Genomic DNA, 144,179 nt, shown 5'->3' with positions numbered 1-144,179 from the left:
CAGTTTCTTCAGTGTATTAGTTGAGAAAGCCTTTTTCTTGTCATGTCTTTCTCACCTATGATGAGATTTTTCTTTGGAAAAAGAACCAGCCTTAACCCAGAAACTGTAGTTTTTCAGATCCTATTAGAAAACACCACATTCTGCTTGTCCCTTTTATCTTGCTGTATTGAGGAGACAAGTAATGCTGCCACACTCCTCTGGAACCTAAATGCTGAGGGCTAACAGACTCAGCAAACTTGGAAGGAGTAGCTTTAGAGAAAACAGAACAAGGATACTGTTCTTATTAAAGAAAACCCCAACCAAACCCTTTCAACATAGAACTTAATAATGAGGGCTATCTTTTAAAGTGTCGTCCTCTGGTAGAGACAGCAGCAGATAAATAGGGCGACTTCTGCAGCTGCAGAGCCTGGTTGCAGTCAGGAGAGATCCCAAGTGATCCAGGTATGTAGCTAGAACATATTTTGCTAGCATGGCTGGAAGTCTGAGCAGATCATTGTTTTTGTAAGGTATGTCACAATTCCCAATTCCCGCTTTTCAAAGCCCATACCCACCTATATCTACAAGTGCTCACATAAACCCAGTCCTTCTTAGAATTCGTGCTCCTTTAATACACATATAGGCAAAATCCTTCTCTTAATTTGTCTTGGAGCTAATATGATACATCTGATCCAGGAGTTACTGAAGTGATATATTCGATGTTGTTCTGAAAATCAGATTATCAGAGAATGCCTCCTTGGCTTTCTATATGCAAAGTATAGCATCTTGCAATGGGGCAATAAAAAAATTGAGGAAATGAGACATAGCACTTTGTTACTAGAATCTTTTAGAAGATTTAAAGTTCAGTTTGGATAATGTATTGCCTCTTAGAATTTTTATTGCAGGTCCTGCGCTTTTTTCACCCATGTTATAATACAGCTTTCTGTGGTGAAAGTCATCTAACATAGCGCTTAATAAAGTTGCACAGCAAGTAATCCTATCCTTTGGTGGAGAAAGGTAATATCCTGGAATGTTTGTGGATATTATCTGTATCTCTATCCGTATCTCTGTCTGTCTATCTATCTATAGTAATTTACCAAGAAAGATTGCAGAAGCAAGGGTTATTATCATGCTCAGGAAAGAAATAGCTACATTTCTATTAGGAAAGAGAGAAGTATAGGAAGAATGAACAATCTTACAAAACCAGTTTTCCTGTTATCAGCTCAGGAAAGGAGGAGAGAGGCTGTTTTTCTGCCTTCCTCATTGTAGGATCTCTGTGGATAACTGAGAGCAAGCTGAGGCTGTAAAGAGCCTCCAGTCCTCTCTGGGACAGTAGCAGGACTGGGCTGCATGGACCGCAGCCCTTACACCTATATGATCTGACCGAGGAAGAGGTAGTAAATGCTTGCTGCTACAGCCAGGGACACCATCCACACCAGAGTATCTTCAGGGGGTTCGTTTACACACTGCTACATCTCCTTTGCCACCACAGATTAGACCATTTTATTTAATGCCAGAAAACCACACAAACCCTTTGCTCAAATTTATTGTGGGTTAAACCCTCATGGGATCTCACCAAGGCAAAATGACTTTTGAAGAACATACATGTAAAAATCAGAGCATTACTCTGAGATACTGTCATTGCATGTTTGTGTTTGCAGTGCTATAAACTTGTGCCATCACTTTCATTACAGACCCCAATTCTCAGTGATGCATGTCTTGTCAGAAAAAATTATTTTAAAGCTAAGATTTAGCAGTGCAGTCCTCATCCTATGAGCCTTATAAAGAAAAAAAAATCCCAAACCATACTTTAAAATAAAAATATTGATTTTAGCTCATTCATGACTCAGTGGATAAATATAAGCTTTTATCCTGCTTTGGGAACCCTGGGAATACATGGCTTGGATGTCCCTGCTGCTAAGGGAGATGGGCTGCCTCTAGAATTACACTTTCAGTTTATTAGACTAAGCAAGCTGTTTGTTGGTAAGGCCCCCGAGTTTGCTTCAACATTGCTTTATCATCTCCTCCAGTTACAATAGCCCATCAAGTCTTTTTAAGGCAGTTTTTAAGGCAGTTTTTAAGGCAGTTTTTACTTGCCCCTAAGATGGGCAAATTCTTACGAGATTTCCTTCTGGAAATCATGCCAGAGACCACACGGAATTCATGAGCAGACATTTTCCAGCCTTTTGGGATCAAACATTCAGATTTTCTGCCTTTTCAATCACCATGCCATCTCTGAATAATGCATAGGGAATAATTCACGCAGATGTGAATAGAGATTGGTACCGTACTCTCCAACTGATTTATATTAGATGCAACTAAGGAGGCAGGCTGAGTGCCTGTAACGTGCCAGCGGACTGCAAGCTGTGACATCTAGGATGGCTTCAGGCACGTTCTTTGCCCTTGGACTGCCCCACCGTGACAGTGTGGGCATGGGAGTTGCACCCAGAGCATTGACAAGGTGTCCTTAGCCATGGCAAGACCTCCCCAGGCCAAAGGCAACTCTTCGGCTGGTATCTGGAGTCCCTCCTGCCTGGTGTTGAGCGAAGCTCTCAGAAAGGAGAGGGTGTTTATAAAATATATCCAATATTATGAACAACCCAGGGATGGAGGGTGGAGAAAAATCATCTGAAATATCACCCTCACAAGACAGACATGCATGAGAAGGCTACCCTGCAGCTTTTTCTGTAAGTATCTGTAGGCAAAGAGAAGTAATATCATTCTTTGTACATATTCCCATACAGCGGCTTGCATACATGAGACACACACAAACACGCTCACTTTTCCTCTCATAGTTCTTAAATTATTAAATAGAATTTACACCAGTAGCTTAATTCTCTATCTGCTAAGAAGACAGGTATTACTGAACATGATCTTCTGGCCTGACATGTGGATTAAGAGAACTAAAAAGCATGTTGTATATAAGAAACAGGCCTTGCCGCAGTGCACGCTGTATCCTGCTCCCAGGACTGGTCCTCTTCTCTTTTGGCAGCCCAAAAGTCTGCTTTGGCAGGCAGCTGTTGACCTCCACTGAGCAAGGAGGACACATTAGGGTCATGAACAGAAGAAAAGGGCACGGCTGGAACAATAATATTTCAGGGATTTTTGAGTGTTATAATGGTCTCCTTGAAACCATAAATGAGGCCTTTAGCCGGTCTTGATAGTAGGTCCTTCAGTGCCAGGAGCCAGAGGACAGGCTTACTCATACATCCTAAAGCACACTTTCATCTTTCACCTCTTTGGGCATCCGTTCTGCTTCTGGCCAAAGCTGCCTCAAAATCCAGACAGCATCTGTCCACATGTGCCTCTTTTATGGAGCACTTGAGCTCACTTGACTGACTCCTTTCGAGGTGTTTCCAAACATCACTGTGCATCAATCATCGCTGCCAAGTTCCTCCAGAGCACGAGCACAGCCAGCAAGGTGGCTCTTACTCCAGGCCTTTCAGACAAAATACCTTGCTGAGAAAGTGCAGGCAAGACTCAGTGCAAGCCTCCTCTTGTCTAAGAGACTTAGCATGCCGTTTGGTAGCTAGATCTGAAATGCTATTTTGAAAGGTCTTTTATCTGAAAGCGGTCACTGACACTTGAATCTCTGCCCTGCCAATGTATGTTAGAGGTTTTCCTGAGGAGCAGACATGCAGTTTATACTAATTGGATTGAATTTTTTATTCTCTGTGTGTGCTCTCCAATATAACTCATTGTAATGCTCTTTCCTTCCCTTAAGATAACACTGAAGAGAAGACAGACTGTCCGATGTTAAAAAGGTCTACTGAGAAAAAAATAAGGAAAGCATCAGAGTTTCAAGTTTTGGTTGCTTCCCTCCACTAACTTGCAAGAAAGGTTAGAAGAAAACAAATTCAAAATCCACTGTGACCTTACGTAGCTGGTATCAAAAAGGGGGAGAAGCCTATGTACAGAGGGGAGAAATTATGATAGCTGGAAATCCAAAATGGCAACACTGCTTGCAAACGAGGAAATATTACAGAGGATATGTATTAAGACAACCTCAATTTTGCTGCATTTAGAGCCGTTTTTGAAGACATTGTTTCAGTTTAAAGAAAATGTACTGAGAAGAGAAAAAAAGCTTCAGGATCGTCTAGCTGTAGGGCTGCAGGGACACTGCCTGTGTCTCCAGGCATGGAGATACTCCTCCTGGCTGCAGTGCTTCCTCACCTCCCGGGGTCTGGAGGTAGAGGATGAACAACTCCTTGAAGCCAATTGAATTATACTGATTTAAAATGAAAAGAGAATAAACCTTTTGTTAGCAATAATTAGATTTTTTTTCTTTTACGTAAGAGAAAACATCAGCATTTTGTCAGGAAAGTAAAAACACATTTGGAGCTTTCTGTCCAAATCCTTAGGGGGTTCAGCTTTCCCACAAATTACGAAAGTGGGGACTTTCTGCGATAATGCAATCCATCTAAAACTTGTGACGAAGAGTGGAAGATCTTCAACACTGTGAAAAGAAATCAGTCAGCAACTCCTTTAATTTTTCTTTCTTTGTAGCTACCAGATCAATGAGATACTCATGAATGCAGAGGAAATTCTTACATGAATACTGCTAAAGCATTATCATTTCCAGAGCTTGCCAAGAAAACACAGGTGTTCCTCGAGCCCCGAGTAATAACAACCCAGGGCTCCCGGGTCTGGATGACAGGTATTCATGACAAAAGGAAGTAATCTTTCTGCGTGGGAGATAATTGAGGTGATGTTTATTATGCCTAGGATTGATAAAAATCAAATAACGATTAAGGTCATAGACAAAATGTCATCACTTTCTTCTTTTCTGCCTTATAATTAGATTTTGTAGCTAGACTCTCAACTATCAGGTGAAATTTAATATAAGAAAAGTCAAAGATGTTCTAGAATATTATGATATAAAGGATATAACAGATCACTTCAGGGTCTCTGTCCTCACTTGCTCCTTCCACAAATCTTAAATCTTCTTGTGTGGTTGCTTTTTTCCTTTCTCATGGTTGCTCTGAACCTTTATCAGAAGAGTGTTTTAAAAAGACAAATGGATTAGCTAATAGACATGGAAATAATCTATATGAATGTGGATTAAATTCCCTTTTTCCATTGTAGGAAGGAACTCACTTGAGACTGGTCATGAGAAGTCCTTGGTAAAAATAAACTGAAGCTGTCCCTGTTCGTTTACAGCTAACAATTGCACAGTACTACTGTGAACTGGGTAGTTTTCCAAATTGTTCCATCAGGAGCTTGCTGATCTTGGACGCTAATTTGGCTCTGTCTCTCTGTATGAGTTTTACATAAGTCTTCTTTCATTATCAGTAACGCACATGGAGTACACTGACTGATAAGAACACAGGCGAAAGCAGCCAATACTTGCTATTTCATTGTTTGGGCTTATTTTAAACATTTACTGTATTGAAAAAACATTAAAGGAGATGACAAAGCAGAGTTATAGTTGACTGAAAGGCTATGACTTTTTTAGAGGAGTTTTATCCACATGCTCTATGCTAGCGGAGAGATGAGGGATGTTGTTAACCTATTGAACACAGGCTGCGGTGGCAGCTAAGTATCTTGGAAAAATATGAAAACTCTGCATCAAAAATAGACCTCAGTACTCTTGGTTGAGCTACTTAATGAAAGGAAGACTAATCCTGGTGGGTTTTTCCCATGTTCATAGGAGAAGAGTGGCAGTATTGTGTTTTGGCTGTGCATACTCTGTTACAGAACTGATTCTTTTTTAATGATGTGAGACTTACGCTAGTAAAAGGTCCAAGTAGGTGGGTATGATGCCCTGTGTTTTGGTGGGACCTTTCAAAATGGTTGCTGTTTTGAAATCAGTCACTCACCGAGCTCTCCTGGAAATTTAACTCCTGTTTCATCTTGTCTGGTAATGTTAACCTAAAGAAAAGTTAATCAGTTTTTGTATTTGTCTTGTTGCTTTGCTCTCATTCCTCCCTTCTGTAAGCCTACTTCACTTCAAGACTAGCAGGAAAACAAGATCTTAGTAATATATGAATGCTTTGCCGCTGATATCACCAAGAGAGGATTCAGACTATCTTTCATTTTCGTGGCTGAGACCTAACCTACAAAGGCAGTGTAGATGGCTCAGTCCTCTGTCTTTGGGTCATGATGAGAACTGAATCAAAAGAAAAAAGGGTTTAAATCTCTTCATCAAGTGATTCATTTTTTCCTGAGGAACAGAGTAGCCCTTCCAAAAAACGCTAGTACATTAAAAGTTTCCTTCATCATTAGGCAATTCTGAAGAGGTCTTTTAAACTCTAGGCTATTATTAATCAATCAATAATAGTATCTTTTATTGACTATGCACATAAATGATATCTAAGCTAAATGAAATTAAGCAAGATGAAATCAAAGAAATCAGTCTGATACAGTTACGCTATTTCTTAGTAGACCCTAATCTCCAGGCAATTTAAACTAATGCTTGATCCATAGCTTTCTGATCCATGCATCCACACGCATTGCAGTGTGTGTTTGCCCAACAGAAATGCAAAAGGGTTTTGCTTAATTCTTCAGTGACATTCCTGTCCAACTTGGTATGCTATCAACATGTTTATTGCCTTGCATTTTCATTTTGCTTAAATTCATTTACAGTCCTGCAGAGCGTTCTGACTTCTTGACTCCGGTGCCTCTGTGAGCTCTTGTAGGTCAGATACATCTTCTGCTGCTCCAGGCAGGCTGCAGCACCTGCATGTATCAGCTACAGCAACACACTCACTCACCAATTAGTTTTGCACTTGCATTTTTTCTGGAACATGCTCTGCTCTAGCCCCAAGGACAGCCATCGCACATGATTTGCGATAAAATGAATGTCGTGTTTGCTCCCAGCTGTAAAAAGCAACCGGTGGAACTACAAACAGGATATCTCAGAGATAAAGTCCTGTTCGGTGTCAATAAAGGATCGCAGAATCAGTTCTTCCAGTTTATTGTGATCTTAAAAATTTGATACAAGAAGGCAAGAATTTTTTCAAACAGAGGCCAGTGCTCCATCTTTCTTGATTACAAAGAAAATGCCAGTACAGCTACACTTAGATAGTTTCACATGACCATCTGTCTAAGAACCTGCTGGTTATGGTTGACGGTCAAATGATTATTTTGAACTAACACAGAAACCAAGTATGGTCAGTGTTCACCTCCTTTTCACCCTCCATTTTGCCTGTAAAATGTTGACTTAGGTTTACAGGTTCTAACTAAGAACCTTTACGCTAATAACTTTTTAAAACAAAAAGGCTGAACTGATAGCAAGGTCATGCCATACCTCATTAATAGTGCTTACCAAACTATGGGCCTGGAAATAACATATTTATTTTAAAAAGGCTGCCTGGGCTTATTGAAGGGATCACATAATTCCTTCATTACCATGCCAAGCCAGTTAAAGCAATAATTAAAATTAGAATTTTAAAGTCCTTAAAGTTGGTGGACCTGTAAAAAAGCTTCCAGCAAAAAGAAGCCTTATAAAACCTTATCAATATATCACAAATCCAAAGGAATCACAAACCCAGAAGAGCTGTTACAGGGAAATAACTTAAGCCTTTAATAGTCTGCTTTGCAATGAGTCTTTTAGTCTTTTAAAGACCTATGAATTGAATGTTACCTTCCCTGGGCTGGAATGGCATTAATAAGCTTTCCAGTATATTTAAAATAGATAAGGTGGAGAATTTGCAGCTGATACACAATTAGTTGAGTTCTGAAGTCCACAATTCCAGCACAGTAAAGGGGGCAGGGCAAAAGCAAGCTGTGTAAAAAATACATATGATCATGTAAATTAAAAATATTTTTGAACTCAAACTCTTCTGCCCAGCCTAAGGCAAAAATCCAAATATCCTTCATTAATAAAGCAGATGCATTTGCTTAGATCATCCCCATACGCATAATAACCTCCTCCCCTGCAGAACTTATTAGAAAGAGCAGAAACAGTACTCTGCTCAATAGAAAAACAAAATGCAAAAATAATTTATTTCAATCACAAGATAACAATTTTAATAATGGACTTTTCATGCAAAGAAGTGAATAGATATGAATATCCATGTAAAATTGCTATACTAGAAGCAATTATAAAAAATAAAATACCTAGCTAATTGCTAAATGGCAATTTATAAGAGTGCGTGCTCATGTATGACTTTTTGTATAGTAACAGGCACTGACATCTATGTATTGTTTTAAAAGCCTTCTGTTGCAAGCCTCTATTTTTGTCTTTGCTGAGTGAGAAGGAGTCAGCCCAGTTTAAAACAACAGGAAAATGAAATTCTGAACATCTAAAAAGAGCAAGTGTGACAAAAGTGATTTCTGCTCTGACATTTTGAAGAACTACAGGGTAAAGAGAACCAATTCTGTCTAGAAGAGTGTAGATGTGATAGGTATCACTTGGTTGTCAGAACATGGGACCAATATAAAATGTAGTATCTGGCAAATTCAGTCCTGCCTTTCCTCCACAAAAATTGGGAATGAATTTGTTTTACCTGTCTTCAGACACCCAAGAATATTTTGGGTCTTTTAATTAGTGACTGTCTTTCTTCCTCCTCTAAAATATATTCCCTGCATTTCAAATATCCAGTGCTTTTCTCATGACAGTTTAAATCCCAGAGTGACTGTCACATCTTAGGTGGTGTTATAAGCAGTGCGCTGGAGGTCGCTCCTAAGCTTAATTACTTTCCCTGAATGAATACCCTTCCAGTTGCATTGCCTTCTCATTTGGCCATGGGTCTCTCCATCTTTTCAGGCACTTTTGAAGTCAGCTGCACAAGCACAACATTCTCAGGGCAAAGCTTTCCTCCCACATATATGTAGATATAGCTAAGACAAAGTGCCTTTGGATTTGTCGGAGACCTCTAGCACTCCTACTGCAAATTAACCACACAGTAAGATGAACGTGACTCTCTAAAATTAATGAACAAAGACAAAGAAAGGCACGGCTTGTGCCTTAAACAGTCATGAAGACAAAGCCATCGCCGTTAGACGTAAACCTGTGCTGGACCTCTGCCAGCGATGCGTCCGAAACGCAGCCCTACCTGAGCTCAGGTTGCTACATGAATTCACAAGGCAGCTCCGCTTTTCTAAGGGACCGCGCCACATCCTTATGGCAAGCCTGGAAAAGGAAAGGACGTCGCCATCAGTTGTGAGAGCTGAGTTCTTGTCAAGACAGTCTCAATATTTGATAGAGTCCTCGTTACGTCTCCTCACGGGAGAAGCACTCATGGGTACTCACGGAGCCCCTTATACACACGCGTCGGTTTGCTCTCATCCTTATGACAACATTGACAGGAAAACATAAGAGTAACTCAGAGCAATAATAACAGTTTTTTAAATTCAGGTGATATTTGATTGACATGTTTTCATGCGAATAACATCAGAATAGCTATGCAGCTTGCAAATAATGATGGCATCATCTAAGTAGACTTTCAAATGCGTGAATTCCTTTTTCCCAATTTTCCAAAGGCAATTCTTATTCAGCTGGTGCAAGTAGCATACTAGATAATATTTCAACGGTTCCTGGAGGCTGGAAATCAGCCTTTCTAGAGATACCTTTCAGGGTTTGCGTCAGAAAGTGTGTTGAGGTGTGTTGAATAATTCTAATCTTTGCAGATGTGTATGCAAGATGAATGGTGAAAGAGCTGATAGAAAAATTGACTTCCCCTCTTTGAAAGTACTGATATTATTCTAAAGGCTGCAATACTAAGGATATAATCATTTAATTCTAATTTAAATGGGGGGTGTGTGTTTGATTTGAGTTTTTCAACATCTCTTGAAGAAAACTATGTTAATTTTCAGATTAGTTATTCTTTTATTCATTTGCATGTAAGAAAGAGGCGAGGAGTAAAAACAGATTGAGAATGAAAAAAATCAGAAAACAAAACTAAAAGTCTCTTACATCCTTTAAAAAATTAAAATAAAACTAATGGTTCTTTGCTAATAAATCTTTTTTATGAGAAATGGTCGTGCACTTAAAATCTATCGACTAAGCTTTTCTTTGAGTCCTCCTTGTTGTCTTTATAGGTACACCAAATAAAGCAAGTACATCCATCCACTCTCTCCTTTAAATGACTACTATGCTAATATAGCTCAATATGAAGACGAAGTGTGACTCAATATCTGCATCATTGATGATACTGATATAGAGTGATTCCAAATTATAAATTGTGAACCAAACCCCATGCTGGAATATGTCATTTGACATCTTGCATTTGCAGGAATAACACAGAGAGACTAAGTTACTCTCCTACTCGCACCAAGTGACTGAGCTTGCTCATCCACTAATTGGTCCCCAGGAAGAAAGTTCTCACCTGGTTCAGAAGCAGCCCAGGGAAAGGGAGAGCTGTGCCTTCCACCTACACACACATCCACCCACAGAAGTCCCTGACTCAAGGTTCACATGGCTCGATGCTGCTGCTGGCTTGATTTGATTTCCTTAGCTGCCCTAAGAGCCCTTAAAAATCCATCCAGCAGGCAGAAGTGCCAGAAGCATCAGCCACGTGCCTCAGGACCTGATGTTTCTTTAATTCCATGAAGCAAACTAACAGTGACAACCTGAGCATGAATAATTCACCAGGAGGGCTCTGGTGAGCGGCGTTGCTGTAGCTGTCGTGGTACTTGCAGCATTAAGGGCTGCATGGCGAGGCAGCGGAGGGGTTCTCTCCCCAGTTCCACAAAGCGGTGGCCCATGAGAAACCATCTGGCTGGCCAGTAACCCCCAGTTAGTCCCAGTGTATCATGCAGCATTCTCTGTGTGCAACACACGGCACCAGCTGGAGAGCAAGGAACCAGGCAAGAGCCACTGCGTGATGCTAGTTATTAGGGGCTAGGAAGAGCGGAGGATGAAGTAAAATACATTTTGGACTCTGAAGGTGACAGAGAAGGTGTAGCAGCTACCTCTGCACCGTGCCACCCTGCCAGCCAGGGCCCGAGGGGGACAGAGCTGCAGCTTCTCTCTCCACCAAGCAATCTTCCAAGGTTTTGCATGGTATTGGGCTGAAGACAGACCAGAGTCAACTCACACGAGTGCTTAAAGAGCTTCCTTGTGCCTTCTCTTCTTGAGCCTGTGTCCTAGCACGGCGACCAAAGGCTTGGATCACTTGCCACGCAGTGAATCAAAAGTTATGATTTTGCAGACACAGAGGAGAAAGTGTTCTCTGCTGCTTCTGACATTGTTAATGGAACAATGAACTACCAGGGCCAGCTGCCCCGTTAAGTCTGTCTACCATCCTGACAAAGCGTGTAGACATTACACAAGTCATTACTCACGTTATCTGTACTATACATACATGGTGAAATTCTGACGGCAGGAGTCAGTGAGACTTTACCATTGATCCAGCAGAATGATGATTTCATGAGCCATTATCTTACTCGCATAAAAGAGGATAACACTTTGTTTTTTCCAATGTGACACTTGACCTTCAAATAATCAGACTAAAGATACTGCTGTTACTAAAATTTAGTTTAATTGACAATAAAGTGCAACGACCCGGTTCTACAGTTTATGAATGTATTACAAACTCTCCAAACAGCCGTGAAGCAAAAAGCAAAAGCTGATGGAGGCAAGAGGAAATACCCATGGGCTGTCTGCAGGAACACTGGCTTCCCGGGGGAAACTGGTTGTCTTTGAACTGCCTAAGATACAGATAAAGGAGAAACAATCTCTTCCATGTGTCAATATTCCTGTTATTAAAGTCCTGTAAAGTTTGTACACTGCTGATCAAAGGAGGAAGGTGAGACAACAGGAGAAGGAAAGTGCAGTGAAAGCACGAAACTGAAATTCCCCAATTTTGACAGAGAAAAATTGGAGAGCTACAAACTTCAGTACAAAGGAAATGCATCAGATCTCAAATGCATTTTCAGGTTAGATTTTCAAGTAGTTTTCTCAGTGGTGTAAAGCCTTAAACATTAGTTTCCTATGAAATGAGTGTCTTAGATGTTTTAGTTAGGTCATCAGAATAGCCTCCTATCTAGGATATTTAGGACATACCTTTGAAAATTCCATTTATCCCAAGTAGCTATTTCATCATCTCAGTGCGAAAACATGTCGAGAAAGTTTTTTGTTTCATGAACACCCCAGCAAAGACAAATCTTCCATCCACGTGTTGTAGACTTTTTGAAATTGAAAGGTCAACTCAAAATATTGAAGATTTAATTATCTTCATGCCTTTGTCCATTGCCAAATATAGACAAAAATGTAATAAAAATTACTGCATGGAGAGTAATAAATTAATCTCTTATCTGCAGGAGTTTCATACTGTTGCAATATCCCTCCTGTTTGGTACAATACTAGTACAAATCGTATCTCCATCAGGGTAAACTGGTATGTATGTGGTATGTAGGCCACAAATCCATTAGCTATAGGTCGTTGTAAAAGAATGGTAAGAGATTGTGTGACAAACTAGTCATTTGTTGATAAAATTCATCATTTGATTAAGATAAGGCCTTTAGGCTCAGGATCAGGGCCTCATTGTGTACAAATACCTTGCCCTTGTCCCCATGAGTTTGTGGGACAAAGCAAAGATGGGAGAAGTTTGGTGAACCGATCTCCCCATGGTCACATAGGACTCAGGTCTCTTGGTTACCAGCCCGTTGCTCTATCTGCTTGGCCATGCTGCTTCACAGAGTCACCTCTGCATTTAACGTATGTAAAGTACAATAGATGTTCTGTGATTTTGTGTGCTTGACAGTGGAGCAAATGCCAAAGGACTACCGATCTTCCAAACCCAGACCTACTACTGTCGGAGTTCACTGGTGAGAATTGATATTTATTAGTAGTGCTTACCGCTAATTCATAATGTAATCTGTCATTGAAATATTACAAACCAAACCTGCAGTCCCTGCCATTAGGGACTCACAGGCAACACATTCATTTCCTCTACAGTGATAAAACATGCACAGCATATTCTTTCCTCCTGATTTGTATAAAATGAGGCTATTTGATGGGTCCATCATGCTCTCTTAGGTATGCATGATAAATAAATTCAGAACCATTCAGTAAATATCCTCAGCTGCAGGGTATACCGACAGGGGAATCAATTATGTAAATTACTTGGGCCTTTAGAGTTAGACATACATACCAAGACTCAAATCAGTCATCAAGAGAAAACCTCAGCTTTCTCCTGAAATCTAGAAAGCTTTTTCACTTGATTGTAGATTTAAGCCCTTTTTAGCTGCTACATTTTTCCTGTAAACACTGGGCGTTCAGCTTTACTGATAACAATGTTTTCTTTACCCAAGAAACTTGTACAACACAGAATAGCTTGATAGGAGAATACAATGGAACAGAATACAAAAGAAAAGAAAAAGGCAAAGCAATCAGTAAGCTGTGAAGCATAGGACTAGCAATGCTTCATTCATTTAGGCCAACAATTACTGAAGTACATACCAAACTTGCTGCTTTAATTTAGCTTTCCCACACCAATATGAACGGTAGTAGCACCCTACCACACTCTGGGGGAAGAAGGGCTGGGTGGAGGGAGGGGAGATTTCAGGTCTTGGAAGAAGGAGCTCAGACACCACGCAGAGACGACAGTAGGTCTCCTCTTGACTGTCCTGCAGCTATCCACTCCTGTATGCTTCTCCACCCCCCAGTAAAGAGATCCAGTAGAGCCAGTCCATAATCCTGTTGGCCTCTCCTGCCCTTCAAGATATTTCCACCATTACCCTTTGTCCTCTGTTTCCTCCACAACATCAGCTCCACATTGGCCCCCTCATGACAGGTCCACTGCAGTGTCTATCCCATGCCACCCCCAAATCTGACCTTTCATATTCCATCACTGCTTCACTGAACCATCTCCTTCTGCCTCCCATTATCTCACATTGATCCATCACTTTGGGAGAATCCTCCTTTCCTGACTGTAATCCCTAATCCTTTATCTCCAGACGTAAATTTCCTCCTTCCCTGTCCACCCAGGCTTGACACTGATGCCAGACCCCCTGTCACACCAGGGAATTATGAGCAGAGCTTTTGAATCCAGGAGGCACCACAGCTCACTAAAAGGAAAACAGCACACTGCTTCAGGAAACTGTCCTGATAAACCCATAGCCTCATGTGTTGCAAGGCAAGAAAAATGACTAAATTGCCCAGTGCCTGTGCTGCTGGGCCTTGAATGATTTGTGCAGGATTGATTTGAGCCAAGGAGGAGGCTGAGCATGGGAAGGAGGAGTCAGGTATCACCTTGACACCAAGTGGGCATGAGATTCCCACCTACCACTGTCACAGAGTACCTGCCTCCCGTATGTCACCACGTTTTCCCCTCCTTTTTCCTTGTCCTTCCTAGTCTCCCACCAAGTCTTGCCACGTTTTTCTTCTCAGTGCCTCCCAACTCATATGGCTTCTTCCTGGGGGCCTGCAGCCGTCTTCGCTTGCTGAGCTTTTAGCTGGCGTCACGCTAGGTACCGTAACATGGACACCCTGCTCAGGCCGTTGATGCTAGGACACCTTTCTCAGCCAGGGCTATTGCTTCCTACCCAAGAAGGAAACTTGCTGAGGTTTTGGTGCCACGCAGCAGCAGCAGCAAGATCTGCATCTTCTCCCTCATCTCCTTAGCCTACCTCTCCTAAGAGGGTAAAGACCCCTCTTATTTAAAGAAGGGATCACCTTGAGGCTTTTCTCCTGTGGCTTTGGATCACTGCCTCAGGAAAAGACCAGACACTGAAGTCCTGCTCCTCATCAACCCAGCACGAGGACATGTACTTGTGTTCTGGAGACAGGGAGCTCGCAGGGCTCACGGACAGACCTGGACTCTGCACCCTGAGCCGCTCCTCCCCTGCTGAGCGCGCGCGTGGAGGACCTGCGTACCCAGCTAAAGTGTCCTGGAGAATCCCAGCTGTCTTTGATGGCAGCGTTCCGTCTCTATTAGCCCTTTAAAGCCTGGTTTAAGAAAACAAAACTAAACAAAAGTGGAAGAGAAGGGGCCTTCCTACAACATGCAAAGCTCGGACACCGTGCAGGGTGACAGCTCTGCTACTGAGAGGATGAGCCCGAGTGTCTGCAATGAATAGCTGCTGTAAATCGAGCATGCACGGCTCTGGGAAGGGCTGCGAGCATGGAGGAAAAATCCACCTAAGCATCTAGCTCTCACACGCGTGCAGAGGCACTTACTAAGCCACAATAACTGTGCTGCAGGGTATCTTTTGCCTTCTTATTGTGCAGGGATTAAGGCTTGGCTGCCTTGATGAGAAAACCGTCCTGATTGCTCGCAAACTCTCAGCATTCCCTGTTAAAACTGTTTTAAAGAGACAGGAAAGGCAATCGGAAAACAGTTCCCACTCTGTCCTTTAAAAGAAACTTAATTTTAACACCTAATTATTTGCCATACAGACTCATTCCTATTTCCTTTGCCAAGCTGCTTCTTGGTTTTGATCTCACAGAGTGCTCACCCTCACAGGGAGGGAGGCTTTGATTAGGAAGAAAAAAAGGCTATTGAAGGGGAGAAAGCCTGACTGAATAGCGAGACTGGCAGCACGCTGCTGGCTCTGCCGCTCACCTGCTCTATGACCTTGGGCATGTGACAGTGGCATTTGGGGCTTTGGTTTCCCTGCTTTTAAAAGAGGAGGGGAGGCAATCATTTTCCTCCTACGCATCGTGCTTGGAGACACAGGACTGCAAAGTGCTAAACTAGAGCAGTAAAACCATTCCGGTAGCCTAATGACAGCTCCAGAGAAGTAGCAGAATACATCCATTTTTCCCCATCTTTTTGAGCACAGCTAATGAAGAGAAAAGAAAGCCTCTGCCCTGGCTAAGAGCAAGCAGCAACTGTGAAAGCGATGCACCGAAATGTAGGAAACACACTGGAGTGCAGGAATTCAGTTACATGGCTGTTTGCAAATTAATGGCTAAATCAATTAAATGAAAGCATGGGATTTCTCTTGAGGAAAGTCTAGTCACAATCGCAAGGAGAAGGGGAGGGGTTGTGGAGTGGGGATGACATAATCACGTTTGCGAATCACCAGCAGTGTGCATGCTTTAATCCATTAATGGGGGTTTTATCTGTGATCATAAAAAGCAGGTTACATTCAGCCTGGAAGGGAGTGAGGGTTGGAGGAGAGGGGAGGGGAGAGAAAGAGCAAGAGAGAGAGAGACAGACAGAAAGCAAGAGAGAAAGAGAGCACAATTCACTCAGTGAATTGCTTGCAGGCTTGGGGCTGATAATTAGGGATCTCAGGAGAGCAGTTTCTCAGAATAACCTGCTCTCCTTCGAATGGACCGAATGGAGACAGTGGTTCAGTCCTGCTGATATTTTTTAAGCCCTCCTCGCAGTTTGATGGGCATTCCCAGTGCTTTTGTGCACGTCTCGGAAAGCGTTGACGTGGAAAGGAGCAGCGAGGAGGGGGAGGTTGGAGAAAAAAACTGCCGCTCTTCTAAAAATACGGAGGGCATGCAAGAGTGCGAGCAGGCTGGGGAGGAGGGCGAGGTGAGCGCGCCTCGCACCATGTTCCCCGGGTGCTGGCGCGGCGCAGTTTCGGAGATGTCCCTCCTGTGACTGGACGCACCATGAGCATCTGGGAGGTGATCCTGGCTTTTGTGGTGGTGGTGCTGATGCTCGTGGCCCTGCTGGCCAATGTGCTGGTGCTGATGTGCTTCCTGTACAGCGCTGACATCCGCAAGCAGGTCCCGGGATTGTTCATCCTCAACCTCACCTTCTGCAACCTGTTGATGACTGTTTCGAACATGCCCCTGACCTTGGCTGGGATCATTTACAAGAGTCAACCAGGAGGAGATCAGATCTGCCACATTGTGGGCTTCCTGGAGACTTTTCTCACCACGAACTCCATGTTGAGCATGGCAGCTTTGAGCATTGACAGGTGGATTGCTGTGGTCTTCCCTCTAAGTTATCACTCCAAAATGAGGTACAGAGATGCTGCTCTCATACTGAGCTACACGTGGTTACACTCGGTGTCGTTCCCGATAGTGGCAGCTTCTCTCTCCTGGGTGGGTTTCCATCACCTCTATGCCTCCTGCACCCTGTACAACAAGAGACCAGAGGACAGGACACAGTTTGTGATTTTCACTGGGGTCTTTCACGCCCTCAGCTTCCTCCTTTCCCTTATAGTCCTGTGTTTCACGTATCTAAAAGTGCTGAAGGTGGCACGGTTTCACTGTAAGCGGATTGACGTGATCACTATGCAGACCCTGGTACTGCTTGTGGACATCCATCCCAGGTAAGGTGCCTGTGTGTTCAGCAAGTGCAGAGGAAGCGAGGACGGGGTTCAGTGTTATGTTAAATACAGTCTGATCTGCATCACAGCAGGGGATGGGGAGGGGGAGAAAACAAGCATCCTTCTTGCCAGTTTCTATTCTGCATGTTTCTTTTTACTTATGTTTATTTTTCCGGTTGCAGAAGCAACTCTTTTTTTGTTATGCTTAAGGACTTGTTTTGGGAGGGAGAGCAAAGAAACAGGCAGTTTTGGCTGAGCATGCACTTCCCTTTGAGACAGTGATCAGATCACTGCTCTTTGTCTCCCAAGGTGGATTTAGTGGCCGATAGATTTGCATTTTTTGGCATTGTCAGCCCAAAATGTTGCTGGATCCCTGAGAGGGAGCAGGCTGAGGCTGCACATGTCCCTTCAGTCGGAGTTCAGAAGGGAAGCTGGGCGCTGCGTGCCGCTCCTTCGCCCAGCAGTTTCCCTATCGCCGTGCTCTCTGTAACTTTATCTTTCCTGAAGGCAGAATTGTGAGGGAATAACATCTGCAAAATGCATACGCTTGAGTGCCTATACTTAAATCCAAGTGAGAGAGACTTCAGTAGCCATGTTAATATGACAAGCAAGGGATGTATGAAGTTCATTTCAAATGACAGTCTTTAAGCAAGCCCCTTGTGCCTAGACCCAGGAAGAGAAAGGTTTCGGGGGCTGGGAGGATAAAGGGCTTGAAGGCAAGCATCAAATGGGTATGAATGTGTGCTGGGATGCTGTGCAAAAGAGTCACGTCAGGGATTATGCACAAACTATAAATCTTGCTTGAATAAATGTCTGGATCTGGAAGGGATGCCGATTTGACTGGAGGAGGGAGGGTGGGAGAGACTGCTTTCCCTGGGTCAGTGGTAAAGCTGAAGGAGAGAAAGCCTTGCTGGATGGAAGCCCAAGGGTGGTGCTGGGCAGGCAGCGGTCCTGGCGAGGAGCTGGGGAAGGTGCCCAGTGCATGGGGGAGGAGGAAGTCAGTGTGTGCTGTGAGTATGCGACGGCTCTGCCCAGGAGAAGCTGAGAGGAGGAAAGGGAGAGGACCAAAACAGGCACAGCTGGAAAGACATGGGACCGGGCTGGTGAGAAGGGAGCAGCAGGACAAGCCAGAGCGATCTACCCGGCAAATGGGGATTTGAGAAATGAACCTGCACAGCTGAGGCAGGACGGAGTGGGACAGGGTGGCTGGTGGATCAGCATGTCCTGGCTGAGGGCTGAGAGGCTCTGATGAGCTGGGGCGGATGGGGCTAAGACCCAGCTATGACTGGGACGGGGTGGCAGAGTCAACGAGTAAGCTCTGCAAAGGGGAAACCAGGGGCACTGGTCGCAGTGTGGAAAGAAATCAGCCTGGTTTGCTCAGAGGAACTAGTTTGACCTCGGGCTTAGTGTGGCTGGAGCAGATGATTGGAGAGGGAAGGGTCTGATGTATTTGCCTGGAAAAAAGGGAGAAAATGGTTTGGCTAGGTAGGGTGACAGAGGAGCTGTGAGGGATGCGTGTGCTGCTTGGGAGACAGTCAGAGACGGGATTTTAAGGTTCAGACTGTCAGAGACTGAAGGGAAGGGAAATGTCTTTCAGAAAAATGCTGGCAGCTGGCAGTGCAGGGAGGTGTCTGATATGGGGGAAGCAGTCTGCCTGGAAGAGAGGAAAGCCGAGAGCAGTCGAAGAGGGCAGTCCCATGCCAGACATCCCACTTGACCCCCCCTTGCTGTCCTTTGCTCTGCAAGCTGGAGGGGAACACCAGCTCTCTTCATCTGCAGCCAGCCAGGAGCAGAGCTGCAGGACTGAAAGCACATGTGGCTGTCCTCAAAAAAAGGTCATATTTTGGGGATTCCTAAGCCTAAGGCAAATAAGTCTGAAAGGATCAGGGCTGGACAGCACACTGTTAGAGGAACAGAAACATTTGCTCAAAATCCTCCAGTTAAGCTGTTTGATCTGTCTCTTGACCAAGAATGCAGAGCAGAACTTCGGGCAAGTCCTCTTACTGTTCTTGAGAAACACATGTATAAATCTTCCCTTATTCACCAAGTCACACAGAGGAAAAAACGCCCTTCTGCCCTACGTGCTGTCTGGTTGCTAAACTGTGCCTTGACCGGTCTTAGTTCCTGCACGCGCTATGAGATGTGGTGGTTACTCCCAGGACAGTGCCGTAAACCCACTGCGGCTATTTGAAATAGCAATCATTATGCCTAATGCTTAAAGTATGCCTGGACTGCAGAGCAAAGTTTAGAAAAAGGGCAAAAATCTCAATGGTATTTCTCCTCCTCTGCATTTTTCCTGGTTTAGGTTAGTTTGAGGGTGTTCGTGCATTTTGTAATCATGTCACTGAGGGGTAGATTCCATGGGGCTGTGGGAATGATACCTCCTTTCTTCAGAGGAGACAGAGTTGTACAGGTACTTTGCTGCAAGTAACCTGTATTACTAACTCTTATTTATCTCTCGCATCAGGTTATTCTAATGCCTCTCTCTAAGAAAGGAGAGTTTTAGCTTCTTTTCTAGACTACGGAGATGGTGGCTGATTTGACCTACGGTGGTGCTGCTTAACTGGTGACAGCTACCGCTGCTGAAAGGGTGAGACCTCGGATTGCCTTCCCTACTGTGAGAGCTACACAAAGGCAGCAGGTCTCCTGGAGCAGTCAGCGACGTTCATAAAGCTCTGACATAACACAGGCATCATTTGAATTATATAAGTGGTATATATACAGGCAATTTCAGTGTTTACCGTAGTACCTAACAGCATAGACATGGACGCTGGGAGAATGCACATGAGAGAACAAAGCCTGTAATCCCACCTTAGACTACCCTGACTTCTCTGGCTCTTCGCATGGTCTAGTTTCAATGCTGAGAAATGTGTACAGACAAATTTCTGCTTCCTGTGACTCAGAATCCACCCGCAAGGGGGTTCTCGCATCAGGCATTATGACAGATGGCTTTATTACCTGTGACTTGGAAAGACACGAGTGATCTTCTGAAGATCATTCAAGACGAGTACAAAGGAAACCTCTAAATACCACACAAATTTGTGTGAATGTTTAGGGCACATGTCCTTTCAAGTTAGCTTAGGCATTTTTACTGGATATTGCTTTTTATTGACTTTGTTCTTAAGACCAAGATATCTTAGGTATTGTGAGAGGTTTGGGCAAGACTTTACTTAAGTGCTTAACCCATGTATCTCTTCACTCAAATTATCTATACTATCTTTTTGGTGTATCCAGCTCTACACATCTTAAGGTCCAGTATCTCATAAACTTTGTTTAAAATATCGAACCTTCAAAGGGATATATCTCAGATTTTCCAGGATATTAAAATCTTTAAATGAAAGCTTAGTCAATAATCCAGTTCTATTACTAGTGTCACTACTGGAACTTGCATATACGTTCTTATCTTAGTGCATGAAAGTGTGTGCAAAAGCAAAATAGTCATCTGCGTACATTGTCTATATGAAGGAGTGAGATAAAATACCTTCCTCTGTGATGTGGTATTTATGAGCTACATCTGGAAAGGCTGAACAAAAGAAATTGGTTGAAGTCCATCAGGACTTCCCAAGTCATGTGTGAGCTCGAGGAGTCAGACAGCTTTTTCTGTGCCAGTAAGGAAAAGACGTAACTGAGGAAACTGTTAGAGACAAAAAATACACCACCCTCTACACCCTAACAACACCCTAATTGAACCTACTTTGCAGATTTCTTTTCCTATATCACCGTGTGCCTGGGATTCTATGAATTTAATAACACAGGTCTTAAGCGAAGCTGTCGAACCTCTAAGATCATCTGTCTGCACCTAAAAATACTCCAAGTTCTCCAGCTCTTGCAGAACTGAAAGCACATAGGTTCCCTTGAAAAGGTGGATATTTTTTTCCTTCCCGGCTGTCATTTCTAGCTGCAAATAACTCAGACATAGAACGTGTAACACTTCTAGATGTGTTTTTATTCTACTTAGGCATACTCTTTAAGAGTAAGATGATTTGTTATTTCAAGGAGAACAAACTTTTCCTCCAGTATTATTTATTTCATTTTGCACATCATGATAGCTGCTCTGGGGACTGGCAATGTAAGACCATATGTAAAACGAGTCAAAGGAAACACATTTTCTTTAACACAACCAAAAGGTAACATAAGAACTCACTGCCACAGAGATCACCGAAGCACACTGAGATCCTCAGGACATACCGTGTGTTTAGATGTTGATCAAACATTTGCAGGTACAGCAAATAACATAAGGATATGGCCATAAACCTCGCAGCTATTAACATATGTGAGTGTGGAACCTGACAGTGAGTCATCAATTACAAATTTACAATAAAAACGGAGAGACCAATGCCAAGCAGTTACGAAATACAGCACATGGGTCAGACCATTTAGTTTTCCCGAGATGCGATTGCGTTACCACGAGACCTGTGCAATGAGTCAACACATAGCATAGCAGCGCTGCTACGTGCGTAGAGGGGTTTCAGGACTGCAGTCTGGCTTTGGTTTTGCCCTTTCCCAAAGGGATTTGTTCAGGTACAGATGGCCATGGTGCTCTGGGAGATACAACCAGTGCTGCCCATCCAACCTACCCGCCTGGAGAAGACAGTAACTCATCCACTTCCCTCAAAATGCATAGCTGGCACAGGAGTTACACAAGCAGGTAGCAGAGGAGGATGGGCTTTCATGTTAGCACTCTTTTGGCAAGCAAATGTGCTGATTTCAAAGGAGATTTCCTGCAGTGGAACCGTGGTCTCAGCCCTGTGCTGCCATCACCTTGCTGGACCACCAAGGGTCTTAGCAGCTCTCTGGTGACCTGGTGAGACCACCACCGGGAAACTCAAAGAAGAAGCTCTTGTTCTAAAATGCCACAGGTAGGAAAAAACCCAGGGCGTGACTAATTTGTATCTGTTTAGTCGGGAACAAGGCTGGTTTGAGGTGAGGAGTCAGAATATCACAGTGCTGTGGATTTATTATACAATTCCCGGCTTTGCAGCCGTGCAGAGCTACACAGGCTGCCGAAAGATTTATGGCCACACAATTCACAGCTATGGGATGTAGTGATTGCTCCAACATTGGGTTGAATGTTCAGAGCATGTTTTTTCCTGTTATGATTTTATTGTGTTTTATTGCTTATCTTGCTGGGAAATTTCTCCTATCTAAGGTAGCGGTGTTGGAATTGCTGTTTCTAGGGAAGTAGCATGCTGCCTACCCCACTCTGGATATTTTCCAAATCTCTGAATATCATGAGGCAAACTCTGGCCTGCAAATACAGCTTACAGTAATTCAAAAAGGAGCTGCAACTGAATTCAAGGCTGAATTCCACCAATTTGACTATATATAAATCGATATAATGGGGACGCGTGCATATAAATACATAATCGTCTATTTCTCAGTAATTGTTTTTGGAGGGTAAGATGATCATACAATGCATTAATACTTAGTATTGTCCCGTATAAATGCAGTGCACCTGGTATTGGCTTATGCGAATACAACACTTACTGGAAAGATTGATTTCCATCATTCCGTAAGTAAAGCCATTAAAATCTGCTACCTGATATTATGATTCACATTCTTGTTTGTGTTGAATGTCATACAGCGTAAGAGAGCGTTGTCTAGAAGAACAAAAGAGACGGAGGCAGCGAGCAACAAAGAAAATAAGTACCTTTATTGGTACTTTTATACTTTGTTTTGCACCTTATGTAATTACAAGGTAAGTGTGAACCTACATACTGGAAAAGACTACTGAGATGCACTCTTAACTCAGAGAAGTAGGGCACTCTGAACCAGGAAATCATTCAAGTCTCCTGCGAAAATTTTGTGCAACGTTTCCACTCCTATGACAGAGATTGCATTTACTGAGCAAACAAAACTATGTAAAATGTCACAGCACATCTCCGATGATACAATCTTGATGCAGTCTGTGGGCCAGACTCTGTTCAGTCAGCCCAGTTGAGATGTTGGTCACATGGGAGTGATTTAGGAAGTCAGTTCACAGGATTTTGCAAACTTTTTTCAGGTCAAGTAGTCACGTACTCCTCAGATTACCTCCCCTGTTCAGGGGATGATCTGCAAGGGAAGACACTTGTCTGAATAGGTCAGCCTGTAAAAATCTGGTCAACAAGATCCAACTGAGGTGAGAACATGGTCCACAGACTTAAACAATAGTTTTGTCTGACTGGATAGAGTTTATTAGTCATAAACATCAAACATCAAAGCTGTTCTGGCTCATAGCTAAAAAAAATTGGTGTCATTTATGATCGGATGTCTATCTATCTACTAGCTTATCTTTGGAAATGGCTCCTGTGGGAAACATAAAATTACTCCTATGAAACAAAAAGTATTAAAAAGTGATCATATCCAGAAAAGTGTTATCTAGTTGTTGAAGGAAATTTACAATTTGCATTCCTTATTAAAAGTCTCTGGAAAAACTGAAATGCTGCTATGCAGAACAGAGAAAGAAAAAAAAAAATTAAAGTATCTCCTATTCCGATACTATGAAAGAGAAACTATTGGGGCTGACTTCAGTCAAAACTCAGATCCATCATAAAAAAATCTTTGAAAAAGCTGATTTAAGGCTCAGTATGGGCATGTAGCCAACCCCAAGTTTTTCCAATTCAGTATAATATCCTGAATTGCTGTTTCTAACAAAACAATTCAGAAGGTCTTGTAGTCTCTTAATAGAAATGGAAACCTGCATGTCACATTGATTTTATGTTCATGATAATAATAGCTAATTGAGTCATGCTGTTTATTTGTAACAATGTTGCAAATATATTTGTAACAGTGTTACTATATTTCCCTTCACTTTCACTTAGTAGTCACAAGAAGACACTGCACGCCACACACTCTAAAAGGGTATGAAAGGATTTATAATTATGGACATCTAGACTTAGTTCTCAGGCTGTAAGATATTAGAGCATTTGTCTCATTACAAATGGTTAAATTTCATTTTATGTTGGGTCTCTGAACTTAATGAGAATCGTCGCAGTCACAGAATAGCTTGCGGCTCCGTCCTGAGTGATGCCGAGTGCTCTAACCAGGACTGTCAGAAGTATTTTTGTGCTTCTCCACAGGCATCTCAGCCCAGCGTTCAGGCACCACCTCCCCACCTCCTCTTAACTCTGTGGTGTCCTAGTTTGTGTCCCAGTAGCCCTAAGATACAGAAGAGGGGTTAGAAAAATCCTGACCCTCCTCCCTTTAGTCCGTACAAGGATCACTTAAATGTTCCCCTGAGTCTTCAGCCTGTTGAGGACTAATAGCTTTGCCACAGAGAGCGACTCTGAGAAGAGTCAAGACGTAGGGTCTTGAATGCATGAAGAATGCTTGAAGGGTTGGGCGCTGGCCAGGCGTGCCAGGGGGGGTAAAGGCTGTCACTTCCCTGGCCTTTTCAGTTCTGACACGGCTAGGGGAATCGCTGTACAACAGGCTGCAGGGAATTCCCTCTTCAGCTACTTGAATTCCCCTCGAGGTCTTGCTGGGCACTGCGCCGCATGGACGGATATTTGAGGACATGCATTACTGTGCTTCCCTATACCTCAAACATACGGCTGAGGGTGTTGAAGTCAAGGGGATTAGGAAGCTTTTGAGCTTAATTATGTAAGCAAGTATTATTTTCTGGACTATGTCCAGCGCTTTGCATTCACAAGACAGAGGCAATCAATCAGAGTTCAAGGCAGTGAACAGAAAATAGCCGATGAAGTGTATTGCTCAGCCTCTCATTTGGATAGCCAGCCTTAATCAGCAATATGCTCAAATTAAACGTGCTTTTAAGTACTTCATGAATTGAGGCCTGAAAGCAGCAAATCGCAAGGCTTTACTATAACAACATCTTTCTGTTGCCACACTAAAACCAAATAGTTGTCTCTAGCAATTCCATGAACCAGGGAAGGAGTTGTGCTTATAACCCCAGCCAGATATATTCTTCTCTGGGTAAACAAGAGTTTTTCAGATTACATTAAGGTACAAACCAGATTAGGCACCTCTTTTATCAAGAAAACACCTTTTTAATTAGTTCAGTGGCTCACCTTAAGTAGTATATCAGTAGAATCTGATTCTTCTTGATTCATTTCCACTGTACCAGTATGACAGATGTATTACCCTGTATTATTTATTTCTAGGCATAGCTTGTTTGTTGGTTTGTAAAAATTCTATTAGTACACATCTCTTCTTTTGCTGTATTTGTCATTATGCGATTAAATAGCATTGTTCAAAACCTATTTTCTCCAAGGAGCTTTTTCAGAAGAAAAATTAAAATAAGTCATACCAATTTCTAGTATTAATTTCCAACTCCAGGCATTTCATACCGAAATACAGAACTTTGATCATGTAAGTTAATAAGTGCTGTCAATGTTTGAGGAAATTGACTTTAAATTAAAAATCCTGAAGTAATATCAGAAAGACGTTCATAGCCCCAAGCCCTCAGGTTACAGAGGAGGATGGTGGAAGAGGCAGAAGAAGATTAATATTCTCTTGTATCATCTCTGGGGGACAAGGGGTAAACAAACTGTGTTTTTAAAGTGGTTGCCTGCCCTTTGCATGCAGATCCTGCTCGGGTAGACAAGCAAGTTCAGAATTCCTCTGCAAGTTATGTTCTTACCTATCTGTGCATATAAACGCGTGATTTTCCAATGCAATCTTAGGTTGACATATTGAAAGAAAGTGGCCTAGTCTTTGTCAAAAGCTTCAGCTGATGTGAGGTAGAGTTGTTTTCCTCCTGGACAGAAAAACCTTTTGGTACAAGCTGGACAGTGCTGCTTGCTGTCCGCATACCTCTGTGATGCCTTGCTATCCTCGTATCTCTGGGCTGGCAGGTGGTTGCTGCAGCTCTGGGGAACAGCAACGCCTAAAAGCAATGGTTTACAAGATTTGCTACAAGAGATTTGCAAGATTAGCTACAAGAGTCCAAAAGTCTGCTTCCTTACAGAAGCTGGCCAGTTGTAGTATATGCACCACTTAAGAGGCAAAACTGGCTAAGGGTAAATCAGCCAACAATCACTCTGATGTCATTTTTGTATCAAGAAGCAATCATTAAAACAGGGCTTTTTCACTAGCAAGACAGCATACAGAAGATTCAGTCTACCAAGCAATAAAGTGAAAATAAAGTAAAATCAATGTCAAGATAAAACTCAGGGTCAGTTTATTCATACCATTAACAGAAAAGAAACAACTAAGATCTAATTCTGATACTATGGGACCTGTGTGGGTGAAAAAAAAAATCAGAATTAGACACAAACAGAAATGTTAGGAATGCAAGCTTAAAAGGCTGATCCAAATTCTTGGGGAAAGGACTGAATTTCTTCTTGTGAGAACTTCGTCTTCTACCAGCTCTGAAATGCAGCGCCAGCTTTCTTTCGCTCCTGAACAACAAGATGTTTCAGCTTGTTTGAGACTCTGGTCTATTCCAATTTTTCTCCATAACTCAGTTAAGTTCTCAGGTTTAAGCAATGCACAACAGATATGTTGCCATTGTAGTAGCCTCCAGCTGGATGTATACATGTTCAGTAAAATATTTTACTAAAGTGATAAACTGCACATGTATATAAAGGGTTTTCAGTGTGTATTATCTGCATAAAAGATTAAGGTCTTAATCTTCAACATAGCATTCTCATTTGTTTACTGAAAGTGAAATAAATTAATTGGATAGCCATTTGAAATGACACATGCTAGAGAATTATAAGTTTCTAAAATATTAGCAAAATGTCACAGCAGAACAGCTTATAGCTTTGAAATAAAAACGTATTGAAAACCAGACAGTAGAAGAGGGGCTTATGAAAGCAAGACAGGGAATTATGTAGTTGATACTGTAGAATTTAATTTACAGGTAGCACTGAAATATTAATGCTCCTTCACTGAAAATGTCGCCTTTTTGGCTGAAACTTTTCATGAAAATTGAAGCTATGCATAAAATTTCCCTCATAAATGAGAAACAAAACCCTCTTTGAAAGGCAATAAAGTATGTGATATGCCTTGAAAGACTGACATTTAATTGTTTGTACATGAAATGGAATTGCATAACTTAGGGTTTGTCTGCATTTCTGTGCTTGCTGCTTGATATCTGCAAAGGTAACTTACTATAAAAAATAATACACAAGAATTGCAAAATGTGTAAATATCAAGGACACTTAGGGAACATAATTAAAGAAAATATTTAAAATTCTGTCAATAAAAGTGTAGGCTTTTCAGATGATCAGTCAGTGAAGGTAAAATTAGCAAGTCTAGGCTTGCAACCCTGAAGTGTCTATTTGATATGTTTTAAATGGAGATTGTTAAGATCTCGTAGAACTGATTGACAGAGACTCAGACACAAATTTGTCATATTTTGGTCATTCAAGGCATCCACTGAATTTAATTAAACTTAATCAAATTCACATCTGTACAGCATTTAGTAAAAGTAAATCAACCGGATGAAATTCAACATGATCAAATTCAAAATGCAAAGAAGGCATCAGATACGCGAACTGGAGAATAACAAGAAGAAGGATGGCTCATGGTAGATTACAAAGTAAATATGACTCAGTAGATGATTAATTTCCAAACAGTCAATTCTCATTTTAGAGCATATTAACGTGGGTGTCATAAGCTACATTTTATTACACAAGAAAGAATACACCAGATGAGACCCCCTGGCAGCTTGAGTAGATGATAATTATGTCTGAGTTTGGATCCTACTTTGTAAGAAAGATATCAACCATAAGTTACAAGGAGAGGTTGAAAGAACAGCGTTTGTTCAGTTGAGATGAGAGAGAAATGGGACAGACGGCGGTTCTTTGGTATCTCAAAGTTGCTTACAGTGATCAGCTGAGCCAAGTGGCATCAGTGGAGGGGCAAGAGCAATTCCCAAGTATTTTCATGTAACATAGCCTGGTCACCTCAAATGTCTCACACGTCTGTGAGCCCAAAGAGTATTTTGGCTAATGCCACCACCCCTAAAAACATCATTGTACAGGTGCGCCTCGCTTCCGATGGAAGTGATACCCAAAGTGATCAAATTGCTAGCACAAAGCACACAAAACTATTCTCAGTATTAGAATTACCAACACCGTGACAGTGGCTAAAGCCCCAGCGCTGGCTGCAGACCCATGGTGCTAAGCCCAGCACACATATCCAGGAAGAAACAGTGCTTTGCCATGGAGTTTGCAGTCCAGGCAAACCAGAACGGAGAGAGAAGACAGAGGCTCGTAGTCAGTGCTGTAACAAATTAAGGCTCCTCAGTCCCACTTCTGTGCTCAAATGACTGGACCATGCCATCTGCCAGCGCTATTTTAAACACCACGATGTAGTGAAAGTTTATGGAATGAGAATAAAATGACTGAGGAAAAAAAATCCTCATCTCTAAACTGCTTGAAGGACCAACACTATTGTCATTGATGCTGCAGGAACCACACTTCAGAATGCTCCTTGGAAATGGTGCTTTGTCTGAAGAAACATCCGCAACTGAGTTATTTTCCAGGCAGGTTTAAGAGCACCTGCTGCTGAAGATAGTTTCAGCAAAGATCTTGCTTGCCATTGCATAGTGGTGCTCTGTAGGCAGCACATGCCGCTCTTTGTCCTCCAGAAAAATCAATAGTTTCTCAACAGCTGTAGAGACGTATTGAACAGAACTGCCCTTCAGTGTCACTCAAAGACATAGGGAAAGAAAACCTTGTGGAGTTATCAATATTTGACTGTCAAAAACACTCTGTCTCAGTACAAAGTGAACTATCTGTGCTAGTGTACGTATGAGGAGTATATAAATCTCTTCCCTCTCTCCCTCCCTCCCCTAATGAGTTAAAAATTTTGCCTTGCTAAATTTGTTGCAAACGTATATGTTTGGCCTTTAAACTGACCAGTTTTTAAATTCAAGATATGTTATGCCATCTCTCAATGATGAATTTTCCTTCCTTGTGTGCTTCGCCTACGACCCAGACAAACTGTTTAAAAGCATCGAACTCTCTCTAGGAGCTGGACTGGCTAAGAAAGCTAGATAGCACTGGTGAGGTGGTTTCTCAGATACTCTAGAGGGGACCTAGAACCATGAATTCAGACTAGATGCTGGATTTTTAGATAGCTAATGGTAGGGGGATATGAGCCCCATGAGACCAAGCAATGGCACTTTGTGTCCCGATCTCAAACTTCAGTGCTCAAAGTATGGTTTTGCATCAATATTTAGAAAATTATGTTAGACTATACAGAAATCATTTTTACAATACTTGTGGTTAAATTTGTTGTGCATGATGGATTCAGTGGTGACAATAAGTATGAAAGTCATCAGGAAACACACCTGGGGAGAGTATACTCCTTTCATTCCCTTTAGAGCTATATTAAATCTGTGATGAACTTCAGCTGCCAGAAACATGATCTTATGACACACACTACTAGAAAAATGCACAAAAAACCCCACTAAATGAAGAAAGAAAAAAAAGAAGTGAAATGTTACTGTCTAACAAGAGATCTTATTAGGACTGAAAATCCTAGAGTCATCAGAGAAAGTAACACACACTGTCCGTATGGATAAGTTTTGGTACAGAGACTAAAAATGTAATGGTTGAGGATATGTTATATAGGAAATGATTTTATGAGTAGATGCTGCATGATGTTTTTCATCAGCAGCAAACTTTCCGTGAAGTGTTGACCTGCCTACCACAGAGTATTTATGATCCCAAACATGGTGTTCACTAGACAGGAAAAATAGGGCTAGGGTACAGTACTTTAGAGAGAGGGGTGCCCCTTCATAAAGTGTCTTGATGGTCTGAGTGAGCCAGGTGAGTTGAAAACCCAGCTCTACATCAGAGATTTGGACTCAATTTTTAGTCTCCAAAAGGTATATTCCAATAACAAATATATAGGCTCTTTTAAAGACTGCCTCATATCCCGATGGAATTGTTCCATTTTGCACTAAATTCTTCAACATTTATTGAGGCAAATGATCAAGACAGTCTTTTAGGAGGCAACACATCCAAGGTCCACTTCCAGCCTCAGTAAATGTACAGCTAAATGTACAGTGTCAAAGATACCTTGAAGTCTGGAGGTCAAGACACTCTGACAGGAGCTGTGTAGTCCCATCCTTGGGAAACAGACCTCAAGTTTATGTTTGCAGTCTTAGAAATGTATAAGGTGAGGACTACATTCACATTTTCATGAGTATGGCTCTCTTATCTTTTGTTTTCTTGCAATTGTCCAGGAATAAATTGCGGTTTTGGGGGGGTCATTGGCTTACAGTTGTGCTGTTGCTCCATGTTTTTAATATGAATATTCACTCTTTCAACCTTCCTCTTTCCACAGACTTGTTGAATTATCCTCTGTGGTCCACATCAGTTCCCACTGGGGGATCATTTCCAAGTGCTTAGCTTACAGCAAAGTTGTTTCAGACCCTTTTGTGTACTCTTTGCTACGGCATCAGTACAAGAAGACATGGAAAGACATCATAAACAAGATCCTCAAAAGAAGCTCCATCAATTCCTCTGCCCTCACAAGCGAATTGCACAATCAGAATATATTGCAGCTGAACGAATGAGGAGCCTGGTATGGGACCTACAAGACACATAAAACGATATAGAGGAAACAAAAGTAACTGGCCTATCCCTAGTAGCTATCCTCAGCTGTCAAGGTTTTGGGAGGCAATCATGGACAGGTTGAAGCCCAGCCCGTGTCCCTCCAGTAGCCCGTGTAACACCTAAGGGAGCCAGGCGGCTTTGTACCTCCTGCCTCCCACTGAAAGAGTGCTATTGGTCTGTGGTCCTGCAGGCTTCGCAAATACAAATCTCCCATTGATTTCCATCAGCAGTAACACACACATGTAGGGTAAAAAGCTAGTCCTCAGCAGAAGGACACATGAAAGTAATGGGAGCAAACCGGTGCCATCATAAGATTACTCTAAAAAGCTGCACAGGGATATTTGTGCTGTATTTTTCGCCGGCTGCAGGTAACGCTTCCTCTGATAGAGCTGCCAACCTGGCTTTACAAAAACCATCCCAACCTAGTTGCTTGAGTAGGTCCCATATAGAAAAACTCTTAATAGGAAAAATTTAATAGAAAAATCTTTACCTAGATACTCATACAGTGCCCAACATAGCTTTCAACCTCTTCAGATACATATTTTTTGAACAATCCTGTAGAATTGAAGGAAGAGAACAATCACCTTTGAAGTACACTACAGGCTGGATTCAGCCATGTCTTCTCTAAGTTTTTTAAGTAACTTCCACAAAATCCCATTAGTTTTCTCCCCATTAAATTTCAGAAAAATAAAAATGGTAGACAGGATGGAAAGGTCAGGATGCCTCCTGTCTACCTTCCAGTATATCGGAGCTCTAAAGAGATGGATTTTGCCCAAAGCTGCAGAATTGGGCCCTTTGCCCAGGGCGGAAAAAAATAATCTCTTTTTCTGAGGTGTTACTAATCATGTTTTTTTCCTACAGATAAGTTCCTTAAAGGAAAGATGAGCCTGAAGCTGAGTTTAAAACTATAATTTCTAAAGCAAGTGGAGCAAAAATAATAGACCCCCTCCCCACCGTGAAAGTGCAGTCAATAATCTGAATCCACTTCTGAACATGTAAATCTCTGGAGGTTTCAGTATAGATCTTTATAGCTCTACATTTCAGCTATGCATAGTAACGTTATTAACATTTACCATGCATTCAGTTCAGCCTGCAGCTAACATAGGCCTAAATACCAGTAAAATTTTCAAAACCAGGACAACCCTGCATGTCACGCTTCCTCAGACACTGCCCAGTATCTTAATTTTTGTAAACATTATTTAGTTCATTGTAAGTGCAACTACAGCTGGTAGAAGGCTTCACAACTGTCATGTAGACATGTGATGCTGAAGCCATCCTCCAGTCACTCATGAAGAATTACTTTCCTGGGTAATTTTCAGTGACTTCTCTCTCAATTCAGTAAAAACATTATGAAAAGAGACAGTTTTTCAAGTGTTTTCTTATTAATTAAGCTGTAGAATATCAAGAGCAATAATTAATCAGTTGTCATTTCTGCTGCTATGATTTTTAGGAATAATCAATTTCTAAACCAACTTGCATCAACAAAGTGTGTCATCCTTATAATCTCTTAAAATTATTTTCAGGTAAAGAACCATTGGTTTCAAATGTTTCACATTTATACTTTGACTGGCAAAAGACTTACTAGCTATTCTGACCTTAATTCTGCGCACATTTTTCTCCAGAAAGTGACTTAAAGTCCATAAGACAACAGCAAGTTAATGTTAGAAATTAAATTAATTTTTGCTACGTAGGTCAAGAAACCTTCTGTCCGGTGGCCATACACAGTTTCTTTTGTGAAGGTAAATGGCAAATACATGTCCAGATTTTGAATAGTCTTGGTTAATTAGGCTTCATGCATGCAATGGCAGCTTAAATAACAGCTGACGTAGCTGGCTATATTACCACCTACCCTTGCTCATATTCTGACAGTCAATACCATATTGAGAAAATATGGTCAGGACCATATTGAGAAAATAAGGCCCTGAGTACTAAAAATGTGGGATTACTTTTTAGTTACCACCTCCTGTGTCCCCCAGGCAAAGGCCACCGTTTGGTGCCTATAGCTCTGCAGAATCCCTGACAGCAAAGGTTAATGAGCTAAATTAGTATATTCCCTGTCACTTGTGTTAAATGATCAATATCAGTCATTTTGCAAACACTAGCACGCTCCATTTTGCAAGCTCTACCATGAATATAAGTCTTTGATAGAACAGACATTATGGCAACTACATTTTCCTTCATACCTTGCAAAAAGGGTCCAGTGCTGAAGTTTCTGACCAGTGATTCAAAGCCCAGACAGGTAACTCAGTGCGGGGCTTCACCCCCAAGTCAGCGAACGTGGGGTAACACCTCGGTTGTGGGTCTGGAGAGCCTTGCCTTAGCCCGCGCTCTGGCATGGTACTACAGCTGCAAGGAACCATGTTAATCTATAAACTTACATTGTCACCTGCTTTATAAATGGAAGAATTAAAGTAAAGAAGATCATCAACTACCATGTAAATAAAAATTTTCAGCTTAGCTATTAATTTTAGTTATAAAAAAATAATTACAATAAAATATACATACAAATATAGTCACAGAATTTAAGTAAGTTTTTACAACATTGCATCCAAAATTAGCCCTTAGCCAGATTAAATAGTCTACCTCATCTTAATCATTTTACTTTTAGGCTTAACATAATTTTCTCAGGTGCAATAGATAAAAACACCCAGTTCAATACTTGTTTCTTAAGAAATTAAAGTTATTTTGATGACTTGATTGTATCAGAATACAGGATATTAGAAAGATGATTATTAGTGAGTTTAAAAAGATAAAAAGCTCTATATTAGATTGTTATATGTTTTACTAAGACCACTTTTACTTAAGTAAATTGAAACAGGATGATTGTTAAGGTCCACAGCTGTTATCAACTTATATGTGGGGCTGCTGCCAAAGTCAATGGGAGGTTTGTATGTCGATAAATCTAGCCCCAGAAGGATTTCAAATCTGAAATCAATTATTCAAATAGAGTAAGATAATTTCCCAGAAAAGAAACACTGTACGTTTAGGATGGCTAGTAAAAGATGTAGAAGAATACAGCATTGGACTTGTCTCATTATGCTTGTGTATCCCAGTCAGTCACTGGCTGATTTACGTGTCACCATGAGCAATAAATCTCTCCCCTTGTACACGTTTAAAAATTCGTCTTTCTTTCATGGTGCCTTTCTTCTAGAATTAATCTTATAACCGAGAATAAATATAATTTCCCTTTACTCACATAGCTCTCTGACACATTGTCATATTTCTACCATCTGAAGCAAGCGAGAGTTGTAAATGCTGATGCTTGACAAACTGACTCAGTATACAAAATAAAAGTAATACCCTAACATTTCCTGGTGACATTTTATAAGATACTAGAAATATGATACTGTGGCTCTTTAAGTGCTAGTTATTCAGCTGAATTCTTATAGGTAACTGGCAAAATTTTCTAAAATGTGTGTCTGAGTGATGAATGTAGATATGAGTAACTATCTGTCTGCTGAGTATTATATGTTCTATACAACACTTTGACGCGAGTGAGTTAGAACAATGCTGGTCAATGTAATGCACAATACTTTATTATGTCTGATCATGAAGCGGAACTGTTCTCTTGTCTAACACAAATGCGCGTGTGTGCGTTGGGGGGATTTTCCATTTGTTATTTAAATATTTTTGAAAAAGTTTGTAAAGTATGGCTACAATGTGTGCCCAAAATATGGAACTGCATGTGCAAAACTTGTGCAGCTGCTTAGGCAATATGCAGTTTTCTGTTTGTTGGTATTTGCGATCCATATGCAATATCTGTTTCTCACATGCGTGTTCAATTAACATTTTCTTCGTATCTTGTAAATTTGGCAGGCAGAACATTGGCAGATGATTAAGAGAATTTAGTCCACTATGTCATTTAGTGGATTCTGAGCTTTTTCCTGCATTCATTTTACAGTTATTCATATAATCCCAGAGCCCTAACTGTGAACTAGGATCCTGTTTTATGTTATGGTTTTGAACCACTTTTAATGTGAAGATCTGGGTAATTGCAATTGGCAAAAACTATGAGAGACTGATAAGAGTTTATTGAATAATTAATAAGTACCAGGTCCTCTCCTGACATAAATCAACATAATACTTAGTTGTTTCACCTGAGAATGGGGTCCCATTAGATAACTATATCCAGGTTTTATAGATCTGTCTTCTAAATGTGTAGGGCCCAGTTTTCATGGTATTTACAAATGGAAAGATGTAAACTGGATTTAGTGAGTTCCTCATGTGTGTACGTGCCCACTTGCAATGTCAGGCAAACACGTGACTCTTCTCTTAATAAGTTCTATCCCTGTTTTTACTCTTTGAGTAAAAGACCCCAACAACCTCTTTTCAGTGGCCCTTAATCAGACTTTTTATAACCTCTCTCATTTCTGAAAAAATTAAATCTAGATATTAAAAATGTTCCAGGCAAATCCTTATGAAACCTGACGACTGCTGCAGCAGTAGCCACGCATATCAGAGCATCACAGACCAGCTGAGGTTGGAAGGGACCTCTGGAGGTCATCTTGTCCAGCCCCTAAGAGGCACGTCCCTGACTCTTGCTGTAGTTTACCGTCTCAATTTTGCCAATGCATCAGTTTGCTCTGCAATAGTGCTAGGAAATGATCTCAGTCTGCTTCAGGTCAACAATAAAGTCTTCCTGGAAAGAATTTTAAAAAAAAAAATAGTTTTGGGAAGACATCTTAGACTTAACTTCAAAAACAGCTGCATCAGAACAACTGTAGAGGTTACAAAACTGGGGTAGAAATAGATGTGAATGGGAGGCTGAGAGTCAGGAAGGTTGGGAATGGCTTTGCTGCTGTTGAAACGGTATGTGTTACCGTGGCTGCAGCGGGCTTTTCCACTGACCTATTTTCACACCGAGAGCTCTACAGGTCTCTCAGCCATCCACTCACCCCAAGGAGAAAGGCAAAATTTCTGTCAAAGCCCAGTAGCTGCCATAGAGTGGGCTGAGGCTACAAGAGCAGCACAGCCTCCATAGAAGGATCCTTGTTGCATTGGGAAGACTCTAATGGTTTTCGGATGGGCTATAAGGAAACTACTCACACTGTTTGAATGACCAGAAATCACCCACACCTGGATGAGCCTTACCTTAGGAGTCAGTCTAATTCTTAAAGCCCAGGAGGTTTAGGTAGCTTGCAGAACATAATTGTTTTCTGGACCTACATGCCTAAGGTTTCACAGTTCCCTTACCTCTCTTAATCCTAAATGAAGAAGGCTCTGAGGGCTCTAAATATCTTGTCCTATAAATTTTTACATGTGCAGTGAATACCTTTGAAACAGCCCTTTGGAAATTGCTTGTTTTTCACTACTGTTAAAGCTGTCTTCATTAAGTGTTCTTGTGATTAAACGAAGGCTAAAAGCAAAGCCAGAGACTTCACACCTATGTCAGCTCATTGTTACTTGACCCTAAAAATCACTAAATATTTCAGCACATCCCATTCAGCACAGAAAGCTCAGTTAGTTAGATCCTGATCCTATGGTCACTATGTGTTTGCTTCAGCGGGTAGCCCTGGATAGTTAGGGCTAAGCACAGGCTTATGTGTTTGCAGAATCAGGGATTATATCTTTGTAACCTAACCAAGCCTGAATAAGTGAGAACAATAACATTTTAGCCTTAAATCTAATTTTTTTTTTTTTAATTTGCTTCTTATGCTTTCAGCATTCAGTATATCAAAAATCTTTGACGGGTGAAGTTTCTTTATGAAAACCATCCTGCTCAAAAAGGCAGCTGTCCCTGTTGCGGGGTATAAAAGTTTACATGGAGAAAAGAGCTGCTGCAGTCTTTGTAAAATGTCTACTTCTTACCTGTAGTCCTGGTGTGTGTCATGTAAATATGTATTTAGGATTGTTGGTTTTTAAGCAAATAATGCTGATCTAATGAACTAGAGAGGTTGCTATAGTTTATCATATATATCTATATTTATAAGAAAGATGGTTAGCCCTGTAGACTGTAAGTGCACTTCAGAAATGTGTGTATTGAGAAGCAAATGCATCAGGTGTATGACAGCATGCATGTGCGGTAATTGTGTAGTAAAATATGACTTTTTTGTTGAAGAAAAACTATTGCACATGGTTTCAATGTACCCAAAAGACGAGTCCACGTCATTGATTAATAATCTATAAAAATATATTAGGAAAAGGATCTCCATTTGGAGTTATTACTGAATACTAGGAAACTGTTTTCTAGTCACTGTAGTTATACAATCAGAGCTTTAAAGCAAACCTTTTTTAAAAATCATACGAATAGCAAAAAATTGAAAGCCTCCATCCTCCTGGGATTTGGATCCAGCAAGAGTTCCTAAGGAAAAAGAAAAGCAGTGCTTTTGAATGAGATGCCGGTGCATCCTAGTGAGATATTAGTGGGAATGCAATATGGCCCAGGGTGCAAAGTTGGCTATAGCCTTCCTCTTGCTGACCATCACAGGTAGTCCTGTTTAGTCATATTGCACCTACGCTACCTTGAGTTCTTGAACAAAAATTTTAAAAAGCCCTGTTGGACATCAAAGTGGTTTACATCTTTACCTCCTGACCATGAAATCCTTATGTAAAAACAGGTAATTTCTACTCATCCCACTTTGCCAGTGTGATCAATAAGCTACAGAGAAAAAGAAAAGAAAGAAATCTCATGAGTTGAATGACTTTTGTTAGGAAAAAAATGTCAGCAAAATAGTCGGTGCCCTTAGGGTCACACAGCAAACATGTGACAAGGCTGGGGACAAGTTGTCCATGCTCAGCCTCATTCAAGTAAAACAAAGCTACCTGCATCAGCCAGAGTACAGAATGGGTCTTTTTATAACAGAAACCATACAGCTTCCCAGATAAGACATTTGAAAAAATGATTATCACAGATTGCCTTGGAAAATAGAAATAGATAACTAAAAGGTGCCTTGATTTACCTTTATTTATACACAGGGCATTTTTCTAAACCTTAGATTTTTTTTTACAGTGTTTTTATTTTCTTAAGATCATTTTAGGATAAAAGATCCCATATATTTGGCAATCACTGATCATTCCCTTATGAATTCTTGCAGGAATGTAATGTATTACCAGTCTTTTCAGATACAGTTAGATATAAACATTTCCCCCTACATTAGATTATTAGATGATTATTTGCTTTAAAAGAAAATGTTAGGGGCTGGTTTTACAAATCCTTGCTGTAAGGACAGTGGGGTTGCTTGGATGAGTGAGGACCATTCATATAACGAGAGGTATAAAAGGTCCAGCCTGTGTATTTAAACTTTTTTGTTTTGTTTTGCAAATAATGAAAATAAATAGTTTCCTATTTCTAAAAGCGCCTAGCCAGTCTGAAGAAAGATAGTTCTGAAATAACATTAAAAATAGCTGCTGTAGATAGGGCATGTTTTGATTACGTTATTATAAATATACCATTATAATTTATTGCATTTTACTTTTTTGTATAACAATGGGATGTAATTGCAGGGGCTATTTATTTAGGAAAAAAGGACAATATAAATAAAACCTTTCTAAATTGCATGGATAGAGAGATGCACAGACCAGTTTGTAATGGCAACATGCTCAAGAGTGCCATGGGTTAATATGGACTTTAGGGTCCCAGGTAAGCTAAACTGCGATAGTCTCCCAATAGATATTTCAGAGATACAGATTCATTAATGTAAAGGCAGACACATAAAATTCTGCTATATTAATACCTACAGTTTAAGGGAATACAATAAAATAAATTTTAATCCTGACTTCAGTTTTTTGAATAATGGGGCCTGTGCTGTCTATTCTGTTTACAATGGCTTGTGCTTTGTGAATACATATCAAATGTTGTAATATATTTTTATTACATAGAGTTAATGGTTAATACAAAGTGACATATATAAATACATACTATATATGTATATTGTGATTTTGTTAAATTTACTGTTAATGAAATGTGATTACGATAAATGACTTGGTGTGAGCTATTTTTTCATATAAAAGTTAACGTTTTAAAAAGTTTGTTTCAATTCATTGTTGCAAAAGTCAAGCCTGTAATGTCATTGCAATGATGTGCCCTGATCAGTCCTGCTCATTTTTGGAAAACAACTGCAAAGTCAATTGCAATGGAATATTACTTCACTGCAATATGAGCAACACAAGTGAAATAATTGGAGAACCTTAATACGTAATGCATATGTCTAGTCTTAACGCATATGTCTAGACTTAATACACATGGTCCTATTTAAATGTAGTTGTTCCTTGACATCTTGAGCAGGTTTCACGGTTGGTGTGAAACCAAGGTTGGGGGGGATCTGGTAGCGTGGGGCTCCCTCTTCCCGCTCCCTGAGGATCCTTGCCCACCCGGAGCTCCCACAGAAAGGTCTCTGGAGGTTTCAGACTCATCCTGAGCACCACCCAAGAGGCATACCCTGCAGAGGGAACAGCTGGTAGTCCTCACAGAGCAGAAGTCTTTTATTGTCTAAGTCCAAACTCTTGGTCCCCAAATGTGTTCTTGTGCTGACTCGCAGGGTTTAATCATTAACTGTGCATTATAAAAACATCATCACTTCAATACTCACAACAATATCTCCAGTCTTCTCCCTGTGATCTCTACAAAGAGATTTGAGTTGAAGATTAAATTCCACTCTGGTGCACAGATTAAGCCTCTTAAGAGCTCTTTTGCTTCCCTTACAGGTGTTAAATCTCCACTGTAGAAAAGCAGAAGAGACCCCAGAAGAGCTCAAAATTCTCAGACATCAAATAATTTCTGATTTAACCAACATGATTACTTTGTGCTATGTCTTTGGTTCCCATTTCTCCCCTTTATTTTAAACAGCTCAGCAAATAAGTTTCTGTTTTTCATCTTTCTCTGTGCATGCCCTCCCTTCTTGTCTCTCTCTCATACACACACACACACACTCTCTCTCTGTCTCTACAGATTAACACCATGCTCTCAGAAAGGCTGGCAGGGCTGGACGAGGTAAATAATTTATTCCTGTTCAGCTCATAGCCACTTTCAATTTGTACTGAGGGCAATGCACAAATCAGGCTCCAAATGCAAAGCTTTAACTGTTGTCTTTGGAAGAAGAAGCTGGAGACATGCTGGCTCTGCAAACCCTCAATGCCACAATAATGTCCTCTCACAGTGGGAACATTTCCCAGCATCACGGATCTGTCCTGGGCTCCAGGCTCAAAAAAACACTCAAAGGAAACCTGCTAACACAATGTGAGAGATTCTGGGAGGCTGTTCCCTCTGAATCTGTGGGAGGTTTTATTTTGCTCTGGTCTCCATTACAACTGCTTCTTTTCATCCCTTAGGAAGGACCTAAATATTGCCTTTCACATTACAAAGGCTGATGCAAAGGAATATTAATTCCTGGAAAGTTTTGCCTGGAGATTTCGCAGAGACAGAATAATTACCCTGGAAAATGCATCTCATTTCAAAGGACTTGCCATCCATGTGGTTATAAAACTTTTTTCTTTTGCCAGCATCGTGCTAGGACCCAGTTAGAAGCCTCATGTCAACTTCTGCTACCCTGACTTTTGAAGGAAACAAGATGTAATGCCAGCAACACAGTGGATATGCATCCAGCATGGCAAGACACCTCAAACAAGAAAACTACTTATTTATTCTTTCGTATTTAGTGGCATGTACAACGTAGAAAAGGGGCTCAGCCAAAGCTGTAGGAGTCCCAACACAAAATAAAAAGAGATGTATGTTGGCTCCTAGAGGTGTAGTCCATCCCTTGAGTCAGTCTGGTCCCCGCACACTGGAGCAGTACGTGAGAAGGTAAATCTCAGCACATCACCAGGTGGCCAAGAGGCCTCTGAAGGGGAAAGGTTGTGAGCTATTTGGTGGTTTATGGTCCATTAGATAACAACAAGCTGACCTAACCTGATATTATATCCCTGCGTGTGACTGTACAGACCATTCTCCGATGGGTGTGTGCAGATACGCCGTGCAAACGATGCAGAAATACCCGTGTCGGTGCCATTTACTCTAATTATTTGTGTTAGTGTCCCTCCCAGAGTATTCCCAATGTATTGGACAGAAAGACTCTTCTGAAAGATCATTGCAGCACAGCATTTTCCAGGTAATTACTTTATTAATCTTTAAGCCCCACATTTGAATACGTATATATCGAAACATTATATTTGATAATTTGGATCAGTTAACTTTGATGGTAATTTCGAACATGCACAGAGGCTTCAGCTGAAGGAAACACTAGGAGGAAACATTGCATATCATTCTAAGTTTAAGCAGTCTAAATTATTTAGCTTTCCAGTTGAGGCTGGACATAGCTAATGCCATTTGCCTTTGGGTTTTGGTAAGGAATTTTATCACTTTAAATTGCAAATACTTCTTTTCAGATTTCTTTTTCTTTTCAGCACTTCCTGAAAGTGCTTTAGAGAACCTATTTCCAAGATGACACGTGATGTTCTGACATCTTTCCTAATGGTTTCATCATTACATCCGACTTAATAATTTAAAAATTACTACTGCATCTTTACTGTCCAAGTATCACATTTAATTCCCACTTTACTAACTGCAGCTACATAGCATTTTCCTATATCTGCCTATATGTGAGGTCACTTTTGCTTTTATTAGGTCTGTAAGCTTCTTAAACTGTAAAATAAATTATTATATACCTTTTCAACAGAGCAATAATTCCTGTTGCTATGTATTAAATATCCTGACTTTCATGATATATGGGAAGAAATAATGTTGGCTTGATTTATTCTGTTCTAACTGTTTCTGAAGTTGTGTGCTTGAACCTAGTACTCCCAAAATCTTAAATTTACCATTTGTCCAAATTGACCCTCACAAGATTTCACCAACATCTTGGAATAAACCTCTCATTCTGCTAATTTGAGGAAAAGACCCACTGGGGCAGGATCCAGCCAAAAATGTTTATATTATTATCCTATTGTTCCTACTTCTTTCTATTGTAAACCCTCCACTCCTCACAAGCAAACTGTCAAAATCAAACTGTTTCATTTAAAAGCAGGTTTCTCTGGAATCCATACAACTTCATATTGCTCATAAAAAAAAAAGTGACATGAACAGCCAGCCCAGCAAAGCGATAGCATCCGAACTCACTCTAGTCTGATTAGTTATCACCTTTTAGACAAACTGTACTTAAAGTCTTGCATTTCAGAAAGTGAACCTGCATTTTCTCCCTCAAGGGCTGTCAGTCATCCTCTACGCTCCCGTGTTTGCCCCAGGACTGCTCATGTCCTGTCCCAGGGTCTGTGCAGGGCGCAGCGCCTAAGCAAGGACCCAGCAGTCGGGGTGCCCCCGCATACCTCGGCTCCAGGTCCGGCTTCCCTCGGCACCTCTGTTTTTGCAGGGAATGTTTCTCCACATTATCATCTACGTCACCAAGTCCCCAAGCCACCACTCCGAAGTCGTCATCGTTCAAATGGACATGAGAAAGGACAAAGTATGTTAAATGCATTTTCATTTATTCAGTGTAAGAGTTGCCAATAACCATAAACATATCAGATACCTTTAGGAAGTCCAGTGTCGTGATAATTTAGGAAGTCAATTTTCCTTCTACCTTTAGGAAATGTAATACTTCTCAACAAATTAATGTAATCTGGTCTACTAAGCATGCCCTTGCACAAGAGCCTTCACTGTTATTTAGAAGAGTCTACATTGTAGGCTGGTTTCAGCAGTGAGCTTTGCTTCTCTGGCCTTGCCTCTCTGCCAGGGAGAATTTCATGCCAGCGGATGGTGATAGGTCTTGCCTAGTGCCCAGGACTGCTTTTCCAATCAGTTGAGACAGGCATTTCCAGAGGGTAGTTTGGAAACCCCATGTTGGACACAGTAAGATACCTAAGTAAGGTGACATGGTCTGACGTTGAAATGTTTCGTCTTTCTTCCAATAAATTTGCTGAAAATTTTTTGTCTGAAATTTGTTTATAATCACTAAAATCCTACTATACGAGCCTTGCACACTTTTTTTTTTTAACTTCTGTTATAACTATTACTAGTACCAAACAGCTAAAATTCTTATAGGTCCATAAGGAAGTATTTAAATAAAATGTTACAGCAAATGATAGCAGAAAGTTCTTAAGAGATAGCCTGAAGGGACCTGATTGACAGGATATTGTAGAGGCTTTCCACTGAGTCCAGGGGGCTTGGAGTAAAGTCCCAGGTCTGAAAGAGTTTGACTATCAAATTCCCTATTTGCAATCAAGAAAACATAAACAACTAGATTTATAATCACAGCTAATCTGTCATGTGTACACTAGCAGAATCACATCCAGCTGTAATGCTTTGGACTGGAGCATAATAAAATAATTGTTAAAGAAAATATTATAGTGAATCAGACATTTGGGGCTCCCTGCCCCCAGGTAGGCTCAGTTGTAACTAATCCAGCTCCAGCACAGGATAGCCTCACCTGTTTTTTGAAACTCCTAGTGGTGGTTGTTCCACAAATCCTCTATCCTCTCCAGATTATTTCAAAGTTTTACTGTTCCTATAGTTAGGTTACGCTCTATAATATCTAACTTACTGTTGCAAACCTTGATGCAAACTGTACAGCTCTTAATCTATTTTATTCAGGTGCAGTTACAGGAGGAAACATTTTAATAAGTGAGAATTTGAAGAGTTAAAGATCTATTTACAAGAAACTAAAAATATAAAGGAAACTTTTAGAAAAAAACCCATAAAGTTCCCGAGACTTTTTCTCCCACAAAACGCCTTTGAAGTGGATAAACACTTGCACAATAAGATTGTCCATGCAGATGGATGGAATGCTGACACAGTTCAGTTGCATTATTTCCAAGCTGCTAATGAGTCAACAGTAACGGTGTCACATGATATTTTTGAAAAGACTTCAGGACATTAAGAAATTAAAAAAAACCCCAACAACCAAAACCCCACATTTTCAAAATTTTGGTTACCAAAGATTTAGTCAAAATCTTAGCTTTTCCCCGCTCGATGCCCTATAGATGAAAGTTGCTGATGGTACTTTATATATAAAATATACATACCCTGCAACATTTATGTTATATGTCAACCTTGATGAGATACGAACAGGGGCAGCACTGGCAGCTTCCTCCTTGCCTCCCTCCATGCTGGAATGCCTCCAGCACGTCCCACCACACCCACAAGTACCCACTACCAAAATGAGGTAGACAGGGAACATCATAGGAGCTAAATATCCCACTTGACGCCAGCTGAGAGCTCCTCTGCAGTTCCTGGCAGCCAGGACCAGGGTTCACATCCTTTAAATGGTGCCAGCTACCGGGGCTGGCAGGTTGGTCCTGAAACGCTGTGTTTTTATAATCAATGTCCTTTTCATTTCTCTGAACGCCATTGCGAGAGCTCCCGTGTTGCTCTCGTGTGGATACTCTTGTCTAAATGGAATGAACGTATCCTAAAGGGATATCTCCCCCCCCCGCCACCCTCCGTACGTTTTTAGAACATCTACATTCCCCTTTTTGTTTTATAAGATGTGTGAGTAGTAGCAGCTCCGAGCCTTCAGCCAGAAACCATCTCCACGATTTCCATCTCAAAGTCCTACAGGAGCCACGTGCCTGCCAGGCTCTACCCCCACATCCCTTTAGGGGAAACAGGGACAAGGGTCCTGCTCCCCCAGGCCAGCCCTGCATGCCACAGTCCCCAGGACAGAGCTGTTGCAGAATCCCCCTCTAAGCAGCCATTTCTCTATGTTCAATCCAAATTCAGTCAATTCCTGCTCTTAGCGAAGCACAGCTCTCGCGCTGGCTTTGCTTGTCAGATCGGCCTCTCGGCCGTTTCAGATGCTAAAAATCCCAGGATATTCTGGAGATCAAAACAGTAATTACAAACTGCAGGTGATTTTTAAAAATTTTAACATGCCAACAATTACCACGACCATTATCACAAGGTGTTTTGCTAGAAAAAGATCCACCTGCACACTGTGCATTCAGAGAGAGAGGATGCCACAAAAGGCAACAGTCAACCTTATAAAAATGCCAACAGCAGAATAAACCAGAAGCTAACAGCAAACCTGGCAGTACTCTGAGGCTCAGGCTTGATCCGAGTTGAGTCTTTTCTGAACTTGGACAGAAGAGCAAGAGCCAGGGCAGCACTTTGCTACACTGATTGTTTACACAGGTCTACACTTTCTCACGATTGCAAACTCTTGTTTTACCACTATGAGAAAAAAAATAGTTCATTTAAAGTTGTTAATACATACAAAGTCATAGTACATTAATTTTTACAAGGCTACTTTTTCCTTTTGTTTTTCTGATATGAAGATTGCTTTCAGTGCTTTATCATCTGTCCCTGTTTAATCCATTTCAAAAATACCTGTGCAGCACGAAACATTGCTGTTAATCTCATTAAGTGTCTTCTAATAATTGCAGGTTTTAAGAAAGCTAAAGACAAAAACTGACTGAAATTAAGCTTGTAATGAAAAAGAACAAGAAAAAAATGAGTAGGAGTATGGTAATTACATGCTTACGACTGTGACAGTAGGCAAAAGAAAACAGAGCAGCAGATGGTATCTAAATCTAAAGGAAAATGTAAATGATGCTGAACTCAGACGGTTCTCTAAATAATGGTGTATTTAGCAGCAGGTAGATGTTCCACCTAAAGAAGTGCTGCCTGATAATTCAAGGACATACATCTGATATAGGAGGGACATACACGCCTTCTTTATTTGGATGAGAAATCACTTTATCAATTTCTATGTACTGCAGGTTCTTTACCTCACTTTCCTGGCCATCTCTACAATTTTGCTTATCATTAAACTTGCATTAGATTTGATATCTGTCACTGGTAGTCACACAGAACATCACCTTCTTCTGTGACCTTGGTAGCCTTAACATGGCTATTTGCAATGTAGCCTGAGTCAGTAGTAGCTGGCCTCTAGTTCAGTGGGGAAAACAAATATAACACTAAAAGCCAACAAAAATTATCATCAGCATTTTAGGACACGCTCCCAGGAAGGCTGCTTAGCATCCTAATAAAAGTGTCATGTAAATAAGTGCAATGGAAAAATCAGGTCTCCCCAATTTCCCGTGTCTGTGCCTGCAATAGAACACAAAAGGCCAAGACAACCTGGGCAGGAGGACTAGTCAGCAAAGTGCTGACTTACAAAAGAGGTTTTTTAAAGAAGGGTAGAAAGCAGGGCATGTGTGCAGTCCAAATGTTTCATCAGCGAAAGCTTGAGTGTCAGGTCTGATAAACTGCTGGCTGAAGCACCAGCCAGCTGCCTAAAAGCCTCTTTCCAGCTCTGAATTATTGGGTGTGTACAAACACAGTTAAGTTTCTTGGGCCTTGTTTTGCTCATGTTGTTATAATTCTGGAACCAGCAATGTACGACCACTCTGTAGAGCCAGGCGGTATTCGTCTAAAGATATTTTTACTCATACTTTGTTCCTCCTTTGCAATGCAAAAGAAAGAAGAGGAAGGGAATATATATCTATGCATTTTTCATATTTATATACATATATATTTATATTGCATATAAATATGTATGTGTTTCACAAATTTATTCCTCCAAAGGAATACTACAAATGCAATAAAATCTATTATCTGTTAAAAATTAGTCAATTATTTTTATAAAAAATATTAGTATTTTGAAATTGTAATTATTTTCACTTCTCCTATGTCAAGAGGACCCAAAGACTATTGCTGCCTACCAGCAAACAATGAATATACATATGCAGTGAGATCATCATCTCAGAAGAACTTTTGATTACTTCAGATTGTTTCCTCCTCTATTTTTTGGCCAACTTGCACAGACTTCTTCCAGGGACTGAGGCATACTCTTGTCTATGGTAAAGATGAGCAGATTAGATTGAGTTAATTAGGTGGTGAAGATACTACCTGTGCCTTTCTAATTTTACTTTTTCTTCCTCCATAACTCACATTCCGTATGTGTTCCAAAATCTCTATCGATTTTAAAGAGTTTCCAGAGGAAGGTAAGCATCCAGTGTGGCCCAAATGGCTTCCCAGTCTCATGTTCCTTGCTTGGCTCACCCACACCACCACTGAGCTTCCACACCATGGCCTGAACCAGCAACATCCTTTTATGTTTTGCATTATGCTCAAGACCTTCATTACGTCGTCCCAGGCTGCCTTACAAAGTATTTTCTCTTTCCATCTCAGTTCCTACCGGCCCGTGCCATGACCCACAGATGGGTTGACAAGTTACTGCTTGTTATTCTGTATATTTTGCCTCTTTTAATAGATGCAGGTGCACACGCTGCTGAAATGTTTTCCCCAGGAGCCCGCAATTCTTAATCATCCTATTAAAGTGATTGTGTATTTGCCATCATTTTCACATTAACATTATCTGCTTTAACTGCATACACAGAGCTGTTCAAATTATTTGTTGTGAACGGCTGATTGCATTTAGCTCTGTTTGTTGTTTGCAAATTGTCCCCTGCCTGTTCACAGTTTTAGGGAGCTGCTGAGTCACTGAAGTTGTTCAAGATATTTCAGATATTTTGGGCTGGGGAGGCATGGACACTATCGCTTACAGTGAGCTGATCTGAGCATACAGTTTCCGAAATGCCATGGGGCACCTTGCAGACTAGCACCTAACCTGGTGGCATGCCTGGTCTTCAGTAGGCGATCAGAGGTTTTTCTCATCATTAATGCCTTAAGTCTTCCTACAGCAGCAGCATAACAGAAATAGCCTCAGTGCTAACTTGGCAGCAGCCGCCTCTATGGATAGAGCACTGAAGCATTAAGCCATCAAAATAGATACATATCCTGACTTCTGTTTACGTAAAGCCTGTACATTTTTGTCTTGCCATACTACGTTCTTCAGTCTTCTGGTCCAACTGGCTGATGTGCGTAAAACAAGGGAGCTTCCAGGCAGCCATTTAGCGTCACTTGATGTGGTGTAACTGCTTGCTTTAAATATCTTGCTTGCCTGGACAGAGTGGATATATGTCTGCGTTGCTGCTGCCTTGGAGCAAAGGGATGAAGATGACGACCTCAGATATCTTCTGGTATTTCTTAAGAATCAGTGATAAGAAAAAGATACTAGTTACTACACTGACCATGAAGACCTCTCTCGCTCTGTTTTTTGGGTTTTTTTAAATGTTTAACATGTTTTTACATCAGAGTTTCAAGAAATCCAGGGGGGTTTTGCCTTGCAGAAAGAAATGTGCTGAGCCGACAGTGTGCCCAGGTGGCCAAGAAGGCCAATAGCATCCTGGCTTGTATCAGAAATAGTGTGGCCAGCAGGACTAGGGAAGTGATCGTCCCCCTGTACTCGGCATGCACCTCAAGGCCACACCTCGAATACTGTGTTCGGTTTTGGGCCCCTCACTACAAGACAGACATTGAGGTGCTGGAGCGTGTCCAAAGAAGGGCAGCGAAGCTGGTGAAGGGTCTAGAGCACAGGTCTTATGAGGAGCGGCTGAGGGAACTGGGGTTGTTTAGCCTGGAGAAAAGGAGGCTGCGGGGAGACCTTATCGCTCTCTGCAACTGCCTGAAAGGAGGTTGTAGCGAGGTGGGGGTCGGTCTCTTCTCCCAAGTAACAAGCAATAGGAGGAGATGAAATGGCCTCAAGTTGCACCAGGGGAGGTTTAGATTGGACATTAGGAAAAATTTCTTCACCAAAAGGGTTGTCAAGCATTGGAACAGGCTGCCCAGGGAAGTGGTGGAGTCACCACCCCTGGAGGTATTTAAAAGACGTGTAGATGTGGCACTTAGGGACACGGTTTAGTGGTGGACTTGGCAGTGTTAGGTTTACAGTGGGACTTGATGATCTTAAAGGTCTTTTCCAACCTAAAAGATTCTATGATTCTATGATTTGAAAGGCTCTATAAATTTAAGAAGACGTCTCCTATTTAAGAATGCTTCCTGTGAAATTCTACTCAAGAAATATAGTACTGTTCTAGAATTACTTTTATATTTTCCAACATGCATTTGTTTATAACATGCAGATATGTGCATTGTTAAAGCTAATTTAGCTTGCAGAAGTTTGAAAATTGTGCCTTTGCTTTTGGAACAACATATCAGTGAACTGAAAACTACCAAACACTGCTGTGACTACAGCTGCCACCATCCCCTCCCCTCCCCTCCCCTCCCCTCCCCTCCCCTCCCCTCCCTCCCCTCCCACTTTGCGTTCACAAGAAAAAAACGTTATAGAGACAAGCACTGGTGATGCTACTTGGTTTATTTGTACATGAAGTACTGTTTGCCTGAACATAGGAGGAATGAAAAACAAGGAAACCATTTCCTTGCTCCCAAGTCTCTTCTCTCTCGCCTCCTCTCCCTCTGGGATGTTTTGCACGAGCATACTGCCAGCGTGTTTCTTTCAGGCTTTCTCTTGTTGTTTTCTTGCCCCTTACACAGTTTCTCTCTCAGTCATCTACACCACCACAAACAAGTCATCAGCTTCTGAGACATGGCTAGTTGATGAAGGGAGGCAGTTACAGCTGAATTTCAGGGAGTTTTCTGTACAATCCGTAATAAATGTACAATGCTGGATGTGCCAGTTATCTACCTCAGTCCCCACGTCTCCTTACTGTGACACCTATCTCTGTTGGGACTGTCACTGTTCTCCATTTCTCCCTTTTGCCAGCAGAAAAACATTACAAAACCTTTTTTCACCAAAACAGGGTGATTTTCAGCAGTGACTCGGACTATGGGTCTGTCTCTGGGAGGCTAATGCTTATTGATCAAGATATTGTGCATACAACTTAGAGAGGGAATAAGGGGCAAAGGCAATAGGGTATCGTGCGTACCGTGATTAAAGTGATCTCCTAAGTACTGAAAACGTTCTTATAAGCTCAATGTTAATGTCAAACACAAAATTCCTATAAGAAATGCAGTCTGAGGAAACAACAAGTGAAAAGCAAAATATCCTTATCATAGCACCAGTTCAATGTCTTAAAAATTTCTAGTCTGGGTCATGCAAAGTCATGAGTTCAGCTTAAAAATAATGAAATTAACAGAAAAATACAGTTGAGGGCATTGGTATTTGGCCATGGTTTCTCTAGATACCTGCAAACTTCTTATTTTTGGCTTTCTTCTACAACTCTGAAGGCTTTTAAAAAAACCAAAAGCTGAGATTCTTCCAAGGAGATCTGTAGTGTAAATACAAGTGTTGGCAGCATTTTACCAGAGCTCAAATGACATATTTTTATTAGTATTTTGTTTACAGCAGCACCCACAATGTGCTGGACCTTTTATAAACATTCAAGTGGGGATGGGTCACAAATTTTGATGTAGAAAATCATCGTACTTTCACAGTAGGAATCAGATAAAAATTAACTCTTGGTAAGCCACGACCACTGTCTTTGAGTTACTGATAAGGAAGTCTATCAAATGCAGTGACAAAGTGGCTGGGCAATTTTATCTTGATGTCAGTAGGTTTAGTATGGCTTCAACAGATGAGCATTTGTTCTTGTTTCCTCTCTAAAGCCTCTTTATAACCTGACTCATATAAAAACGTGGCCAAGTTCCTAAATATTTCAAGGTAGCATTTTGAGATACAGAAGTCACAGGAGACTCTGGGGTTTTCTTCAGCAGGGTGGGTTTTTTTGTTTGTTTGTTTGTTTGTTTTCTTTTTTTCCTCCTTTTTTCTTTTTTGGAGGTTGAGAGGTATGTTAAAACCACTGTTTTACCTCTTGAGTTCTTAGGCTGCAGCTTCACCACTGAAACAAATTCAACGAGATATAATCAGGAAAGCTGATAAATACTACAGATTCCTACACTCTGCTCTGATTGTTGCTATAATAAGGCTACATTCGTACAGTTTCGTTTTTCTAATGCCAAACAATTGCCAGCTCTGCAGTGTTGATGCCCCCTGAGGGCTGTCTGTCCTCATAATTGCTTCTGTCTACTGAAAGTAAACATATGAAGTGTATACAACACGTCCACACAAGGCACATAAACACCCCCCCACCGTCCACACAAGGCACATAAACACCCCCCCACCGGTATTGTTGTGGGTCACAGAGACTCATTTCTACTCTACTATTTTTAACATCCTTATTTGCTCCTTCCTCCCCCTCCAGAGTTTATTTTTTACCTCTAATAACAGACATTTATTTTGTTTTTAAATTGGGAATGGATCATTTCAACATCCTCAGCAGTTCATGATACTTCTACAATACCTTTCTAGAAACTCAACACCTCTCTCCAGATTCTCCGTTATGGGACAGTGATGATTCAGAGCCGTGCCTGTGCCTGGTATGGGCCAAATACTCTGGACAACAGGAGGCGAACAGAGCCCCGGCTTGGCTTATTTCACACGTGCTCCACTGACTGTCCATTTTCCTGCCATGAAAAGGATATAACACCATTTCCTCCTTCACACCAAACATGAAATTCATGTCAAAACATAAACTCATTGAAGGAATGCTTCTTTAACCATTCCATTTCCTACCCTGAGCTTTTACCAGCTCTCTTCCAGTTCCCTTGGTGTGAAAAATACCCAGTCTCCTCCTTCCTGCCAGATCCCAAAACTCAGAGTATTTTTCTGTTATTAGAAAAACTACAATTATCAACATTTGGAGAAAAATAATATGCCAGCATCTGCTTCTGAACTCTCTGGCTTGGACTGGAAATCTTCACACGCCACCACTTAGGCTGCCCTTTGTTGGTCATCTCACTGACTGCTTCAAAAACAAGGACTATTTGAAAATTCAGGAAAAGGCAAGTTCAGGGAAGATTATTCAGGACAAATAGGGGAGTAGAAAAATTCAACTTTAATCCTCTTTTCCATGCTTCAGTTTTTCTCTGAAAAAGTGGTTATCTTTCTCCCACCCCAATCTCATGCTTTTTCTATTCTCATTTCCCAAACACTAGACCTAAGAAGCTAACAGCTAAGAAGTTCCCTGCAGATTACAAGGATGAGTTCCAGGGAAGTTCTATTGATTTATATTTTCTGCAGATCTGGTCCACGGTATTTCTTCTCAACCAGCATTAATGGCGCATTTGCAAACGTGGGGAAAGTTTGCTCTTCGTTATTGTCCCCAGAGTTATTACTAGTAAACCACAAACCCAGTGGCCAAGTGAAACCCCGTCATTCTCAAACACCTATTACATTTGATTTTCAGTCTGCTAACAGCAAATCAAGGAATTAATAATACATCTAAAGAACGTGATAATCTGAAAAGTACTCTCTGGAGACTCATACTGCTTTGAGAATGATAGATTGCTGCCAAAGCCAAGATGGAAATTAATCAATTAATTTGTATGAACACTTTCCTTAGCAAGAAACTGATTTTATAATGCTGGATTTTCTCCAAATCATGTATGTTCTACACACCACTTAATGCTGAAGGTGGCATGGCTATTGACAATACAGTACCATCAGTACTCAAATTTACAGTGACTCAGAGGCATTAAACTGATCTTTGATGAGCTTCTTAGGGCAAAAGCGGTATAAAGTGTGCAAGGAAACACTGCTGTGAAATTTCAGTAAAACCAGATACCATATGTCTCTGAAGAATAACTCTCAAAGTTCTAACACTCAAGGAACTTATTTTAGCATTTAAAAGTGACAATATAGCAACAAACGATAGCAAAACCATTTAGAGTTAAACCGAACAGGTAGATTTAGCAGCTTACACTTTGTTTCTGGTGGAGCTGTTGAGTTGACGGTCTTGGTCCTTCAGTGCAACCATAGGGGGCTGAAACGTTACCAGAAACCATTACAGTGGCTCTAGATGCCATTCATCAGCCAAATACAGAAAAACAAACTTCTGCATTTAGGCAGATACAGGGTAGATCATAGAAGCAGAGTCTGGTTTTCCATTCACTTTCCACTCCTTTCCAGATTATGCTGTAAAGCTACCAGTTCTGCTTGTGAGAGCTTGATTCAACCTTGGAATCACCAGGAGCTGATTAGTGAGCTGGGTTAGTAGCTGTGGCATGCCACTGGGAGACAACCAAATTAATGGTTCCATTCACCTGAGAGTTAGAGGGCTCACAAAACTATAACAAATAGGAATGTGATTTTAATGCCTTTTACATTAAAAAAATCCTGAAGACATGTGGTAAGAAAGATCTCAAATTTAAACCCCCCTGGTCCATTCAAGTGAGATTATGCTGCCATTGATCCTTATTAACCCAGGAATTGAATTTCTGTCACATCTAAACCTCAAAAAGTAGTTGCATTTTTCTTATTTTTGCTTGCTGACAATAAGGCTGGCTGAAATTTGTTAGATCTTTAAATGATGGTTTACTCTGGATGCTCTTTTTTGTTGATCTTGGGATAGCACAGAGTTAATAAGAATGATTGTGCTCTTGACAGAAGTGGTGTATTGAATTCTAGAAAGCAGCTGCTGCAAATTGTGAGAGTTAATGAATAGAATAGTTAAAATATCAGGTGGTTCATATTACTTCATATAATAATAGGTGGGAACTGTTATTAATAGCTTTCTCTAAACAACATCAGTATTTCAGAATATACAGTACAGATTTGGAATGGAAAAGAATTCAAGAGAGAAGAGAAAACTTTCTGTTCACAATTGTGATTTGGTATTACTATTCAGAAATATTATTCCAAACATGTAGAGGAGGTTTTTTTGCTTGCTTATTTTGCTTGCAAACATCAAAGTGTTGTTTTGGGTTGGGTTTTTTTGGTTGTTTGGTTTTTTTTTTTTTTTCATCTCATTGTCATGGAACAGCCCATTCTGTATATATACTTTTTATCACAAGCTTGATTGTGATCCCTCCATATGGGTGCTTACCAAGCTGCTGCGCTTGAAGCTACATCCTAGGTCTCTATAGTTCTGTATTTCTTTAGATCTGTATTCCATATACTTTTTTCTGGCCTTGAAAGCCACTGTGCCCATTGATGCTTTACCATCTGAGACAGCATCTTCCAGCTGCTTTCAGCCCCAGTCTATACTGGACATTGTAATTCCTCAGTATGGTGTGAAGGGCAGGATGATTTATTATTTAAGCCACTGGGGAAAAGTGCTCATTTTTGTATGGAATTCATAGGTGTTGCAAGACAATTTTAAATACATCTATAACTTCTTCTGAAAGTCTTGCAGAAATTATAAGATCTGAATGCAAAGGATTCCTTATGGAGCTATTATTTAATCTTATTTTTTTCAACATTTGTTGTTCATCAGTCCTTCAGCTTTTTCTTTATCTATGTCCTGATCAGGAAAACAGAGCTTTCTAAATTGCCCATACCTTCTCTTAGAATAGTATTAAGCTAAAAAAGCAGGCATTTGCAGAGCAGTGCAATGCTCCTTTGTAGTATTTTGCTGAAAAAAACCCGCTTCCAGAAGCGCTGATATACCTTGAGAGCCCAAATGTTATCTCCAGATGCGATGCTGGCACTTCAGCCGTGCTCTGATGACCTTCACAGGTGCAGGTTGGACCTTCGTCTCGGAGCCTGGCTAATGGGGAGAGGTAAGTGCTTGAAAGGTCTCTGAAGATCAGTTTAGTAGAGTCAAGCAAAGTAGCTTGAGCAGAAAACTAGGTGGGATATTGTTTAATCCAGCCCTTACAAACCACCAGACACAGGGGAGGGGAAGAAGGATTTAGCCTCTCTGATCCTGGCACTACAGCAGGTGATTAAAGGCACTCATATAACTGAAGAGGCAGATGAAGTATGTAAACATGCAGCTATAAAGTACCTTTATGTTCACTGCCTAAACTTTTTTCACGGGCTTTCTGAAATCCCATTCTTGGCATTTTTTACTGATAAATGTATTTGTTTCAGGTAGTTATGAGTTGAAATGTTATACCAAAAACTGTCCAGTCAATACAGCCCCTCTGAAATTTATGAAAGACACAAAAATGTCTGCCTAATGAGCAAGGAACAGATAACGAGCACGACAGCACTGTTTAAAATTTTCATGTGAAGCAGTAATCTAAATCTCCATCAAAATAAAATTGGGTAACTTGTCAGGTTAAGAGGACAGAGAAGCTACCACGAATGATCAACAAATTGTCCTGCAAATCTGAATGTGGACTTGGTGGATTTGTAAGTCTCATCTAGACTTAAACTGGCTATACATGCTGTAAAATGGTGATTATATCAGTGGAAGATGGCAGAGAACGGTTATTTAGTGACTTACTGTTCCAGGCACAAGATTGCGTTCACCATGATGGCTTCGTTGAACATAAATGTTGCGGCTCAAAAATCATATTATAGTGTTACAGTGAAATACAAAAATGTCATCTTAAGCTAAATGACCTTTAAAAAGAAATTAAAGACTAGTAAGCACATTAGACTAAGCATATAGACTTTTTTTACTTTTACTTTACATTTATACTTGGAAAATTAAGGAAATCCTAGAGTAAAGACCTAAAACTTCTATAAGTTAATCACCTGAAGCCAAAAAGTATTCACAGCTGTTTATTAAGGACTGGAAAGGACTGAGAAAACTGCTTGCCACTGCAATAACGCAAAGAAGCACAGGCAAAAGTGGTACTAAAATTATCCATGAAATCAACTGTAAAAATCACTGACCCTCTCTCCATGTATGCAAATGCTCCAGTAAGAAAGGAAAAAGACATTTGGAAAGCTGTATCCTCTCAGTGAGTATGAAGTAGAGTTTCTTTGGGCTCCTGCTGGGTAGTTGGTAGGTGTACACAGAGCTGTTTGTCCTGCGGCGCTTCCGTGCCGGCATAGCGGTGTACTGCAGCAGGAGGTGATGGTACCACAACTTATACTACTTGTATGTGCTTTTACACTTCCTCCCTCAGGCTTATGGCTGCAAACTGACTAAATTCACACAGAGACTGATTACAAAGACAAATGGTAAAGAGGCACTTTTGCCTCCAAACTTGGGCATTTTCAGACCTGTAGCAAATATATTACACGCTAACTTTTAAAGGTTAACTAGTGGAAGTCATTGGTGTGAAACCACTTGTACTCTATTTCGAGTTAACTCATCTTTGTTTGGGTGTTTCTTAAAAAGGTCAACCACCTACCACAGTATGATAAAAGAGGCAACTAAATCTGGCTGTATAACTCCATCACTGACTGCCGAAATCCATGCTTTGGGAAGATATCCCAAATTCACTGAAAATAACGAGCTGAAGTTAGAGGAAAAAAACACAACTATACATGGATAAAAGACAGTAAAGTAGTTGGTGACAGAAGCTGAAAATCTGTGACAGGCTTAAAATATCCAATGAAAAATTCCATTTCTTCACCAGCATAGTCAATAACTTCATTTACTTTCATTTTTGTCAGTGTGTTTTACCCACAGAGAGCTCAACCTCCTGGTAAAAGTGATACTCAGATACTCCTAACAGTCTTCTGGTGCCAGCAGATTAAATTTGGGTTAGAGATTACCAAGATTCACTACACTTATACCAACGTGTGTAAGTAGATATAGTTTTAGTAGACACGGTTTTATTGGCTTCAGCATTCCCAAGCTGATTTGCAGATACTGAGATCTGTCTTTGAGAGGTTAGCGTATTTGTAGTTACTAAGATGGATGAGAAAAACTGAGATACGGGGTGACAAAAATTATAATTAAACAGATAAAAAATGAATAGCTGGATAGCATGACACAGATAGTCAAGGAGAAGCCAGGCAGCTCCCACTGTATTTTATGATTGTCAAGGCTCTGCATGGGAGCAGATGACTGATGGCTGGTATTATCAAGGAGAGTGGAATATGTCCTGTTTCAACCTTTTATTTGTTTAACCTTTACCGTGTGGGTGAGATTGTGCAGTTGAATTTCTTATTACTTGGAAAGGATTGTGCTTTTTTCTTTTAGATCAGGGACAATCAAAGTTTAGCAAAGTCCTCGTGTAAGTAGCTGTTAAAATGGATCTGTAATTATAAAAGGATCATCTCTATCCTCAAGTTTTATTTCCTGTCATTTCTGCAGAGCTGCCTGTTTTCCTGCAACACTAAAAGGAAAAGAGATTAAAAGTACAGAATTTAGGAAAAATTACCTGTTCTAAAGATGTGGAAAAGATAGATAAATAGAAAACACTGGTATCCAGATTTATTGGTTTGTGGTTTGGATCTATCTGAAGGTTAAATAGCCGTGCTATGTATTTCAAAGAAAATGAACATTTTAACTCCTGAGCGCATAACTATAGCAGTAAATAGGACACACATCAGTTCAGTATTATTACATTCAGGGCATAAGCATCTTATCTCAGCACGAGATATTCACACATCTGAAGACCCTAGTAAAATTCCCTTGAACTTGAGTGTTTTCCAGTGTAAAGGTGCTGGACAATCAAAAAATAATTGCATGGACAAGTATATTTGACAGCTATTAAGCCATTTATTTAGTAATGCCTGGACTAAAATGGAGTAAGGTCACCTGCATTGGTCATAGTTCTGCTCTGCCCAAGTATGTGTAAGCACTAGTCACAGCCAGTAAAGGGCACCAAGGCCACTGTCTTCAGCATCTGATGTTACTGAGGTCTTCAGCAATCAGAGTCCATCTAATTTTAGCTAATAGACATCAAAGAATTTCCCATCAAATCCACTTCTTACTATCAAATAAAAAATATCTTCTCGTTGAGATAACCTCATACCTGAGAACAGAGCATAGGGACCTCTAGGTTTGTAAAGTAAATCTCAAGCCAGCTTGAAACATTATTTCAAGGTAGAAAGAACTGACCTGCCAGGACTAAGACAGTGGTTTCCAACTTCAGTTTGCTTATCAGAATGATTTAGATTTGGCTGGTTGGTTCCTCGTTTGCCCGTGCATGCCAACTACCCCCAGCAAGATGACTGGGTAGCCTTCATGGGACTCCAGAGAGAAGCCACCTAAGAAAATCCATCAGTTCATAACACAAAAAATCGTGTATGGCCCTGATCTGTTGTGGTGGTAACAAAATCTACATATGCTAATGAACAAGCCAAATTAAACTGGTAACAAATTGTCTGCTGTCATTACTCCATATTCCAAAATTATTTCACATTGCTACCTGCACAAAGACATCATTAATCCCTTCTCGGCCACCAAAAAAACCCTTCTTGGCAATTTGCTGTTATATTTGCTATACAAAAATATATGGCATATAGAATGTTGTAAGGGTAGTAACTAGAGTGAAGTAAGTAAAATATAATTTCAAATGCTAATGTAATGATTGGATTATTTGTTTACCTCTATTACTTAATTTAAATGATGCTGACTGGGAGCTGGAGTTCCATAATTCAAATTACAGAAAATTATGTATGCATTCTTCTATTTTCTTTAAGTCCTTGCTGCCAAATACATTGCTGTTATTTAATGGTACCTGCAGAACAAGCATGGGCTGGAATTGTCTAAGAAATTTAAGAATACGACTATTTATTATGCAAGGGTTCATGATTATATTACTCATTCTGCAATCTTTTGCCTTTTATGTGTTTGCAAGATTTGTTGACAAGAAAACAAGATTTGATACAGATGGCACGTGGTATTTTTACAGTAAGTTTTCTACTTGCACTTTATTTTTCCTCAGTTTTGAATGATACTTTGGTGAATGTCTTTTCCAAGAATCATATCAAATAGGCAAAAACTGTAATAGCAATTAAAACATTTTAAACAGAATTGTATTTGGAAGTGTATGCTGCAGTCTTTCTACCAAGCATATTAAGAGATGTTTATTTAGCCACAGACTTTTGACTGGCTAAAATCATACAGCTGGCCCTTCATTTGGTATAATTAAGGTCATACCATTGAAGCTAATGGAGCAAAGTTGATTTTCATCAGCTGATACTCTGTCCAGTGTTTATTTAGTTCATTCTTTCCTAGATCTGATCTGCATCTTTCCTGAACCCCAATCCTATCCTGCTGTACAATTTTGTTACTTAAAAGCCAATAATAAAGCACAAATCCTGCTCCCATAGAGTTGTAAGGCCAGAGAAGCAGTGGCAGTGGCAAGGTGAGCAGACCATCCAGAGGGATATAAAATCCCTTGCATGTCATAGAAGACAGTGGCACAAGATGTGCATGAGCAGAAAAAGGCACTTATAGGCAGGCCAAAAATCAAGAAAAAAGATTATATCAGTGGATTTGTGAACTATTGACATCCTGGTGACCAAGCCTCTCCCCTCATACACATGATACGACTGGCTGTATCCACAGGAAAGGCTTTTTTCAAGTCCTTCTCCCAGGTTAGAGAAGGAGTGCCATGCCACAGTGCCGAAGTGGTCCTTATCCCATGCCCTTTTTGTTAGGTTTAGTTCACGGAGTAAAAACACAGCCTTAAAAAAACAGAGGAGAAAACACTCCTGGCATTAAACTCTGGAATCGCAAGACATCCTTAAATATAAACAACCCAAGCAGGGAGGCTAAGGTGGGTTATTCGCTTCAGGTTTTTTCCCCAAAATATTATGGTGCTTGTCAAAAGGTGGACTTGCAGGGAAAGAGGGACTGAAATTTTGACACAAATTTTAATGATATTCAACAGAAGTTGTCCCCTCTCAGCTTTCCTCCCATATGAGAATAAAACAGAGTGTCAAAACTTTTTTGAATTGCAAAAATATACCAATTTTATACTTTAGAAACAACATTTTTCAGTTTTTCATTCAAAACAACACTTCTCCTTTATAAGTATCTCTCTTTTTTTTTCTTCTTTTTTCTGTTTTTAAAGAAAACAGATTTACAAAGGATTAAATAACCCAACAAGCAAAAAATTTCATTCCGGGTTAACTCAAAACATCTTTCTACATTCTTCCTGCCTCTCCCCCCAACCTGGGGATTATTTTGGTTCAACTTGAATTTTGCTTCTGATTTTTCACCAAACTGAAAAACCCCACTATTCATCCAGCTCCACTAACAGAAAGGCCTCGTGCAGAGAAATATGTATGAAGAGATGGGCTATGTAACTCTCACTACAACTACAGCCAGGCTGATAGAAGCAGAGCTCGTGGACGCCGCGGGCTGCCGGGCTGAGGTCTATCGCTGCTGCCGCCACTGCCGAGCCCTCTGCCTGAGCCGCCGGATGGACAAGCTGATCGGTTGCTTCCCAAACTTCTTCATGATCTCCTTGATTCTCGCCAGGTTGGTTTTGGAGATGGTGAAGTCGCACTGAGTAGCTCCCATGTCGTAGCCGACTTCACAGGTCTTGGTAGCGGTGGTGTAGCCCTCCGCCTTCACACCTACCACGTATTCCCCTGGGTTGAGAAGACGCCAGTAATCCCCATCAGATCCTGGTAGGAAAAGAGATGGTTTTCAGGACAGTGGCCCTTTCTCCTTGAGGAAGGTGTTGTTTATGAGAATACAGAAATGCCTGCACACGGATAAGATGTAGGCAGCAACCCTGCATCCTCACACCAGGAGGGTATCAATGAGGCTACCCCCCATCACATGTACCCCTCCTCATCCTGCCAACCCTACAGGAAAACACACCTCAAACATATTTTCCAAATGATGAAAAAAAGACAACGGGCTTCAATCTGGCTTAAGATTTTTGTCAGCTGAAGTCAGGAAGATCCTGAGGCAAAGGGTCACCTCGTAACTGTTGGTGATTCCTAAGGGGCATAAAAGACCTTCCCCAAACTAATTCTAACTAACGAATCAAGAGGAGCCCCAGTGGGGTACCCACATCGCGCTTGTGATCCTGGCCAGACCGCCTGGACACACGCATTCTGGTGCTATTTAGTATGCAAAGAATGTGAATGCATAATGTCAACTCACTTAGAGATCTAAGTAAATATCCCCTTCTATAAAATTTTACATTGAGTTTTATTACACTAATTTTCCTACAAAGTATAATTCATCAGGGTACTTAACCACTTGCTTACCTGTAAATGCATGAACAGAACTCCTGTAATCAACTAAACTACTCATGCACAAAGCAAGATGTATTTTAACACCTCGTTGAATCAGGACTTTCTATTTTCTTCTTTTTTCCCTGTAAATGATCTCAGATTACTCATACATACGTAAGGATGGTTTTAGACTTCTTTTAAAATATTTTAACTAGCAAGTATGCTTGGCTGTGGACTGAAAAAGGTGAAACACTAATATCTAAAATTAGTTTTGCATTCTGTCCTGGGAAAACCTACTGTGGAATGTAAGTGCGTATTCAAATATTTAATTCTATACATAAATAGAAATGCAATATCTCTTGTATGAAGAGGGGTTGGGTTTTTTTAGCACTGATGAGAACTGACAGCCTTACTATCACTAGCCTTGGGTCGCTTGCAATGCAGTGTGTTGCAAAAACTACAGAAAATTTGCATAAAAATATTATATTTGGGAAAAGATCAGACTAGCTAGCCTCTGTTTAAAGAAACAGGATTTTAATTTAGGGTTTGGTAAAATAAAAAACATGTTTGCAAACAGCAAGTGTTAGCAAAACAGCAGTATCAACTCTACCCTGATATTGCAGTCTCTGAATGCAAGTGTGAAATTGTGTGCAAGAAGCACACCCGATCAGGTTAGCTCTTGCATACCAGCTTGCTCAGGTTTTTCTTTCAGCCAGTTTGACCCCACTTGGGGTGATGATCAAGGTCCAAATTTTCTATTTCTCAGGACTCAGGCATTTTTAGGAAGGGCTCTCTGAGAAGCTCTTTATTCAGTTCTTCCTTACTAATGGGTCTGTTGGCACCTTAACCAAAAGACAAAACATAAAGCTGTCCAGGTTTCTTGAATTTACCCCTAAGGGCTCATTTTTAGCTGTAAATCCTCTGGTGATACCACAGGGCTGGCAAAAGGCTCTGGATCACCCCGTGCGTGGCTGCGAACGCATCCCTGCTCCGAGGCTGGCTTTAGCCCCTGGAGTTCAAAATTGACCCACATTTTTCTGACGCATTTAACAGGCAGTTCATCACAACCCCGCACAAGGCCAGGAAAAAAAATCTACACATTCACACTCCACTGGGAAATTATTACAAAGCTAGATATTAAGCTGTTAGCAGGATGCACTTTACCTCCTTTCCATTTACAAGTAAGTAGACGTTAGTATTGCTGTCAGCTGTCATTGCCCAGAATTTAATACTAAACTAAAAGGGGTTTTTTTAAAAATCAGATTAAATGCAGTAGGCAAAAAATTTCAGAGCAGATGGCAAGAGAAACACAATTAAAAATACAGATAAATTTAGTAAATAATAGGTTTGCTAAAAGAACAGGCTCCAGTGGGAACAGGCTGGAGGCAGACTACAGTTATCTCCATCTATGGGTCTGCTTAGATAAAATAACAATGCATAAAAATACAAAGATAGTATTATTATAAATTAAATGTGTCCGATGACTCCATAAACACTTCATTTAAGAGGAACACTCTTTGAGCCTGATGGGACAGACCTTTGTTACAATTAAGTGTCATATTTACACTTAAATGTACCAAATTTTACTAATTTAAATACATTATAACTATCTATCCTAATGCTGTTACCTGGACAAAAGACTGTCCAGGAAAGCTAGCCATAGCGCTGCACACGCAATGCGTGTAACAACTAAAACTTAACTTTTCTCTACTGAACAGGCAGCCAGGAATGAGGCTGGAGAGTTATAATATCAGAATTATCCTTAGCTTAGACTAAGGTTATTAAATATTACTAAATGCTACTTCAAAATCTTTGGGTTTGGTTACATAATGTATCCTGAAATCATATGAAACTTACTAAAATATTCAGAAAAATTTCTCTGAACATTGTGCGAAATTAAATTAATTATGCTTTATTGCAAAAACCAAACAGAAATGTGCATCTGTCTTTGAACTCTGGCTGCGATACAGAAATGTTTCACTAGAAAGAAACTGTACATTTCTTCATCAAGATTGGCTTTGAGATTTCCAAAATGTGCAACTGCAGGAAGCAACCCACAGAAGTGCCTTTGCACCATGGGGAGAAGAGGTGTCCAGGTGCGTTTGGTCATCCAATTGATGAACTCTTTTCCAAAGGTTATCTCATAGAGCACAGCCCACATCTAACCGTAACAATATGTAATCACTCAGACTTAATCAATAGCTACATCTGCATCAAGAGAAAGCGGAATAATTTTCCACAAAGCTCTTGCTCTCAGAATCAATGACTTTGATTAACCTATTAATATTGTTAGCTTAGCGTCAGCAACCCTCTCTTCCCATAAGATATATTGTACGTCCAAGAGAAAGTAAAAAAAAAGTGCTTTCCGCGCAATCTTTTTTGTCCGCAGGAAGAAGCAGAGAAATTTTCTCAAACAAGTGAATGTTATTAGAGGGCCTTTACAGACAACTTTTGGCTGGCTCTACAGGGTAGTCGACCACATTAATGTATCAAAGAAAGGGTAGACACCTTACAGCTTAGCTCACTTTAAACAAAACTTATATGAATAGAGATAGTGGCCATAATTCTCCTGCTTGGCCTATTTTTATATCAAGACAACTCAGAGGTTTATATGGATACATTTTCATTTTAAAAGGTATAAATGAAAGAAGACTGCTGACAATTTGCCTTCTTTCTCTGGAGTTATACATGTCATTTTAGCTTTTTTGCTCCAACATAAATTTTCTAGTTTCAAAGACTAATGAGACATACATTGTTATCTGTATAATATAAAACAAGACAGAACTTTTATATTCCCATCTACAAAGTGATTCCCAAACAGAGTGTCAGCTTAAACGTCTCATTAAAAAGAAGACTTAAAAAGAATGAAATGAGTACTTTTATTTTTACTAACAAGTGCAGATGGCCTTGAGCCATAGAAGCTCAGCTCTAAGTCTAGATGCAAATAGCTGCAAGATTCCCCGAGCGTTACAAGGTGGATTCTGGGATCTTGCACATTTATTACACATGCCACTGGCACTCCTTTCCGTATGCACGTTTGCTGTCTTTAAACTGTTGATTTTTCTTTCACGTGGAAATCCAGAGTACTGAGAGCTGGAGATTAATCACCTGTTGCATTTACTTGGCCTCAACCAGAACAATATATTAACTCTGTTAACAGAGTAATACAGCCTACAGTTTACGGCAGTCTTTCAAGACTGCCAAGACTTCCCAGGCAAGGAAAAACAACTGATTACTTTAATTCCCACTATCATTTCCCAGTGGTCCCATTTTGAAATATTTAAGGCAGAATCATTACTGCCTAATTAAATATCTGTCATTCAGTGTTTTCTTTTACAACAGAGACACAGTAGCACTGAAATAAAATTAATCAGAAACTAAATTACATATTCCAAGATCTATTATTGACTCAGATAATCTACTGTAGCAAACATCAAAGATTTGGAAGTCTCTTACCTAAAGCTCTAAGATACTCCATAGCCTGACATCAGTTTACGTGTCAAAGTGTGCCATACTGTACCTCAGTGGCAAAGCACATGAAAGTGGCAGCAAATGAAGGACCCAGAAAGCCAGTCAGGACGTAAAAAATACATAAAATTAGTGTGCCTGTTTCTAATATTGAACCAAATCTAGAGTACACAACAATACGATTTGTCTGATTATTCACCATGATGCTACTTTTCCATAACATCCAACAGAAACCTTGTTAACCTCTTGCAACCAACACTTTGAGTGCAATCACTGAAGACTCCTGCTGACATCTTGGTTTGCTATTTCTTTCCACATGCTCCTCTCCTTGCTGTAACCCCTCTGTTCTCCATTTAAGATGACTGTGTGTCTTAAATCACAGTACAGTACCTACGCAAACACAATGGCCATTGGACACTATCCCACCCGCTACCTGCCAACAACAATTTTCAGGTATTACTATTAATCTTGTATTGGCTAGTGTCTATTTAAAGCAGTTCTTTATTTAGTGCCATAACTACTTTCCAGGCCATTAAACAGGCTTGGAGTTTACTCTGAGTATACATACCCGTATCTGGGTATAGATCAAGACTGTGCTAACAAGGCAAATAGCCATTTGTGTGGGTTTTTTTAAACTATACATACTGAAAAGTAATTCTCTGGGCTGCAACTCACGTATGCAAAGCAGTGTTTCTACTGAGCCCCCTTAAACGATCTTTTATAAAGCTGTGACGTTTTGCAGGAGACTCTTCAGGTTGTGAAACTCCCCTTTCCCTGCAACAGCTATTTCGCCTCTGGACACAGCTCTAAATCGCATCTCCAACACATTCACAGCCCCATAACTGTTAGCCAGAGAAACACTCTTTGCCCAACAAGGCATTACCTACACCCTTGTTTTTCAGCGCTATAATTATTCTAGGTTAGATTTGCACTACCTTTACATGAGAAAAGGAGCCATAAGAGTTCTTTAGACACAGCCTTATTCAGGCTATTGACTTTGGGCAGATAAAAGGCTATTTGCTCAATACTTTAAGAGGTAGAAAGAGGAAAAGGGGTAGAGAGGAAAGCCAAAGTTCTGTTCTTGTCTACGCAGCTGCACCATGGAAAGAAGTGACTCCTTCCTCATGTGCCACTCCTTCCGCAACACTCTCCTTGGACTGTATACAATCTGCTGGCTTTTCCCAGAAAAGAGTTCAAAGTTGCAATGAGGCTCTGTATTTGGTTTTTAAACCATAAATCTGTCCATTTGCACTGATGATCTTGTTTTTGTTTTTTTACCTGTGCGAATGTCATGGTTAACACCTTCTACTGAAATAACAGCATTTGGGATTCCCTTCCCATGCACATCTTTTACTATGCCTTTGATGCCCCGATGGACCTATCGAGAGAATAAACAAACAAATAAATATTGCACAGCAATGAACAGTGCTATCATTAGCTAGATACAACAAATCATTAATTCCATATGTGCATTACGTGTATTATATTCCTACTTTATGGTTCACACAATTTTGAAATATCATTATTAAGCCAGTATCAGCCTTCCAGGCATTAGCTACTTGTGAATCAGCTTACAAATTCTGTTAGAATTCCTGAGGCATTAAATTCAAGAGATAGATAAAACGAGCAGATAAAGCAGCAGACACAAGGGTTTTTTCTGGCAGTCCTTTCTAGCAAGCTCTGCACTCATGTCAAATTTTAACAAGCTTCATTATTTTATTCTCTTAAGTCACAACAGCCTAGCTGAAATGATATGCCAGTATTGCTTTTAGGTAAGGTTTCTATCACAAATACCAATAATCATGTAATTAGTCATGCAAGAAAAATATCAGAAACCTTAAACTCCCTTTCAATCTGAAAGGAATCATCAAACTATTCAGAAGTTACTCTTCTGTCGAATACCTGTTCCATAAAAACAATCAGGGACTCGCGGTTGTTTTCCCATTCTTCGGGCAACTCGCTCTCGTGGGGATACTTGTCACAGCCAACGTAGATGGATAGCTCAAAGCAGTTTGTGTGCAGATAACTGAAGTCATTTATGCCTGTCAAGAGGGGATAAAAAAGAAATGATTTTACATCCTCTTTTAATCTATCGCTCAGATTTGATTATTTTACGCAAAGTAATATAACTTATTTAAACACAAACTGGGTATTTATCTAGCTGGCTTAGTCTGCAGACCTGGCAGGGCAAAAGGTTTTTAGAAATGCCACATCTCCTGTAACAAAGCATCAGAGTAACATCAGAGCTATACATTTAACAAAACAAGACTTTCAAAAGACTGTCTCATCAACGCATTCAAAATAGCAAAGATTAGCAGGCAATGCATTCACCAAGCGCTTCTGATTGAAGAGTTAAAAAAACCCCTAGTCCTGTCCAATTACCGTAGAGCAGCAGTCAAGCGTTTAACGAGCCCTCAGTGCCTTCTGGATGCAGAGCAGGAGGATTATATAATACAGATGTTAAGCTTTTCACTGTTGTTGATGGGGAAAGCTTAAATATCAGACGGCGGCATATGCTACTCTGCATAAACGTGCTTCCCCTCTGTTTGAGAAACAGCCACAATTATTTTCCCCTCACATACTGTATCGCGTCCTGATTAATCTGTTGTAAAATGTTTTGCAATACACGGTAATTGCTCGGTTTTAATACATATATTTAAGAAAATGGCTTAACGTTACCAAAAGCAACTCTCTCTGTAGTGCCTGAACATGCAAATCCAGCCTTGAAAACACCAGAAATAAAAAGAAATTCATCTGTTCTTTCCCTTTGTGCAGTTCACCCAGTGCAGAAACATTATATGTAAAATTGCTAGAAGAACTTGCATTCATTGCAGTCCAAAATATGTGCAGGAAATAGTATGGCTGGGCTTCAAAGGCATACAGAGGTGTTTGATATCTGTGCAAGATATCTGTGGTGCACATACTTCTCTAGGGACTCTCTGGTGCTGAAAAGGTATTAGAAAAATCCCTTATAAATTTTCCCATGGCATGAGCAGTGAAAAGTTTATGTGCGTGATCGCTGCAAAGCCAGGCAGCAGGTGGATGAGGAGAGAGAGGGTGGGCTGCTTGAAGCCGTGGTACGGCAAGGAGATGCCACCCACACCAAAGGACAGGTGGGGCCGCTTTCTGCAAGCAGTATATTGGTGTGTCACCTTCGGGTCAGACATCAAGCAAGCAGAGGTTTAGGAGAAGAAAGTGTTACATGTTGATCTAAAAGGTAAAGAAATAGAAAAAGTGGAGTGAGCTATACAACTACATCTGTATAATCATGGCATTACAGAGTGAAAAAATATAGGAGAAATTTGTCTTCAAATCTGCCATCATATTTGGACAACCCTTTAAAATGCAAGGTGCCATTGGTTAACTATCAGCCGCAATACATATATGTGTATGCATATATATTTCTGCAATACAAATCACTCTCTTCCATTTGTCTAAGTAGAGGAGAAGTCTAAAACCATCCTGCAGGTTGGAGGCTGAGCTCAAATGGAAACCACATCTTCCGAGGTTTAGTCTGGAGTCCAAGGTGTAAAGAACTGAAAGTAAAAGCAATATTCCAGCATTTTTCTCAAAGACAATCTTGGAAGTCTTACTATAATGTAAGAGAGCAGGATGCAAAGTATAATGAGAAACATCACAAAGCAATAAAACAAATCAGATGAACCAAATCCAATATGCAATTGTTACTAAGAAATCAAGATGCTGTTCAGCATCTATATTGTACATCATTACTTAATGTAACTGAGTGTGACAGCTGTTAGTGACATGGCCAATGTCATCTTTTCTGGATCAATTCATAATCATGGTTCTTATAGCACTTAGGAAAATTAAACTCATAAATTAGATAATTAAGTGGTCAAGTTAGCATTCAGAGTTTGTTTTAGAATTTGCAGAAATGCGTAGACATGTATTGTCAGGCATTGGCCTTGTGATCTAAGAGTTCAATTTTTCCCCCTGAATTCACACAGCACTTTTTAACCTCCTGAAAAAATATTTGAAAAGAAAAGTTAATTCTTGGCTCTAGCCTTTAAAGGCTGGCCAGCACTAACTTCACACGGGCCAATATAAAAGCCGTAAAAGCCGTGTCCAAAATTTAGAAACGTTTATGCAGTGAAACTACCTGCAAGTTACAAACACGAGCCAGCTCCGATAAAACGTGGTCTGCACAGACGCTCACTTGCATCTGTTTACCATTTCTGCTGCAGTTGTTCCTATTGTCATTCAAGTGATGGCAGATGCACAGCTCCTTTCTTAATTTCATAGAATATGTTGTCTAACCGACATACTTATAAAAAAACAAAGATTTTGAGCAGAACTGTGATGAATCAGGAGAGCGCCTGATTCCAAGTCTGCTCAAAGTGTACACCCATAGAGATAACCGCGCCTATTGCTTTAAAAATGTGTTTTTAATTGGGTTTTCCTGGAAATCGATGCTTTGTCTGCACTACAGGACATGGCTTCCCCTTCGTGCTCCTTAACAGGGCGACAGGCTTGGGCATATGGTGAATGATGCAGTCTGTAATTTATTCTGGCAGAGAAATGCCTATGGAGCCCATGTAAAGTTTAAGTGTAAGGATGTCCAGGTTTTTCAAAAATAGGGTGGTAGCAGGCAAGCAGCAGCTCTTTGTGGCATGTTTTTACAACTCAAAGTGAGTGTGAGTGAGGGCTGATCTGCGACTGAGTTCAGTGAGTGGGAGGCTGAAATAATCATTTTCTTATTCGAGGGCCGCTGGAATCTCTCCCTGGAGTCGCTGCTTCGGCTCTGACGCGGGTTACCTTTGATGTTTGGCAGCCGTTTTCTGTTGGCACCCTGTGAGATGGCAAAGGCTGACAGGTTTTCCCCTGCTAGTGGCTTTGGACTGGGTTGGTTTTCTCCTGACAAACCATCTTGAATGTACAGGATCCATAAAACTAATGTGTTGCGTGTGCACTTTTGGAAACCTCAGCAGTAAATGCAATGGTCACCAGGTATTAGCGACACAGTGTCCTTCAATCCTCTGCTACTTGATGAAATGCAGTGAACAGACCTTCAGATGGGGAAATATTCCTCTTAGGGCACGTGTTTTATCACCATTGCCTCTGCAATGTTGTCGTGGTTTAACCCCAGCTGGCAGCTAAGCACCACGCAGCCGCTCGCTCACTGCCCCCCCACCCCTGGGATGGGGGAGAGAATCAGGAAAAAAACCTCGTGAGTTGAGATAAAGACAGTTTAATAGGACAGAAAGGAATGAAAAACAATGATAATGATAATAATAATATGACAATAGTAATACTAAAAGAATTAAACTATACAAAGCAAGTGGTGCACAATGCAATTGCTCACCACTCATTGACCGATGCCCAGTTAGTTCCCGAGCCGCGATCCCCCTCCCAGCCAGCTCCCCCAGTTTATATACTGGGCATGACGTCATATGGTATGGAATAGCTCTTTGGCCAGTTTGGGTCAGCTCCCCTGGCTGTGTCCCCTCCCAGCTTCTTGTGCCCCTCCAGCCTTCTTGCTGGCTGGGCACGAGAAGCTGAAAACTCTTTGACTTAGTATAAACACTACTTAGCAACAACTGAAAACATCAGTGTGTTATCAGCATTATTTTCCTACTAAATCCAAAACCCAGCACTATACCAGCTACTAGGAAGAAAATTAACTCTGTCCTAGCCGAAACCAGGACAGATGTACACCAGGCACTGATGGCATTATCATATTTAGCAAGGTAATGATAATTGCAGTTTCCACAGACACTTACTTCCAGCCACGGTATGCCAGGAGGCTCCATTAACAGTGCCATCCTCCTTTTGGAAATCCTCTGTGTGACACGCTCTCCTTCTCGCATCTGTCATCAGCCGGTGAGTGGAGGCGTAGGAGTACGCAAGCCAGCGAAAGACGTGGTCGTCTGGGGTAGGTGTGTAATCCTGGGTTTTCCACATCGATCGCACCATATCGTAGGGGTACGCCACCACCAGCTCTCCTCCCTGCAAATTGCCACCCAGCACAAAAGGAATTTTTTCCATCCATGCTATTATTGCCCGCGTCTCAACTGCCACCTGGGAGAAAAAGAAACAGCAGCTTTGATTTAACTTGTGAAATTTGATAATCTTGTTTCAAAGGTAGACCAGATGCAGGAGTCCCGCTGTGAGTTTCTTAGCATGGAGTGAGTAACCAGCACAAAAGATGTGGCCAAGGAGAAGGGCTTCTTTAAATTATGGTGCCTGCCAGCCGTGCTTGGGAGGTCACCGACAACCCATAAAAACTAACAAAATCTTAATGTGAGCAATTTATGCAGCAGGAACATCTATGTAGAGCGAGGCCAAGAGCAGCAACCGACAGAGATGTCAGACCATGACACGGCTCTCCCTGCCATCGGCTGAAATGAGTTTTCGAAATAAGGGCTTTTAAACACAGAAATATTTCTAAAGCCCACAGAACTGCCACAGTTAAGTGCCTTCCCCTCAAACTGGGGGAATCTCAGCCACTATAAATAGTTGCCATTATATGTAAAAGGCCATGCAAAAATAAGTTCAATTTTTGGCACTACGATCCAATAAATGACTTTATCATAAGCCACTGCATTGGTTTTGCATACGCCTCAACATTTGCTGTGTTATTTCAGATAAGAATATATTTCAAATAAGAACAAATACGAAAACCCCAGGAGAAATCTGTATGGCGACTGAGTTTGCAAAGAGCTCATCTGCGCCGCAAAACCAGGGAGATGCCTGATTCACCGGACCGAGCCCTGCGGTGGGTTTCTCTTTGTCTGCCTGTGGCTGCCTAAAAGTTGGGTATCGAGTCCTCCAGGTTCTCACAATAGCCGAGGGAAAAGAGAATCCTCCAGGAAGCAGTTCCCTTCCCAAGGGCTGCCTCTAAAATACGGGGGGTGAATGGTACTTTTGTGGTCCATTTTTATTTCCATTGACTAACAAGGAAGCCTAGAGAAGTAGCTTAGATCAGGTATGTAACTTCACCCACAAGTTACTAATTTCTTGAGAAACATAAAGCTCACTCTTTTAGCATGCCCCAGCCTTTGTGTTCCCCTCTCTCTGGCCTTACTCACGGTGGCGTTTTCAGACAGGTACCAGTCGGGGATCGGGATGTGATGGTTTGGAACTTTTCTTTTACTCTTCTTCTGATCTTCTGACTCCCAGAGTAAAGAGTTTAAATCGGGAAAATTATTGTTGATGTCAATGCCGTCCTGAGTCCATCGTCCTAAAGACCAACCCCCTAATTCTGAGCCCTTAGATTTAAAGAAAAAAGGAAAAAAGGAAGAAAAAAGATAGATGTTCATTTAGAATATGACAACCTGTGAGCGCTCAGCAAAGTGTTTGGGGATGTGTCAGAGATAATTCTATACAGAGAAATGGAAGGATGAATGATTTAATTAACTGAAATTAATAATTGGCTTTTTTCATTTCGTATGAAACCTTGAATGACGTGAAGCAAAACCCATGAAAAATTACTTGGGGTTAGCCAAAATGTTCTGGTTTGTTTTCAAGGTTTCTATTTAAGACTGGTTTTCCCGCGGGTTGCAATGGAGATAGCATATATTCCCTTCCACGGCTGTGAGTGCGACTTTTGTATTCCAGTCTTCTACAGACTGCCCTGGAAGATTTTTCAGTGCATTTCACCAGCCCCGGCAATTTTACCTCCTGGTGTCTGTCTTCTTCCAGACTGAATTATTATGATGCCCAACACATTGTGCTCTCCTTAAAGACGCACTATTAAATTTCAGCTGCAGAGGAATGCAAATTTTCATGTGCTTAGCTTGGTTTCTCATGAGAAACAGACTGCATGAATTTTCCATTTTCCATAATGGTGTTCCCATTGATCTATACACCTCAGTATGGTTTGTTCTGGCAGTTTTCGTGACCTTCCTTTCCATACACATCTCCCTGTTAGCCAATGTCACATACAATACTGTTTCTTTCAGCTTTTTTTCTAAGATGTTTCAGTGGTTTATGTTTGCTTTGATGTGTTTATTTTTAATTTTTCTTATTTTGATTGCTTGTAAAATACGGTCTTTAAAAAAAATAATGACAACAGGAGCATGTTTTAGTCATCTAATAGAAGTAAAATAATTCCTTGATATGTTCATAGTCATATTACCGCTTTATATGCCTTGTCATATCCATCTGGGTTGACTGAGGGCAGGAGGTGGATTCTGGTATCCTCAATGAGATGTACAATGCGCGGGTTCCCAGCCAGGTATTCCTGGCACATAAACTGCATTAACAAAAGGATTAGCTCACGTCCAAGCACTTCATTTCCGTGAGCTCCTGCAATGTACCGAAATTCTGGTTCACCTGTTGAAAACACACGGAGCAGAAGTCAGAGCAGCAAATCAAATATCTAACCAAATTTCATTGATGTCAATCACCAACATTTCGCTTAAGGAGAGTTGGAGAAATGCCTTAACTGAACAAATGACAGATGAAAATGTAACTTTATAAAAACAAATAACTACTTTCTGTTGTTATTTTAGAAGAACAGGTTTATGTATCTGTGATAGCTAAAGCCACTGTGTAAAACCTCCAAAACCCATTTTCCATTAAACAGATTTTTAATTATACTCACAATTTCAGCATGCTACAGGTAATTTTGAAAGTTCTGATAGTCTAAAAATAACATGAAAAATACATTGCTAGTAGTACTTTGGGACAGATGTTAAGGCTCTTAAAAGATAAGTCAGTAACTGTACATAACTGATCTCTGACTTCACACACTCCTTTTCCTTCACTAATCAAAAAACAGGTTCACATATATTTTTCAAGGTTATACTGAATGCCACAATACTTGCACTCAATTACAAAATACTTCAGACATGATTAGGAATAGTGTCAGCTATTAAAAAAATCCCCTTAATTTAGTTGTCCTTTGTATGAATAACACTTGCAAACATCAACAGGACAGACCCTAACTGGCCAAGCTATGGCTTGTGGCTGGATCCACCCTCCCAGTTTGTCTGGCCCATGATAGCGTCCTTGCGTGTTTTCTGCAGGGCTCTCAAAAATAGGTAAGTGGACAAGGCAGACGAGAAGAATTATTCTGATATTAACGTTTGAGATTCAGAGACTGCAGTCTAAGATCAGCCCCAAGTCTACTGAAAGATTACATCTATTGTGCTCCATCCCTTATGGCAAAGTAGAGAGATATCTTAGGAGCATATCGCAGCACTCTTCCTTACATGGGATGAACGCATATCAGGGTATTTATAGACATGGCAATGCACAAGACGCCTTTATTCCAACAGCTGCCCCAGGCACTATCATAGTGAGATCTTTATTTTTCTCCACAGAAGGACCAAAGACTGAATGAGTTTCTATTCTGAAGAATTATATCACTGTAGGAAATTGTACCCCAACACTCACCAATGAAAGATGATTTGGGAGGTTTGACCTGTGCTTGCTTGCGATGCATTCACCCCATATAAAAAAAAGTAAATTTCTATCCAAAGCTACATAAATCCCCACAACTAAAATCCATTCCCCAGTACTAAAATTCACTTTTATTTTGTTATTGTAAAGAATAAAACTCATTATCATTAAAGAATTTGATCCCACATTCAAAATGCCTTCTATTTGTGCTCATCCTCCTCTTCCCAATTTAGAAATACAGCGCTGGAGTTCCTCCCACATACATTTGAAATCTTTACTGTCGTGAATATAATTCCATCAGTGATAATTACTGCAGATACAGAGAATGAGGATGAAAAAAAAGCCAAATCCCAACACCCTTCAACAGATTTAGTTAGACTAAATCCTAACCAACTTCGTGTTCTCCTGGGTTGTCAGAAATTTCGACAGCATACAGCTTTAGTCCTTGGTTGCTTTTTCCAATATTGTAAATTCTTGTGATATTCGGGCACATTTTATTCACAGTTTTCATCAACTGCCAACAAAAAAATGACATATAGTTAGGCAATGCAGCATCAAAATAGATCCACTATTAATGATTTCATTCCAAATTGGTTGTATTAAAAACTCTTCATTTTCTTTTCTGATTATTTCTTAGTTGTAAAAGCTTTATGTGTAGTACATGAATTTATGGCTCTGCTATCACACAACATAGTGTTTGTTCAGCTGGAACAAGCTGAATACTGTCAGCTGAAACACTACAGCATAGGTGAGGTTCAAGGTCTTTCTTACATGACGTGTATTTGTGATATTATCACAAAATTAAGGACTTGAGGGGGAAGTCCAATAGGAATAAAACCAACAAAAACATTACTACAATACAACCAAACACATTTTCAAAACATCGTGCAATGGAGGATAATTAGCCACCTTAACACTTCCTTCTACCCACTCTGTGATTTACTGAGCTAAGTGACTTGAGATGACCCAAGGTGTTAGTGGCACGGCAATGCATGTACGTTACACGTTACCACAGACACGCTCTGCCCAGTAAAGGAGATTTCTTTCTCCTTTGCCCTGTGTGGTAGCAACTTAATTCAAAACAAACTAAGAGAGAATGTTATCATCCATTTAAATATGATTTTCCCAGTGAATTCTCATTACACCTGCCTCCGCTGAGGTAGAAACCAAGCCCACCCTTCTTGTTTTACAATGTGAAATCTCATATGGAAAAATTGTTAGTTAAGGCAGCGTTGATGTGGCCGAAATAGTGAGATAGATATAAACTGAATGATTCCATAAACACAGCAGGATATATTCCTTTAGTAAATAACAGATTCCTCAGACTTTGCTTACCAAGTTTCAGCAAAAAGTAGAATTAATAATGGAAAAGCCAACAGATGGTCTGAAGACATTCCTACCATCAAAATCTATGCTATTCATTGTTTCCGCAGATACTGCAGGACATAGTCAAAATATACTCAAATAGTCTTAGTGCTTACTAAACTGCATAGATCACGGTTAAGGGTATAGTTCTGTTTAAACCAATGGAGTTACACAGATGTCATCCAGGTAAGTATATCTGGAGTCTAAATTGTCCCACAAAAAAACACTTTACTGTGGTGTTTCAGGTGAATGTTAAAATTTACAAACAAGACTGAAAATTTATGTGTTAATAATAATAAGTTATTGCACATAGCCTTAAATGACAAGAATTTATCTGTCTCAATTTTTTTTCATTGGATGGCGTTAAAGAGAGAAATAAGGACTTTACTGTAAATTGGAATCCTAGGGACTGTTAATTAGGCAATCTTTTCATAAACAAGGGTGCATACATTATTGAAGAAATATTGTAGCATAATAAAACTCTTTGCTCACATAGTGTTAATTTAGAAACAATATTGGATGATCATAAGGCTGATGGTTTAAAAAATGCAATAATTAGATGTGTCCGATTCCCATGCCACCATTTAGCAAATCTAAGTGGAAACACAATTCACACTGGGAAGAACATCATTAAAATTCTTCTCATAAAAGGCTTCACTTCTATTTATAATCATGTTGCAAAGAGACCGAAAAGATGCTATTTTTGTACGTTTGTTCATCTCGCATGTTGGTTTTATACATATGAGAAACGATTTCTTTTGCAAATCTAAACTCAGCACTTCTCTGAAAAATACAGTCAGTTATGCTCTTTCAGTGTATTGTCTAGTTTCATATCTACTTTTTTTGACCACTGTCATCATCATCAGTGTGCTGGTATTATGGGTACCCAGCTATTTCCATGGAGCTCTTTTTAACGTTCTGGGCATACGTGAGTGGGTATGTCATCATTTGGTGTTCCAGCTGAAACACATAGGTGAAGCCAGAGGACACTGTTTTACATTTTATGTTGTTTGATTTAAACAAGTCATTTACTAACTCTTTGAGACAGACTGCCTTAAATCTTCATGGTCAACCTGCTCATAATGAACCAAAAATACTGTCAATGGATATGGAGCTATGGACTACTTGCTAGAGCCTCACAGACCAAAACTTATCCAAGGTCTACTGCATGGGGATTATTAGTTTATGTCTTACTGACAGGAGGATGAAATGGATTATTATTGCATCAGATACCATGTTTTTCTCCAATAGAGATAAATATTATTTTTTTCACTCTGCCAAAGAGTACAGATAATTGCATTAAAAGAAGGTCTATTTTAACAGGCTAAAAACGGCTTTCTGTAATGTATAAATAATGTTACTGTCTCAACCCAGTGTTTACTAATTCCTCTCTTTACACCCTCTTCAAACTGCAGGAAACTCCCTCCTGGCTGATGTATCACTGCATCCATGCAGCTCTCCAAGATGTGAAACAGGGAAGGTGAGCCTGTCCTCTCAGAGCTCTCTCTGAAATCAAGCTGCAGAGCAGAAGCTTCCCTAACGTGCCTGGCACTTCAGTGCGCGCAGCATACCAAGAACATCAATTTAGGAAAGCAGTTAAAAATATGTTAAATGTTTGTTACTAGTGAGAAAAATGCCTAGAACCAAGTTCAAAGTATGTTACAATCAGTGGAAATATTTGTATTGGCCTCAGTAAACTCCCCATCATCTCTTTAATTGCAATTGTGTGATTACTTTCTGAGTCAAACAAAGAACCTTTCCTGAATTAGGGCCTCTGGAGTAGACTTCACTGTGGCTCTTTTGATAACAGTATGGATATAGTAAAGTAGTTAAATGTTTATGTGTAGATACAATACTGAAAATGAACATATTTCGTATTTGCTTTTCTCATACCCATTTCCTACAAACGCACAATAGGTCACCTGAAATGTCACAGTGTTTTCTTTGCGCTTTGTACAAACTGTCAAAGACAATTGATGATAACAGTCAGTCAAGGCTTTGTTAACAACCAGCAGGACTGTAAAACACTTTCACAATTACGTTCGCTAACAGTTCTTATTTGACTGTTCCTATTTGTTTTTCACTAGTAATTATTTACCCTGTTAGCGCCCTGGAAAAAGACTGCATGCAGTCTTTGAAGAAGCCCCACAGAACTGGTCTTTGTGGGTCCAATTCCTCCTTTTTGCAGAAAAGGTGTATTACATGTAGGTCTAAGTGCCATCTACACTTGGAGGAGGCAAAAGGACTCTCAGTCAATGCCTTTCAGGATAAGGCTATTCTTTATCCTCTGTGGAGATCATAGAATCATTTAGGTTGGAAGACCCTTAAGATCACTGAGTCCCACTGTTAATCTAACACTACCAAGATCTCTGTATTTCTTGTTCTGCTGCGAGCCAAAACAGAAACTACCGCCTCCTTGAGCTTGGAGACTGTCAGATAGAGATGGTCTACCTGGCGTTGCACGTAACCTAGGATGTTTGCTGGGTATCGCTCTAGTCTTCTACATTTGGTCGTTTCACCCTCAAATAAATCTGTTAAATTGGTAACATATACAGTGCTCTCCAATGTTCTGTATTATCATTACATCACATCCATAAACACAGCTGACCATGAAGAGCAACACAAGACTTCAGGGATGCTTGGAGTCTGGCTTGTATAAATATATGAGTCACATCCAGTTAAATGGATTTCAAAATTAACACTCTTGTTTCCTAAGAAAGATATGATCTGGGTTTGTTGTTTCAAAGACAAGCTTGTACTCAAATGTCCACCTCAAACTATTTCTGGGGATATCTATCAACCATTTTAACAGCTTCCTATACAGCATGAATACATCATGTAAATGTTTTGGACTGTAAGACAATCCTGACTTCTGTATATGAGATACAGTGAGTGTTCCCATTGACTGAAAGAAGACTTTTGAAAGCCTTTTTAAGAGAAAAAATTGGTACTATAAATTTTATCGCCCTAAACAGAGAGTTTTATTAAAATAATCTGACACTGAGAAAATCCCTCCCTTTCACAAATACTTGACATATTACAACGTAATATAATGCTTCCAAAACATGGCCCAGGGAACACCCTCTCCTCCTCCTTCTTCAGTGTTTATGATAAATAACATTAAGGAACAGTGTTTTTCTAAGATGGTTGGCAGTGAAGTAGCTAACAAAACTGACAATAATGCCCGGTATTTCTTTAAAAAAATGTAAGGTGACTCTGGAAATTGACAGTTACTGTTCCATTTTACACTGAGAAAAGAAATTATGAAGTTCTAAGTACAGTTTTGGGGATATAAGACTTATTGCAACCCAAACCACAATCTTCTGCCTACTAGCAGCAGAACCCAATTAGAATCCAATGAGCTCTAAAGAAGTTAACTATTTTGACACAGAGAAAACCAGAAATTGGGAGACCACAGTCAAAGACAGTTCACAACTGACCAGCTCTCAGCCACAGTCGCAATTTTTCTACTTGTATGAAAAGTGGAAAAACATTCTGGTTTAAAGCTGCGTTTTTTTCCCAAAGACATTTCTAACCTGACCAATCTGTCTTTCTGCAATGATAATCTACAATACAATTTATTTTATTGTTCTTGACAGTAATTATGCCAATTGAGTTTCTACTTGTCTAATCTTTGTGCTAAGAAATATAAGCCATGAAATCTCTACTGAAATAAATGTGTGACTCAGTACACAATTGCTCAATAAAAATGAATGGTGATTCATGCAGTATAAATACACTGAAAATTCAGCACACAGCAAATGATTCACACACTTCAAGTCCAAACATATTATCTTTATAGTTGAAGAGAAAGCGGGCAAAAATATTTCTTTAGGACAACCCACACCTATGCCTGCGGTGATCTGAAGCAAGATTAAAAACAATAACAAAAACAACAACCAGGTTGCCTGTTTGAAGTTAAAGGAACAAGATTAACAAGGCTAGTAGATTTAAAATTATACTAACAGGATTTTTTTTCTAGTATTTTTTGGTGAGCTTTTGCTGATGTTCACAACTGTGAATACCGAGTCGGACTCTGTACGGTTTATTCTGATTATCCAAACCCACTGAAATATAGGAGAATTCTGATGGCTAAGTCAGGGTCAAATCTGAAAGGAGAAACCACTGTAACATTCACCACTCAAATATACATGGAAGAAAAATGATGGCACGTTATGTGTAAATACTCCCTCTGTCATGTAGTGTCACCTGTTTAAGGTTAGATGATGTACAAATTAAGACCTTGGGATTTTAATAGTTTGCTGCTTTTAATAGATTAACACAGAAAAAAATGATTTTTTAAATAGATTGCAGACACGATTTAATAATATTTTTAACAAATAGAATTCAGATTCCATAAGAGCTCAAAAGCTTGCACCCATCCACCCTCCATCCAGGAGGTCACACACCAGCCTCTTTGCCTACCTGCCTCATTTCCTTGTAGTTGTGATGCTTAAAGTCAAGGTTATCTGTGGTTGTCATTTCATTTCTTCTGTGGTAATAATTATTTGGGTCTGGGAAAAGAAATAAAAGGATTTTCATGTGCTTATGAATTTCAAATATAAAAATGCTTAGTCATAATGCATGCAAGGAACGTGGAAATCTGAATCCCACTGTTCTATATGTATTTAAAACAGGTTTTCAGAAGCAAAACTCAAAGAAACCACAAATTTGAAATATTTCTAATTACTACACAAATCAGCTTATATAGATCCAAACAGAAGCAAGGAGGCAGCAGGCATCAGCTTCCTAGACAGCTACTCTGCACGAACAACTAAACTTTAACAGAAAAGCAGAAGGGCATCCTTACGCTAGAGAGGAGGGCAAAAGACACTGGGAAATGATGAGTCAGATGCAAGATAAGAGAATGGAAAAAAATCACATCAGAGGAAAAAAACCCCATAAATGTTTTGTGTCTACTTGATTAATTTGCTATTACAAGGCATTACCTTTTAGTTTTCTTGATTAGTATTTTCAGAGTCTATGCACTGCTTGCAAAATACAGAAAGGATCTACTGTGCATATTAAACATTCCTGACTATTTTCCTAAACATTTTTTGTGGAAGTCGGAGGTCTTTGTTACTCTAAAATTAGCATATTCATTTCTATATGGGTATAATTTATAGTTTGTGTGTTTTGAAGTATCAAAGGAGAATATGTGGATAGAACAAAAACCTTTGTTTCCTTGACTTTCCAGACCATTCACCTGGAAAAAAAAAACCAGGCCAAGACTGCTCAGCTTTATATCTCCTGATATATATGCTCCTAGCCTAATCTATTACGCTTTATTTTTAGAGATAAACAAGTCTATTTGGAAAACATCAGACACATTCCTTAATTTGCCATATCTGGGATGTCTGGAATTTTGAGTAATTGTTTGTCAAACCAGTGGTTGTCAGGCTGTTATGAAAAATTGTTTCCCTTCGGACAAAATCATTGTCATTTGGTTTAAAATTATTGGGAAAAAAGCCAAACACGAAAGCCTAAATATCATCCTGCCTTATTGTGACACAGCCAAAAGACAATGTCTCTAGAGAAGAAAAATGATTTTTTTAAACAGTATCACGCCTCAGTTGTGAGTTTTTTGGGGAAAAAAAATCATAATTATTAGTAGGAAGAATACATAGCTACTATCCTGCAATAACAAACACTTAATGAAATCATGGGAAACTCATAACACTTAAAAATACCGTATAATGTAACATTTTTAAGCTTCATCTTTCTGACATTAAAACCTCTAAATTCTCAAATTTGTTCTTCCCATAAAATTCAGAAAGTATTTGGGTTTTTCTCTTATGTGGAAGGAAAGCAAAATTTGAACTATTTAAGTTATTTATGAAATGAAACATGCAAGTTCCATTAAGCTTCACTGTAACATCACCCATGTTCTCTACCACTTATTTCCTCTTCATTCACACGCTCGTCTCCACTTCCATTCCCTAATCTACAGCAGAAATACTGGAAGGTCAGTTGAACGCTGCTCTACAAATGTGACTGAAAAACGTCAAAAAAACATCTGGCCTCAACAAAATCTGGTTGTTCAATGCAGTCTGTCCTTTCCAGTGAGAACTTATTCTATAACAAGACCACCTGGAAATGGATTTGAATTAGAGCCTAATCAGGTGAGGAAACAAGATTTCTTTGCTCATTAAAAAAAAAAAAGAGTTTTGAAGAATCAAGAGGGTTAAGTTTCACATAATTCACCTGCATTTTTAGGTCTTCTTTCCAGCCTAACTGCAGGCTAAATTGATGCAAGTCCACTGACAGCAATGATGCTGCACTAACCCTGCAGCTGACTCTGGAATGCCAAATCCTTAAAGGTTGACCCATGTTAATTTGTAGAAAACATTCATGAATATATTGATGACTGAGAAATGGAAATCATAAAACCCCCACTTCTTCTGGAAAGAGACAATGTGTTTAATGCCACACAGAATATCTTCACCATTGTAAAAATATCCCTCTGTTGTAAAAATATAAAAATAAACATCGTAAAACTGCCAGGATGTTGAAGGCTTTCTCTATCACCATGAGCCAAAATATACAGCGACCGATATTTTTTCCTATTACTTTAACCCCATTCCTTTCAAAGTCTGGCACTTTATCCATACATCAAACATTAATATCATGGGAATGACTGTGAATGCTGTAGAGTTGGTGGAAACTCAAAAAAATTGTAGAGTGAGAATGATTGTATCTCTGGTCCTTCCTCAAAAACAGCGCACAATTTGACAGCTCCCTAGAGAATTAACATGCATATTTTGCCAGGCTCTACTGTGAGTCTGCTTGGATCACTGGATTTCTGCTGCAGCAGGAATACAGATTAGAAAATTAAAAGCTAAAATGTAGAAAGGCATACAAGTCTTGTGTGCAGCTGGTTAGGTCCACTTTGGCAAAAATTATTTTCTTTAATGAAACAGAGAATAAGAGACTAAGAAACTCAAACCACAGAAGAATTAGAATTCAAATACACTCATTTATTCATGGCACTACCTCAGACAGTCTCTCTTTCTTCCAAGGAGAAAAGATCCTGCAAAATTGTAGCACCCCCATTTATACAGAGGAATATATTAGTCTTTTCTACCACTCATCTATCTTTACTTTACCAGTAGAGATAATTAAGTTTGCAGGTAGCTTGTTACCTTCATACTTCTATTTTTTGTAAAGATGGACACGTGACTAGGAAGTTCTAAAATGCCCAACTACTTTCCAGCATGAGAGCTCTGGGGACTGCCTGTAAAAAGTACCAGAGAGGACTGATTGCTCAGCAGTTTGACATATAGAAGGGATTTTCTGTTATATTACGGCTCTACCCAGCACCTCAAGCAGTGGAGCCCTGATGCTTCCAGTGGGTTTCCAGTTATTATGCTAACAACAACAACGTGTGTTGGTCTTTTTTTCCTCCTTTAGTTTTCTTTTAACTGGCACTGGAAAGGTATGAAGTGAGCTTTCCAATGACTTGAAGATGAAATTAACACTCACAAAACAGTATTATCAAAATGATCTCATTTAGTAAGTAAAACTTGCATCCATCCCCAATACAATTTGTTCATATGTTTCATTCTCACAGAAGTCCTACTGTGAGCTGTATGGTATCATACTGATGGAGCTTGCAAGCTCAGAAACAGTGCTCACATGGTGCTCCAGATGGATGAGATAATCAAGTCAATCCAAGTGATTTAGGTAAGTTTTTAATAAAAAGAATATTCTAGTCTAAATCCTTTAGACTGCTTTAAAAACCTCAACGTGCCATTTCGCAAATGCTTGATTTTTTTCATTTCTGTGTAATATAAGTGAATTTGACTTGTCTTCACAAACTTGAACATGTCACAGACAGCACACGTGTAACCTTGAAAAAATCCGCTGGCAGACATCTCAGATGATCGTAAGTTTTTTTCCACACGATCTATTTCAGGGCAGTCACAAGCATTAACATCACACATCAAATCAACAATGAAATAATATTCTTCAACTATAGATGGATTCTTTTCTATATATGTTGATGTATAGTCAAATACCAAACAACTAAATCCAGTTAAGCATAATGAATGATAATAATGGGTAAGAGAAAACCCAAACTCTTAACCTGCAGTAGTTGCTTCTTAAAGGTTTTCTACCAACATTTGATCTTTCTAATGATTTCCTACAGTTTGATTCTGATAATAATGGTAATTCTGAGGATTGTTAATACTTCTTCAGAATAGTATACACTTCATTTTACAAATAGAATATGAAAGAAAACCTTTTAATGACACCCACTGCATTGCTGGGGGATGTTACACATCTGTCTTGATGCGTATGGAGAAACAGAATACATTGGCCTTTCCCAGGAGAATTATTGAATTTGGTCTCATTTATATTTGCTCAGGAAAACTCCCCAAAAAGTTTTAAATTTCCCAAGAGTAAGTTTAGCTTTGCCATGATAAAAGCAGAACACAAGGACAGACTGTCACTAAGCAAAAATTTACTCTGACAAGTTGTTCACTGAATTTAGTACTGCTGTATACACGATCACTTATAATGAAAGATACTTGTAGGAATTCACAGTTTTATACAAAATAAGCACACCTCTAGACTTAACCAGGTAGCCTGGCAATAAGAGACAAGCAATGAAAATGGGACTGAATGATGCATCCACTGCAAAACACAGTACTCCATTACAGAGTAGTTAAAGTTCATTTTTTATCTTGGGTTGAAAGTGATGGCATAGTCATGATACCAATGAGAGTTTTCTATATAAGAATTATTAAAAATTAAATTTCATCACAAATTTATTCCATTAAAATAATTGCCTATTGCCTTGAATACTCTACAGTATAAATAAATGCATGAAGAGCTCAGCTAATTTTCTCTCTCCTATCTCTGGGTACTTTTGATCATATGCAGTTTCTTTTTGAATTTCCTTAGATTTGAGAAAGAACAGGCAAGGAAAGTACATCCATCCCTCTGAGGCAATTGCAAAAGATTGTGCACGTCCGTCTACATCTATGTAAATACCAACATTTTTGGAAACTGAAGAGGGAATTAAATGCTGGTGCTTTTGTCCTCTTTTTCCCCAGCGAGAAATGGCAGCACTGATCCTCTGCTATAGGTAGGATTTTCTGGCATCTTTCCTCCACAGCTCAATGTTTTTCCCTTGGTGAAGCAGCAAATCACTTCTGTTGCCTGAAAGACGGTACTGACAGAGTTGGATAACACAGCTTTCTTTGTAGAGCTACTGTAATAGTCTAGAAAAGGTTGTTTGTCAAAACTAACCTACAATACACCAAAAATGTATGTTATGAATAATACATAAGCATTTCACTGATAAAAATTACAATCATCTTATATAATACTGATTAGATAATCGGTAACTTCTCTGTTCCAATTATCTAAATAGTGTTTTCTCACAATTTGTCCAACTTTTAGTGCACCTAGCATATACAGCAGGTTTTATTAACAGAGCCCTACCCACAGGAAAGGGTCCTAGCTGTCTTTAACCATTTCCATCACATTCTGCCAGTGCTAACAAGCTTTCCTAAAATATTAATATCTTACTCGGGTTTCTTCTTTATCTAGTATTCCTTTCTTACCCTCCCTTGTGAGCTTACATGATGGAAAGCTGATATAGAGTACAGACTGAATGCAAATCGCCTAATTTATTCAGGGATTAATAAAGACATAAAACCTAACATTATAAGTTTAAAAGACATGAAAAGAAATTCACAGTCATGAAAAATGACTCACTTTCCTTCAGCCCCACTTTTTTTCTTGGGGTATTTCCCTATGCCCCATCTGCCCGTGCATCGTCGTTGCCTCAGGAGGACACGGTGCGTAGGAGCTCTAAAACACGACCAAACTGCTCCTCCTGACAACTTGATTTCTTGTATGTTCACGCTCAGGGTGTAAATATAATCAAAACCACACCAGGTATTCGAGGAAACTGAGCATCGCATAACTTTTTTCATGGGTCTTTGGGCTTTGGAAAGGACAGAGGTGTGTGAACAGACAGAGCTCCACCTCCTGATTTTGATGAATTTAGGAGACTTGCTTAGTTTTATGGAGGAAACCTCTGTTAGAAAAGAACCCTTGATTTCTAGTTGCACAGTCAATACAGTGTTTGGCAGTGCTATCAAAGAGGCTGGACCCATGGCCAAACCAGTCGGTTATCTAACTTGCAACGAGTATATGACACCAATAAAGGGTGAAGAAGTCCAGTTATAGGGAACTGCAAAAAATAAGTCATGTCCTACAGGAAGAAAATGTGCATGGAAAGGCCTCTGCAACCTGGGGAACAGCTTTGTTCTGAAAGCCTTGTGTGTGATGAATAAAATGAGCTCGAAGAAAGAAATGTCAGTTCTTTCTGAGCTCAAAAGATGGGTCAGCAGCTTATCAAAACCTATTAGTTCTTTCAGTCCAATTACATTTTGAATAAACACACCCCCTTCCCATTGTGTTTCTCAATGAATGATTCTGGTATTTTCTTTTAGGAATAAACTGAATCAGCCACTGCAGGCAATTAACTTAATAAATGACTACCAGGAAGAAGCACCGATGCTGTTTCCATGCTAATCCCAGACCTGCAACAAGCTGTAACAGCACTCACTGCAACGGTAGTGGAAGTGCAGATATGTTCTTACCTCAGTAGTATCTTCACTCACTGATACAGCCCCCTGAAGCTGAAGGGTGACAAATGCTAACACTGCAAAGCAGAATTTGGCCCTATATGGGTGTATACCCAGTAAGAATCTAGTGTAAATAACTGCTGCACTTCATGAAAATCACCTTTCCAAATATTGTCTTTTTTGCTCTTTCCTTTTTAAGTAGAGTTTTATGGAATAGAAAAGGATTGTGAGAATTTCCCTACAAATTGCTATCCAAAATGGTTTGAGTGTCATCTCTGTTATTCCCTGGAGACCTCTGTGCGTGTCCTGCATGCCAGTAAAGTCACAGCGCTGAAGAAAGCTCCTCTTTTCCTTCTGCCTCACACCGTGTGTTATAGAGAGTGGATCCTCTGCAAACCTGCACAGGAATTTGGGATAGATCACTGCTCTCCGACAGCCCACCCGTCCTTTCAAGAGCTGAGGGGAAATACTGGCTCTGGAATTGCCCCTCCAGGGTAAAAGGTACAATGTGAAACAAGCAACCCACAGAGCTGGAGTTTTCTAAACCCACGGTTGAAATAAATCAGAATCCTACTGAAAACATGAATATTCATATACGCAGGACACTCTTGGTCACTGTCATTCAAGTCCAGGATGTATTTATTACCCACAGAAAAGCAGTTGTCGAAGTGCTGCTAACTTTCACTGCTTCATGGTAATACACCTACAGACTAAGGTTTATGACAATACTTGCCCCATACTTCTTTTTGTCAGAGAATTATCCCTTCCGTGCCCCAGATTATTTTTTTTCCATGAGTATTTAAACATCTAAAGGACAAAAATCAGGCTACCTCTGCTTGGCATGTGAAGACCCTACATCAACAGTGGAATTGGAGGCAGCAAGTCTCTGAACAGCAGCAGGAACAGTTAAAGCAGTAATGATAGGCTCTGGAAAGGCAGTTCTCTTTCTGGCTCTAGTATTTCTGAAAATACTATTCATAGCCCCCTGCAAAAAAAAGAGAGAGCTATCCCCAAGGTGCCAGAATTTAAGATCAAAGGAAAAAAAAGCAGTTGAGAGGTGTGGAATGAGTAGTGGGCAACTTAGAAAAGGTTTGAACAAACAGTTTGTCAAATATTTATATACATACATACATATGTAGACACAAATCCACCATAAGACTACTTACAATGTGCTTAATAGAAACATGGCTTTGCCATAATTTGCACTATTGAACGCCCTTTTTTTTTTAAGTGGCCTTGCATGAGGTTTCACTTTGTATACACTGTTTAGCAAAACCCTAAATGTATTTTGCACTCATATGATAAGAGAAACAGATAACACCTGAAGCTAAACATCAAGGTGTGTCTTTCCCACAGTCTTTACCAAGGATAGGACCATTTACCTTCACCTGAGACTTACCAGGGATCATGCTGGATTCAGTAACACTTGAAATTTGCTAGAAATTCTTTACATCCCCAACTCCCCTCCCTCCCCCTACAAGATAAGCACTAGTTCAGTCACAGTATTTGCCTTCAAATTAATTCAAGGAAATCCTATGGCCTGTACAATGAAATAATATTTAAAAAAAAAAAATTAAAAATCAGACTATGTAATTATAATGGTTCTTTCTTGCCTTAGAAACTTAAGGCTTCTGCAAGTGACTGTTCTGATACGTAATTCTATTGCCTCCCTAGTACATGTGCACTCAGTAAGATTAATTGCACTGCACTTCAGCCCAAACAACAGAAAAAAACTTGTTAGATCATCCATGCAATTTTTTTTTTATTAATAAAGCCACTTATAGATACTATGTGGTTGCATTTGAAGAGTTATCCTGATACTGTCTCTGTATCCAGACAGATATTTTTGTTTCTTTTTGCATAACTCTACTCACTAAAGACAGGTATTATATCAAAAGCAAAGATATCCAAAGGAAATAAAATTTCTGAGTCTTGGCACAGGCAGCCATGTCAACTTCAACTGAGAAAGACTCTTACCTGGCAAAGGACACCCTAAGATTTCCAGTCTCATACAGATGCTACCTTCTTCGAACCAGGACCGAGGGTTTATACGGATATAACGTGCAACCAGTGGCACTGGCAACATATTGAGAACTGGGATCTCTTTCTCACTGTTTCCTTCAAAAATCTATGCAGGCCAAACATACAAAAATGGCAAGATCAGTTCTTCAAAAAGTCTTTTAGCACTTTTGCTGATAGAAACAAATAAAGTCACCTGGTACAGCCCCAGGTTGATGGTGGCTGAGGCCAGTACTGCTCTTCAAAGAGCACAACCCCCCCATGCCCCTCAGAGAGGGACAAAGGAGCCGGAGCTCCACACCCTCTCTCTGGCAATAGGCACCTCATGGGCATGAGATGTCCTCAGGGATCAGCAGATTGATGCTAACCCTTGCATGGGCCATGCAACAAGAAACATATCTCATCATAGGCAAGACCACTGCTAGGGTGGCATTCACATCCATAGGCAGACGCATGCAGATTTGCCATATAGGATATTCTGGGTCCCTCTCTGTATGATGTGATTTGCTCTTAAAATTAGTGGGACCACTGAGAGATGTTGCCTTGTAGTCTTCCACTGACTAATCTGGCAAATCAAAACTCCACGTGGACAGCCCCCACTTTCCCACCTCTGCTCTTCTTCTTAAAACATCTGTTTCGTGATACTCACCACATCTCCAGATTCATTTCTGACAGCAGTCCATGCATGACTGTCATTGCTCACCAATACTCTGTAAGAGGTCACCCAGTTACTCCTTGAAAAAGACAAAGAGTATCTAAGTTATTTTTTCATAACTTAGAATGGCTGCAAATTGTGTTTAATGTAATAAAGCTTGTAAGACTGCTAGCAATGGAAATCCCAGTTGGCAAAGTCATGTCAACATTTGGCTGAAAAAGTGACATGCAAATTTAGGTTGAACAGATAATTAAAAAAGCTGAGCACATAGAAGGAAAAAACCAAGATAATATTCTGGGATTTCAGGAGGTGAAGGATTATTGCTCCCCTTTCCTTTTATATGCAGATTTCAGGATAAATGGCTTATCTAGAACAGATGCATCCAGTGTTCAAAAATCTTACCTTTACAGCTACAGAACATTTATTATTTCTGCTGTTATTATCAGAGAGGATGAAAAAAAAAAAAAAATCCTCTAGGATGAGAAGTCCATGAATTAGAACCAGCAAAATTTCCATTTCTTCCAATACAAGAATGACTGGAGCCTGCAGTCATTTTTGTATTTATTAGCAATAGATAGGAACAAAGAGACAATTCTGTCTCTGCACAGCAGAGTCCAATTGATCACAGTACCAGTGCACTGCTACAATATCAGGATCAATCTTCAGTAGGCTGAGCTTTCTACTGGCCTGTCATTTGATTTACAGCAAAATCCCCTTTAATCTAAAAAAGCAAAATCTTCATTCATACTTAAATTGTGCCTTGTCTGTATTCAGCGAAGGAAAAGTATGAGGAGAAATAAAATGCTGCTTCCTATATTCTGAGAGGAGTTAAAGCTATGTAGCTTTTACACTGTCTAGGCAATTCCCCATGGTAATGTATACACAGCTATGGAGAAGGTAATGCCCTGAGTCTTCTCTCATATTTGTTGGTCTGAAAGGGCAGCAGTAATTTTTTTTTTTCCCTAACACCTTCCTGGTTTCAATTGGCAGTGACTTGAAGGAGAGTTGTGGCTTGGAGGTATCTTTGTACCGTAAAGTCAGTCCAGGATGATTAAACTCTATATTCAAGTATATAAACTGATCATGCGTAACCAGCAGTCCTCTAGAGCAGTCATTCTTGAACATGGGTTCTCAGCTAAGCTACACAGTCAGATTGCCGGGAGTGAAACCAGAGTAAGGAAAGCTCGTGGGACTAGAACGAAGAATATGGGCGATTTGGGCAGTTATGGGAGAAGCAGCAGAGCATATGGATTGGAGATAAGGGAGTATCTGGAAGGACAGACACACCTAAGAAAAGCTTCCCCTTGTACTGCACCCCTACAAATGCACCTTTGCTTTTCTTTCTTTTAAAATCAACAAATAATATTAGCAAACTACCTATGAACACGCACATTGACTTCACTGTGCTTATGTTTAAAGGGACAAACTGGCTTTTACGTGTTCACTAAGAGAGTCAGGCTTCTAGTGAAGAGCAAAAAAAGCGGCAGGGGCAGAACAAGAGCAAATTCGTCAACCACAAGATCAGCTCAAGTTCACCCAGCTTCGTCTTGTACAAAATAGTGACCTTCAAATAATGCCTAAGTCAATGCATGGCAGCAGAAAATTTATAACTTTAAATTTCCATCTGCTATTTCATTTTCTGAGTAACAGTGGTCCCACTTACACAAAAGATTCAAACTGATGTCCAGACTTACAATGACGCCTAAAACCAAAGATTAGGTAAGGGTTTAGTAGGATTTAGAAAAGTACTTCTGTATGTCTGTCGTGGTTTAACCCCAGCCGGCAGCTAAGCACCACGCAGCCGCTCGCCCACTGCCCCCCCACCCCTCGGATGGGGGAGAGAATCAGGAAAAAAAAACTCGTGAGTTGAGATAAAGACAGTTTAATAGGACAGAAAGGAATGAAAAACAATGATAATGATAATAATAATAATATGACAATAGCAATACTAAAAGAATTAAACTATACAAAGCAAGTGGTGCACAATGCAATTGCTCACCACTCGTTGACCGATGCCCAGTTAGTTCCCGAGCCGCGATCCCCCCTCCCAGTTAACTCCCCCCAGTTTATATACTGGGCATGATGTCATATGGTATGGAATACCCTTTGGCCAGTTTGGGTCAGCTCCCCTGGCTGTGTCCCCTCCCAGCTTCTTGTGCCCCTCCAGCCTTCTTGCTGGCTGGGCACGAGAAGCTGAAAAATCCTTGACTTAGTATAAACACTACTTAGCAACAACTAAAAACATCAGTGTGTTATCAACATTCTTTTCCTACTAAATCCAAAACACAGCACTATACCAGCTACTAGGAAGAAAATTAACTCTGTCCTAGCTGAAACCAGGACAATGTCGTTTACTAATACCCCCAAAAGTCAAAGATGAGATATCATGTGATTTTGGAAAAATGACTGAACAAACCCAGCTCTGTTTTACACACTAAACCAGTCCTTTGCAAATCTTTCACCAGCCTTCTTCAATGAATAGATTTTGCCATTCGTGTTGTTTTAAATGGAAAAATCTTGACTATTGCCAAGCAGACTGAACTTTTTGTTACTGTATTGAAAAGATGAATACATCTGCCACCTGTAATGCACACACTACTTCAACATTTGTTAAACAACTTTAACAAGTTAGCAGCCTTCGAAAATACGAATTATTTGCCTGTCAGCAGAAAACGTCCTAGGGTAGGGGATTTGCCAGAGATCTGTGAAGTGCCATGCTGGCATCTCAAGTCTTCGTGCCTGTAAAATGATATACAACAAAATAGACAGTGACTTCAGCGTGCTATATAAGTTTCTACTAACTATTGTGAAGAACTTTACTTTCTTCCCTCAACTTCTGCAATAACCTGGCGCTTGCACTAGATTTCACTGCGATCGTAAGTTGAAGGAAGGCAGACTTACATCTAGCGCAGATGGAAATTAGGAATTTTGGAAATGGCCAACATCAAATCTCCAAGAAGAGGAAAAATAACTTTTTCTGATTGAAAAAGAAACCAAGTTTGAGAGCAAAACTCATGGGTTTGAATGGGGGTGGTGGTGTATGTATTCAGTGTGCATAAAATGGTGGTGTGGGGGTTTTTTTGTATTTTTTTTTGTTTTGTTGGGTTTTGGTGTTTTTTTTTTTTTCTTTTTATATTCTTGGCCATTTTTCAAAATCAGGGTAAATGACCAAAAGAGGCAATGTTACAAACCAAAAAGACATCATTGCTTCTGAAGCATTACAGAACTTTTTTTACTTCAACCGCACAAATAGGATTAGGAGGACAAACACAATACATCCTATTCATTCCTCTACACCTGAAAAAAAATTTCCAAACAGAATATCACAAGCACATGAAAACAAGATAACAGTGGACATTCTGTACAACTGAGAAATTTGTAAGAAATTCATGGCATATATAGACAGTTTCTAAAAGAACCAGCTCATTTTATTGGCATAAGAAGATGTTACTGTTACTAATACTTCCAATCTAGGACTTTTATTTACCATATTTTAATTTTCTCACTCCGTACAGTTACAAAGGTTCAAACTTCTCCCAAAGGAAAATGTATACTCATCAGCCGTACACATATTCCATCTGCAGTGACAAGTGATATGCTTTTCAGAGGCAGTCTGCCAATTAAAATACAAATGGGACTATATCCAGTCTTGTACATTTGCGGTATAGAAGGACTACAGAGGGTCATGGGATGAGTCAAATCAGTGTAATGTATTAGGTCACACGCTACATCCTATTAACTGTGCTTGCCTGTAAGGAATAAGCATCCATTTTGCGTTTGTTGAGACCACAGGTCACCATCACAGGTGACCAGATCCTTCTCCCACTGGCCCTAAATGCAAAACCGCCTCTAGGGCCTTAAATTGTTCCCCCTTTTTTCCAACGTCATAAGAAAAAACAGCTTCTGCCAATATTAAGAAGGCTGCTGTAAATTCAGATTCCCCTCAGAAATGGCATCTTCTGCCTTGAAATCACATTCCCCATGGTGGGGAAGGGGAATACCGCATGAATTCATGTGTTCAGCGTATCTGGAAAACTAGCAGAAGCTAATGCACTGGGCTTCTGACTAGGTAGCTAAATATCTTTAAATCCCAGATATTTCTACAGATGCAGACCCACAGAAGAGCATTGACATACTAAATCTTCTCAAAAGATGCAGGTTTTCTACACACGTGCAGCACAGGAGGTCTGATGCTTCCAGGAAGCAGATGGATGTGTTGCACATGCTCGAATCAACAGCCAGTTTGTTTACGGTAAGCACAGTGCTTCCTGGAATTGAAGAGTTTAATACGTACATAGTGCTCAGTTTATTCACGTAGACACAGAAATCTAAAGCTTTCAGGAAAATCCACCACAGAAACACAACCGCTAAAGCAAAATCTTGTGCTAGAAGAAGTACTGGAGAATGTCATCTGTGTTGTTACCTGATGACAAGAAGATCCATCTCATTGGGTTTGGGATTTGCAGACATTAATTTCTGCAGCACGTCACATCGAATCTTTTTGGGGCCCATCAGCACTGAACAATAAAGCTATCTAAGGAAAGCTGAAAGCAAGCTATAAAGCCTTTCCAGTACTTTGGATGTCCCTACCGTTGCTTTAGAGAACCTCTTCTGAATTCACTCTATAAAATCTCCCTGGACCTACTATTATATTCCTCAGACAAAAATACAGATATTTGTTGGTTTTATAGAGTCAAGGAGACATAATTCAGGGAAGGTCCTATGCCAGCATTCACAAAAGAGTGCATTAATTATCGAGCTCTCTCTTGGCAGGAAACTAGGCAATACAGAAGTTATTGCATGACAGTACGTTTAAAAGTATTCGAGGTTACCTTTAGTTCACCATGCTTTAGTAAAGTGTTACTTACATGACTGCCTCACAAATTTCGTCAATGCTAGAAAAGGATCACAAGATACAGATTTGACAGGAATCATTTGGATTCAGGTGCTTCCCATTAATAATCCTTTTTAAAATTTATGTCAGCCTTATCTGTTCAGGAGAAACCTGTCTGAAAAATCTCAGTATCTATTGCCAACATTAATCAATTCATTTCACAGAAAGTAAATGCAAAAATCAAAATATGATTCAAATTCACTTCATGTGGTGGATTTTTTATTATTATTAATTAGTTGGGTTTTATCTGTAATGCTTTAGACAAGGCTTATTTGAACGTCTTTGATTTTAAATTCAGTTTCTTGTGATGCATGGAAATGTCCAGCTTGTCCATTTCCATCCAAAAAAAGACAAGCTGAGGGATTAAGTGACTTGCCCAGGGACAGAGATGAAACCTGAATCAAAGCAGAGAATTAAAAGCAGATCTCCTACAGCATTGGCAGGTTCCTGTCCAGAGAATCAGCTTTTCCTTATCTAACCACATCATCAGGCTACTGAGCATAGGGAAAGACATCATGACAGCACCAGAACAACAAAACATCTGTCCGCCTTGCCTTCCCAAATATAATTTGCTTACTTTTCTTCATGTGTATTAGACACATAGATGAATCCCAATTCAGCACAACACAGAGCGAGTGCTAAATAAGAAGCAGTGGAGGGATGCCAGGCTTTTGGCTGCCCAGCCTCCAGTAGGCGAGTACAGCAGCTGAGACTTCTGACTATTTGGATATGGTTTTATTTTGTTTGAACAGCATCTGCTGCATGTAATATTTTAAGGCCAAGCTTCTCAATTATGGAAAGCTGAATAAGCAACAAGGGAAATAAATCTGATACTCTTATCCTCGTCTCTAAGGATGCTTTTCCACATCACTAAAACCCCACATGATTTGAGATAAACAAGGAAGGTTGGCAGGTGCCGGTCAGCAGAAGCTCAAGCCCACTGTGGCAGAGATGCTGGGGATGAGACTAGCAAACTTTGGCAGAGTTCACGTTAGCATCATCTACAATGGACCTGGCTCCAGCTGACCATATTATTCTTCTGCTGTCATGATAATCTGATTTATCTGCATTACAAAACCCTAAAATTAATAGAAAATAGAACCAGACAGGCACACAGATGTGTATCCTCCAATAATATATAAATTGACAAGTCAAAATACTTGAAATAGCAGAATCTCTATACCAAAAAAATGCTAGGCAAACCTTAGATTGAACTGTACTCGTGCAACAGAATCAGCATGCTGGCAATTAAATAGCTTTCTGCTTGAAAAAGTAATTTGTAGTCTCATGCAATTAAATGTAAAACCATTAATATTAATATTCTATAATAACATTTATGCTGATAAAATTTTAAATCACCCACTGCCAAACAGTTTCGAAAACAAGCCAAGTCAAAAAATGCTCAGGCTAACCACAGGTAGCCCAGCAAGTTTTACAAACTGATTAAAATAAATATGATTTAAGAGATGGAGCTCGACTAGCAAGCAAGGGTATTTTTTTTAATAATTGAAATCTTTGAATGTTTAATTTTTAAAATTGCTTCTAGCTGACTTAAATGAATATACTGCTGTGAAATCCGGCTCTTCGGAGGCCCTATGAAGAAAAGCTCAGGGACAGAATTTCACTTGCTCAGAATGAATTAAGCACAGATTTTTCAAAGCCCTCTTCTCAGTGAGGAGGAGTTGGGGTTGCGAATGCATTTCCCACCCAACAGCTGCCACTTACAGCCAGGTTTTTACAGGATTTTAACCTCTGACTTTCTGACCTTTCTAGAAAATCCGGTGCCAACTGTGGGTGTTTCCTTTTGCTGTTCTACATTCAGATGGTTAACACCTAATGGTGCCAGGTCTCCTGTGTGGGGTCAAAGACATCCTCTGCCCCAAAGATTTTATGGTCTTAACACCTATCATTTCGGGCCACTCTTTGCAAAGACATCTGCATGTGTTTGAAATTCTTCCTACACCAGACTTTCCCCTTTCATATCTTCTATATTTGCTAAACACAACCAAGCTGTGATTCCTTTTCTTCTAAACCTCCTTTTGTGACGTTTTTAATTTTCCATTCTTGTTCGTGCTTATCACGCCTTCGTAAATCAGTCACGTATTTGAGGAAAAAAAAATCTGAACTATAGAGGCACTGCCTCACTATGTCTTTTCGTCTCCTTCCCGTGAATATTAAAGTAGTGGAAAATGAAAAGCTCTGACAGTAACCAGCAAATACTGCCATTTGTGTGCACGGCTGTGAGCATATTTAAAGTAATGCTGAAGGGGCTCACATCTACCAAGTGCACTCAAAGACATGGCCAAGCGCCGCTTGGTGCATGCCGCAGGGATGCTGACTTGGGAAGGCTGCGCAGGGCACGGGTGGAAGGGAAAGGAGCGGCTGCCTGATGTCCCCTAGGTAACCCCCTCCACAACTATTCTCGTTGCAACAAGTCATAATGCACATGCAAAATATACAAATCAAGGCTGTGATTAATAAGTGTGAGTAATCTGTTGCAGCAGATGCCTACATTCATTTGACGTATCCTTTTCTAAAGGCTTCAGCTCATTTGAATACATACTGCCCCTTGTAGTCCTTTCCATGGAGGTTCAAAAGCTTTCCTTCCTCTTCTGAACATCCCCAGTGAGCCTCACTCTGCAAAGCAGGTTCTCTCCACACACCACCACCCTTTCACAGTGCAAATCGGTGGTTAACCAGGCAGGAGCCCTGCTCGTGGGGATGGCAGTGACCTGCTCCCTCCCAGCGCCGCACAGCGAGTCACCGAGTCTTTGGCAAAAGAGTCGTAACTGGAGCAAGAGCACCGTGACAAATCATACCCACAACAGAACGTCATCAGTTTTGACATTTTTGTCCAACCAACTTGTGAAAGTATAAATACATTTCTGGGTGTGCTGTCAGAACTCCACCTACGCAGGATCATCTGAGCTGGTCACAAACCCAGCTCCCCAACGCCAGGAGCAGATGGCGAGTGTTCATCGGCAGTGATGAACGCTGTACCAAAATCCTGCGTAGGGCACAGGAATCGGGGTGGAAGATTAACATGGCCCAGGGACTGAAGTTAAGCAAATAGATGGAGAGCACGCGAGGCTGAAGCTGCCAAAGGCTGAAAGTGCTGCAGTGCTGCAACAACTGAAAGCCCGTGAGATGGCTCCACGAAGCCAGAGTTAACGGAAGATATAACTTACTGAGAAAACCCATCGTAATCACTAGTATAATATGTAACTAGTGTCATTAATATATCAAGGGAGCTTTTTCTACCCTGAATTCAGGTTTTTTTATAACTTCCATCAATATACTTGATATGATTTCAGTGGATTTGGAACAATTTGCTCTATGAGAGTCCGATTTTGGAGAAGCTGTAATAATCTCTGCAGTCCTGTCACCCAGTCAGGGCAAATAACAGTTTGCACTGATTTAAGGCACCGTAACAATTCTAGTCTTAGCTGCTCATTTTATCACATGATTTGGATAAAACATTGAGACATTTTTGCTGTGTTTGCTGAAGTTTCATCAGGGTGTGTTTTCACAGCCTCTGCTTGGGGATAGGAGGTACTGCTTTGAAAGTCAGTGCCAAGTTTGTCTGTTGTCCTTGTGAGCCGGACAGGATTTAGAGTTTATTCTACTACGCTTTCAAAAGCAGCATTGCACTGTTGTGTTTTGCCCCTTCTTTGTGTGTACAGTGCAAAATTCTGTTTTCTTAAGTATCTGTAGAAACAACTCAAATACCTATGAGTAACCACTACACTGTCCCAAATGCTAATGCGGTTACACTGAAAGGATTATCACTGCTTTTTATACTCTTATTATTGGAATACTGAAGATGCTGATGTGATTATCTCATCATGAAGCCAATCTTAGTCCTGAGACTATAGTCTTAATACCATGAATGTCTGGTAAACTGGGAAAGAAGCAAGGATTTTTTTCCTTTTGCAAGTAAGGAAGTTTACCACCTTGCAATCCTCACATACAAACTGTCCATAAAGGCAGGTCTCAGCTCCTGAGGAATTGCCAGTGAGTATAGCAATAATTAAAATTTGGGGCAACACATTCATTATGTGACTAAAGAAAGAGCAGAATGCTGTACCGCCAAAATTAGAAGCAAGTAAACTGCACTGACCTAAATTTATCCTCAACTATATCTCTGGAAGGTACCCAGCTTGCTACAGACCTACAATTCCCTAAGGACAGTTTGTCAAAAGGGATGCTGGGGGATCATGAAGGGCTACACTGCACACAGAGAAGGCTGAGGATGAGGGTGTGCTATAAAAAAAAAATTGCAAAGTTATTCCCCTATTCAATTACAAATATCTTGTCTTTAGCAAAGGCATGATCAGACACAAAATCAAATCTGCTGGATATTTATTATTTGCTATCCCTACAGAGTAGCACAAGGAAATTAAACAAGTGACATGATAGGGAGTGTGTAATGGTGTCTACACTAGCTTCTGCTTAAAACATAGCTTCAACAGTGATGAACAAAAGTCACCAGTTTAAAAGCGTGTCAGTTCAGAAGCAAGCAATATGTGTAAGTCATTGTTGTTATTCCTTCCAGCCAGCAACGCCATTGATTTGTTGTCTCCTCCAACCAACTAACCTTTTAAGCGCTGTTGCAGATTTGCAAGGCATGCAGACTGACCTCTACCCAAATTAGACTTCGAAAATTGCCACCCCCCCAACTTCCTTTTTCTTAAAGACAAATATCTTCCATAAAAGTAAGAAATCTTCAATATTTTCACAAGGCTGAAAGGTCTTAAAGAGAACATACTTGGAAGTAAGTCTATTTTGATTTTTTTCTAAAAATTTCAGAATTTTGCTTTGGAATTTGAGCATTTTGCACAGATTATTCCATCCATGTTTTTTCTTATTGTTGTCATTTTGTTATTTCATGACATGCAGGGACAGTGCATAATTTAACAGGGTTGAAAGGTTAATTTTAAGAAAAGGCATCAAGTCACAAATACATCTTACTCCCTGAAACATTGCATCCTCTTCTAAAAAATCAAAACATCCTCTGCATTGAAACAGTCTGAAGCTTTATATTACAGTCAGTACACACTGACTCTATTTAGACGTGTGGGTTTTCTCTTGATGCAAGAGATGATGCTGAATTATCAAAAGATAGTTTGGGTTATGGGAAACATGTTTGCTATGTTTTTTAGATTCTTGCCAAACTGTTAAGAGTGATTAATATTTTCTTTCCCTCTGTCAAGAGAGTGCATATTTTAAACTATTATATCATTGCTTTAAATATATGGCACAATTCCACAGTGATGCTTCCAGTGGTCCCACTCAGCCTTGAATAGTTGTTTAAAGATTTTCTGTTCATAAAACTGAAAGATGTATTGGCAGCAATAGAAAGGATTACATACTGTATTTCTCCCCCAAATATTCAGCTATAAACCCTCTTGTAGCCCAGCTATGGCACCAGTCACCTCTCAGAGGAGCATGTTACATGCCTTTCTAAAAGGTCACATCACTCACACAATTTTCTCTAGCCTGATAAGACAAACAAAACAGCTCTGCAAAGAGATGTCACTGATGTCCTTCTATCGACTACTGGGTATTCATAGTGAAACAGTGTGGTAACTGCCCAGGGACACTGATCTCCAGATATTCTCAGTTTTTGTACAAAGGAAATTATATTCTGCCCACTCTCAAGGTGTTAGCTTTTGTTCATATCAACCAACACTTGTGGCACTTCTGAGTTTTGGATGTCTTCAGTGTAAAGATCAAAAAGAAGTCCTGGTTCTTGCAGGGGGGCCCCACTTTATCTGTGAAATTCAACATCTGCAGATCTTCTGGATAATCTAAGCAGAGTTTGCTGTTTATGAGGGTAAGAACGCTTTGCTGTGATTTCAGGTTTCCCAAGAATGACTGAACAGCAACAGCCCTTGAGTCCACATGCCTGTTTTGACTGGTAAAAGGAAGGACTCCTCAAACTCAGGAGTTTTTGTTCAAAGCTTGTTTTTGCTTGCTACAGGAGGAAAAAAGAAAAGCAGAAAGATTTGATTCCATGTGACTATCATGGAATTCACAGCCAGGCAGTTTGAGCACAAAATTTGACTCGGAAGTGTTTTTCCTTAAAAAGGAAATGATTAAACAATTCAAGTATTCATTACTAACCAAGTGTGCTTTCCTTCTTTCTCTAGTCAGGTTATCTGTGCTTTCAAGAGCCGTTTCTGTACCTTGGCCTCTTCCTCCTCAAGGCTCTCATGTCCCAAGCACAAGAGCCCACGCACAAGGCAAGCAGAGCCACAGTCCACAGGGGAAGACAGACCAGAAATAGCGACCTTCCAAGTGAGATCAGGAGAGGAATAACTGAGGTGAAGCCGCTCCTGCCAGCATACAGAAAGTGACAACCCCATGCATTTTTGTGTTCTTTGCATTGTGTCAAGAGTAACCTTCAATTCATCCCATGCCTATAAAGTTCCAAAAAACCAAATAAACTAGGCTGATGTGAATAGACTGTCTCTGGGTGGAGTGGGCCATCAGCAAAACCAGACTACCGTCGCCAGTGCTGCTATAAAGCAGTAAAGGCTTGCTTCCACCACCAGTATACTAGCTGTGGCTACAGCGTCAGACATACAAGCAGAATCAAAGGCCAGACTGCTAATAACTCATATGTTGCAGCCCTGCAGTGAGGGGCAAAGTCACTTGATGCAGGATTCAGCGGGGTGCCCTTGCCTGCCCTCCCTTGTCATTTTACATGTCCTCGTTAAGTCAGCAGCAGGAAGCTAAAGGGACCAGGACAGGTACAAATCTGCTCTAGGCAGAAGCTCAGAGAGGACTTTCAGTTAGGTAAATTTTTTCCACTTTCTTAAAGATTCTTGTTCAATACAAAGAGGGAAAAAAAGGTTGCTTTTCTGATTCTTTATCACTATCACATAATAGCATTGGTGAACTTGGCATATATCCTAGTGTCTTGACTTTTTTTTTTTTAACATAAAGCTGGGAAAGTCTCCAAGGCTTAAATAAAAATCTTACCTTGGCTGTCAAGCTTGGCAGGCTTTTCTTCTAATACAACACAGATCAGAGGGGTGTTTTTTGGCTCTTCTACCTGAAATAAGCTTATTCTCCAACATATGTTTCTATGAGTTAAGAAAGCACTATATTCGTGTCGCATAACTTCATGAAGTTGGGAAGGTGCCTCAGGTAACAGAATGGCATCTTTTTGTACAAACTTTCATATCATAAATAGTCCTTTTTGATACCATCACAGTCAGCAGCTAAGTAGAAGAGAAGGAAGCTAATGGGCCTTCTTCACTTCTAGTGCCCGTTATAGCAAAACGGTCACAAAAGAACCTGCCCACACCAGTAAAAGTCCTACCAGCCTGTTTCTCCTGGTCTGGCTTACAAAAGGCAATTCACTGCACGCAAGCCCTATGGCTATGGTCAGGTCATTGTCTCCCGAGATTGCCACAAGTACCAAAGCTTCCACCAGTGCCTCTGAACCCCACCCTAAGGCAACTTCTGCTCCAAGCTCAGAGTCTTTACTGTCGTCTGGATTCAATTTCCCTTTGCGTAGCTCTTCTCCACATCAGGATTTCATTTTTCCTTTCTTCTTGCTTTCTTGACTGCTGGAGGAATTGGGGTAGAAAGTCATACTGAGAAGATGATCTTTCAGATGCAACAACGTGATTAATTCAGAAAGCAGCATCTGCCATCTTCCTGGGTATGATGTTCTCAAGTGCTGAGACTCTGGAGACCCCAGGACACCACTCTTGGCTTGGATGAGGGCTGCATACATCAGCTTAAACTCTTTTGAAAACATGAACATCTACTTTGGTACCTCAGGGAGTACCAAGTCTTTTAAAAATCTAAGGACTTACACATGCAGAAGCAGAGCACACAAACGTCTACTACACTGATTTTATCTGTTCAATCTGATGAGGGGGGAGAGAAAATGAGGTGGACTCCAGGGAAGCCAGTCCCACAGCCAAGGCCGTGTCAAGAGACACTAAGTGAGATGGAGGCCATCACACTCTGACAAGAAAAGCCACCTCCACGGCAGTCCCTTGTGTGCTAGCTGGAGGTAGGGAAGGTGGTCACCCCTTCCTGGGACTATTTCTCCCCACTCCCCTGGCCCCTCCTGGGGCAGAGCTCGATCTTACAGGACATGCTTTCCAGGAGACATTAACGTGCTCCACAGTGCAGCTGGTCCAGTTGAAACCATCTTTGCTCCTAGGAAGCAGAAGCATGCCTGTTTCTCCACAAATCTCAGTAACAATCCAGGAGGAGCCTGGACCTGCTCTCCCAGCACCAGCCCTGCTCTTCCTGCAGGCCCTCAGAGCTCTGCCCACCAACTCTTTGTACGGGAAAAGGGCAAAAGCAAGATTCAGTGATTTAAAAACCAAACAAGAAGACGACGACTGTGAATATCAACTATAAATAGAGCGTCAAGTCCTGCTGTAAACTTGCAATAGAGCTGAACTAAAAATAGCAATACGACAAGACGAAGCAGTGCGGCACTGGTGTTGATAGGAACAGCATTGTCAAGAGTATGAATATAGAAAAGAATAAGACTTTGCTACAGTAATTATCTACCTAACACAGAACAATGTGGAATAAATATAGAAACATTATTGCCAAAAAGGCTCCTACTCCCACAGCAACGTTAAAAGAAATGAAAAAACAGAAAATTAAACTATAGAAGGAAAAAAAAGACTCTCTTTCTTTTTTCTTAGATATAGTGGTATTTTTCTGGTTTGCTTTTTTTTATATGACACACTCATTTTCTTAAGTGAGAGATCTGACCAGAATGGATCTAAGGCCGTGCATCTCCTGTGTACTTGGTCAAAAAGTCTAGCAGCACAAGTGGGATTATTTGCTCACATAACGCAGCGAGACTCAACAAGAAATTAAGAGACTGAACAAACACTGTAAAGATCAGGGGGAAAAAAAAAAACCAACCCTCCAATTCCTGTTTATGCCAACTGATTGCTGTATTCCTCATATACAATTCTCACCTCATTCACACTGGCTGTACTATAGAGCAATCTGGGCACCTACAGTCAGAAGCAGGTCACAGATGAGTAAATGCACACAAGTCTGTGCAAAACAGTTATTTCCCAGTGCCATATGCTCGTTCTGTAACACAAGCAGTAACCAGAAAGCTCACAAATTCTTTCAGCGTTGGAAGTGGGCAGCGTTATCACACCAAAGCTGAGTTCCTGGGCTGTGCGTGGCTGGATTGCCTCCTTAGACCAACGCAGCAGGGCAGCTGCCTTATTCGTGGCAAGCACTCCTTCCTAAAAGCTTTTTAGCAAGCAGGCTCGAACTGCATGGAGTTTTCCTAGCATCCATAAACACAACACAACATGCCTGCTACCAAACACTGCAGTCCTGGTCAACACATACTGTGTGGGTTTTGGTTATATTATAAATTTCTCTTTAAAAAAAAAAGTATAGATATAAAATTTGTTTTAACGGTTCATTTAAAAATCATGTTTTTTTTGAATTTTACCAATTATTTGGCAATTGCTTATGTGTTAGGAAATCTCAAAGATGAGTGGTTATTCTAAACTAATACCTAAAAACACCTAGTATCTAAACTAATCAAGTTAAATATTGGAAGACAATGAGGAAGTTTAACACAAGCAAATTTGACAAGGTGAGTATAAGGCATATAATATGAAGGAATCATGTTGATTCCTTTGCCAGATGTAGATTATGACTACAGAAGTTTGCTACCCTTAAACTTGTATTTTATGCCATATATAATCACTTTGCCTTTTACTGTTCCTTCGTTAAATTACTTGATGTCACATAGCATTTCTATTCTTTCATTCTTCCTTGAGGAACCAAAACACAATGCAACATGAATTCCTTGGTCTGAAAGCTCAGAATCTCATGGAGAAATGTAAGCATGTACTTACGACCAGAGGGAGTTTCTTCCTTGCGTGATGACTCCAGTGAATTTTGTTAGCCTTCGAGCATCTACTTCAATCCACTGATATGGGTCATTTCTTCCTGCACACCAAGCACCATCATAAAAATCATTTTCGTTAACACCTGCCTGAAAAGAAGGCAAAACTCTCTTCGAAAATCAGAACCAAGAAATTGAGTCTTTCACAGGAACAAGAAAAGAACACATGAAGTCATCATTCATTCCACTTACTCCTTTGGCCCCAGTTTAAGACCCCCGAGACTGTCATTCCCAACAGCTATATGGAGTGTCCAAAATATTTTCTTACTCAAAGTGGGGAGGGAAATTCTGCAAAGTCCCTTTAAAAACTAAGAACTATTACATATAAATTTAAGTTAGAAAGCATAAACAGAGCTTCAGTTCAGTCCACCTGTCTGTGCCTGTGGCCTGATAGAGCCTTTATCCAGAACAAATTATCCACAGGGTCTTCAGAGTTATGAAAGTTCTAAAAAGCCAGCTCCAACCCATGTAAATAATGGTCAGTGCTGGAGCAATCTCCTTTCCCCTGGAAGCAGTAGGGTGTAGGACATATGGAAACAGTAATACTATTTCCCACCAATTTTCAGTCCCACAATTATTTTAGTTTTCATCCCTATGGTGTCAAAGGTTAAAAATTCAGGAATGCCCAGCTGTTCTCCAACTTGTATACCAATTTATATCCCAATTTATGCTGGCAAAACCACCACAAACAGCCTTCTCAACTTTTTCAAAGAAATAGCTGCAAGGTATTTTGAGTAAACTGTATTCCAAATACATCTGAAATAGCATTTAAAGAACCATAGCATCTGAGGTCTTTAGATATTTATCTTATTACTAAAGCCCAGGAAACGTTTGGCACCAAGCTGGCTACCGCCGTAGAGAGCGCAGAAGCTTTTCCATATGGTCCTCTGAGGCTACATGTATTTTTATCATATTTCATCTGTGTTTAATATGGATTTATCATTGCCATCCATGGAATTCCAAGAATGGATATCCTTAAAAAATTCCCGAATATAAATGAAGAGTCTGGAAAACTTTGTAAGTTTGTATTAGAGACAGATCTTAAAGCTCTGGTATACAGCTCCTGTCTGTTCCGTGGTATATTTTCAGTTGGTGCCTGTGTACATGCAAAACATAAATGAAGTACCTAAGAACACAAGTGTCAATTAAATTTCCTGAATTAACCCTCAGCTTCTCCCTGAGCAGTATTAGCAGCTATTACAGTCATAGCTGGGTTACAATGGCAGAGATTGACAGGTCTGTCTACCTTCAGTTTTACAGACTGTTTCTACCAAAAAGGACATTGGGTGGGTCTCATTCAAAGAGAGGATGCAGTTGTTAATCCCTTTTCTCAATGTGAGTCTGGTGGCATCTGAAGGAAGTGCTGCAAAACAGACACAGATCCAATTCCTAGAAATTCTCATTTTCTCAGGTATTCAAATCTGAGAGAGGGCAACTTAAAAATTACTTGTTTTCCTGCATCTACCAAAATTACATTAAGCCACCTACTTCTATGTATTAACTCTGATATTTTAAAGCAAAGTTTGTATAAAAGTCAAAGTACAAGATACAGAGAAAAACCATTAACAATGAAAGATAAATTCTTCAAGAAGAGCTGAACAATGGGAAAACTTGAGAGTATAAATATGATCACTGACCTGAGTTATAACCTTTTTCAAGAAAAGGTTTCAATGCATTTTAAAATAAGATGGAATTTGAAGTAGCCTTGGGGTTTAAAACCATTGCGTGCCAGGAAGCATTAAGATCTGCAGAGCACCATGAACCAGCATCATGCTAATCCCTTTCACACTGATGAAATTCCACCAATTTCTACAGACCAAGTACCCATATCTCTCTTTGCTTTAGCTGGGATCCTTGGTCCTCATTCAGACTGAGGATATTTCCCATTGGTGTGATGCTCATCAGAGTGTAAACCTCTCCTCCACATTACAGTGAGGAGAGGGAAGCAGAAGAGAGAAAGAAGAGCTTATTTGCAAAAAAATCCCTAAATTACATACTCAAGTCTCCATGGTTTCAACTGGACTTAAATAAAGCTAAGCATATGCTTAAGTTGTTTCTCAAATATGGGGAGTCTAAAGGACATGCTTACAGTTATACACAGCTTAAAATACTATGGCCTTAAATAGGGGCAAAGAGAGCATTAAAAAAAAAAAGAGAGAGAGAAAAAAAGAAACTGCTGTTACTTCTTCCTGCTCTCTTATTTCCTGACATCAGCTTCTCTGAAGCTAAAAGAATACTTTTAGTAGGTAAAAAGAAGCAGGTGTCTGTGTATAACTAGCACAGAGTACTATTTGAAAAAGAGGAGTTTAATCAATGACAAGTTCTTATTAGAAATATTTCTGAAGGAAAAGAATCCCAATAAATTTATGTTAAAACTTCTCTTTTCAAGCTTCAAGTCTATATTTTTTTTCTTAAGGTGCTTGAAGTTTTGAATTTGCCCTATGGCCACTTCAGAATATTGTTTCTATAAAACCCCCTTATAAACTAGTCAAATATTTAGTGAGTTTAAAATTGCTATTAAATTTCTTTGGAAAAATTTTCATTCTCAAAAGATGAGAACAATTATCATCAAATATTCAATCAAAGAATACAGATCAAGATACCTTTTCTCAGTAAGATGTTTACTTGAATTTAAATATTGTATATTGAGTTAACAGAGATGATGGATTCAAGTTACAACATGCATAACTTTAAGCTATACATTTTAAACACTTTATCTTCCTAAATAAGAGAGTGAAGGAGCTAATGAAAACTGGAAGTAAGGACTAGGTCTTAAGCAAACTTTTTTTTCTTTCACTGAATTTTCAAGAATAACTCAAAGTCTAACCCAGCTTATATTTCAGTTGCGGCCAACTGCAAAAACATTTCTCAGTATGCAGTGTCCTGTGAAAAAATACCTTTTTGATCTAGGGAAAGGGACTTTTCTCTGTCACTCCTGAATAACTTATCTATAAATGTGAATATTGAAAATTGTAATTGAAATAGAATGAATCAACTGCTTGTTATGTACTCAGAAGCTAAGATGAAGGGAAATCAAAAGGTTATGGTTCCTTTACAAAGTATATGACTTCTGATTTCAATTCATGTTTCTCTTCTGAGTTAGACATGTGCAAGACAGAATAAACACTTGCTCGCATTATCGCTGTTCCAAAAGCCTTATTTTGTGATAAGGAGAAATATATTAGTGCCTAAATGTATTCAAACGAAGAAAGAAATTTCAGTCTTCTGCCACAAGTCAGATAGAGGAGCAGTAAAAATACACCTAATATCAAACCACTTCTGCTTAAATTCTTCTCTGTTCCCAGCAGGGTGATCACAAACGTTATTTTGCCATAGGAAGTTTGGGAGGTCAAAAAAAAGGGGGTTACTCATCACAGGTATTTATAGCAACCACTGCTAGTAGGAAAGAGGAGAAAAATTAAAGCACACGGGCTGAAAGCAGAACTTCAGTAATTTTGTCTTTTCCTTGTGTTTTGATAATGGAGCTTTTCAAAAGGAACTAGTGAAACAAAGAAATGAAAAGACAAAAAGCAATACATCCTGCTTCTTTGCATACACGATTGCATCACTTGGTTAATCTTCAGCGTTGTTTGGACTTCTCCAACCAGGAAAATGAGGAAGGGGAAGAAACATAATTTGACTAATTATTTCAGGTTTTAACCACTGCTAATTATTGTACAGGTGACAAATACTAATGCGTTTATCCCTGAAGGCAGAGCGCCTCAATGAATATAATTTTAGGCTATGATTTTTTCCTGATGATGTTAAATTACTACTGGTTGTGCCACTACTGCAGTTGCAGGCTAGATATTCATACAGGACTGAGAGCAAAATCAGGTCCCACACAGTGCAAGGTCACAAGAGAAGCAGATCCTAGAAGGTCTTATCCAGTCCTGCTAAGCCTGTCCTTCTTTGGAATAAAGCATACACCGATTGATAATTTCATACGCTTCAAATAGACAGGAAAAAAAAATAACCCTCAGAAGCCTTTGAAAAGCTTCATTGTTCTGCAAATTCCCTGTGAATCGAGGTAGTGCCAGTTACCTGGGGTGAGCCCTAAGCTTCTCAGCTGACCGCATCAGATGATGAGGTTGAGCGGAGAGTGGATTTTGTCCTATTTTGGGGAGGAACACAATAGTCACATGAATATTGTGATGGCACCATGGTGATGCCCAGACCATGCCACAAGGGCAGCAGACCATAAAATTGCTCATCACCGTACATTTAGCGTAGTGCTCTGGTGAAACTTCAGCGGCACATCGGCCTCTGAGAGTCTCTCTGACTTGGGCTAAGTGTTTTTCTTCATGTGCAGTACTAAAGAGCATGAAAACACAGCTGCTCAAATACCAGCGCCTTTTGCCTTTCCCCAGCACGCCACAATCCGCCCTTCTGAGCAGCAAACAGAAGTCACCAGGGACCTCATTACCCACCTGACACGCCAGTCCGCTGTAGTACCTATTCTTGGATAGAAGTATAGATCTTTTAAATGCTGCTGAAATTCAGAAGTCTTAATGCAAAGTAAAATTCGCCACTGAAACCCAAGTGACAGGGAAGAGAATCTGCAAATCCTAACTGGCTTTGAAAAATTTTAAAGTGCTATTAATTTTAAGCTAATCCCAAAGGAAACAGTAGCCAAAGAAAAACAAATGCAAGCCCGTACTTTTAACACTGCCAGTCAAAGTGGTAACTAAGCAGTCAAGGGGTTCAGGGAATTATTGTATCTATAGTATACAGATAAGCTTTCAGTAAGGGTAAAAGCTTTTCATTCAAGGATTACTAGAAATCTTTATTAGAGGTAAAGATGTAGCAGAGAAAAAGGGCTACTTTTAAAGAAGAAAAAGTAAGCCAGAGAAGTCACTTTGCTGTACGGCAGGTGTTGTTGGGTGATACTTATATGAGCCTCCCACAGTCCTGGGATCAGGTAAGTCCCTATATTAGAAAAGAGTAAAAGCAGTTTTTGGATAATGAGGAGAATCAACCCATGCAGAATTCATACAGCTCGGGAAAACACCACCACCAAAATCTGTATCAAGCAGAAGCGTGGCATTGTGAAGCCTTTGTTCACAGGAAAAAAAAAAAACCAACAACAAACCACCATCTTTTGAATGGAGAAGATTAAAAACCCAATTCGCACTGGACAGAAGGTCCTTTCACCTAAGGCTCCACGCAGCACGCCAGGGAGAGCGAAACAGCACCCGTGCTACAGAGGTGGGGAGCTTATTCTCACAATAAATGCAAAAGAAACCGCTGCCCCAGAACTGGCTGAAGCATTACAGCTATAACCAGCAGGGCCCAGGCACGGCTGCTACCCAGGAGGTGAAGGTGGGATGGGAGAAGTGTGGGCTCTAAGGTCCTAGGAGACAGGACACCAAAAGAAACACGCTTGGTCTAATCCAGGCCCTGGGAGCTTTCAGGAAGGAAGAGCTGAGTGGCACCTCGCTTCCACTTGCTTCCCAGCAAAAGACTGTCCCCTTGGCTTCTGCTGGAGGCTCTGGACTATATTTAGGGGAAACACCATCCATAGGCAAGACTCTTACTTTTCTCTATTTGTTTTAACACAGCGTTACTGGTGATGACAGGACACCAGACTAGATGGACTCCTGGTCTAAACCAGTATGGTCATTCTTGTGTTTAAATAAATTGGACTTTAACACCACCACGAAAAATGAGGAACCACAACCAACAGAGAATTCAGAGGTTTGCATCACAGTCCTTGGTCTTATGCCACTATATAAACAAAACTATAATAAAAAGATTAAACATTCCTATAGAACCCACCTGAATATCATCTGCACACTGTTTTTGCGTTCATGAGGGTTTTTTTCCTAGCAGAGAATATGAAGTAAAGAAGCAAACTACCTCACTCAGCTCTCAAAAGAAATTAAATACAAAGGCTGCAGGTGAGACCTCACGTTGCACCCAACCTGCTGTACCTGCACACTGGCTTGGAAAGGAAGAGCCCATTCCTGCCTCCATGCTGGTCTCCTGCCACTTACTTCCAGTTGGCTCTCTTCATGTGGCTGCATAGCAAAGTGGTTTACTGAGCTTTCTGACCAACATTAATTCATTAAAACAAACAATGAAGGAAAAAAAAGGGGGGGTGGGGGGCAGTTTGTTCCCCCCAGAGAAGCTCACACCGCTGTTTGTGCGGAGGCACTGGAAAAAGCTGAAGCAAAGGGGGAGGGCCAGTTGCACAGTGGGATTTTAACCAAGAGTGGTCCCTCCTGCCAGCAGCTGCCCACCACTACACTGCAGCGGGCACCATGTGAAATTGCACTGCTGATTAGAGCTCATCCTTCCTAGTCCCAGTCTTAGTTCATTGACTAGCAAACTCCTTCAGCTGGAGGAAAAAAAAAAAAAAAAAAAATCTAATGGAGGGTCTAATAACAAAAGGTAACTAATAAATTAAATAAACTTTAGAGGTTTTTCACTGTTGACTTGGTGCTAGTATCCTGTTTATGACTTGGAGTTTTAAATGTTGTACTTTATTATGCGAAAGTAACACTTTTACACTGGAAAAGATTGTAATTCAGAAAACAGCACTAATAAAGTGGAAAAGAGAAACACAAGAAATGGGAAAATAGAATTTGGTCCTGCAAAGCACCTAAGCACATCTTCAATATTAAAAAAAAGAAGCTAAACCAGATTGTATGCTAGTGACTTCTGAATTGAAGCATTTTTTCGTCGTAGAATCATTGCCTCTGAAAAACTGCCTTAGGGCAAGTGCTCCACTTGAAACCACACTTTCAATTAACCATTGTCATTAAGGACAGGCAAACAACAAAAAAAGCAACTTGCTGTGGAAGCTTCCTTCCAGGCTGATTGTTAAGGGAGCTGGGACAATTTCCTGCAGCTGGGAAGGGAGCAGTTCTGGGCTGCCTCCACCTTTGCTTGCTCATAGAGCTCTGTTTGGATTTGCACCCTCAGCACACTAAGTTTGGAGTTTATTCTAACTAAGCCCCACGAATCTAAAGGTTATCCATCAGCCTTATTCACTTCTATAATTCCAGTGTTTCCCCTTCATTTGAATTACATGAGCTGACAAAGTAGTCAGAACCGATAACCATCCATTGGTTCTCTTTATACAACAGTACAACCTTAAGCCATTCTCCCACTTAGGAGAAAAACTGATGTTACCTGAATATTAAGCCTTCCTCTGTGGGCCCCAAGGCCATACCGCTTTGCTGTAGAGGCATGGAGCTGGAAGTCAGTAATTTTTAATGTCTCTAGACCAAGTGGAGGACAATCTACAAAACAAAAGATTGATTAAAATTTAATTTAAAAAAAACCAAAACAAAACAACAAACCAACACAAAGCAAACAAGTATTCAAAGTTTCTGGATTTCAATTGTGCTAAGCTGGCTGGGGTTCTCAGCTGGTATAAATGAGCACAGCACCGCTGAAGTCAATGAGAAATGGCAGCTCTCATAAAATCAATGAAGCAATGCTGATTTACACCAGCTGAGGATCTGGCTTTTTGAGGGTCTCGGGTAGTTATTACTGCTTGCTATATGCTTTGGTTTTTCATGGATATGCACAGTATTTCCTGTCAAGTGCTTTTCAGTACAGATGTCAGTAAAATGGCCTTTTATTTTTCTCTCTTTCTGGCATTTTCTTTTTCATCTCTTGTTTTGATTTTTCCCTCCCCCTGTACTCATTCCAAGCTACTGTATGAAGTTATGTTTCTAATTAAAATCTGTTCTGGAAACTTCAATCACAGTCCCTCATGTTGCACAACAGCATCTGTTACAGAGGTCTGGGAGGCCGGACAGATGAGCTCTGCAGAAGTAATGACTAAGCACAAAGAGGGCAATTTTGAAACAAGAGGCCATCTCTCTAAGCCCCAAATTGTGCAAAGCCTTGAAGAAAGACAAGCAGATGCCATTACTTTAGCAGCTAGCCAGCAATGCAGCAAACAAGAGCCTGGAGCTCTGGCTTTGGAAGATAAGATGTTGGAAAGAGTCTACTTCATGTTTATCAAAAAAATATTCTGCTCTAAAATGACCCCAGCCACCACAGTATTTAAGTGCCTCACAATGCTTAGCATATTTATCCTCAAAATACCATGGTGAGGTGGGGAAGACCCACTCTGTGTTTCACAGCAGGTGAACAAAAGAATGGAGGGACACTTTGGGAGGACCTAACTGTACAACAGAGCACAATTTAGAGAGCCTGAGGTCAGCGCCAGCTGGAACTGGAAAGTCTACGTGGGGCAGAGGTGGAAAGCAGTGCCATACTTATTATTTAGATCAGGTACTTGTTAGGTTAGACTACATTTTGCACTGCTGTGGCTGTATCACTTCTGGGTTTGCATAGAGGACAGATACTTTCTTCAGTCGAGCGTGGGAGGTTTGCTGTAACTTGCACAACGGGCCGTGACAGAGGCAGGAGCTGAGCACCGGTCATGGAGCCCAGGCCACATTTCCAATCCCCAAGCCACCCGTCCAGTCCCAAACCATTCCTCCTCACCGCCTGCCTGACAGCTGGGATTGCGATCTCGCTTGTGTCAGGTGTTGGAGATTTGTCAAAGAGCTCACTCCCATGCTCTATACCTGTATCCCACTTACACATATATATATTTAATCACTCACCAAGAAGTCAGGAGGGTATGTACCTGAGAATCTTATCCTGGCCGTATCTAACTTCCAGGTGTAGTTTTGCATTACTATGCACAAACTGGCAAAACGTATGAGATTTCCCGTGCTCCTCCTTAGCTCATAACAACCTAAAACCCCTCAGGAAAAATGTTACGTGCTGTCAATTCACGCTAGTATTTCTTTGTTCAACCTTAGGAAAGTTCTCACACAAATCCAGGGCCAAATGTCTCCATCAGAGGCAGTAAAGACAAATGCTAAATATTAATGTATTTTCTAAAGTACCAACAGTGATCTTAGTCTTACACAAGAGACAAAATGTAGACAGTTCCTCATTTCGAAGAGCTTTCAATCTAATTATCCAAAACAGAGAAGAGACAGGATGTATAAGGAAAGCCAGAGGAAGGAATAGCTCAGAGGATTTTTGTTTCATAGGCTGATTGTTTTAATTGCATTTCCTTATAGAGTGCTTCATCTTTCATCCTACTCCGACTGGAAGAAGTCTCAGGCTCTGACAGATCGCTACTGGGAGTAAATTATATAGCTGGGAACTGCCTACCTTTCTTTAACAAGTTCAGCCCTCAAGACAGGTTTGGAAGTCAATCTCATGGTGTAATCCTGCAAACGCTTTTGCACTTCAGTATATTTTGCTCTGTGAACAGTCTCACCGTTCCCAGGCACTCAACAGCTACACAGAAGTACCCGCGCCAGGTCTGAGCTGAAAACAAAAGCAAGCTGCTTTTACATACTCAGTTCATAAAATATCGTTTAATTCGATGTTTATACTGCACCTAACAAGGCTACGGGGCAATCTACAGGTACTGCTAGGAGTTAATAAAAAAGTAGAAAATTTCCCACAAAGTGAACAGCCAGCTCCATCAGTAATGGATCCACCGAAACTGGGTCTCTTCCAGATTGCGTTTCACAGCCCGTTCTCCCGCTACCGAACAGGAGCAAGGGCTTACGGAGCTGCCCCGGGGGCAGCCAGCACATCGATGCTCCGTAGGACGCACAGCCGCGCGATCTGCAGTCCCTTTCCTCACCATCGCTCTCTTCTGTAGAGACCTATTTTCACGAAACCTGTCGGAAATGCGCTATTTTTGAGCCTGGTAGCTGCCTGTCAGACCTGGCTGAAGTTACCTGGAGTGACATACACCTGCCAGTGTATGTGCGAGAAGTGGGTTTGGTTTTATTCAGGCTGAAAAGTTACTAATTTATTCTAAAACCGCAATATTCTTGGGTTGCCTGTGAATTTCAGAGAGCGTTTCTTAGACTGCAAGATGGGTGTTTAGAGGCTGAAAATCTTGCCCGCATAGATTTGTGTGTATTATCTCTGTTTCTAGAGAAACTGAAGCCTAATAAGGCTCAAAAATGTTCATATGGATCTCCGTTAAACACGCCTGACTGCTCTTTATTTTTCAGGGATGAATTATTTGTATTGTCTGTGAATGCATCAGATTAACAAGCCAATATTATGAAATGCTCAATTTAACAGGAGTTTTCAATGAAAGCAAGATTAGGCTCCAAGAGCAGGCAGGAGCTATCTATGCTGTGCAGTATAGATACCTTTGATGAAAACTGTGCAATGCATTGTTAACAATACGCTGTCATTTCTCAGCGTGCTCAAGCCTTACGATATTTCAGGTGAAATCATTAGGATCTTTACCATCAATTCAATAGCATCCAGGAATTTATTTTTTACTGTTGTTCATATAAATTAGTAGGAGAACACCTAACTTGCTTTCTCTGGAAGTGAACTAGATTTTAAGCTGTGACTTCACTAATTTATCAAATCATGTAAAGATTTTTTTTCTTTTAACTTGGTAAGAAAAATCAAGTATTTTGCTCCAATACGTGACTGCAAATTAATGAAAAGCATTCCTTTCACATTTGGCCCTTCTTTCTCCAGTGACCATCCCAAACCGGGGACAAAGCAGCAGGATTCTCCATAAAAGACCATTGACCTTTAGATGTTTCCATCTGTGCAGCTCTGCACGGGGATGATATTCTTGGAGTCACCAAGCCTATTGTTCGCAGTAGCTTTGATGTATGGAATTTGTGCTGTTTTCCGCAAGAGGAGACCTTTGATTTTGCTTTTAAATGAAATAATGTCTTCTATTTATAGCCATAATATTTGACTATAAACACTTTAGGAATATTCATTTCTTCCACATGCATATGAATTCCAGCATCAATAAAGGGATGAAAAAAGGAGTATATTAGACCAAAACATCAATCTGTAATGTACAGAGATGATGGGGGCAAATTTTTCAGTATGGCCTCATCTGATTAACTCCAAGTTACTCATTATAATACAACACAATCCACCTAAGGTTGCCATTTCACTACTGAAAAAAAATCCAAAATCCTGAGTCATACTGTGAATTTAATTTTAGATAAGTTATTTTGTTGGTGTGTGTCCCCCCCTGCTTTTCAAAGCTACTAGAGATAACCAGGACAACCTATTTTTGAAAAACATACAGGAAAAGAAAATGATTTGTGGTATTCATAAAGACTGTACTTTTTAAAGTATTGCTTTAATATATTTTATTTAAGAAATCTTCCCTATAATAATGAAAATTGCCACACAATCAATAGACTGTCTTAATGATTTTGTATTCTCCATGCTAGCTTGAAAAACACTTGCAGAAGCTACAGAAATTGGGTAGCATGAATAATCAGAGCAGTTCATACCTTATAGATTCAACTGGAAATGACCTAGTCATTTGGTCATTTCTTTAACTTGTTGAAAAAGTAATCATTATAAAATACAGGAAATTCAGCTGTGGCTTTGAAAGACATTTAAATCCACATACTATGTACATAACAACTTATTAACAAAATGCAGCTAGAGTATTTATGTTTTAGAGCAACCAAAAAGCAAGCATTAAGCTTGCAGGTGCAGGGAAGAGGCTGAACTGTGGACCTTTCTTTCTTCCTGGCCCGTATCCAGCCATGATTTCGTGTGTGATTTGCAACCATGAATAGGTATTCACTTTAGAAACAAGCCATTAATAAGATGTCTGGATCAAATTAATTAATTCCAAGACCTAAAAAGAGGCGGGGCTTTGATTCAGACTTAATAATACTTGTATCTTGAACAGTGTTCTTGTGAGGTTTCCATTTTGAAACAGTTTTCCTATTAGCTATGTTAAATGGCTATATCTCAGTGTCTGGTTTTTTCAATTATGCTTCTATTAGCCAGACAGACGATTGTATCCCAGCTAAGGGCAGCAAGGCATTTCTGGTACTTCGACACTGTTAGCAATCATCTGTCCCTTGAAGTCAGGAGGGGGAAACACTTGAGAATTACTTCAGTCGCAACCTCATCCCTTGAAATCTGAATTTACCGGTTATGATTTAGGGCTTGCCCTCACTGAGAGCACTACCTGAAGGAGCTACTGAGCTCCCTTCCCAAGCCAGCATCAACTCAACTTGCAGTCTCAGCATGGCTCTGTGTAAGGATATTAGCCCAGGTTTGAAAGCGGCTTCAGCCTCATGATGGCTGTGCCCTACTGATGCAGCATCTTCCACTGAAATTCTGGTCAAAAAAAACCCCACCTTCTGCAGAGCCAGCTTGGTTGTCTTTACACCTGCAGTATAATTACCGCTGCTCTGCTGCAACATTAGCTGTTCTTTAGGATAAAACTGTATTAGCAGGCATTCTTAGAAATGTATTAATTCCATAAGTAGAAGATACATGTATAAGCAGGGCAAGGAAAACACTTCTGTTCATCTTTATTGCCTAAATTATTAATTGATTTTATTATCTTCTGGTCTAAATAAAGATTGTCAGATAAGTACAGATTGTCTTTATAGCTTTTGTATCTAATAAGGATGCATTTAGGAAATTGTTCTGTACTGTTCTTTCGGAGGAACAGCAGACAAATGATTTTTTTATTTAAAGAATATTTCCCATCAATTTAGGAATATGTTCAGTTTTTCAAACAGAAAGAAAATAGGAAGCATCCTCTTCACTTATATTTTTAAGAGCCATACCTATAATCCTTTTCAATTCCCGCAAGTCTGTGCTTGTCTAACTCCTCATGCACGGTGCTACTCACATCTAGAAATGGAGAAATATCAGCCTTGTGCAGTCTGACAGTCTCCTTGACATTTGGAGGCAGAATGTACTCTGACTATTTATTTTTTATGATTCTAAATGTGTTTTAGCTCCAGGAGCTTTGTCATTTTTAAATACGTAAGAATCCCCTTGCACTTCAAAACGTTTGTTTGGGGAGGAAGGATGTTACAGCACAGAGAGACAGAAGTTCAGAGAAGACAAGAGGAGGTCAAGGCAGCGCTGACGGTGAGTTAACACAGAATTTTCTCTATGCAAAGAATGGGTTTAGTGCCAGGATTTTTTATTGTTGCTGTTGGTATCTGTAGCTTTGCATTTGGAGCTTGAGCTTGCACCACCAAAGTCAACAGAAGAACATCACTATGATAAATATGAAGGCCTCATCACCTTTCCAGTGTAACTGATTTCTTTAAGTCGTGCATCTTCCATCAAGACATACACTGCCGGTACGATTTTTCAGTAATGCAGCACATCCCAAGTCATCACTGCATTCAGCAGTAACAATGGACACTGAAGGATCTTTAAAAATGATGGTGGTCTGTTTACAGGGTCAAAACCACGTTGCACATCTTGGCCTTAGTGTGGCCTGAGTTTGCCCAAGTCGGGGGATGACAGCGACCAGCAGGCACCTACAGCAACAGAGATGATCTGTCACTGTTGGAAGGGAAGCAGGTATGATGCTAGCATGATGTGCTCTAGGATGCTATTTCTATTTCTAGTAACAACCTATCACTTTAATTAATACCAGTTTCGTCTTTCTGTAAACCCATTTGCCTATCAGACTTGGCTATAGACATGTCCCTTCTATGGAGACCTTGTTCTCTGGGGACTCAACACATATGTTGCCAACACAGTATGGTCAGGTCTCTCATGGCAAAATCGCATGTAATAAGACAGAATTAGTTTTAGGTTTTGATTCCCTGTTTCTGTTTCTGGGCCATCCCAGCGTAGATGCAGAATTTAGGCCTTGTTTAAGCAAAACACTTAAACATATAGTTAATGAAGAAGATGCAAATCTGTGAAGTTACTGATACAGGTAAGTTAAGCGCACAATTAAGCATATATTTTAGAGGATGAAGACGTTAACGCTTATTATACTATTCATACTATTCTTAGATCTTTATGATCTTGGACAAAAGTTCTTAATGAGGTCAATATAATAAATTTTACCCTAACAGCTAACTTTAGAGCTTTTCCTATGAGAAGTGTGGTTGATAATTCATCTTCCTACAGCAGAAACTTTTAATGGAAACTCTGGCAGTCTAATTCCTGTGTCTCAAGTAATACTTAGGTCACAGGTATGCAAAGTATTTTAATACTGCAGTGCACCTGAAGGGTGAAATAACAGTAAAAGCACATTTCTGCTGACCCACTACTTGCTGAAAATATCTTTTCATTGCTGTTCTGTGGTGGACAGCCTTTGTGGGGGCTGAATTAAACAGAACAAGGTTCTCCATTTTCTAAATAATTTGTTATATTTACAGTCTTAGGACATTTGTGGGGGGAATGTGGTCTAGCTAAATTTTGCTGTTTTGACGATGTGATCGTGGAAGTGTGAAATTTCCGCAGATGTTCATGAGTCACACTCTATACTTGGTATGGACCAGCTTTTCCCTGGAAACCGGTCCATGAATTTCAGTCTGAGCGGTTTTCTGACTTTGTTCACGTCCAAAGTGTTGCTAGCAATACATACTAGTTTCTTTTCTGGTCTGAATTCAGGCCACCAGCTCCCATGCACCCCAGATTAATTGAAGCAGTATAGGCAGATGAAGGTTCTTCAAGCACGCATAGTCTGCTTTTATTTGCTTTTTCTTATAAACCCATTCCCAGGGCACTAAAAGAACAAAGCAAACAATGTGCACTTACAACAAATCCCCTATATAGAAGTTAAAATACTGAATTATAGTCCCAGATCAAAGATCAAATAAAGGATTAAATAGATGCCAAAATTTTCTATCCTAAGACGACATTAATTGTTCTCTAATGTTGCATCAAAGCTGTATATTTTTCTAAGACAAGCAACAAATACTGCACGGGGGTTTAAGACGTCGGGGACTTCTCTCAGAAGGAAAGGGCGATATTTATCACAGCACTGCAACATACACTTATCCTTATGGTTGCTGTTGAAGATTTAAAAAAAAAAAAAGCCACAAACAGTTTTGGTTAGAAGCCACAAAACCCAGCTCTGTTAGAGGTCTGACCCAAAGCCTCCTTAAATCAGGAGGAACATTTTCATGGGCTCTAGGTGAGGGCGAAGCCTGAGTGAGGCTCCCACAAAAGTTACCCATCTGATACCTCAGAGCTGCTTTTGATGGTCGGATATGCCTCTTCTTTGCAACCATCTTCTCCAGGGGCTGCCTCTGGGCCAAGGAGCTGTGTTTTGACAGCCTCTTAGCCTGTGGGAGAGGGAGGTCCTTTTTAATCCTAGTCTTCCAGGTAAACACACCCCTTGTCCTGCTAGCAGTCTCACCAGAAGATTTGCTGCAACGGCCTTTCATGTGTCCCGCACTACCCATGCTTCAAAAACTGACCCAGCTCTTCAGGAAAGGAGGTGGCTACAGAGGGGTTGCAAATAGCTCCTGCCTGATGGCCCCATCCCTGGACAGGGAAAGTGTCCACTAGAGTCAGAGGAGTCAGAGGCAGCAGACAAGAGTGAAAGCCCTGAGACAGTTTCAAGGCCACCAAAGTTGTGTCCTCACCATATCCGATACCGGTGACACACAGAGCCCTCCCGTGGTGCAAAGACACCGAACACGTCCGTGCTTTCTTTAGGCCACCTAAACACCATGCATCAGCTGGCAGGATTGCGCACAACAGTTGCTTGAAAAGTTGCAGGGTACAGACTCTATGCAAGTGTAAAAGTGTCTCTTCTCCTGTTTCCAAGGGTGAGAAAAAATTCAGCAATTAAAGGCAAATAAAGAATAACTTAAGAATTATCTTGATCCTTTAGGTCAGGTCTGACATGAAACCAAACATTTCTGAGATTCAGAAAACACACTTTTTTTTTTCTTTCATTACTTTTCACATTTTTGCTCCCTCACAAACCCAGGCTGTGGCTGGTTCTAGATGCAACAAAACAGCACATTTAACAGGAAGAGCTTCTGTTATTCCTGGCACAGCTGGAAGCAGGAATTTCCAGAAAGCCTGTTCTCTGGGAGTTTTCTGGCCAAGCTTTCAGATTCAAGAGGCTCATCTAAACTCCAGATACCATATACATTCCCTGAGCTGCCTACTGCTGCCATCGTACAGCCTGCCTAGGAGATTATGTGATTTATGACGTCGACAATGCAGGAACCCGATCCCACATGCACAAAGTCAGCACGCTTGGGCACAAGAAGCATTGCCCATTTTTCCTCCTGGCTCTGTTTCTTGCTGCCTGTGGTCCTTCTGCTCAGGGGGAAGAAACAACCATACCCATACATGCCTGCAGGCAGCAGCCTCCTCCAGGTGGAGAGGTTGGTAGGTATGGAAATACTGTCCATAGCTTTTGCATGTCTTAACCTGGCTTCATCTCTCTTCCCCCACGTCTTTTTAGAGAAGAGAAAAGCAGAGGAAAGGGAGGTGCAGGCAGGCACCCCAGAGTTTCTGCCTCGCTGCCCATGGGAACACCACCTTGCTGACCTGACATGGGAAAGGATGAGGGTGGGAATCATATTGGAAACCTGGTCATGGCATCCAGGCCATTAATAAAAGAAACGATACGAGGCCAAGCTGCATTCAGTGCGGACCATCAGCATACAGAGGCATTAAGTACCACTGTAGGCATAGCCCCGGAAAGGTTTCCAGATGCTCATGATACCAGGTACCCTGTCATTTGTATCCAAACCTGACAAGTCCTCCACTTTCTCTACAAGGGAATACGTGTATTCAGTCGCTCTGAAAAAGACATATTATTACCTTTAATGGCCAAAAAAAAATACAGCCTGAAAAATATCATATCAGTTCTTAACTTTTTATTATGAGCTTTGACTAAGGCTGAATTCTGTGCTATTAATTTTAAAATGTCTCCTCTGATGTTTTTCTGAAGTACAGGATAAAGACTTTCTGTAATTCCAGCTAAAGCCACAAAACTGAGTACAGCCATCAAAAATGAGAACCATCCTTTTTCTCCCAGAGTCAAACAAATAGACTTAGCCAAACAATGGAGAAAAAAAACTGAGACGGAGCGCTCGCACAATGGCTGGGTATAGGACTAAAATTACCATTAAAAACGCATATCTGTCCAATGTCTTCACGCCAGAAACAGCTTAAAATATCAGATCACTGAGGTATACTGCAAGACCAAAAATTCTACAATAAGAACATTCATTGTAGCCATTAAAAATAAACATTGAAACTTGGAAGACTATTAACAAGTACAAAATCAAGACAGAAAATAGCTACTATCTTAAGATACAACCCTGGCTCAATAAATGAGACACCTTAAAAGTGCTCAAGTTTAACCAGTTTAACAATTCCATTTGAGTGTATTTTACCAAAAACAGTACAACTGCATAAAAACAGTTGTATAATATTGGCTTATGGTGCAATTATTTTCCTCCCCCTCCATGAAAGCTGTAGTAGCAACTTTATACAGAAGGAAATATTTCCATAGTTAAGGTATAGCACGTTCACTATGCAGTTGTACAGAGTGACAGCATAGTCAGGAAATTCCTTAAATGTAAATAACCTGGAAAATGTCCATAACTTCAGTCTCTGGAAATATATATCTACCAAGAATCCTGCCAGCTTTAAGGATTTTGCAGCAGAGCCATGCTTTTGGAGCAAAACAGGGATCCCAGGCGGCACAAGGGAAGTATCCAAGCAGGAGGACATAGGAAAGGGGCTCTATGTGCTCCATCATGAGGATCAGAATTGCACACCTGGGGCTATAGTAGACCTAGTGATGAAATACACACAAACAGCTTCAGCAGTTCTCTAAAAACACCTAACTTCACTGAAATCAGTGGCACTACTATGACATCACCCAGTTTTCACCTTCTCACTCTCCCTAGCACACCATGAAGCCCGCACACATAGAGCAGGAAAAACCTGAGAGATTGTAAAGGAGGTCTCATTAGTAGTGACAAGCCATTAAATTTTATCGCCACTACTATAGTTACCTCCACTCCCAAGTACTAAATTTACACTTGAGAAAGACTGAAATCAGCTACTTCCCGGTCAGTACTACTTAACGTTATTCAACTTTTAATCAAGTTAAGCGCCAGCATAGACCAAACTATATTTGTTTTACTTTTCTATAAGGTGGAAAATGTGCTGAAAATGATACTGAAACAGATGGATTAGCTTCCTTTGATGAAGCAGTCCAAAGCCTAACAGAAGTAAATCAGGGATGAAGATAGAATCACTTTGCTATTTAGTTTTGGGTTTCATAGTAGGCTGTTTTCTACCAGTTCAGCTTTCGGACTTAGCTCTTGATGGGAGCCAGCAAACTTCAGAGCCAGCAAGATGAAGTAGTATGAGCTATGTCTTTAGGCAGCAGACAGTCATTAGTCATCTTAGCTGTGAGTTGAAATGTCATCTTTCGTTTTTTTGTGATTAAAACTGAAAATATACATTTACCAACAGAACGTAGAATAGAAGTAGTCTGTATCTGCAGTGAGACCTAGGTGAATAGTACCGGATCATCTTTCTGAGATTCATTCCTCCCCTGCTGGTTTGTGAAAAACCAATCTTTGTCAATTTTAAGTCTTCCCACAGAATATGCTGCTAATCAGAAGTGACATTAAAATTTGCCTCCTCTGCATGTAGACAAACGCGTAGTTGCAAACACACCTCCGTGCACAAGCAAGAAGACCCTCAAAGGCGGGCTGACCGCTTCAGCAGAGATTGCCAAGCCAACCACCGTACCCCAGCACTCCGCTGCGCTTATACCCCTTGCAATTAATATCCCTCCTCCTCTAGCAGCAGTAATTGTGCTGCCCGCTACGAGGAAGCATCACTGAGGGGGTGGGAGCGACCGCTCAAGCCTCAGAGTTTATTTGTGAGTCATCACCCTGCACAGGCTGGTCTCAGTTGCTGCCTAGCCCTCCTCCAGGTTGCACATCTGGGCTAAATACTCGACCTATATAGAGAGCCTGTGACAGGAAATACCGAAAATCAATCCAACTTGGTTTTAGAACCTTTTATAAAGTGTAAGTCTCAGTTTTATGGAGATCTGGTGTGTCTGCTCTAGCAGGGAGTTTAGACGTTTATACATTTTTTTTCTAACATCTGTTGTTATTATTTCATATGAAATAATAAGAGGAATGAATAAAAACAAACACTTCTCATAAAGCATAGAAGTCGCTGCAGTGCCTGGAGCTATTGCTCAGACAATGATTTCAGAATAAAGTTGTGTGGTTACAATTAACCTGAACTCAAACTTCGTGCTCCTTCCCAACCCTGCAAAAGGGATCAGTTCGTATTTTCTAGAGGACAGTAAAAGAAAAAATAAGTTTAGCTGGCTTGTTTGTTTTTCATTTAATTATCCTTTTTGACAGAATTTTTTTTTTTTAATTGCATGGCTGATTCAAACGCAGCTCTAAGACAGTACTAAAAAGTCAGAAGTGGCTAACACATTTAAAGTCCCAGACAGTGGAAAACTGTTTCACTGAAGGTATAAAAAATTGGCCAAGCGCACACAGAAAATAACCAGAGGTTCTTTGGATATACCCAGGAGTCCTGAAAAGCAAAAGATTTAGCAACTCATATAACTGAGCTTTCTTCTTTCCTTTAAAGCACCCTATGTCCAAGCTGTTGCACCCTTGAGAAGCACCCTGAAAGCAGAGTATTTAAGAGTTCAAAGCGACAGGAAGTAAAACTTCAAGAAACAATTAAATCTCTAAGATTTGAGAAAATCAAATCCAGGCCTGCTTTGAAATGTGACTACCCTCATTTAAAAAAAAAAAAAAAAGGAAGGCATAAAGAACAGAGGAGTGGAATTGCTGGGGTGCAAGGAGGGGTGCAGGAGGAATGCTTCCCCTGGGAATGGGTCTATGACTGGCATTTGGGCTCACTGTGGGGACACAAACCCCAGGGCAGCACAGGAATCCCACTGGAAAACGCACCATCGATGAAGAAATCGAAGAACAGAGCCCAGCGTGCAAAGGCAATTAATTATTCCCTAAAGTAATTTGTGAAAAAGACACGATTTTTAAGGAGCTCGGAAAACACACACGCACTCTGCAGTCAGGCTCTCCCTTTCCCACATTTCACCAGCTGTGCTCCCCATGAGCTTTTGCTCATCTTCCTGAAGGATTTCAGCTTCCAGATGACTTTTTTAGCTTTCACATGTCCTTTGTGAAGATGGCACTTTGCACATACCATAGTCCCTCCATTTTACTTCCTCCTCTCTACCTGCCCTCAAACTAGTCATGGAAGAGCCAATTTAGGGAACTAAAAAAAAAAATTAAATTAAATAAAAAATGCCTCAAGCCCAAGCAAGCACCAGGATTCTGTGGTTTTAAAAGCTTGGTTAATATCTTTTAAATTTTGAGCGCTCAGCATTTTCACAAGCCTCTGAGCTTCCTGCTTGCAGAAAGAGAAATGCTAAAAATACCGTGAGAAAGACATGGCTCTCCATGTGTCTGAGCTGATCGGAGGGAAGGACTGGAGGTTCAGCAGGGAAGCTGTTCCGAAGCTCCAGCTCCATGCTACAGAGCGAAGGAGCTGAAACAGTTCATGCAAGGTTCAGACAAATATCTCAAAGGGTGGGCACCTCTCCAACTCAAATGACTGAGTGTTCAGAGGTCCTTCCTCCCTAGCCCAGCTTCCTACGATCTTGCAGCTTTATGCAGCCCGCAAAAGATTCCCAAAATTCATTCTGTCTAAACATCTTTTCTGCTTTGTTTAACAATTCAGCCCTGGTCCAGCAAAGGCTTATTATCATGGGCTAAACATTTAGCACATAGGAGGCTTCACTGATTCAAAGCTAAGTGTGTCAGAAGCTTCAAATGATATGAAATGTGAGTTATTAGTGAGTTTAAAATTGCATGCATGCATGTCTGCTTGCTCAAGGCTGAAAGCCCAAAGATCCAAACTGAAGGCAATGCATTTATCAGCCTGCGGACCCAATGAGGACTGCTCAGGAAAGCATTCAGATAAACCCTAATTTCTACTACTTCCCAGTGAGGTTTGACATCCTTTCCCTGGAGAAAAGTGTCGAGCTAGCAATAGCCCAGGTTGTTACCAGGAGAGTCCTCGTCTCCACCACAAAACATAATGTGCTAATGTGAAAAGTGCAGGCCATGATTTGGGCCTTATCATTAACTCAGCTGCTGCCTTGGAGAGCCCATCCTCCTTCCTACCCACGGGAACTGGAAGTATTTATTAAGCGTAGGTACTCTGCACTTGAAAAGCCGTGGAATAGAGAAAGCTTCGAGGCAAGCTTCCCAGAGCATAAAAACCCCATTTTTCAACTTGCTAATTGGGAGGAAAAAAATCTGATTCAGGATTAATGAACAGAAATATGGAACGGTTTTGCAGAAGAATAGTTCTGTGCTATTTTCTCTCCACTTTTTCAAAGAGCTCTGTGGCATTTTAGCTGCATAATGCCATACTAGCATTTTTTATCATATTTTGAAAAGTTTCCTGTTCTATTTCTCTTGTAAGAGTGTAGGGGTTCTACATGTATGATTGCCATTTGACTAGCATTCAAGCATCAAAAAAACCCAAGTACCTATTTGCTGTTTGCATATTAGCAATATCAAACAGTTCAGATGTATCTGCAATATTTTGTATTCCACATGCTACTAGCCTTCATCATGATTTGGTTTATTTAGAAAGTAGACCTACAAGACTTTTCCCCCCCCTTTTCATTTAATAGTTTAAAATAACACTGAATACTTTCAGCTGCTGGTTGAGGGCTTTGCTCTTTGTTCATTGTGGACTTGAACTATTGCTTGCAAACAGACATCATTCTTTTTTTTTGTAGAAGTGTTTTCAGATCCTAAGCAACAAGCAGTAGTTTTGCAGGAAAATTGGATCAAGAGCATTTTACCCCTCATATTTTCTTCTCTTTTTAAATAAAGAATTCAGTCATTCAGGCAGAGAACAGATGCTATACCTTGTGATTTCAGTGACCACATACCTCAACCCTAATTCCTCCTGGGCTGCAAGTTTGGCAGCTGAGGAATTTATCCATTTTCTTCTCTGAGCCTGATGCAACCTACCCATCTCTGGGCCTCTGCAATACCTGGACTCACTTTGTCAGCCTTTTCAAAGGTCTTTGGAAGAAGACTCATAGCTTTCTGCCTCTATATATGATCCCGCAATCATCTGTTCCACTACAAGATGGAAACAAGACTTTTTGGGGCCCCTTTTTGTCACTTGCATGTATCTAATGAAATACCTGACGCAAAGGAACTGGACAAGATGTGAGACACTCATCTGAGGAGCCTGCAAGAGTTTTGGACTGCAGTCCTCTGCTGGGATCCAAAAGTATCCAGAGGAGCCTGAGGAAAAAAATATCTGCCAAAAGAGCTGTAAGATACTTTTCTCTTTGTCTTAGCTGGGGTGTGTGCTGGACCCTGGCTATGACTGGCCCTGGCTACTCCTCTCCTCTCCTCTCCTCTCCTCTCCTCTCCTCTCCTCTCCTCTCCTCTCCTCTCCTCTCCTCTCCTCTCCTCTCCTCTCCTCTCCTCTCCTCTCCTCTCCTCTCCTCTCCTCTCCTCTCCTCTCCTCTCCTCTCCTCTCCTCTCCCCTCTATTCACCAGCAGCGTAAGAGCTATTGCCTCAACTTAGGGGAAGCCTCTTGCTCCAGTGACGTGCACCGAAGACTGGGACATGTCCCCATGCTGTTGGGTCACCTGCATCCTGGAGCAGATCCGAGTCCAGATTTACTATGGGAAATTCCAGCCTTCCCTCCAGCCATGTGTATAGGCCATATATAACCCAGACATACTTTTGGCAGAGTTCTCGATGGAATTTTTGCTTGGAATTTAAAGTGTGTAAAGAAAGTGCAGTTTAAATACTCTGTGGGGTAAAACTGGGTCTATCCTTTGGGGTAGGTTACTTGCCATCCAGCTTGTGATGGCAAATACAATTCTAACTGTTTCTGAAATGTTTTCTGTAACTTCTCAGTACATGAGCAATTAAGGGAAAAAGAGAAAAATCATGTTGTTAAAGGCTGAAGTTTTAAGTTCTACTTTTAGGCAATCACATATGAAAAGCTGTTTGGCTGAAACTGAAGTTTCTGTTCTAAGTCAGTGAAAAATCTTTGGGAGGGTTGAAATCTGGTCCTGTGTTCAGACATCCTCTGTCATGAGTATGGGGCGAACTCATTACACTATTGAAAATTATCTTGGGGAAAAAAAAGTGTGTTAAAGCCAAATCCGGCATAAGGAGTGGTTGTAATGGTGGTGGTAGGGAGTGCTTACATCCAGATTTGAGATCAGCTCTTCTAAGAAACTTTGAACTTTTTCCTTCATTTGACAGATGTTTTAGGAGGACCCTGAAAGCAGAGAGGAGCCGTAAACTTGTCACCTTAAAACACTGTATCTCTGAAGAGAAGAACATAAAAATACTCTAATTTCTGTGAAAGAATGAGAAAGATGGTTTTCAGTTGCTCCTATCTCAAACAACACTGTTTCCCAGCACACCACGATGATTAATGCACTCGGACAGTTTACAGTAAATCTTGGATGTGTTAGAGGAAGGAGATAACTTCGCCTCACTCTGTGCTCTCTTGTCAAACATAACTCCCCTTGAAATGGGCGACTGTTTTGCTTTCTAAAGTTCATATGAGGAAACAGATAAAAGGCAAATCTGGGGACAATGGAGACCGCAGACCTCCTGAGCCCCTCCGTAGGGCAAAGACAACTCTGGAAGCAGGGACATTTGGGGTTCCCCCTCAGGTTCCCTTTTAGGTCCCAGCCAGGAGGATCAATCTTGTAGAGCCAAAAAGAAGGGAAATGACAAGAAAACTACTAAATTTGTGATATGTAGGAGTGTGAGGAACAAATCATCCAAAGGAAACACTCAAGCCCCATAATCTAAGCAAGCAAATCAGATTTAGGAAGGTCTGTTAGCCATTGTCTGGATGAGCTATTGAGGTCCAAAAGAAAGAAGAACAACCTGAATACAGGACTCTGGTGCTTGAGCCAACTGAGTCCCATTATAGAACAGGTGAACACTGTACCTAGCATATCCAGTACTGTCTCTTTCTGGATGGTGAAGAGCTGTCTGCCATGTTCTAAGATTCAAAACTGAGCATTTGTCTGTCCATGTCTCCTGAATGGATCAATACACTGCAAGCATGTCCAACATGGCAAGCTCTGGGAGAAGCATGGCCACCAGACAAGGCAATGGAACTGGATGTTTCCCTTTATCTGACTTCAAACGATTGCCCAGATGGCTAAAGCACTCCCATGGCTGCCATGAATGCCCATCTCACAGGGAAAGCTGCTGAGCATCAAGCTACTGAGGCACACAGGTGCTGGCAGCCCACGCTGCAGGAGATGATAGATACTCCTTTTTTCATAAAGCTCAGAAGGAGCTGAACAGGGGCTGGAGAACAAAGATGAGTGTGATTCTCCAAACTAAGGGCTAGGGGATGAGAAATCCTGGCCTGATGATTATTTTGGTATTTGTGTTAGCTCTCAATGAATGAAATATAGAACTATCAACTACAGTTTCCATCACCACCACCGAAACGATCACTACCTGTGGCTATATTTCTAAGGACAGGAGCTTCTCTCTTCGATTGCAATCTGTTGTCGAGCACAAGACCATACCTTTTTCAAAACTCCCATATTTTTAGAAGCTTATAACTATAAAAATGCACATAATCCTTTAATATCGACTTCATGAAGATCTAAGTTGCGTTGTTAGTTGAACTTGGTCCTTGGGAATCACGTTGATTATAGGAGAACAACACTATTGCCAGGTACATATCTTACATAATTCACAAGCAGCCCAAGGCTGACGTATAGTCATACAAGAAGTTTGTCAGGCAATTCATTAAAAAAAAAGAAAAGATTAGACACAAAATAGATCTGTAAGTGATTAACCAAAAAAAAAAAAAAAAAAAAGAAGAGAGCTCAATTAATCAGGTTCACTAGGTTCACTATTCACTCTGAAAGTAATATTTTCTATGTCGGTAGCTAGAAACTACAGAGTAGATACACTCTGTAGCAGAAAGAAGTAAAAAGACATCTAAGCTGCCAGTACATGAACTATCTTTAACTTATGTATACAACAACTTTTATTACTTTCCTTGTTTGGACTGTTGGATGCAACAGCACTTTTGCAAATACAGCATCCTGCTAATGCTTGTGTGAAAGCAGGAGCAGAACTATATTATTTGCTATTATTTACAGACCTGTACATTTATAGGATTCACATAGTGTAAATAACCACAAGTAAACAGAAGATTAATCCTGTGTCTGGGTGCTTTCACTACTAAATCAGTTACTCAGCTTCACCCATGAGCAATAGTTACGGGAAGTCACTATGGTCTGCTGAAGCATGCCAGCTTTTTTGTGATTCTCTGTAGTATCAAATCCCAGCGGACACACTGCGACCCAGCCCCACACAGACCATGCAGTGCAGGTTTGGGGCTCACTCGTGTGTCGGAATAGGAGATCATTCACTCTTCCTAATCCAAGAGTACAATGTGTTTCTCCAGCTCTGACGTAGTAGTAGCATCTCATATAATTTTTTACAAGACATTCTTGTAAAATAGACTTTACAGTGTATTGGGCCTGATTCCCATTTATAAGACAGCTCCTTTAAACACCTCTCCAGAATCAGAAAGTCACTTTAAAGCCTGTTTTAGTTTAGAAAAATGATGTAGATCACTGTGGAAATAAGGAATGAAACCCTTATCTTTCCTTGTCCCCATTTAACCCGTAATAACATGGTACCAATCCTTGCTTGCCAATGCCAGTATCTTATCCACCAGAAGGGAAGTATTTTATGTCCAAAAGAGGACTTAGATATCTATCAGCAGACTCACCAGACTATCCTTTGTAATTGAATTCAAACAGGGCTAGAGAGATTAACAGCGAAACCCAAGTACTCTAAAGATGCTTTAAATGATCCCCACATACTTCCTCTGATGTCTTCATAGGCACTCTGACTCCCAGAGTCACCATCTGGCATCTCTTCATTCCCCCTCTTGTTTTTCTCACCTTTTTTTTGTTGCCATTTTTAGCTATGGGTGGAAAAGAGAAACAGTTTTCCTTTTACACTTGTCAAGTTGATTTAGCACTGCCTGGTGACTGCACAAAGAATAAAATGCCCTGCTCCTCTCTGATGGTGCTCCATCCCTTCCAGCGCACAGAGTACTCTGTTCTTCCCCACGCCAGGATGATAAAACCACAGGGGAATGGAATAATAAAAGTTTCTTTTGTGTGGAAATTAGAAATGTGTTTCCATCAGAAGCAATGAATTAACATTGCAGTGTATTTTACTAACGGTTTCATGTAGGTGTTTGTGATTACTTGATCAGATACGTAAAAACCCCACCAAAAACCTTTTGAAGTCAACAGAAATAGCCAGAGAAAGGCTTCCAGAGGAGCAAGGCTAGCCCCTGAAAGAGGTAGATGTGCTCAGTGATCAGCATCATCTGCGGCTCGGGAAAAGAAGTTCCCATCAGGAAAATAATCAGACAGCAGCAGTGTTAGAGGCCCATCTTGGGGCTGGCCACAGTGTCCTCTAAACACCCTTATTCCATTGTCCATGCCCTTTATTCTTGTCTGGGCATGGATAGTGTCTTCAGGCAGGTTACTGAGAAGTAACTTCTACATTGGAGATGTACCTGCACAGATACGATGGCCATGACCATCCCTGAACGAAATCCCGTGCAAGAATGAAGGAAACTCGAATGCTCTCTTTGATTCATGGCCCATTGAATTAACGAGGACCGAACTGTCCATTAAGGTAGCTCCCAGGGACAGAAAGATTAAAGGTGATTGTCTGTTTCTAACATGAGTGATTATTCCTGTCACCTCTGTTTTCTCTCGGTGAATGTTTGTTTGAGCTGAGTAAAGGCTATGGAGTGTTTTGCATGTGTAATCACTGGATTTTAAAAGGCAAACAATTTCGGCTGTATCAAAGCTTTGCTTGTTCCCGTTTTCCTTGAGTACCCAAAACCCTAGTGTTAAAGGCGCATATTTATACGTTCATTTCAAAAAGCCTTGCTTTATAAAACAAGCAGTACCACAAGACATAACCTCACCAGAGGCCTGACAAGAAGACCAGATCTAGTGCATCCTTTGCATAATAACAATACAAGCACAAGCAACCACTATGTGTGAAAATGATAATCAAATCTCAACTCTGTACCCAGACAACAAATCTTTTGGTAGTCTGCTTTGTACTTAGACAATGAATTGGGCAAGACTCAAAAATCCCAGGAAGAAAAGGCTCAGACGCTAAAAATTCAAGAAATTACTTCTTCTGCACCATACCTTCCACTTCCATTACTTCATCTTTTTGACAGATTCTAAGTTCACATAGCTGACAGAAGTCTTCATTCCAAAACCAAAAGAAGTAAGTGAAATTTGATTGTGAACCACCGGATTGACCTGTCTAGCCAGCTCACTGAACAGAGAATAACATTAAAAACCAAGAATGAATTCAAATAATGAGTGACTTGTAATATGCTGGCATTTCAGGAACAAGTCTAGACTCAGGTTCATACTATTAAAATCTATTCTGTGAAACCATTCCTTTTTTAAAGAGGTATTTTTCTCACCTTAAAAATTAGTTTGAATTCAGAGAAGGCTGCTAGGAGAATTATCGTAGAAAACGGTTTTCTCTAGCATAATCAAATGTGTTTATTCTGATATTTTTTTTCTCACGTTACATTATTCATTGAAGCCATGGGTAAGAAAAGATGCTAATCAAAAAGGTTTGGCCAATTTTGAGGGCATTACTCATTATTCATTCTTAGTCATCCTTTGTCCTCTTTTGTTGTGACATTCTTTAAAAGATAGGCTCTTAAATGGAACGGCTATGTTACATTTCATTATTCTACATGTTTGTAGAAGTGCTGAGGAGAAAATAGAATCTGGTAGATGAAAGAAAGCTCATTAAAAGCCACATGTTTTCATCTTTGCTTGTCACATCTGGCAATTAGGATGTGATACAGGTCATATTAAAATTCATGGGATATGCACCTAGGGCCAATGAGTTCATTCTTAGAAGTTGCTAGTATAAAAAGTTTAAGCAAAAGCTTTAAAATTACAACCTACATTCTAGGTCACAGGAGTGCTCCACTTTCTCTGGGCTTCTCAGGAATGGAAGCCAGCTACAAAGTTTAGGAGAGAGGATACCAATGGGCTAGCAAACAGCAGCGCTGGTAATTACCCAGCATATCGGTAATTCTGTGCTTATTTCTTCTTAGTTCCTATATGAGTCATTTATCACTGAATAGCCTTCATTTAAAGACAGCCTATGTACACAGTCATCCCCCAGCCTTCACTTTACCCTTTGATTCAGTTCCCTAACCCAAAGCCTGTTTCCTATTCCCCCTGAATCTCTTTTGTATTTCCAGCTCCTGCCCCATTTCCCTTCACATTCTCCATCTAAGCTCCCTGACACGCTGCCGAAAGCCACTGCTGGCTCCGCTCCCTGCCAGACCCACGCCAGTCGCCCACCCCGTCTGGCTTTTGGCCCTTGCGTTCCACTCAAAGGCACCTTGCCAATGTTTCTAATGACTTCTTCCTAGCCAGAGCTCTGAGGCATTACCCCATCTTCAACGTGCCAGCAAAGTTCAACACGCTGAACTTCAAACGTCTTCGGAAAACTTTGACTTTGGTGACTCTCTTTGCTCCTAGACTTCCTCCTAACTCTCGAGGTACGCCTTCAGCCTGCCTGTCTGTTTTCAGTCTCTCCCCTTTCCATCTTTGCTCTAGCTAATCCCATCCAAAACCACAATTTTGGCAAGCCATGCTGATTCACAGGCTACCTTTTCCTTCTATGTTTCCTTCTGTTCTAGCTGGAAACCTAGTGTATCTTGGTGAACTCTCCTTAAGGGCTTTCAGCTATTGGTTCAATGCCTTACATATCACACTCTCATATCTTCTTCCTGGCAAACAAATTCACCATTCAAATGCCAGTAACACCATAAACTTGTCATGTTTTTAACTTCACACCCTCTTCAGGTCTTCATCACCATTTTGCACCAAAATCTTACCAGTTTTTCTTGAATAACATCTCTATGATTCAGCTTTTCCTCCTCATTCACTCACTGATCTCTCGCCAAGCCTTCATTATCTCATATCTTGATAAATGCCTCAATTAATGTACTATCAGTCTATTTTTATACATTCAAATTCTTTCTGCAAGATAATTTTCATGGTTGCTTGCATTGGCTATTTTATCCTCTTTTTGCCTTCCCCTACTGACTCCTCCTCAGACGTGGTCCAGTGAGATCCTGACCCATCCAAGAGATTCCTATGCACTACATAAATTAAAAAACCCGAACAAACCAAAAACCTTAAGAATCACATTGTTGAACAGGTGGCAACATTACACAAAATAAACAAATATGAGGCAAGTAAACAGTGATGCATCTGAAGAGCTTCATTAAGCCTGGGGAAAGCAAAAGATAAGACAAGACAAAGGAAATCATGATTACTACACACACACATACGTCGGATTGTGCAGAGATCAAACACTGGAAGACAGGTGAAATAATACAAAACAAATGTGCACTAAAACCCATTCTGAGCACTGCCATATAAATAAACATTACTCCTTTATTTTCTAAAGGTGGTCAGAATTGAGGTATGGCCAGAACAAGAACTACTATAACAAGTATAAGCTTTGTAAATCAAAGCAAAATAATTACAGATTTAATTGTGGCAGATTTAGGTGCAATAGGGTTGACAGCGGGAACTGTTCAGTCATGACCCAGAGCAATGTGCAACACCGAGCAGTGTTCGTGGGGACCTCAGCCCCATAAACCTCTCGGTGATGAATTTTTGCCTGTATGCAGACAGAGCCTCAAACCATCTGTAGGGATCTGCCCCACAGATGGTAGCTGAGACGACATATATTAAACTCTATTAAAGGCCTCTTAAAAGAAAAACATTGACGTTAACAAGACTCTTTCCACTGATTTGAATGGGCTTTGGATAGAAGCCTAAACAAACAAGGATGGAATTAGAAAATGGAAATAAGTATATACAGAAACCTGTCAATCCAACTGTTTACCTTCCAAGGATGACCTAGTACCACTTCATTTATGAGTCATTTAAAGGGCAAGGAAGCAGGCTGATATTTTTAACTGTTATCTGAATTGAGTATTTGCAAATACTGATTCTAATAATACTTTTTTTAAAAAAAAACATTGCAACCCCACTGGCATTAACAGGATTTCTTTCTACATTAAATATTTCACAGATTGAAAAAATATCTATATTCTCACCACCTTCAGGAATTAGCTTAAATAAATTGAGCCTGTGTCATCTGTTATGTGCCGTGTCCTTCAGACTGCTATGTTTGATTTCAACTTTGATTCAAAGCTAGGGCTGATCAGTACCAGCTGCTCAGCCAAAGGGCAGATCACACGTTCCCGTTCCTCCGCTTTCTTCATCCCAGCTCCCAGCCAGACTATTGTTTGTTACAACTAATTAATCCCGCATGCCCCAGCTGCCAGTGAGCCTCACAAAAACCAAATTTTTGTATTTATTTACTGCATGTCCAATAAATTAATTCCAGTTCCGGATATATGTATAAACACATAAATATATACATATATACACAACACACATATTTACACAGCCAGATTTGTAGTTACTATTCATGGATATCTGCTTGGCAACTGCTATTATTATTTCTAGCTGTCCTCTTAACAGGCCAAATGTGAGAAATTATAGGTATGTATTATCATTTAGGCACCTCTGTGAGGGGCCAAATTTTCAGATCTTCATTTCAAACTGATCCCTGGTGACATGGTGACATGGCACTAAGCATTGGAGCCACTGCACCGGCAGGACCTGGCCCTTGCCTGCCTTTGGGAGAGAAGACAGAAGAAATTTCAGATATTATAGCCAGAACCTTTAACACTGTCTGCAGTTAAAATTGCCTGACACTTCCTGCTAAAAACCTAACTTACATCTTTAACAAATGGTAACGATTCTCTTTGCTGGGTGTTTGCCTGAGGGCTTATTATGGCTATTTCGGTTAAAACAGGTCAGCTGCTCCCGAGGAAATACACTGCATTTTCCCATATTAAAGTAAGTCTAACAGCCAGTTTGTTGAGTTGGTGTCAAGCCTCCATGCACTGGAGCAAGGAGCGAAAGTTTGGTGGAGGGGATCAGTTGTTTGTTGTACCTCTGGCTATTTTTTTAAAAGCTCGTAGGCTTTAAAACCTCTTACTGCACATGGCTGGTGAAAGCTTGGAGCTTAGTAGCTCGGCTGTGTCAAAAGGGCACAAACCTGCCCTGGAAGGAGGGACTGAGCTATTTCCAGCTGCTTTCGGTGGTGCATCACAAGCCTCTCCTGTGCTCCCCTTGACCTTGTGCTTGGCCATGCTGAGGAAGAGGAGGCGGCTGAGGAAGGACTTCACCTGACTGCAGAAATAAAATGACTCCCCGGACTCAGAAAGTCACGTAGGGTGGAAAGCAAAAAAGCAGTAAATTAGAAGGTGAAACTTGAGCCAGTCAATTGGTTAGCACACAATGGAGTGTTTTCTGGGGAAGGTTTGAGGAGATCTTTTTTTCCCTTTCTAATTCCATAATTACCTCTATAGAAAAATGAATGTAATTCCATTTGTAAAATCAAACATTCTTAGGAAAAGACCAAATTCAGACTACCTGTAAGACCTCAGCGTGCTCCCCTGGTAGGTCAGCAGTGTAATACAGTTTGAATTTGGTACTGCTGTGTCTACAGTGCATAAACCAAACCAGGTTTGGAAGGGATGAGTGTTCCACAATGACAGAGGTTATCGGTACGGCTGCTGCCTTCTCTGCACCTGTAAGGTGCTCAGTGCAGTGGGTGGGGAACAAGGAAGATGCCTGTCTCTAAAGATAAATGAACGTTGCCCTCACAGATTGGATGCTAGCCTCATCACCGTCATGGTGCTCCACGTTTGGTGGAGTACGTGTGATGCCATGGTGCCGGGGAAATTGGGAAAAAGCCAAAGGGGAAGGTGAAAGCAGAGCTGAACTGCAGAACATCCTAGTACAGCCTGGAAATCCGTGTTGTCTCCAGCACACTGAAGAAGAAAAAGCCTGGTACCTAATTAGGTAGATTTAAAATCCATGTGTTGCCCGTGGTTAGATAATAAACCTAATAAGCCAGTCCTTGAGATGGTCCAGGCAGTATTGTCTGCTTGGGAAGCTGCTGCCTAGCTGCTGGCCCTGAGGGAGCAACGGGCACAGATGTCTTGTGTCGCTGCTCCCTCCGACAAGGTATGTTTGCTGTCATCCGTGATTTCAGCCTTGAGTTACATGGGCAGCCCAAACTGGCTGTCCCACAAACAGTTTTCCAGATTTCAGAAATGGTATTTTCTTATCACTATTAATTATTATAAAAGCTCATACCTTTGCTAATCAAAGGCTAATTAATTTCTGTTAGCGTTAACATTACATTGAAAATATTTTGTTTACTCTCTGCTAGATGTAACTGGGAGAAGTTAATGTCACTCTACAACCCTTGATCTTCTGTTTTGCTGTACTGCATGTATTAATGGCTCTAAATTTCAAACTTTGTGCCATATGCTCCAGCTGTTAACATTAAAAGTTTCCTTCTGAAGTAAAAAGGAGTTCAGCTGTAGGGGAGTGGGATTTGGCCCCAAATTTTACAACTCTAAAGTTCATCACACGGGCCAAACTCACTCCTAAGTGTCCCAAACCAGTGAAGTACCTACCATACATTCAGGAAACGCAGAAAGAAATTAATGGGAACAATCGGATGGTAAAAGCTGATCAAGTTTCTGCAAACTTTAATAATTGCATATTTTGATCCAATCAAATGCAGAAAATAGAAAATGGAATTAAGGGTGGCCTTTATTATAAGGCATTTTTGTTGCTGTTTAATTTCTTTATTTTACAGGTCAATAATTAAATGGAGCTTGTTATGGCTTAGTCTTTTACAGGAAGATCTTTGTTTACATATCTTCCTCTGGAGGGCTTTAAAGTGAAATCTCAAAGATATTCACAGGTTTATAAGTAAAATTAATTCAGGAACCTCTCTTAGATTAAAATGACAAGGGATAAAGTAAGGTGTCACCATACACAATCAGCTTTTACTACGGAACCTGTCTCTCTCCTTTTGCTTATAGAACAGCAGCTTTAACAGCAAGCCAGTTGTCAAGTGTAATTAAGAAGGAAAAGTCTGTATACTAGCTAGAGTGCAGCATAATTAATACATTACCACTCTGAAATCTCTTTACTTGATGACGAAAGGGTTAAAAAGCCCACAAAAGTTCTGTAGATCTGTTCTGTGGGATATTAAAAATTAATGCGGTCATCATCATCACCACGAGCACATTTATTGTTATTATTACCAAGACTGCCATTAACTAGATATTCATTAATGTTAAAAGTCACAGTCAGCATGAGACTCAGCAGACTCCAAGCTCTGGAGGAGGAGGTGAAAAGTTACCTGGTGGAGTTTCAAGAATGGATTTTCCTTTTTTGTTGCTTTTCTTCGGTTTTAACTCTTTCCTGCTCGGTTTGAACCCTGGGTGCTCCTCTGTCTCTGCAGCACGGATAGGTCCTTCCTCTCCAGGTTGCTCCGTGAAAGGAAAAAACTCTTCACCGGGATACGGAAAGGAATAATAATGATCCCTGTTGCTAATCTCCTGCAGATAATAATCCTGATCGTCCATGGGCACAGCCTGGGACACATCCCCCAGCAATGCCAGCCCAAAGGCGCAGAGAGCGAGGCAGAGTTGAGAAGAACATGCGCCTTTCTTGCTACGGGCAATCATTATCGTTTGCTTTTGCAGAAATCTCCTCTGCAAGTCCCAGAACTTTATTTGGAAACAGGGAAAAGAGAGAGCCTTGGCAGCTGGCGAACCCCCCACAAGGAGACGCAGAGGGCTAAAGGAGCCTGCCTGCGAAAAGTGCCTCCGCTTTGGGCTAGTTTCGCAAAAGTTACGAGGAGCGCAGCGGGACGGAGGGCTGCGGAGGGAGGGGGCCGGACGGGGATGCATGTGATCGTCGGGCTCACCAGCCAGACAGACGGACAAGCGCTCCGCTCCGCCGGCGTTTGGCAGGTGGGATCTCCAGCGCGGTTAACTTGCTGCTTTTCCTCTCCTGCCTTTCTTTTTTTGGGTTTTTTTTTTTGTTGTTGCTGCTTTCTTCCAGAAACAGAGTTACAAAACAGTTTCAGCTAAATCCCCTAACAGTTTCTTTAGTCTTCCCTCACGCAGCTGATCCAAGAGAGCATTTATTCAAAGAAAAGTAAACTTGGCAGCCAGCCTTTGCCTCCCAGCCTGTGTACAAAAGTGTTTCCCTCCCCCAGGAGATGCTGTGAAGATGGGGGTGGGCACACGGAGCCGGGGATGAACCCTGCCTGCGGCTGGCAGGGTTTATCTGCCTGTACTTTGACCCTGGGCATACGTGAAGATATGTGTGATGTGGGTCTGTGGCAAATAATCCTCATTCCATCTATGTTGTGCTATATTCCCTTTCATGGTTGTTTTTTTTTTTCTTTTTAGCTTTTACAAATGTAGGATCCCTCTCCAGCACCGATCTCAGCCTCCCTTGTTTATATTATATATATATATTATATATAGTTTATATATAACTTATATTAGTTTATATTTTTTTTATTTATATATATATGTTATATATGACTGATACAACTCAACACATAGCACGTGCCAATTTATAAGAGGCTTCTCCTAGGGTATACGGGAGCTCCCTGGACTCAGCCCAGCTGAAACCCGGGAAGGACATGTTTCACCAGTGGCCCTTTTTCTCACTCTTTTTGGAATGATCCTGACTTTTGTTCTCTCTGAAACATCTAAACAGATTAGGATGTATTGTGCTAGCAGCTGCACACATGCAACCCAGTGTCGTTAATGGAATCAATTTGTCTGAGAATAAAATCTTACCTTTCATCTTTTTCATACCTCTAAAATAACCGTCAGTGCTGAAGGAAATGTGCAGCAGCTGCTCGCATGAAATATGAATCCTTACTCCTGTGTTGAAAACACCAGCTTATATTTTCATCAAGTATATTGTATTTCTTGCCATTGTCCAGTCAGCGAGGAGAAAGTATTACATCTGTTACCCCACTCTTTATTCTGCCTTTGCAATCACATCTCGTGTGTGTTTCTCATAACTTTAATACCATAATAAGCATAATTTCATATCTCAGTACCTATATCTTTTGGCATATTTGGTTTCCAGACTGTGGGTGATCCAGTCCCATATATTTAATGATCATCCTTGCTTTCTTAGTCACTGTCCCAAAAGCAATTTAGTGACTATACTGTGTCTGTTGTCCTTCCTTTTAGACAAACGAAAATATGTTTTCGCTAGCAATTCTATTTTCATCCTTCAGTTTTACATTTTTTTAAAATCTGAAAACCATGACTTTTCTAAGTATACGAATTTTCATTTTCTAAAACTAGAATAAAATATACTTTGCTTTTTCACTGCTTTACTGAACGATATATCTTCTTTTAAATTTCATTTGATGAAAAACTGCTTCCCATCAAACTTTTCAGATAGTTTTATCTGGAAAAGATGGCTTTGTCACCTTTGGCACAGAGTGTGCAGTGCCTGGGTGCAGTGTGGGAGCTAAGACCCACTGGATATGGCGTGTGACACAGACTGCTTGTTCTCTGTATTCAGTGGCAGGCTGAATATCCTGGATATCCCGTCTTAGCGATTTCACAGATGTTCTTACTTTGTTTTCCCTTTCCAAAGTATTCAGTCCACTCCTCCCTTGGTCCTAACTTCTGAGGGCAGAGCACAAGCTACAGAAAATGTGTATAATTTTGTTACCATTTGCAGCGTAGTCACTCTTTTGCAAATATTGTGGACGTTCACATACCTAGAGAAGTAGCAGAAAAATAGACTTTTCAATGACATCATTAATGACCTCTTCTTTTGGTAACTAAAGGCGCTTTAGCTGCATATTATTATTTAACTCATTGCAGTGGTCGAAGAAGGATACATAGAAAAAGAAAAGCATTTACATCTCCAAGCATAACGAGAAGTATTTTCATAAAATATAGAGTCAAGTGTACATTAATTAAAGACCTGCGGAATGCAATTTGGGGGAATTTTACATTATTTGCTTTTGGCAACTTTGCATGTGCACATTTCAATAATGTATATATGTAAACATCATGTATTTTCTCTCCAATACAATACCTTTTCTATAAAGAGACAACTGTGTGTGGGGGGGTGTTAGTTTATCCTATATATTATAACAATGTGACATATTGGATTTGGACCTCTTTAATAGGTGAGTATGCATAGTAGCTGTATATATGTAGATGCATGACTATAGCTGCATATAGTATAGCAGCAAAAATCTTCTCCTGCCAATATCAGACCTGTACTTATCTAATACATGTAAAAAAATATATTTAAGTGACACAAATACCCACCCAAACGTTACCCAGATCACCCATCACAATACCTTATTATTCATGTATCCAACAACTCTTTGCTGTATGTTCATCTTGTTTAAGTGAGGTGTTGGTGGTAAAATTAGGGGCCAAATCATGTGCCAGCAGTGTTTCATCTCATTCTTCCATCTTGCCCCTAATAATTTCTGAATTTGCTGACAGATTACAAGCAAATGCATCAAAGCAGTGAAGATCTCGGTGAAGTTTCCATGCGTTGCAGTTAGCTAAGAGTCCCTGCAAGGGCCTCCTCACCAAGTGATCTGAGGTGAAAGGCCACCACATGAGCTTGCACGTTGCTGGGAACAGGAGAGGCCATGCCCAAGCGTGCCTCTGGGGACACCCGAGCCAGAAGAGAAATTTGGTGAGCAGTTTGCGGTCAGCCACGAGGATGTACCCAGCAGGACGCGGAGAGGGACTCAAGGAGCGGCAAGTTTGCTTGCACGCCTCCTCTTCTACAGGTAAGAACTTTGCAGAACTTCAGGCAGTGCCATAGCCACTCCTTCACCTCCTGCAGTCACCACAAATAACTCTCTCTTTTTCACTCCCTGTGTACTTACCTTAAGAAAGATTTATTCACCCAAACATACCTATCAATATCTATTCCTGGGTCTCAACCTGTGTCAATAACCAGCTCCCCTATATTTCTTTCTCTGGAATTTTAATACTTTCTGTGGGTATGGGTATGGATGCACTGCTGCTGCCTTCCAGACCCACCTCTGGTTTTGGGGTGTGCATGCATCCAGCCAGCTGGAACCACAAAAAAGTCTGTCTCTAGGCAGAATTTTGGTCTTCCTCACCATAAGATGTTTTAACCATTTTTTTTCTCTCTGTCAGCATCCTAGCAATATACAACTCACAGGAAAGGAGATGTTTTTTCTTCTTAGAGTGGCACGGGAGTATTAAGTTCACTGAAGGCTCAGATGTTTTTGGCCTAAGGGCTGTTCCTTATTTTTGCCTGTGAAGTATCACAATAGCTTTTAAAAATTTGCAGTCGATGTGGAAGGAGATAAAACAAACCAATATGTTTGTAGAACAACTGTAACTAGCATTATCCTCCCCTCCTGGACCGACGCCAGCGATAATGTGTAAGTCATTCTACACGTTGCTTTAAATCTTTGTCCTGCTGAAGTGAAACACAACATGCTGTTATCTGCAAACGAGCAGGGCTTTCCCCCTCTGTTCCCCAGAAGTATTTATTTGAAAGATGATGGTTTACCCTCTAAGCTAACACTTCTCAAGCTGTGTATTTTGAGCCAGCTTCAACAACACCCCTGGAAAAAGAGGCACTCCCAGCTCCGTCCTCGCCCCTAGCCGCAGGGAACAAGTTATCTTTAGCCTGGCCAGTCCCCACGTCAGCCCCGAACTGGAGGTGCTCAGGTGCCAGCAGCGGGAGGGCATGCGTGAGCCACCCTTTACTGCCCTTCTTATGCCTCGAGATGGTGTTTCCCAGCTCTTATTTCACATATACCGTTTTGACAATATATGGCTTTAGTGGAACTAGTGGCTTGTGTTTGGGAGAACTGGGCTCTACGTGTCGCGCTATTTCCTTCCCGCCTCTGCAGCCTCGTTTCTCCCTATCTGGCTGTCAACAACCATAACTTCATGAAGTTCAGGTTCAGGAACATGTTTTTACTGAAGAGAGGTAGAGTTGTATGTGTAAGCACTGCCCTGGTTCAGGATCTTCATTTGTATTTATGCTACACAATCAATGATCACACGTTTACTCTTAATTCAACTTCAAACTGCCTGGTGACTCCAACTTCTCTTTCAGAATATGTGCATCATTTTTTAGCTGGAGAAAAGCTTGGAGAAAAGTGGTGGGAAAGAAAAGATGAAGAAATAGGCATCCCTTTTTCATTGCCATTCCACGGTAACTTTCTGAGGTAGCACATAAGGTTTCTATATGTCTTGGCAACAAAACAACACTAAAAATAACTTTCCTTCCAAACACCAGTAAAGTTTCTGTTCCTTTGTACTTCAGATCTGTAGTAAATCACGGAGCACAGGATGGAGCAAGAAAATAGAATTACACTTTTTAAACAGTCGTTTTCTTTTCTGCATCAAGCATTTACCCCTGCTGTCAACAAGGTCAAAACATCTCAGAGGAAATGGAAACCTAAAACTGACATTGGGAAATACAAAGCAAACTGCATTTAACTTTTATGCGTCTCTTAGATGCCTGTTTCTTACACATGTAACAGAGACAGGTACTAGCTAGCTGTCCTTCTGCTTGCCTGCAGACACTGCCTGCATCCCTGGGGTATCCAGGCACTTAAAAGCCTATTTGCACTTGTTGATAAGGCAGATCCTTGAAAGAGTGGCTCTTACAGCAAAAATGACTGGAAACAAAACCAAGCTCTCATAAGGAGACATTTTACTCATTTTTAAGAGGTGTTTGACTTTAAAGGGATGTCATTATTTTACCAGGTGAGGGATGCCAAAAATATGCGGGATCTTAACGTTTGTCTCTGAGCATATCAAATAATGATACAAAATATGAGTGGGTCTAAAGAACAGCCAGTTATGCTCCCCTCCCTCATCAGCAGGCTACTGTTTCCTTTAGGAAAACAGATTTTAAAATAAACAGATGACATTAATGAAGGCAATTATTTCCTTTAGCAGTTGCTTATTTTAACTGGTTAGAAATGCAGCATGCATCCTGACTGAGGGAAATTAGCCCAGTATATTCTCTAACTTTTCTCGTAAGAACAACATGACCTTCAGATAATCATTCAGCGTCTTGCCCTTGTGCTTGTGTCTGAAGAAGGAGCTCGGATTGCCATGGAAACAAAAGTTCCTTGTTCTCTTATACTTCCCTGTGCTATGATATCATTTTCACTATATGAACCCTTTTCTTAGCAAGAAATGAAATTGTGGGATTTTCATGTTTTGAGCATCCGAAAGTCATCTTCTTAGGTGATGGCTCAGTTCATGGCAGAAATGCTTTGAATGTGGAGCAGAGACTGCACCCATCATCATTATTATTTAGGGATATTTAGATCAGATACATCTGCATCAGTCCATTTCTGCTGGAGAAATGGGAAATCTCTATGTACTCTTTTCCAGGGTTTTCTTTACTTTTTCCTTCTGTGCTGAACAGACGAGAAGAAACAGCATTTTAAGAAAGACAAAGTTAACCGGTGACATAAACAAAGCCAAAAAGAATTTCTGGCATTTTTTGCAAAGAATGCAATAGTTCGTTCTTTCTTTCTTTTTTTTTTTTTTTTTTAATGATGGGAACTACATTTCTTCATGCCCCAGAATGCCTGTAGATTTTATGTTGACAACACATTGCCCTGGCATTTGGCAGCCACTGCTGGATCAAAGCCAGCAGGATTATCACTAGGAAGGGGACTGAAGAGGCTGCCTTGTGATTAAAAAATCTGTAATGCTAGCAGTACAGAAAGAACTAATAATTTTTTTTTCTAATACTGTTTATTTTGGGGTCATTTATCAGCATTTGAAAGACTGTAGGTCTGCATTAGTCAATGGTTTAGAGTTTTTTTGCATTGTTCAAAAATGGGCGAATTTTATGTGCATTTTATTTTGACTGTAAGACTGAGCCAGCATTAAGACAACAGAGATGACTGGATGACGGTAGTTTTAGGGAAGAGTTGGAGAAAATGGGACGAAATGCCCCCGCTGGGCACACAGCCAGGCTGCGGGTGATGTGCGGCTGGAATGTCCTTTTCGGTTCATTTGTATGAAAATAGCCACTTCCAGCAAATTCCCATGGACATCACCTACCTGCCAACGGCTGAATTTCAAAAAGTAACGACTCTCACATTTCAGTCTGGTATTTCCTGGACCAAGATTTCTGTACAAGTGCCATGCGAAGTGTGAGCAGTATGTTTAACACATCCCAGGCAGCAGCAGGGAAATGCAATGTGGAGTTTGCCCGAAACCTACTCAAAGGCCATTTTTCCTGGGATTTCTTCAATATCCACAGCCTAAGTGTAGCCTGGGAAGTCATGGACAAAAGTCCAGTGGGAACTGAAGATGACACATAAATGCAGGAGTCTTTGTCGTGCTAAATGCAATAGAGCCGGCAAATGCAGCGTCATCAGAGAGGAGTCCTTAAAATTTCTGTATTTAAAGATTGCTTTTTAAAGACAGAACAGCAAGGAATTATTCTTTTCAGATACAAGTAGCATTCATGGCTGTGATTCATTTGGGCGAATAAATACATAATGTGATACTTCCATATGATAACTATGTCTCTGCATAGCTTATGTCCAAATCCAAATAGATTCAATGCAATTTAGTGAAGTTTCATTATTTATAGCTAATGTGTTTGTCTGAAGGTGGGAAGAGCTGATTTTGTTTATCTTCATAATCACATATTTTTGACAATATGCTGGAAGTACCTTCCATAATACATTCAGTTATGAAAACAGTGAAAATGCAAGAATTTATGGGAAAGAAAAGCTCTGAAATGAGTTTTCACTTGTCATACAGAAGGCATCAAAGATTCATGTCAGACTTAAATTACTGGATATGCCAATATAATTTCACAGCTGTGTAATAAACTTGTTTGAACTTGACTTATAGCCATTAAAAAAGGGCTTGTGCCAGCATGTTGGATAAAGCTGTTTGAAAGGTGAAGTGATAGGCTTTAAAGACGCAGTGAAGCTTTAAGGCTATGCAGATGTTTACTAATATGTGGCATAACATAAATTATAAAGTTTCAGAGAATTTTTTTGCCATCTCATCTCACAAATGCCCTACTGTTTGAAATGCATTAATATATTTTTCCGCTTAGGTCCTTGGCACTAATTCTGCCAAGGAAGCGGGATGGTGAAAATGGCCTTGCCTTTTTAAATCTATCTTAAATATTTAGTTTCCGAAAATCATAGAATAGCTTAGGTTGAAAGGGACCTTTGGGAGACCAGCATCTCCCTTTTTAATCCCCTTTGTATGTTTAAACTATAAGATCTCTAAGAGTTTATTTCTCACAGTGTGGTTGTATATCCCACTCATTAATGGGATCAACACTGTTAGAGATACTATTGACTTCAACAGAGTTATGTCATAAAGAGTATCATTAACATTTAGGTTACTGAATTTGAGTTTTGGAAATATTGAAACTTAGCCAAATACACCCCATAGCACAGTTCAGATTGGTTTTGCTTTCTTCATACTGGGTATGGCAAATGCAGTCCAAGTAAAATACCTCAGCTTCACTTGAGGCCAGATAAGCTTGTCAGCTGAGTAGGGAGTAATTTCCAGAAGCATCCATCAGGACTTAAATGGCTTATCTCAGAAATAATGATAATAACAATAATAATAACATTTTTTAAAGGAAATCACTTGTGACTAATAGTAAAGAACTGCTGTCTCCTTTGCAACAGTATCCAGACAAGTGAGTTTCTTACTTCTTTTTTACTGCTCTAACTGGATTGATAACAAAACTGGTACAAAGCAATTTCAAAATTCTCCTGGCATTTTTAAGGATGCTGTTATGTGCTATTATTGCTTGTGACCTTCTCTT

At 40.4% G+C, this 144,179-nt stretch overlaps 2 protein-coding genes and 1 long non-coding RNA gene across 3 annotated transcripts; 1 reads left to right on the top strand and 2 right to left on the bottom strand.

The window, feature by feature from the left end:
* Positions 1 to 16,435: 16,435 nt before the first annotated feature.
* On the top strand, positions 16,436 to 30,580 carry GPR26 (G protein-coupled receptor 26). Its single transcript, XM_050899370.1, has 3 exons — positions 16,436 to 17,103; positions 22,685 to 22,798; positions 30,349 to 30,580. Exons 1-3 carry the CDS (start codon positions 16,436 to 16,438, stop codon positions 30,578 to 30,580), a joined length of 1,014 nt encoding a protein of 337 aa, XP_050755327.1.
* A 19,052-nt stretch (positions 30,581 to 49,632) lies between these two features.
* On the bottom strand, positions 49,633 to 52,225 carry LOC127018070 (uncharacterized). Its single transcript, XR_007766697.1, has 3 exons — positions 52,111 to 52,225; positions 50,652 to 50,814; positions 49,633 to 50,189 (listed from the first exon to the last, which is right to left on the bottom strand). It is a non-coding gene; the product is annotated as an uncharacterized LOC127018070 (long non-coding RNA).
* A 6,671-nt stretch (positions 52,226 to 58,896) lies between these two features.
* CPXM2 (carboxypeptidase X, M14 family member 2) lies at positions 58,897 to 136,051 on the bottom strand. The gene is made up of 13 exons (XM_050899280.1): positions 135,700 to 136,051; positions 109,621 to 109,730; positions 102,434 to 102,573; positions 87,656 to 87,740; positions 86,965 to 87,115; positions 78,809 to 78,897; positions 73,409 to 73,532; positions 71,751 to 71,947; positions 70,702 to 70,881; positions 69,394 to 69,691; positions 65,555 to 65,694; positions 64,931 to 65,030; positions 58,897 to 59,623 (listed from the first exon to the last, which is right to left on the bottom strand). The coding sequence occupies exons 1-13, from the start codon at positions 136,025 to 136,027 to the stop codon at positions 59,370 to 59,372; spliced, it is 2,196 nt and encodes a 731-aa protein (XP_050755237.1). The 5' UTR covers positions 136,028 to 136,051; the 3' UTR covers positions 58,897 to 59,369.
* Positions 136,052 to 144,179: the final 8,128 nt, after the last annotated feature.

The sequence above is a fragment of the Gymnogyps californianus genome, chromosome 6 (assembly GCF_018139145.2).
Source record: "Gymnogyps californianus isolate 813 chromosome 6, ASM1813914v2, whole genome shotgun sequence".
NCBI classification, from domain to species: Eukaryota; Metazoa; Chordata; class Aves; order Accipitriformes; family Cathartidae; genus Gymnogyps; species Gymnogyps californianus.
This window is presented reverse-complemented; position numbering and strand designations above follow the sequence as displayed.

Excerpts from the sequence above, each read along its gene's own strand:
- GPR26 (XM_050899370.1), top strand. The coding sequence starts at position 16,436 with ATGAGCATCTGGGAGGTGATCCTGGCTTTTGTGGTGGTGGTGCTGATG. Across the intron at positions 17,104-22,684 it reads CTTGTGGACATCCATCCCAG|CGTAAGAGAGCGTTGTCTAG; the intron begins GTAAGGTGCCTG and ends AATGTCATACAG. Across the intron at positions 22,799-30,348 it reads GCACCTTATGTAATTACAAG|ACTTGTTGAATTATCCTCTG; the intron begins GTAAGTGTGAAC and ends CTCTTTCCACAG.
- CPXM2 (XM_050899280.1), bottom strand. The coding sequence starts at position 136,027 with ATGATTGCCCGTAGCAAGAAAGGCGCATGTTCTTCTCAACTCTGCCTC. Across the intron at positions 73,533-78,808 it reads ACTACAAGGAAATGAGGCAG|TTGATGAAAACTGTGAATAA; the intron begins GTAGGCAAAGAG and ends TTTTGTTGGCAG. Across the intron at positions 65,031-65,554 it reads TGATTGTTTTTATGGAACAG|GTCCATCGGGGCATCAAAGG; the intron begins GTATTCGACAGA and ends TTCTCTCGATAG.